The following is a 144179-nucleotide window of genomic DNA, read 5'->3' as shown; positions in this document are numbered from 1 at the left end:
AGCAAACAAGCCATATATTGCCTATGGGTGCAATAGTGGGAAAGTACATGTGAGTGCAGAAGTCGTAAAGTGTGAAGTTTTTAAAAGATTTAAAAATGTAAAAGGTTAAGGGGTGATGGATAGTTGCATGTTTTTGAGGTATGAGGAGGTAGTTTGATTTAAATGTTTTTGTTAACAAAAAACTTGTAAAATGAATAACCCATGGACATACATAGCGGTAAATTTTGATTGCATTACCTTGAGCGTTTTATATTTAATATGATTTCGAAAGTAGAGTTATGCACAAATTGATTGATTTAGTACACAAAAAGATTCAAAAATATTTTTCACTAGATACTATGTATTAGAACTAAAAGAATGTCTCTGTAAATTATTTTAGAAATTTATCTATGTATACCATTAAATTACTGAGGTTTTTAACACCACATTCCCTTGAAAATGTAATAAAGATTTTAAATTACGTGTCAATCACAGTGGTTGAGCTTCGCGATGGATTAACGTCAGGCAGAGACACCTCGATATGATTAAAGAAATCGTTTAATTTAAGTGGCAATAATTGCTAAATTATAATGATTAATACTAGGATTAACCACAAGGAGCTGCCAGCTAATTAAGTGATAGCTGTATTAGATTGGTCATGGTTAAATAAGCTTGGTGTGGTCGCTCCATGGATGGGTGACGATCTTATCATGAAGATTTCCTCAATGTTCTGGAATGCACGTTAAGTTTGTGAGTAAGAGAAGTCGGAAGACAGAAAGTCTGATATCCAGTTTTACCAAGTAGGCAGTCTTCTTGTTAATCAGACACAAAAGTGATCCTCTGCTGTTTCCGATGAGAGTGGCAGCCGACTCTAATATTATGATGTTCAGGTGATAACTAATTTGATCGGGTCAGAATTTTAGGCGTGCTGTAAAGGCATGAGGTGGTGTTTTTATGGAAAGTAAAATATTATTTTGGTCTATATTTTTCTTTAGATAAGTACTTTCAGTCGTTTTACCTTCAAATGGAGCTGGAACGCCATCTCTATTGGTTCGAAGCATTTTTCGACAACGACTATAAATAACACAAAATTATTGATCAAAAACGCTGTTGCTGCAAAAATATATTTGAAGCTTAAGCGAAAAATTTTTTTTTCGGTGGCGAAAACTTTTTAGTCTTTTTTTATCAATAAAACAAAAACCTATCAAGATTCAAAACAATTTGGGTGTCCAATTGCCATAATCATTGCTCGTCAGCCAATCAAATAGCACAAAATCCATTAGACCACAATGAGACATAATAAAACTCACCTTTGCTGTTCAAAAATGACCCTTAACACAACGGCACAGAGTACACGTTCACTAGTATTATAAAATGATTCAGAAATAATGGACGTCAAACCGGCATAGGTGATTGTTTGGAAATGGTTGCATTTGCTTCACGCCGTTCTATTGCACATTATAATGTAGATAAGCATGTATCTACGTGTGAAATAAAACTAGTGGCTATGGATAAGGCAGTTTACGAACATTATTGTGGAGATAGTGAAATATTTTTGCTGGAAACTAATCTTGATAAGTTTGCAGAACTGCAGCTCGTGAAAAGACAGCAAGGTTGCGGGAAAGATAAAGAGGCTTAATTACTTAAAGAAAAGCAAATGTTGGGGATGTATTATGGCACAGAATGTATGTAAGACAACATGAAGGCTTTTTGGCAGGTTTCAAAATTTTATTTAAAGGTCATAAATGCCCCCAAAAATTCACAAATTGAGGATAAATCAGAATTATATATGATTAAATATGTAGACAGTTATATTAGGCAAGTATCTGCATATAGTAATTACAGAAATTCTGAAACTCTCTATACTACGCCTATTTAATAAGTAGGTAGATTCTTTGCACGGGTTGTAAATATCAAAAATGCTTACAGATGCAACCAAGGACTTAATACTGCTTACTCAAAGTAGAAAAAAATTCTAAAACATAACTTTGCAAAGAAAAACCTTGTTCACAGAACCATGACTTCAACTTTAGTTTAAAAACCCTATCACATAAAATGTGAATCTTGAACCAAACTTCGTATATGGTCCTTACATCATCATATTGGTTGGCACCTCACCACCTAGCGACCTTATAGGAAATTAATATTTTATTTTTAGCGCCAATATCGAGCTTGTTCGTGTAACAGAGCAATCAAATCGCGCGGCCATATTTTAAAATAGCGTCGGAACGATTTTTGAAAAAATACCGTTACGTTCGATACAATTTTAGAATTGTTTTCTTTGTTGATTTATGTTGTTTCATTCTTTATTTGTTGGTTTCCTGTACGTGAGTTTTTGGAGTTTGAAAAAAAAGTGAGTCGTAAATCTTTTTCTGTTTTTTTTTTTTAGTATTGTAAGTTTTTGAGGTTCCACGTTTGATTGATAGCAGACAGAGTTGTAGTTTTGTAGATAAATTGAACTGTTGAGCACAAAAACTGTCCAATATTTGGAAACGAAATGTGACGTAAATTAAAGTGAGTAGATAAACGTATAAAAAGAACAAAACATTTGCAGAATCAATTCTTCAATTTCCTCTCATAATTTGAATTCAAATTCATTTATTTAATAACTTGATGACACCTATTGACAAACAATAAACGCATGTACATACGTGTCCTTATGTATTTGTATTAATTTTAACGGGGTTCTTAAATACACTGGTATGTAAATTATGAAATTACAATCGTACCTTTCCTTTCTTTTTTCCTGCCAGATGAGGTCTGCATGTCGATCAGCAAGTAGCACTGTCTTAGGCAGCAATTAGCTAACTAACCCGATGACTTCACTGCCGAAAATATTGGGCAGTTCGCGAGTGATAGACTGACAGCGGGACTTTTTAAAAGGTAAGTTATAGATAACTTTAAAAATAAAGTTTGTTCAAGTGAAATGAAATTCAAAATGTATACTAGTTGTACTTAAAACTGTCAAAAGTTATTTTTATTGAATTTTTCAAATATTAAAATATTTCACTCTTGCCTCTGCTTACTCCTTTTCGGAAGAGATTTTTTTCGTACTTCTAAAGAATTATAACTTGAATATTTGGCACCTGAAAGTGGCTTCTCACCTCTTATCATATTTTATTCCATTATAGGTTAGGACTTATTCTTTGTATTTATTTTTTAATAGCTGATCTCTCGTGGCATAGACCAAGGCATGACTACAAAGTGTGCTGTTATGCATTCATCAAACTAATCGACAGATAAGCATAAACTTGCAGCAAAAGATCTTGAGTCTTATGGTTTATTTGACCATCAATGTTTTATATGAATAAAAGCTGTTATTTTTTATTTCCATTAAAAGAAGTTTTACCTTTGCATAATCAAAGTGTCCGTCTGTGGCTTCATAGCCATAAACAAATGAATTGATTAAGATGTGCTATTTTTACTCATCATCATCGTCCTGCCCTTATCCCAATTTTATTTGGGGTCGTCGCAGCATGTTTTCTTCTTCCATACTCTTCTATCTGCTGTCATCTCACAAGTAACATTCTTTCTTACCATATCTACTTTCACACAATCCATCCATCGTTTCTTTGGTCTTCCTCTTCCACTATATCCGTCCACGTTCATACTCATCACCTTCCTCACAACATGACTCTCATTCCTCCGCATCACATGCCCATACCACGACAGCCGGTTTCCACGCAATTTTTCTGATACCGGCGCCACTTTCAAACTTCCTCTTATATACTCATTCCTCACTCTATCCATTCGCGTAACGCCACACATACCTCTTAACATTCTAATATCTGCCGCATGCAATTGTCTTTCATTCGTCGCTCTTGTGGGCCAGTACTCTGATCCATACAAGACAGCAGGTCTGACCATACTCTTGTAAATTTTCAGAAGCTAGTTTTGTAAGAAAACTGAAGCGATGTCAGACAAAAATCTGTAAAAAAAATCTACAATTTTTAAGGGGACTTTTACTGTGTTTCTCATTATTTGCCGAAATTAAATTTATTTTTTTTAGCTGTGATTTTATCAATATTATTGTATCTTCAATACTCCATGTTCTGAACAGAAATAATTAGATTCTAAAAACGAACAGAAAACGCCGTCAAGTATCAAAACCGCGTATCAAAATTAAGCGTTCTCACTGAAAGCTAAACGGTATTAACCACGAAGGTGTTCCGAAGGTTACCTACACTGAATACAAGGAAATACCATATACACGAACAAACACAACATACAATTTTACTACGCTGTACTTTATAACACAAATGTATAGACACACATATACACCGTGACTTTTTAGTCGTCTTACAAAGGTGGTCCACTCAATCTATCCGACATAAAATATCACTAGACACGATTATTAACTTTATAGCCTTACTTAATTAAGATAATAGATGCAAAGAAAAATACTGGAAAAAAAATGTTTACGTATCAAACGGTAGAAACCTTCCCAACGCGCCGCGCTCCATTGATACAAGATTCGGGCAGCGCTCACAACAGGGTGTTCTTATAATCTACGTCATGCATCATAATAATGAATTAATTTTTATTTTTAAATTATTCAAATCTCATAAATATTTTTTTTTAACGTTTACTAGTCATTGGATATGTTACGGGTAATGCTAGAAGGTGGAGTAAACCTAGGTTTACCCGGGTTGACTTAGTATTACCCAAGCTTCTTGGGTAAAGTCCGAATAATAAGTAAAATAAATTTTAATTCGGGGTTTACCCATGCTCACCTAGGTCTACCCAACTCTGACGGGGTAATGTTAAAAATTTGTCTAATTAATTAGTGAAATGAAAATTCAAGGTCATTTTAAACATTTATTATTTAAAAAACATACCAAGGCAATCGTAATTGCTTGAAGAGCATGAACTTAATAACTTTAATAGAAAAAAAAACTAATAACGGTCGATGTTGTTCAAGTTGAAATTATTTATTTGAGCATGATAAACTGCTGTGACATTTAGAATTGCACAATTTTCCTGCAGCTTTGCATGAACACTTCTTTGTGGCACATTTTGTTTTGCAATTACACCTTTTATGACCCTGGCTTCCTGAAAGCGACTGCTCAATTGCAAGCTCTCGTAAGCTTTTTTTTTCTGGTGATATATCTTCAATATCAATCAGTTTATCATGACACACAGAAAACTGATTCCTTGAGAACATTTCCTCAATAGTACCACGTTCGTTTCCTAGCCTATACAGATCATCACCTTTTCTTTAACTGCCATAAGCACATTCCGAAACTCGCCTCTTCCTCTATCGACATCTGGTATTTGGACTCTTACCGTATCTCCAACAGAACATGAAGGAAATTTTAAATTAGGGAATGCGGGCTCCCTAGAATTACGCCACGGGCTCGAAAATTACCCAGTCAGAGTTGGGTAGACCTAGGTGAGCATGGGTAAACACCGAATTAAAAAGGTATTTTATTTATTATTCGGACTTTACCCAAGAAGCTTGGGTAATACTAAGTCAACCCGGGTAAACCTAGGTTTACTCCACCTTCTAGCATTACCCGTAACAGATACATGAAGTGGGCTGCCGTTGTGAGACGACTAAAAAGTCACGGTGTATATACATATAATATTTTTATATACACTGTAATAGCAGTGTATAACATATTTATATAGTGAGCAAAAACACGCCAAATGTGACTTTAATTTATACGTAAAATATATCAATAGTACTTACATTATCAGGCGATGGTTGATTGAATATTAAATAAATAAATAAATAAATAGTTTATTTCACACAAAGTTTACAATGTTGAACTATGACTATAAAAGCATAAAGGTTTGTTTAGGTCAACAATATGAGGTACCCTGACTCCTAAACTAGGTGTAGGCCTGTAACTTAGAAGTCAGTGATTCTCCGTAAAAAAGTCATGTTATATCAACTTACTTTCTAAGTGTATTTTGTGTGATACCAGTGAGTGTGAAGGAAGCTAACGTGAGGAAACTTCGTCTCACAAAAAACAGAAATCACTATTCTACCAAGAGCGAACATAGTGATAAACATAGCTTATCCCCTTCTCAATGTGAAAAGATGATGCCCGGAGAAGGGCCTAAATCCTCCAGTTAGACAATAAAATAGTTGATGATGCTGATGACATTACCTACCTTCAAAATGTCTTTCAAGATCCGGTGAGAGAAGGAGCAGTCTCTTGTCAATAACTCCACCTTTCTTCTCACTTTCTTTCTTCTGCGCTTTGATCGCATCATAGTCCATTTCATTCCGACATTTTGGAGTTTTATTATACACTAGATATTTCGTTAGTTGATCCATTTCATTAAATATGTCATATATAACTTTTTACACTGAATTTTAGCTTTCTATTGTTTTATTATTATGTTTAGTTTTCACTGATATTTGTTTATTGGTTTTACTGTGAATAAATTGTTTATTGAATATTTGATCTTTTGAATTCTATTTTTCTGTAAAATTACCTATTTGCTTTCAAATAAAATCGAATGAACAATTTATTTGTTGCAAACAAACTGAATAGGTTTAACTGTGTGGATATTATTTTAGTATTTGGCAAATATAGAAAAGCGATTTTATTCTATAGAAAATGATGTCGAATTATGTAAAAAACAAATGAAGTATGTCGACGTATCATGTTTTGAGAGCAAAATTAATGAGAATAAGGTTTTAAAATAACATGTTATTCCCAGATTTCTAAAAGTTACCCCTTAATCACCCTAACTAGCATATTTTGTTATCTGTATTTTTTTTCACCCTAATTCCTATTTACGAGCCATATTTTTTAATTGTCATTTTCTGTTTCGAGCTTCTGGATAAGATTTTTTAACAACTCCCTTCGAGACTCCCTTAAAATAATCCTGGCAATTACTCAACTTAAATACTGGAAAACTACTTTCTCACTAAAACGTTAATTTACCACTACAAACTGAAACAGAATCGGCTCAACTAAATCCCCACTCGATTCCCGCGGAGTAATTCTGTTCGCGTCAGCCGCGCTTATGCAAATTGTCGCTTACATTACAGAATGACTGCTATGTCGCTTATCGTATGCCTGCTGATAAGTGTTGATCTATCTATCGTTAAGATGGGTGGGAATTTCAAGGTCTTTGCGGTATGTGTGGTTGGTGCAGTGTGTTAATGTATGTACCTATACCTATTTACCTATGGGCTGTTGTATGTTGTTGCTTAGTTCATTTCTATATGTATATATGTAGAAATTATTATAGCTTTGAATGGTTGGGAGCTTGATTTCTTTGGGGGCTAAGTTATGCATGGAAAGACTACTTTAAAATATAAAACTACTATTAACATAATACGTTATGTTTATTGCCTGTGTTCGGGGAATTTCTTCGCGTATCTGTATGAAATATATATGAGCATAGTGAAGCTTATCAACAGGAAAGAGTTCTTCATATTAGTTTAGTAGTTTCCGAGTCTTTAGATACAAGCAAACAAATATTGTTTTCATGTTTATAATATTAATTTGGATTTAAAATAGGCTCAGATTACACCGCTGAGCACGCTAAAGTTTAATGTTCAATAACATATTTATTGATTGGTAGGTTAAAAAATATATACAATCTATTTTCATAACCACAAACTACCGAAAATTGATTTATCCTATAAGCGAAATTAAGCCACGATGCAACACGTTGAAACATAATCTCATTTCACTAACTTTTAACTCACTGCTCATACCTACGTGGTAAGTTTTAATTAGTGCTTTAAAACTAATTGGGGCTCCGCTTACCGTTTATAAGCGTTATTTAATATGTGTGTTGTGAACAATAAGTTTTACTGTGGTTTTACTTGCGTACCGAGGGCAGTGCTTAATGTATCTTGGTGTTTTTTTTTTGCCAAGGTCCTATTCTAAAAAAAAAGCAAAGTCCTATTAGAAAAATATTTCGGTGTGAGCTCACTTATCAAGAAATTCTATAAAGCGCGTGAAGTAGTTCCCAACGGACGTGGGTAAAACCGTCGCAAAAAGTTAGTTACACAGCCACCTATCTTCAAACCGATTTCCAACTGAATTCATTCAGCCGTTTTTTTCCTACAATGCCTGTACCAGATAATTGAAATACCGATGGAAGATTAAATATACGTGCGTACATTTGTTAGCATATACACTTACATTATCACTATACACTATACACACAGGCACAGTTTAATTATATTCTCTTGTAAACAGTTCTGAAGCTAAGTACAAACGTCAAAGTCGATGCACATGCGTGTGCTCACAACTTTTTCATCATCATCTTCCAAGCCTTTTCCCAACTATGTTGGGGTCGGCTTTCAGTCTAACCGAGTTCAGCTGAGTACCAGTGTTTACAAGGAGCGACTGCCTATCTGACCTCCTCAACCCAGTTACCCGGTCAACCCGATGCTGGGACGCCAGTCTAACCAAGGGTTAAAAGTGTTACTGGCTTCTGACTACCCGTAACGACTGCCAAGGATGTTCAATGACAGCCGGGACCTACACTTTAACGTGCCATCCGAAACATAGTCATTACAAACTTAGAAAAGCTGCTTTACAACTGTTTACAAAAGAATATATCTAAACTATATAGGATAATTTCGTATGTACAGTGAATACCTGCATCGCGCTTATCGGTAGTACGCTTTTGACAGTGATGGCTTTGTACCGTGACCTAATGTACTTGATACTTTAACAATAGACTTAATAACAATGGTATCAATTGATAGATATGCACGTTGTGTATTGTTGATAGATTAGAGTGATAGTAGATATGCGTAATGTATAGTTTAGTGATAAAGTAGCTGTCTATACATATAAAAGTTTTTTAGATTTTATGTACAAAAAAAATGTATTGTGACGGACTTATTTAAAAATATTTTTTATTAACGTCTTTTTTTCTAATCATATGTTTAGGTAAATATTTTTTTCATATGAAGAGAAAAATATGGTTTTGTCGCTTCAATAATATATTCGAAAAAACATAAGTAAATTCACTAATTATATTCCCTCTTATTATAAAAACTGCCGCAAGTAGTGGTTTAAACCAGACTGAAGACGTCTTGGTTTGTTACGGTACTTACGATAGTCTTTACATCCTTATTACAAAACGTAGACTAAGAGAAGACTGTTTAGTACTTCGATTTGTCTGTGGTTCAAATAATATCCACAGATTATAAGCAACAAATATTTAAATCATTCGTTCAATCGTTCCGAATTCTATGCGCCGTTCCTTTTTACATTATTTTGTTAAGTCTATTTTGATGAAAAATAATTAACTATGATAATAAAAAAAATATCTCTGCAGTTGAAAAGATTACTTTTTATTATTTAAACGTAGTTTTATATTTCTAGTATCTTTTAACGATATACATGATCCAATTATTCTCTTTTAAACAACTATCGAGTTTGCGCGTATAACGGAACGTCAGCGCGCGTATCCGAGTTATGTTTTGTTTTTAAGTTAGAAATAACTTGGATTATTTTCATCGCGATTTAAATGATTAAATAAGACGTTGTGCATCTAATTAGAACCTCTTCAAAATTAAGTGCACAATAACTTACACACAGAATATCGTGTGCATTAAATTACCAAAAGAAAATGATACAACATAAAAGTAGAAAATTATATTTTATTCCGATGTCTATTTATACAGTTAAACGCACTGATACATGTTGGACACTGTTCTTCATCACACAATCATGTTCCCTTTCTCATCTTGGCAGTTTTGTACATTTTAGCAAGCTTCCAGTCTTTTACAAACATTGCATATTACCTACTGGCAGAGATACGGCGTGTAAAACGCCAAAATAGTCTTGAATCTGTAAATAAACAGTAGACTGTATGATAATCTGATATATTTTCGGAGTTTCATCAAAATCCATGTGGTAGTTTATGCGTGGAACATAAACAAACATCCATAATACTTCCACTCTTATACAATTAATTAGGATGTTTTGGCAACCTACTTGCACTGTAAAGGCTACTTACTTTATGGCGAGCCCAGTTGAGCATCATAGGATCATCCTGGATCATCATGGATTATCATCATGCATTCAATTGACTATTATTTCGAAAAACGTAAATCGATATTTACATCGAAAATTGTCGTCAGGTAATTTGAAGAGATTTTCTCGATGACGCACTCTGTTGGGTCCCCGGACACTCTCAATAGTATTCTAACACATCCAAGTATTCCAAATCACACATATTTATATCCAATTTCGTTTTTTTCATCACAAAACAAATAACCTCAAAAGTAAATAATGTCGGAATTTGACGTTTGTCGACTAAGTACTGCAGTTAAACTAGGGGGCTCGATGGTTTATCTTTTGTACTACAGATAGTAATAGGACTTGCGATAAACTGCGTTTTGTAATAACGTTTTTTCAAGGTCGTACTTAAAGCTAGATTAAAGGTAGTACAAAAGCCGATACTTATTTGATACCGCGTTTTATAATAAGAGGGATTAAGTTTTGAATATTAAATTGACTTTCCTCCATTCAAGTATCAAAACTTAACAATCTTATGATGTTTAAAATTAGAATGACTTGTAATTAGTTTATACCGCAGAAACATGCTTTGATATCTGCATAGGTATGTTAGTATAAGAACAGCAAATGAAATACATACTTAAAGCCGAAACTGTGTTTAAAGTTGTAATCCTTCCCAATATCATAAATGTGAAAGTATATCAGTGTTTCTGGCCGTCCGTCATGCCAAAAGTTTTGTTTGGTTTAAAAATAGTCTACAGACTGTGAAAGTTTTTTGTCTCAAAAATTAGGGTTCATTTCACTTAGTTAATCTCTATGTAAGTTTTTATGGTCTAGTAACACTTTACTGGTAGATAAAAAAAATCCTCTTATACACTCAGCGGCACGGAATTTGGCCCAAACAAACACAAGTAGATATCAGCCCAGATGGTTGTTGTAAATTCTAATATCATATGACATATTGTCTGTCCTTTCGTATTTGTTAATTAAAATACAAAAAAATGTGTGTCTGTTTAACTTTTATAACACTAGAAGCAAATTCCGTTGTTGGAACACACAGCAGAAAGTTAAGTTTAAATTCAGATAGAAATTGCCGAAGTACTAAGCACGTTATAAAAAAAATTAATGATTATTATCGTTTTTTGTTTTTCTGTTTTCACAATTTGATCTGAAAATTACCCTTACTGCAGCTCAAGTTGCTCAAATAGTGTTGCTAAGACGTCAAGGGCGTACGCAGTGGAAGATGGTTGAAACTTTAAGTGCACCGCGTATAAGTGAAAGATATGCATAGAAAATGCATGGCCAGATTGGCCTTTACACAAAAAGACCAGAAAGTGGGGTGTAAGGTGTTTGTCGGCGCACGACGACCGATTTATCGTACGTGCAATAATGAAAAATCGGTTTCTCACTGCGTTAGAGATACGCCAGCCTTTGCAAACAGCAAGAGAAGTCAACGTCCGTAAGTGCACAATAAGAAGAAGGATAGAGAAACGGAATGTGCGTGCTCGAAGACCAACTCGAGGCCCGGAACTCCTCCTGCACCATCGCGTAGCCAGACTTAGGTTTGCAAGAGAACATGCAAATTGGACGCATGACTAATGGAGTAAAATTTTATGGACCGATGAATGCAGAGTCATCCTAAGAGCTCCAGACGGTCGTGAACGTGGATGGGGAAAGCGCGGACAATGGTTTCTTCCCACCACTACCAAGCAAACAGTCGGTTTTCATGGTGGGTCCATCTTGGTTTGTCGAGGCAGAAGTTCAGAAGCCCGTACTGAATTATTGGTTGTCGAAAGTCGTCTGACAACAGTGCGGTATATTGAAGAGATCCTTCTAAATCATGTTTTACCCTGTCAGGGATTCATAGGAAGTGAGTAATTTCGTATAATGCAGGACCATGCTCGACCTCACACAGCTCTTTGAGTAACCGATTACTTGTTCGAGGTCGGTATTCAAAAATTGGACTGGCCTGCAAGAAACCCAGCCATGAATCCTGTAGAACATGTCTGGAACATGCTTAAAAGACAGGTCTGAGCAAGTCGTAACCCATCACGGACTTTCAGTGAACTGAAAAACGCGCTGGTAGCTGCCTGGGAGGAGATCTCCCAGGTGGAGATAAAAAACACGATCCAGAGCATGCCAGATCGTATGCAAGCATTCATCAGATCAAGAGGAAGAAACATCCATTATTAAAATTCGATAACTTTCTGTTTTGTTAAAAATGTTGAATTTAAAAGTTTATGGTGATTATTGCGGTAGAGGACTCTGTTTTCTAACTCAATTAAACTTAATGAAAATCCTCATAATTCTGTTGTCTGTTAGTCATTTTCTATTGGAAAATTAGTAAATTAAACAATTTTAAAATAAAAACTCTGATTTTTCATTTAAATAATGGTTATAAGGCCAAAATGTGCTTGGGCCAGATTCCGTGCCGCTGAGTGTATTATCTTAAGATAGTTTTAGTAAAACATGGCTAACTGATTGTCTTACTCAAAGGTTTATCTTTTGTCCCGTTGCCAGCAACCATCTTGTTTCAACAGCGATTAAAAACATGTATGGCAGTAACATTTGATAGACCATAAAGTTACGGTGATTTAATAGCACTTCAAAAGTTTAAAACAAGAGTGTCGCAGGCAACAGCTATATAAATATTTCTTATTTGAATTTTATTGTTAGAAAAATGTCAAAAAGTATTAAAATTATAACAAAACAGCCGTTTCCTGCCACGCTCTTATTTTTAAAACACGCTTGCAAGACTCAATCATGAACTTAGAAAAAAAGGAAGGAGTTCTACCTACTTGAAGGTCTTAACACTACACCTATTATATATTTGCAACAATTTTGCTAGAAAAATATTGTGTAAAACAACTTGATATAACTTTTCTAACACTTTCACTAATAAAGCAGTTTGTTTATTACACGAACAATATACACGCCAAGTTTCTTACGAACAAAAAAAGAGACAGCAACTATATCGTAACCTTTCTTCTAACATATTATTTATCGCTTTAACAACCTTGTACCTATACAGCCTTCAGTAGAATTTTCGTATGAGAAAATTTAATCACATTTAAGCAACGGGCTTCCCTACAATTTTTCATTATTTCCGACAACCGGAACATTTTTGTCATGTTTCGGCTCACTCTCGCGTTTACCTATCCCTTTCTAACAGACCATTATTTAACAAGAATACAGAATATAAACATAAAAAACAGTATTTATTAAAAAAAAAAAACTTACCATTATCACTAAAATGCTGATTTGTGTTTGAATCCAACTCTGGATCAACGGCCACGAGACCCGCCATTTTGTTATTTAATTTTTTCATCGAAAATAATTATTTAGCGACTTTTTTGCTATTATCGGGTCGAACAAAACACTCGACTGTCTTGTGTCGCGTTCTGACGTTATTTAGGCCTAATAACCATATAATTTCACATGTGTAGGAAATTTTGGCGCGTCTGTAGAAGTAAAAGTTTCGCCGCTATTTTTATTGGGAGAATTAAAACTGTAAATGATGGAACGGATTTGATTGTCTGCTATTTTTAAAGTTATTTAGAGACGTTTATATACCTAATCGAAGCTAACACAGTTTTTTTGCATTATTGATTAATTGCTCATGTTTTTGCAAATATATTTTATCGTAATCAGTAATCTTAGAATTGTGTTGATAATTCAGATACAAATTTTGTTGGCTAATATTTCTAGCATCAGTTAAGTAGTCGGATGAAAAAATATGATTGCAATTTATCTAAAAAGCTTTCAAAATTCTACTAATACATGCCTTTACTATCTTTGAACACTACGTATTCCTTCAATAAAACCATTTCTTCGTCCGTCGTTCCTACTACAACAATATCCTAAGTATTTCTAATAAAATTCTAGAAAATCTATTGAGCCTTGCAAGCGGAGAATTGAATCTAAAAATTCTCACCTTTATCTTTAGAAAGATTCACAATTTTCTTTATGGTTGGCGGCTGTTCTGTTTTCGCCTCTTTCTTGTCCTGTGTTAAAGCTTTGACATTTTTCCAACGGTTAGCTAAATTTTTATTCATTTTAGTATTACGTCACTAGTTTAGTTCAAGGAGTTCAAGTTTTAATTTTCGCGTTCGTAAAAGGTACTGTCTCGACTTGAGGTTGAATTCAATATGTTTTACCACTCCAAAGTGTTAAGCGATTTTTGTATTGTATAGTGCGTTGGATTCGTTTTGATACTTTGTTTAAATCTGTTTAAGATTTATGTTTACTTTATGCTACTTGTTTATAATTTTGTGTGATAATAAGATTGAGATTTTTGTATGTACACTGTTTCATATTTGAATAGTTAAATATCACTTACTTTCTTGCAAAATGGAATTACATATCTTTATTCATAACCATTCATTTCCATCATATTTGCATATTTTAGCCATGAAGCATAGCTAGCAAGTTTCAGCTGTATATTTATTATTCAGTTTCAGAAAATCCCAGCTTTTGTCATCGTAAATATTTCCAATTTCGCAGATTGCGATTCGCACAACACATTATCAAGTATCAAGATTATTCACTCGCTCTATAAATCGATTTAAGTGCCATAGAAAAGGATGTATTGTTGCCCTCAAAGGTCACAGGGAACCCATTATAGGCAACAAATTGTATGCATAGGGACACACACACTATTATGTTTCATACAATGAATGAAGTACTTCGAAATTATTCTTCAAGTTTCGAAATAAATCGACATGGCTTGACTTGCGAAATTTCTTATTAAGTACTTGAGTTGGTTTCAAGGGGAAAGTACTTTGTGTTTGGCTTGAAGTGTGAGCAATATTCGTAGAATTTTGAAAATTGATTTTAGTGTTACTAGTGTGAATGTCAATGTAATGAGGATGATTAATGGAAATAAACGTGAAATACACGTTTGAACTAAGACTTATTTTAATATATTTTATAGAAGTTAAAGAGGACTTGAATGATAATACCTCAGTAACTATTCAGATAAATAACGTAAATGGCTCCCTAAAAAACTCTTTGAAAAAGCAAAAAGCCTACAATAGCAAAGCGATTTCACAATCAGTCGTTATTTTGGCAAGCGGCCAAAAATGAACCGTATCAATACTTCCTAATTGTTACGATGCTGTCGATAGCCATCTCTGTATCAATAACAAAAGTATTTTATATATTTAGCTCATTGATATAAGAAATTATTTTTGTATATAGAAATGGCAAGATCGATATCTACAATTACAGCACACTGACGGATTTTCTGCTCCTGATTGATTTTTCCGAGTAAGAAACAGAAAATTCGTCAGTGTGCTGTAATTGTTTAAAAATAGTTTCTAGGATTTAAGAGTCATGCAAACAATTGACAACTACTGGCACAAAAAAAATACTCTTAAACCATAGAAACAATTTTTTGCCGGCCAAAATATGTCGCGCGTATACGCTCAATTTTGATACACACGACAAAAATCCACCAGTGTGAGTGTGAGAACGCTGTTATTTTTTTTAATTTTAAATAAAGACTACTCAATCATGTTCTCATAAATGTCCAAAGCCATGTTCTTGAACTAGTTTCGCTCAAGCATCAATACACTTCAGTACTTTTGACTAAGTGTGTGACGGGGCGGTTTTCTTACAAGTTCAGTGGCATTGACCTCTAAGATTCATTACGGTTGAAGGGTGGTGACGTCAACTCCTAGTCATGCTTGATTGGATTCCTGTATTGATTATTTTTGGTACTTGAAGTTCAGAAATTGATCTAGGTACTCATGTTATGATCTAAGCGAATACATTAGTGGTATATTTTTAACTCACTTCCAAAAAACAGAAGTTTCTCAATTCGGATGTGATTATCTTTATCAGGTAGTAACTTATAATGCAAGATATGCCATTGATGCACAATGTCACTTATAAAAGCAGCGCAGGACAGAATTGAAATAACCAAAAAAAAAATGACGGAAAACGGACGTAAATTAGCAAAACATCTAGGTATATTTATAACGTCGAAAACATATATTAATTAAAGGAAAAAAGACTACCTAATAAACTCCAGAAAATCAGACAACACTACCAACACAATACCTTTAAAAATCATTAAAACCCGACCAAATAAAAATGCACCCCACGTTCCCAATAAAGCTATAATTACACAGCAAATCCTAAACGGACGCGCAATACTTCACGGCAACTAATAAACTGGATATTATGTGAACGAAATAAGTTCGACTCGAGCGGATAAATGCGCCGTCTCAATCAACGTCTGGCGTTCCGTCTCGGGCATTTGTTATCACTGTTACCTGCAACAGAATGAACGAGAAACACTGCCTGTGTATTTTTGGAGTTTTGAAATAGTAAATTTTACTGTATGTTTAATTTTACTGTAGAAGTAATTGACCTCAATGATTTTATGATCTGTCGAAATCCCGTCTAAAGATTTACAGCCAGTTTCTTCATCAAAAGTAAAAGCCAAAGTAATGTCATAAGTAAAAGTAACGGTCAAATTCGTTTTTTCAAGGCAAAACTCATAGTTATGTACCTAGTTAAAATCGTGAAAAAAAGCGAATTTGACCGTTACTTTTATTTTATGACATTACTTTGGCTTTTCCTTTGATGAAGAAACTGGCTGTCAGTCACCTTTAGATTAGTTATATCATAAGCTATTTTCATGCTATAGATACTCAAATTCATCATCTATCTACATATACTGTTGAACAGGATCACTCCAAAGATATGTCAAACCAATCTTCAGCTGGACAACTTTAAGTTCTGCTTGCAATCATCATCTCCCAAGAATGGTCTTTTAAGCGTCCGTTTACCCTGTTTTAGTTCAGGCTATTAATAGTCAATTATCCCTTAACAAGACCATTAAATACCACTCCAACAAATTGAACAGTCCAAAAACCACCTGTCCATAGTTCATAAATTGTTTGTTCTAAATAATTTTGATAATGGCTGTATTAATTGCACCTGTTCACTTCCAGTGCAGTTTTGTAATAAAACGAGCTGTTGAACGAGTATCGCAAATATTTCGCGACACCTGCTTTGGAATAGAGAAATGCGTAGAGTGGTTCTGGTTTTAGTTAAGATTTTTTTCAACTGACTTCCCAAAATCGAGGAGGTTCTGAATTCAGATATTTTTTGAGTCACACGTTTGTGACACATTAAGTCATATTAAGTGGTCTAAAAAGAAGACAAAATTAAGTGTTCATCTACCAACCGAGTTAAGTTGATAAACGCTGCAATCTATCTTTATTGTTTTAATTTTTCTTACTTTGATGAGGTTTGAAGATTTGGAACTACAACCAGTTTCTTTGTAGTTATTAATAGTCTTTCAATATTCTCTTCCAGATATCGATAAAATTTTGATTTTAACCATACCTACAGACTCCAGCAAAAGCCAAATTCAAATTCAGTGTTTTCAGAATCCATCCATAAAACCGAGGTAACAAATTGCCTATCTCCAATAGTTACCAAGTCCCGTAACCTATAAACAACGGTGCACTGCATCGCATTGATTCACTACCCGCACAGGGGTTGAATACCAACTATTTTTGTATTGGTTAAATAAAACTTCGAACGTGTGCTAGTTTAGGTGTAAAAGGATATAAAATTTTGTACTGGAAATGTTTGGAGGAAACTATAAATCTTTGGTCAATGTCTAACGTTGCCTTAGGATGTGGTAGATAGGTTTCTCAGTAATTGGATTATTTTTGGTTCGATTCTCGTGTTTTGGTCTTGGTTACATGAGGAACAGGTACCTGACATCTGTACATATGTAACTAACGAAATATTGTGTCTTTAATAATATCCGAGCAGAATAATAGTATCTCTACAACATGTTTTTCTTATTAATCATATATAGTAATTTTACTGAACATCTTTTATTGACATTATTTTATAGGCGCCTAAACAATGTGACATTCGTATTTTGTAGCAGGAAATGACGATGATCTTGACATAGGTCCTAATTTTCCGGCAGACCACACTTTTGCATTAGAATAATTTCACACTGATCAAACCCAACTCTGACATCCCTTCGTTCCAAAATTCATTCCCCGTGCATGCTTTATACTACACCAACTTCAAGGAACCCCATCTTTCTCCATAAAGTTCCTTCAGCTCCATATAAATCATCCAGCGGTTTAATATCCGTGTCCATTTCGATTTTCAAGGCACCGAAGCTGATGCGACACTATAATGAAATATGGTGGACAATTCACACTTACTTTATTGGATATCCTTGCTCCAGACCTTGGAGAACAAAATGACTAGCGGAGATGTCATAACGCAGAATCTTCTAAGAAAGTAGCGCGCCAAGCCAAAAAGCGGGTGTTGGGGGGATGAGGAGCGTTACTAGCTTCGCATTCTATGGTCACCAATCAATCAAGACCAATCTTTGGTTTTGATTTGACAAGGAACAAAAACACCTCGTTATTTCAAGTAACTGATCACGCCAACCGTACGTCTCTTGAGCTACAAGGAGGTGTCTGACCTACCTTCCTTATGGCATCTTTGCAATCTTTCCTTCCTCCGTGCTCCAGACTATCGGCTTGGTTAGCGAAGATTCCAGATTTTATTCTTTCAAGTCGCTTTGTTGTATGTGAAGCTTATTGGGCGGAAGGTATTGTCAGCTGTTTAAATTGGAATTGTAGCTTTAAACGCTGAGTTTCTGGTTGCAAATTCTTGAGTTGTAACGCATTTGAATTAAAGTGGACTTCTCTGAAGGAATCTCAGAATTATTTTCCGTCAGTTTTCATGTTATGGAAATGGAACTACATAAAATAAAGTCATCATTAATTGTGTGATACTTAATATTTTTATAATGTTGACTTATTTTTAGCTCTTTCTTTTTTATTTATTTATTTATACCTATTGTTATATTCAAAACTTTCACCAGTGCTTCACAACAGAGTAATTGTTAGTATGTTTTTAAAATACAGCTGTTCGTGTTACTTTATTTCACAAAATATTAGCTCGTCTCTACATATAGGCAGGTTACCTCATAATACTCGAAGCTATATTAAGCAAGCCCATACAAGTGTTCCCGAAGTTTCGGCTCATAAAGTTGAAAGGTTACACAGTGATATTAGAGGCAAGTGATCTCTCCATTACCGACCTTCTAAAACTTAAAGTCCATCAAAGTTCCGGAATATTAATAACCCCTTTCGCAGTGAATCATTTTGAGTACATCACTATTAGGTATAAGGCTTGAGATACACGAGCACCACGATTAACTTTACTAGCTCTTTTACTCATAAAAATACAGCCTCCTCTTTGGGACGTCGTTTAAAAATATACCAACTCTTGATACTTGCAAAGCAAAATAGTAACGCAATCGAATAGTAATTCTAATATTCAAGAGTGCCAGTTGCTTCAAGCAGAAAAGTTATAAAATAATTGATCTCCAAATAGGATTAACATCTTTTCTGCGAGCTATTTTAAGTTCTAGTAGCGTTCATTCATAGAGTTTTACGAATCAAGATAGCATCATCATCTTCCGAGCCTTTTCCCAACTATGTTGGGGTCGGCTTCCAGCATAACATCATGCAGCTGAGTACCAGTATTTTACAAGGAGCGACTGCCTTCTGATCTCACCACGTTAGCCCAGTTAACCGGGCAAGCCAATAGATACCCCTTGGCAAGACTGGTTGTCAGACTTACTAATAGTAGACTATTGCAACCTCGCACTCGATACTGATTCAATCTAGAGATTATTATAGCATATTAAGTACTCAATTAATTTTAAAATATCGAAATTACACAAACCAATACATATTTTTCAAGTCTCAAATATGAACTTTAAATTATTTCTTTTTAAAACGTTCCCTATAATCGTAGTCCTGATAAAATCCTCTCGTATGCATCACCCTTAACGTAAGAACAGTGACTGAGCGCGTACACTGAAGTGCACTTACACTGAGTTTTCGATTCTCTCTATTTTGGCCCACAATATGTCTCGTGCTATTAAACTTGCTGATAAACGAGACGTTTTATTTGTACTTTAAAATTTAATTTAGATTTGTTCAATGTATCATCTAGTTTTGTACGTGATGCTTGTGTAACATACAACTTATTTTCACCGAATAGTGACATTCATTGTTATAATGATCATCAAAAATTGATTGAAAAATCACATGAAGAAAACGGTTAAATACGATATCTCAAGTAAAGAAGTACAACCTGACAACGCGTGAGTGGTCTTTGTCTATGACCGACAAAAGACACATCTGTAACTTTTACAGTTGGACGATTACAACAAACAAACTTCGCTTATCTAGAACTTAGCAATCAACAGTCAAATTAAAGTAAGAATAAAATTTTTGAACCTAGGCTATCTATATAAAAATCATGCTTTAGTCAGTCACAAAGCGTCTAATAAAAGAGCCACTTAAGATTCGTTGACTACAAACTTTTTCTGCGTTTAACCTACGAAACTTATTTAATAATAAAATGCTTTGACATATTACACTAAAATCCAGTGGCAAAATGAGCGAGCTTTTAGAAAGTTGAAAATTTTTTATATTTATAACAAAATTAAAAGGTTCGTGAATATAATTCTGAAGTTCGCGCAACACCTACATAAGTTACAGATTGTATTTTATTGCTAAGCTATTTTTTGAGGAAAACATACGGGGACCAAATGGAGACGGCTGCGTCCAAATTTCAGCGGAATGCTTTGGGCAAATCATCATCGAACGTGTTGCTTATCATGATTTGATTATTATTTCAGTCGTGGTGGCCTAGTGGGTAAACTACCAACCTCTCAAGTATGAGGGCGCGGGTTCGATCCCAGGTCAGGCAAGTACTAATGCAACTTTTCTAAGTTTGTATGTACTTTCTAAGTAATCTTAGACACCATTGACTGTGTTTCGGATGGCACGTTAAACTGTAGGTCCCGGCTGTCATTGAACATCCTTGGCAGTCGTTACGGGTAGTCAGAAGCCAGTAAGTCTGACACCAGTCTAACCAAGTGGTATCAGGTTGCCCGGGTAACTGGGTTAAGGAGGTCAGATAGGCAGTCGCTTCTTGTAAAGCACTGGTACTCAGCTGAATCCGGTTAGACTGGAAGCCGACCCCAACATGATTGGGAAAAGGCTCGGAGGAAGAAGAATACAAAGATTTCCAAATACTGTAGCTATGCTGACACTACTGATAAAAAGGCAGACTCTATAGCTATACTAGTAACTAAAACGTAGTGACTGTTTGTTTACTCGAAAGAGCTATCTCGAGAACTCAACTAGTCAAAATTTTAAAAAATGTTACTCGCTTATAGAGAAAACCTAAGGACTAGTTTTTATCCTGTTGTCAAAAAACCAAAAGACTCGGGTGAATTCTCTGAAGCTTATTAATATAGTTTTCTTTGCTTGAAGCTTCGGATCCCACATCTGGTCTACGGGACCGTCCAAAATGTTCTCCAGTACATTCCCAAATCGCATTAGGCCGCTGTAGCTTTTATATAACATAAATAAATTAAAAATCTCACCGTGCTCACTGATTCGTTTAGCATTATTGCTTCGACTTTGCCTCGGTGAGATGTCACCTTATAATTTCTGTTCAAAGTCAATTACGTTTAGTGCATACGAATGTAAATTGTAATTAAATAAAAACTTTTGAGAAATTATAAACTGATTTGCATTTTGTTATTACAATATTATTAGAACTGAAATTATATGAACGTGTGCGCTATAGCGAAACATAAAATTAGTATTTTACCTAAAAATCGTATTTTAATAGGACGCGATCTAGTCAGCTAGATCGCGTCCTAGTAAAATACGATTTTTTTATCCATGATTATTTTGCTAATCTTCAGCCGATTTGTCAGACGATAGTCGAAAACTTCGCCTATAAAGACGTAGGTACATTTAAGAAGTTTATTATCTGTTTTCTAAAGCAAACTATAAGAAGCAACTATATTTACACGTGAATTTATATGCACTGTCACACTTTAGACATAAACAAATACTCAGAGTAAAGTTTAAGAAAAGCGCATTCATTTCACATGCATATTATGTTTTCGCCTGAAATGGAGTAGCATTGTTAGCCTAGAACGTTTTAAAGGTCATAGAACTTTCGTGAATTTTCGCATTAAGCATGTATGAAAGAAAATTCTCTTTAAGTAAACCCGCAGACTACAGACTAAACAGTCGGCCGAAAGTAGGCAATTTTTTTTAAAAGATAATCTTGATTCGAATAAAAGTTTTCAGTCGGCCTGATACCCGCTAGATACATGATGCGCGTTCTACCATACATCTTCAAACTAATGTATGAGCCTAAACAAACTATCGGCTGACTAAAAGTTTCCAGTGTGCTGATACACTAAAGGTTGACACCAAATTTAGTGCGTCTGCGTTTTTTAGAACTTTGTTATTTTTCGTGTCATTTTGAGATGTCAAAGAAAAAGCTTTTACTTTTTCGTGGATGCTTCGAGACATTTTTTGATTAGCTATTAACACTATAGTTCGGCCATTCAGAGAATGCGTTCCTGACACGTCGCGATTGAACTGACGACGTAACTTTGCAATGGCGTTGCAGTTACGATAAAAATATTTTTGCTGGTTGTTTACCGTTTTAACAATTGAGGAGCATTAAAACAACATTATTATATCAATAATCAATGAATGTAGTTACGTCGTCAGTTCAATCGCGACGTGTCAGGAACGCATTCTCTGAATGGCCGAACTTATAAATGATTTTTTTATCTCAAAGTCTTTGTATTTTTTCTATAAAATGTGATTTACTATCGAAATTGCATCAGCAAAAGACTTTTATTTTTAATTTATTTTTAAGAATAGCTTTTTCAGAGATGTCACTTAACTGTAATTCACCGAAAGATTGATGTAGACAGTTTGTAGTTCAACACACAATGGATTGTCTTAACACCCTTTTCGACACCACATATCCAAATTCCTTAATCCAGACATCCCATTTAGTCTAGAAATTTACCAGGCGAAAGGCCTAGACCGTAATTTAGCAGATAAGATAGTTAAACATGGTAATATCTGGCTAGTGTAAGGGACTAACCGCCCAGCAATAAGTACGCATAGACCAGAAAGTTTCAATGTCTTACAACCACTAACGGTCCAAGTTTTCTATGTGATTAATTGGTGTAAAATTACTTAGGATGACAATGACTTCATAATACAGACGGAGAACCTACTTTGCGTGACTATTTTTAGAATCCCTGACTTCCATTTTCTAATTAGGAAAACAGTCAGGTCTCCATAAAATGTCGATGAGGCTGTATTTCTCCTATTAGTTCTCCACATGAAACCAAACAGTTAAATCAGTTAGATTCAGAAACATTCAAATATTATTACATTGTCAGCAATTTATCCTATATACATATACCTCTAGTAATACCATAGTTCACGAACAACTCAAAAAATACCTATAAATTGTCTTATCATAAATACGTTTTGAATCTTCTCCGACGACATCTCGCTTGGAAATCCTGACACGTAAATTATGGCTATCCATCCATAAACTAAACCCTACTGATCAATTTATTGAGCGATGCAGCTGTGCTGTTATTTCCAAGTTAGCCAAGAGTCTATATCTATGTATGTATTATGTCCAGTTCATACTCCAATTCTAAAAGTATAACAAGAGGTACTTCAAATGTGAAAACATCCGTATTTCTTCAATTAAACCGGTTGCTTTACGCTATTATTGTAAAGCATTGCCTTGAATTCGAGTATGTATATAAAATCCTTCAATTGTCTTAGTCTTCAAATAATATCTTGAGGAATACTCCATGAGACAGATCCTTGAATTCAAATGTTAAACACCTGTGAATTTTAAAATTACGTAACCCAAATCCTTTACCAGCAAAGAAAAGTAATAAAGGCAAAGCAAAACCTTAACTGATGTTAAATTATTCCTACACCCGGGAACTTGGAAAACAAAATTATAATCAGAATTCACACCGCAAACGTAATCAAATTCAAATATGAGTAACGCAAACTCGACATAAAGGGATGCTTAAGTAATATCAAACAATTCAGCGGCATATCAAGAAATTTGCTTTCTCACTTCTAAAACGAGAAATTCTCTTGCGAAACGAAATATACGGGTAGGTACTTTGTTCCCAACAAATGGATTGTGAAGGCGTTGCAAATTCTCCTTGGAGCTGGTACGAACAATTTTTGTTTTGACACGGTCCGTTGGCCTTGAATTTAATTTGTTCAAGGAAGGTGTGAACACAATGTTAGTACAATAGGGTGCATTAAAATGGCTTCTTCGAGAAGCTTCCAAACAATTTTTGCTGAATCATCTTGCACACAATTTGGGCTGACAGTTTTGATCGTCTATTGTTTACCCTAGTCGTATATTTCTGGGGGTTGTTGCGACAACAGGCGCATAACGTGATGGTATTCGCTTAATTGAATGTGAAAATGAAAATTTAGAAAATTATAAAGACACACAAAACTACAACAGAAAATGTTTTCATTTTTGTTCCTAGATTAATTTGTACTCTTAAAGATAAATATATTTTCACTTCCACTGCAGTTTTAAAATAAAATCCTTACTTAAACATAAAATCGTGTCTATCCATCGCAATTTCATGCAAAAACTATTGAAGTCTGATTTCTGAATGAATTTTGATGACCTTATACGTTACTTTTTATCTGGATGCGAGAAATAGTTTCCTAGGGACGCGATTTTATTGCAAATAATATAATTGATCGTTAATTCAGTGCAGAAAAAAAAGGTTAATCAATTCTCCCGACCAGCAGCAGAAACTTCGTTGCAAATAAAGCGACCCAACAATATTAGTGGACAAACGAGTTATTGCCGTTAAATTAATCATCGCCGATTCGATTGTACAGTCACCAACAGAAAGCGGTAATTACCAATGTGACATGTGACACAAAGCCTCTGTGACGTTGATATGTACAGTCGTGCACAGCAGTGAATGCACTTTTGGAAATTAATAACGTTTCATTTTGGACTTTATTGTTTTGGTACTAAAGGCGTTTGTTCGTTTTTGTGAGTGGAGTTATGAGTAGCGAATATTTGCAATTGGATTGGTTCAAAATTAGCAGAGTGATTATGATTTTGTATGCGTTGTATTTCTTAATGTTCCTGAAATTTTATATTATACCATTATTTTGAAACTAGTCTACATAGAAAGCTTCCTATAAGAGCATTCGTGACCTTTTCAAACACTGAACCATAAAACGACCACAAAGTTTTTTCAAAACATACCATTCAACTTTAACCAAACATTTAATAACAAACCCTTCCGAAAAAATGGTAAATCAAAGAAAATCACTGAAATATCAACTCGCCCCAAAAATATGTAAACGTCTCGTAAAAAAGAGGCCAGTGCTATTAGACCCCTGAAATGGGATACAGAATAGGAGAATAAATCACAATATATTCGAAAAACGCGGAAACCTTTTTGGGTTTGACTTTTTGAGACGCGCTGAAAAGTGTACGTGTTTTTTGGAAGAAGGATAAATGCTGAGGTTACCTTGCCCGAGATATTATATATTTTTACTACCAAATGTTTAGCATACCTAAATTAAAGTGTGAGTTCCACAACTACTATGCTATAACTTCTAACATGGCAACGCATTTTCGCACACACAAAGGCTGCTTTTTTCCAAAAGCTTTAGTAACTTTTTATGCATTTTGTTAATGTTGAAAAAAACGCAAAGTTTCACCCACCGGTGCCCTAAGACGCACCAACTTAAAACAGATTCATCGATTGATGCACATTATAAAAGGAAAGAAAACCTCTATTTAATAGGAGACTAAAGCTATATATATAAAACACCCAAAACCCATGTATGGAGTAATAAACAAATTCCCCACACCCTTGTGCCATATAATTTTGATTAACATAAACATTCCCCTAAAATGAAACCGAAACGGCACAACTAGCGTAAATCCGTTTCGTAACGTTTGTCGTAAAATAATCCGATCCCACCCCCATCCCTCGCTTCTACGTTGACTGTCAACCCCATTACTCGTACTTAGCTACTAAATAAAATAAATACGGATTACAGGAATGTCTCCTTAAGTGTAGTGATGTGCATGGTTATTATCGATAAAGAGAAAAATAAAAACAAAAATAAGCTTAGATTTTTTTAATGAAAAGGAATAGAAATTAAACCTAAATTAAGATTTTCCAATCTTTATTTTCTATAAGTTTATCATCTCATCTGTCAAAATTAAAAGCATAATTAAGTTAGCGTGCCATAATCATGAAAGTAAAGTTACCAGAAAACTGGTACAACTAGACTTACTAGTAGAAGTTTTGAATTATATTTTTCATCATAATTTATTTACCAAAACACTGGTACAACTAAACTCTTAGTAGTAAAGGATTTCATTCCATTTGAATTACATTTTTTTTACACAAAACATCGATACATTTTCAGATCCGTAACATCACTATACCAAGCATGGGTAATTTTTTTATATTTCCCTGAGGCTTTCCGTTAGCATGTACATCAATTTCCGCGTTACCACTGAGACCCTAGTACTCCGCTGGGATACTAATGAATCATGTTTTCCTTAATTAGTGGCCATTCTGTTATTGTTGAGAAAGTCTGCGATGAATAATAATTTAGAAAAAAAATATGTCATTTAGTAAATGTTGTGGTTTTGCTTGTTTTCTTTTTTACGGTTTATGACGTGTTTACAACTGTGGATTGTCGTAGGATTAATAGTAGAGTGTCATAAAAGGGGAAATCCTTGCTTAAAGCTCAGCATCTCTACAGGGCAAATGAGTGGTTGGAAGAATATAACTAGTTTAAATCTCAGTTCTAATCTACGTAAAGTTGGTACATTGCATAAAGATAAATTATTGGGCAAACGAGGTTGAAAATCAGCACTTTTTAAATGTAAAAAAAAACACACTAAGATAGCCACCAAAACGCCCGCCCTATGTGTTATTGCTGGAAAGAAAAATTGTACCTATATTATTGTGACCTCTTGAATTGACGATTGTATTTTTTTCTTCATATTTAAGTGGCCTAAATGCTTAAAATCACCGTCGACTTACTACAAAAAAAATCTTCCCCACACCAAAATCACAACTAATCTTCTAAAAGCCTTTCCAAACTAGAGGTATATAAAAACTCAATAGGCACCTCTATCCCCATCATAATATCATATTCAGCCTCCATGCTTCCATGGGGTTTGGTCTGAGAAATTGCTGCGTCTTGCCATTGATCATGGGAATGACTTGCAACCCACTGATGGGCTATTAATGTGGGCTCTGTGTTGCTTTGTTACAATTTGTTCGATATTTATTTTGTATGGATTGAGATATGTATTAGGAAAGTGGGAGAAAGTATCTGGTCCATTTGGATGGCATATTTAATAATAATTATTATATAATACTAGTGCTGTAAAGTTGAAGATTTTGTCCACCTACTGAACGCGCTAATGTCAGGAACTATTAGTCTGATTAGAAAAAATCTTTTAGTATTAGATAGCTTATCTTTATATCTGGATGTGAGGAGTAATTAACCAAGGGATGCGGGTAAAATCGCTAGCTACAGCTAGTCAATTATACAGTTTCTGGATGATATTTAGGTGCATATTCAATAAGTAACTTGAAAAGTCAAGGATAACCTTTATATTAATGCAGAAGGTTGCTTGAACAATATAATTTCTTATTTTTTTGTGGCACTTATTTACCTTGAACTCTCACTCAGTTCCAGGTATAAATCGATGAGTTATGATATTCTGAAAACTGTAGTTGATACATTTTAAACCTAAATACTAAACCTACACTGTTCAAACGGCCAATTCGACAATTCGAGGAGTGTCCGGTTATTACATGGTTTGTCCGGATTAGGTACGTCAGACCGGACGCGGATCTCCGGCCGATTGCCATTTCATGAAATGCAGTGGCTAGGTTCTGATAAAATGACTAGATATTCCGATTCCTCATGTTAGTGGTTTTGAAAACAAATTGGTACGGGAACGTAATAAATCTTATGATCAGAGGGACTATATTTTATCTTTTTAATGTTTATAATTATGCTACAAATCCACCGATACTAAAAATTAAAAATATGTCCACAGGAAAGTTCCATAATGTTGATAAATGCTGTGATTTTTTTCAAATTGTTCACTTTCAACATGTTCAAAATCATGTAACTTCCACAACATTCACCAAAATACATATTACAAACAAATCAAAACACAAAATCCAATACCTTGTTAACACGCGTTAAACAAACCTAACATAACCCAAATAATTCACAAATCAGCACGAAACGCAATCGTACACTTCAGTGCAATAAAACGGGAACGCCAACTCCGTCTATAATATTACTATTCACAGCGGAATTTCCGCGAGATGTTTCGTCGTTTTAAAATTCACAGCATGGTACCGCAGGTGTACCCAATTGTACTATCGGTCGGGTCACTGAACATGCTGAAATACCCGATTTTTTTGAACGCAAGTGTATTTATTTGTTTCGGAAGTTTAAAGGCTTTGGCGTTATGAAATTTTATTTAAATATTTTTATGGTGGCGTTTTGTTTGGAAAATATTTTTTTCAAAATTATTGTAGGCTAGACACATTCTAACATGTGTGACAACAGTCGTAAAAATACATAGTGTATGTAACAAAACATTTGAAAACTATTTAAATAGCGCTACTATCGGGTGCATTACCATTTTTATTTTTATGAATATACCTTTATGGTTTTTTGTCTGCTATATTTTGAAGTTTTCGCAATCCTTGTATGTACCTTAATACTTGTATCATCATTTCATATTAAATATTATCTATTTTACAGATATGAATTTATTATAATACAGATCATATCAAACCTAAACATAAGCTATGCAAACTATGAATCTTCCAGCTAACAAATGACTATCTGCACCTTCTGTGACGCAGTGAATTCCATTAATTTCAATATGCTTGGAAATACATCACTAAATTCAGCTTTACTTGATAGGAAACCGTAGTTTTAACGTACGTGGTCATCAATTCATCGCTGATTCGCCCCGTTTCGATAAGATATAGATGGCATCTGTAGAATGACGCTTTTCAATTTTCTGTGCTTCAGGAAGCATTATCAAGTTTACTTTCACTGTGGGCGGTGAGTTTTGGGTCGCCCATCATCTCCAAGGAGACAAAGGGCCCGTGTTGGCGGCGCGCATTTATTCACGCGCTCCTTAAATCGGCAAATCCCAGCGGGCCCCCCAGTGCCAAATCCTGCCGGGGCTGCGAGATTGCTCGAAAGAGTTACCATAGCACTGGTACACAAAGGGCTTAAGAAGGAACATGATCATTGATGGGCTTTAGTCAGTAAGAGTTTCATACTCCCTCACGCTGCACCCACAGAGGTTCAGAAAAAAAAGTTCACATTCACTGCTACAGTGATATCAAAACGATTTTAAAGTCTCTGATGGCAACAGCCTAAAGTTGTGGTTTCCTTTGCAAAATCTTTAACAGTGTGAACTACCTACCTATATTCAACAAATACAGCTTCAAGTAAATTAAAACTAAATTGTTGCGATTAATTAGTACTGCAAACTAAATTCACTATGTATCCAGGCAAATAATTATAATTTGCTTCAAAGTACAATCACGTATCTTTTCCACTTACTGATTATTTATTCTTTCTCATATTATTCCACAAACCTTTACCATACCCGCACGCTGCAGACTAAATAGTCGGGCGGAAAGAATTCTTTTGAAACAAAATCTTGAAGTTTTCAGTCGGTCTGATACCGGCCAACTACCAGATTTTTGTAATGTCCGTACTATCATTCGTCTTCATACTGATTCATGAGCCCAAATCAACTTATGCGACAAAAAGTTTGCAGTGTGCTCCTGCTGATAAAACAAAGATACAACTTCACATGAATTCCATTAACTGTTTTGCATTCAAGATAAAATCCCTGAATTCATTACTACTAACAATTTTCTTTCTTTCTCACATACCGTTTAATGTTCCTACGTATAAAACATACTAAGCCAAGTTAGTTCTATGTAACGCTAAAAAACAAAGTAAGGGTGCGTTTACACGGTGCATGTAGCTGGAGCAAGTTAACATGCGCAAGTGACCAGCGCGAACGCAATAGAGCACGCGGGTGGGTATTTTGCTTTGGTACATGTACAAGTCGCTAGATCCGCACCTTTCTATTCTGCGCATATTCCTCAATATACGCAAGCTACTTCTACCGTGTGATGTCCTCCTAGCCGATATTATCGGCTACGGCGGCTGTTCTCATTTAAGGATATTAGCCAACTGCGCAAGCCATATTACAGGGCATAAGCATTTGCGCAGACACAGGTGCACTCACTATTCCATCACTCTCATAGCCCAATGCGACGGCAATCCGACACGACCGGAGAGAGATCAGGCGCAGGACCGACATTTACCACGTGCAATGCGACGCACGGGTGTTTCAATCACCAACTTAAAGGCTCCGGGCTGCTTCGTGAAAGTTTCTAAAACCCACAAAGCGATTTCGGGAATCGAACCCGAGACCTCGTGCTCAGCAGCCGCGCTTGCAACAGCTAGACCAACGAAGCAGTTTCACCGTGTAGATGCACCTTAAAAGTATATTAGTTTAAGTAAATTACAATGCTAGTCGTTCGGCCGGCAATGTAAATAGCTACCTGCAAGTCTTGCAACCGCATTACACAAATGAGAGTATATTTCTTTGCTTGCAGTACACTGCGCGACGGGGAAATGTGGTCAGTGAATATTTGATGACGTTTTCTTTATATTGGAAGAAGTAACATTGAGTAAATTGTAGATTATGTGAAGAATAGGGGATTTTTGTTTTATTCGCTGTTAGCGTTATAAAAATGTGTTTGTTAACATCTATTTTGCTGTTTAAACACGGAGTAGGCAACAAAATATAATCTGAAAAATTCATTTATTCAGAGTAGCCAATAAAAATAGTTCAATATCTAACAAATTCTAGGCTTCTGTTATATGAATAAAATATTTTATCGATTAACCTAAAACAGCAAAAACCTAATAAAATCATAGCGACCTACATATAAATATTTTGTGTTCAATTTCAGGCGAAATTTCATTTTTGCAACTGTAGCGTTGCTGCATAAGCCTAAATAAATAAGCTTGCCGGCTCGTATCTCGGCCCAGAACTAATATCAGCGTTGTGTAAACATAGTGTGCCAAAATTGCTGAAATTGCGCCTGGGGCAATACTTTTGCAAGTGAGTGTAAGTTGTACGGAAGATGGTGGGGCGAAGACGAAAATGGCTTCTTGGTTTTTCCTACGTTTGAATTTTTCAGGTCCTACGGCTGTGAGTTACCGAGGATGTTAGTGCTTGTTTTTTGTTTTTTTTTTTGTGTACTTCCAGCTCACGAAGTTTCTGGCCTCGCTGTTTGTTCCGCAAATACAAGCATCGGAACTGCGCTTTGAAATTTTGTTAATTTTAATGGAATAGTTTTCTGGAGCTTTGTTTGGATGCTTTTTGGGTTTTAAAAGTTAGAGGTTTACAGTTATGGAAACTGCGCAACCATTTGCCCAATTTCATAGTTTGTCCCAAAGTTCAAATACCTTTTACATTTAGTATTTAGAAGATGGGAAGTTAACTAATAAAACTAAAACATAACATTATGCATATTTAGGGTCCGGTCAGATAGACCGGGTCGGAGAGCATCGGCGCGCATTTTTCTTTTCACACAGACCGGAGCCGATCGGCTGCGCGAGCATTAAAGAGCATGCAAACGGAGCCAAACGTCAAGAAAAAATACACGATCGGAGCCGGTCGGCTCCTCTTATTATTTCACACCGAGCGCATTCGAGCATTTTCAATGACAAAAGCAGTGCGCACGCAAAAATAAACCTTACTTCAAAGACTAAGTACTCAATTTTCAACGTGTTAAGAATTTGCTCTGTTCTCCGACCCGGTCTATCTGAACGGACCCTTATTCACTAGTCCTCAAATGGGTAATAATCTAAGATCTCTCTAAAGAGATCCCATAACAAAAACATAGACCAGGCACATAAAAAAAGAAACAAAAAAAAATTAACATCATTACAACCGGGAAGAAATTAGCGAAACAGTAACAAATGTCCTCGGAATTACCACAAAATTATTCTTAATTAAACTTTTGTAAAGGATAAACGTTATGCGATCCCCTTTTTACTCGCGCCTCGAAGTTTTAAATGTAAAATGGTTTCGTCGCATAAATTCGTTTTACGATCTTCAACCCCAGTTTTGGTTGTAAGATTGCTAGCTGTGTCTCGTGGTTTCTCCTTTGTTTTCTGGCCTTGATTCAAACCGTTCTGTTCTATGCCGTCATTGAGATTTTTTTCTTAGCCTGAACTGTTCCACTGCTAGGAAAAGGCCTATCATTCAGATTATCTCTCTATTAATCATAATGATTTCTTTAATATTTTTTAAAACGTTTAAAACCCAGTTTGTTTGCTTTGAACGAATTTTGCTGATTTCATGAGCTGCTAAGCCTACACGAACAAAATCATTAAGCATTATAGATAACTCATTTATTTAGGAAGACCATAGGCTTTTTCCCAGGTTGCTGTTGGTTACTTTTAATCGCGCGTAAGTGGTTCCGAGATACGGTTGATTTTAGTATCATAAATTTACACGTACAAACAAACGTACAAACCTCTATTTTTCCATATATCAGTATAAATTGTAAAACACTGTGAGATATCAGCGACATTCTTTGGGGGATGTAGTAAAATTGCATTCTGAAGGAGCTCTTGAAGTTATTGTTCTTCGCGGTATTTAAGACTGTGGACATTTTTGCTCCTTTGAGGTTTGAAACTTTCTCATATATTCAGGAGGAAAGAACTTTGTGTATGTATCTTAAGACCCACACACAATAAGATTCTTTTGACTGCTAAACAGTTATGTAAGTTTTTAAATACCTGCATTTTATATATCAGTCAAAATATGAAGTTAAATCTTCAGATTGTATTAATTTTTACTTTTACTTAATGTAAAAAAAAAAACCGTGTGGCTGTCTATGTCACGTCGTCACCCCATGTGATTGAGAAACAACAAATATTTTTTAAATATTTTAATGCCATAGAACCACATGTTTCATAATCCTGACTTTGAGTTTTTAATTGTCTTGAAAGAAACACTACATAGTAGAGATATATGACTAATTTTCTAAGAACATTGGCCATTTATGTGACCTATATGAGGTCCCATAAAATGGTGCCTTACGTTAAAATTTAATTTACAATGTCAGTTTTGTGACCAACTACAGTTTGAAGGTAAAGGAAACTATGATTTTGCTGTTCTAATTATGAAATAATTAAATAGTAATATAACTATTATTCATATTTTAATCAATATTCGACTTATTGGTAAGTCAAATACTTAGTTGTTTTAGCTTTTTGCTTAAATAACCCTCAATTTAATGGTATTTTGAACGTAAAGAGTTTTGGTGAGACGGATTTCCAATCAGATGATTTTAGAGTATAAATCATAAAGCAAATAATATTCAAAATGAAGCAGCAAACCCGTAAAAATAAATAAATTTCAACCTCTTTATTGATTAACAGTATGTGATATTCCTGTGTATATAACGGAATCGACAATTTTATCATTTCCCTAGCTGCTGTTTTCATTCAAATCAGCAAACTATTTTTTTTTTCACTTACTATCTCCACCCGTGGTTTCGCCTGCACCCTGAGGGAATTACTGGACAATAAAACTGATGAACAATGTAGCAAATGTATTATTTTGACATACAAGTTTTGTTATTGCAAACTTCATCAAAGTCCACTTATATAGCACTTTTAAAGAGAATTTCAAAGAGTGACCGACATCCAGTTTTTTTTTATATTCATGTCTCACTCAATCGTATTACAAACCTTGGTGGTAATTAAATAACACTCAAAATTACTTTCTGGTTTCATAAATTACTTTTTTTCGGTCTGACGTAAATGTCATTATGAGTTCCATAATTCAATGATTGCTTGCTATTTGCGCAATATAGTGATAATATCTTGAATTTGTTGTTGTAGGTAAATAACACTACTGAATTTAGTGAAGAGTACCTATAAAAGGTAAGTAATGAAACGTCAACATACGAAGGGCAGGCCTACGATCAGTATTTGATAGCTGTAGACCGGTGGGATGATGAAATCAGTATATCTAAAGTTTATAATTATACCTGGATAACCTAGTAACCCAGCTATCATTACTTATCATTCAGCTGTATCATCACTTCGCTTAAATCTAGACACACGGCAGTGTGTCCGCCAAGTTCGAGCAAAAAAAGCGACACACCGGCCGTGGGTTATATTACACGAACCATTTCGGGCCAAATTCGACCCCCCTATAACTCAAAATCTATTTTATTTACGCATATCAAATTTCTAGTATCCTTGGCAGTCGTTACGGGTAGTCAGAAGCCAGTAAGTCTGACACCAGTCTAACCAAGGGGTATCGGGTTGCCCGGGTAACTGGGTTGAGGAGGTCAGATAGGCAGTCGCTTCTTGTAAAGCACTGGTACTCAGCTGAATCCGGTTAGACTGGAAGCCGACCCCAACATGATTGGGAAAAAGGCTCGGAGGATATCAAATTTCTAGTATCTGTTGAGACCCCCTCACTTATCTTAAATACAAAATTTCATTAATAAAACTATTGTAGGTCTTGAGATATTGACGTCAGAAAATCGCTATTTTTACTATACACTCACTGACTGACTGACTGACTCACTCATCAAAAACCTAGACCACTTCCAATGGTCGCATTGACTTGAAATTTGGCATGGAGGTAGGTCTTTATGTCAAGGTAAAGGGAAAAATCTGAAAATGGCCAAGTGTGAGTCAGTTCCAAAATAATGAAGGTGTTTTATACCCGGTGTAAATTTATACCCCTAAGGAACTAAAAGGAACTAAATTTATCTATATTTATATAATATATCTTCGAATGGTCGTACCGATCTGAAATTCGTTACAAAGGTTTGTATTTAGTCAAAGTAAAGTAAAAATCTGAAAACGGCCAAGTGTGAGTCACTTTCGAAAATAATGAATGTGTAACTTTGATCCACGAACATAATATATAACATGTCATGTCAGTCAGTTGGTAAATCTAGTACATTTAGTTAATCTAGTCCATTTCTTTGTAAGAAGCATAGTACATATTCAAAAATCTGAAAGATAGTATAAATGAGACATTTCCTTAACTAACTTAATCATAAGAAAAAAATAAAATAAACAATCTTACAAAAATAAATGAAATCCCACCCAAAACAAAAATGTGAAAGGCTGCCAAGTTCGATAATATGGGAATGCTTCGCCTATAAAAGAAGTGAGATCTGAATAAGTACCAAGTTCCATACACATACCTCAGTTAAAAATAGTTACTTTTTAATGATGTTACTTGGCAAGTTTTAATAGAAAATTATATACTTGATTCATTGCGTTTAGTAGGTTTATAACAAGGTGTGTGAAAACTTGCCACACATGAAATGAAACACTTCAACATGTGCAGTCTAGACAATAGGAGGCGACTTAATGACGCCATATTATTTCAAAAATTTTGAAAAACTTCATAGAGTGCCCCAGGCTGCTGGCACTGTGTAACTTGCGTGCTCCCTCAAGAATCCCACGCAACTCAATCACTCCACTCTGTCCTCCACATAGACGAACTGTTTTGGGTTCTAACTCACCCTACGCCCGTTTTTGCAAGGTCATAAACAGCAGTAGTGATTTAGTTGACTTGCATCATGACTCATTGGCTAAGATCAAAACAGCAATCACGAAATCCTTGTCTGATTTATAATAACATTACATTTATAACATACACCTTATAAGATAGATTTATTTGCAAATATTTACATAATTATATACATAAGTTAGTTATAATATAAGTACATTAGTCTGATTAGATTACTAGAGATATTAATATTGTGTTTGTGGTGTTTACCTATAAGTGAGTGTTGCACTCTATTCTGTTTATTATACTTCGGCCGTTCAGAGAATGCGTTCCTGACACCTATCAGTTAGTCACGACTAGTGATGGGCACAACATAACACTGAGTTCGTTACCGTTCCTTCAAAATGAACCGCCGCATTATTTTAAGATTATTTTCGTTTTAAATTGGCGGAATCATTTGTTTTATATTTTAGTTATTTAAGTGGAAACCAAAAAAAGGTAATATTCATATAATAAAATTGTTTTATTTATTCTTTGTTACAAGTACATTGAATTGAATGTGCGAACAGAATATTAATCAGACTCCGATTTGCTTGAGGAGGTGGTGCCTTCATCATCATCTTCGCCTACATGTATAATTATATTATTATCAATAACAGAATCAATCCTGATATCTCGGTCTAACAAAAGCCGGGTAATCAAATAAAAACAGATCGAAAACACTTGAAAAACGTGGTCTATGCGCACGAAACGACAACGGACGACTGTTTTAGCGTCACAAAATGGCGGCCCATAACGCCATTTGGGGTTACCATTTTTAATCTAAGTATAAAAATGCGGTTTGGTCATAGTTTTATTTTTATTTTTCATAAAAGTTATAATTAAGTCTTATAGTCCATTATTTTCCAATTCTTAAAAAGAAAATCAAAACGTATTATTTTATATTATAACTGTATAAGAACAGATTACGATACTTGCCTGTTATTTTTAGCACAGCACTACAAAATATAAACCGCTGACATAACCTTGTAATAGCGCAGTATAGATTTAGAAAAATATTGTTTACCAAGTTATTTGACACTCAGTTTGGCACAAAATTATAACATTCATTGATTATTGATATAATAATGTTGTTTTAATGCTCCTCAATTGTTAAAACGGTAAACAACCAGCAAAAATATTTTTATCGTAACTGCAACGCCATTGCAAAGTTACGTCGTCAGTTCAATCGCGACGTGTCAGGAACGCATTCTCTGAATGGCCGAACTATAATAGTTATAAGTACTCATGCATTAGTGTAAACATTCGTTGGTGAACCTAATAAATAAAATAAAATAAAATAAATAAAATAATACCAAAGTTTTGTCCTAGCCGTTTCATAATTTTCATTTTTTTTTTATTTTCAGAATCCTAGGTCTTCGGCACAACGAAAACTAATATCAAATGATTAACAACGAACATTAAATTAATATTAATTGATACAAAAAATGGATAACTTACGTGGGAAGCCGCTTGAGGCCCCTACCATGGACTTTGATACGGAGAGCCTGTTGTCTCTAGGTACTGGTGTTAAATACGAAGACCCTAAATTTCATTTGAACTTGGTTCAAAGGGTTTGTATCTATACCAAATTAATTAATAGTTTTAAGAACTAAAAAACACATCATCATCATCAGCCTATCGCAGTCCACTGCTGGACATAGGCCTCTCCAAGTGCACGCCACTAAAAAACACGCTAGTCAGGTATTGTAATCAGAACTCAGAGCGTGTGCAAAATTTCAGCCTAATGGAAGACAGAGAAGTGGTTCAAATTAAGATTCCAAGATTTTCTTAGATACCTACATATTATTATAGTCAGTTACCAGTAAAGCTAATATAACCGTGTTAAAAAGCTAAAAGCGTTGGTTGGTTTGATTGAACGCGCTTATTTCAGAAGATACTGGTCCGATATCAAAAATTTTGTCATTGTTAAATAGCCCGCTCATTTATAGGATTTTTTACGTAGCATCTACTATATGTATTCGATTCAGTTAATAGCTTAAATTTGTTCAGAACAATCTGATGTTTCTTTCAAACACGTTAAAACGATACAAAACTTATTAAATCACGCAGAATTTTACCAGTCCGTAGGAGGACCGGTGACTCTAAAATGTAGACCTTATGCAGGCGTTCAAAAGAGTATTTTAGCATAACAAAATTTCCTTTTATTTTGTTATAATTACAGAAAGAGCTGCCGTCTGAGCGTCCTCTGATAAATTCGACGAAATGTCAAAGGTTATCGTACTTCAGGGCTGTAACTTCATCGCAATCGAAATGTGAGATTGTTGCGACACAACATAGCAACATAAACAGGTAATATTTCATCATCCTTCTGTCTTTATCTCAATTTTACTTTGGGTTTGGCGGGGCATGTTTTCTTCTTCCATATTCTTCTATTTATATCGTTTCATTGCTCAATGGTCACCACTCCGGACTGCCGAACCTGAGGTTTAGGGTTCGATTCCCGGTTCGGTCGACATTTATGTGATTGGTCATGGTTGTTGACCGTGAACTGGTTGTTTAATATGTATTTATAAATCAGTATACCTACATGAAGCTATATGTAGTTTATCAGTTGTGTTAGCACCCTTAAAACAAGTTAATTAATAACTTACCATGGGGCTAACCAACCGCATATGAAAAAGTTGTCCCGACATTTATTATTAATTATTTATGATTTTCAGTTTCCTCTGGTTGTATTCTTTCAACGTGTTCTTCAAGAGCTTGCCTCATTACTTTGTTCACTTCTTCCTCGCTGCGTACGCGCCCGAAGAACACCTGTTTATTGTTAAGATGGTGCCTATCTGTTTTGGTATGTGCTGTGTTTTTATACTTAACTAGCTTCTGCCAGCGGTTTCACACGCATCCCGTGGGAACCTCTGCACGAACTCGGATAACTTGGTAGCCTTCCTCGATAATTGCGCTACCTAACACTGAAATAATTTTTCAAATTGGATCTAAAGAGGCTAGGCGGATGATATGATGACTTACATCAGTAGTTTCAGTAGAAGCCACTGTAGAATCTGTGTATGGGTCGGATGCGAAGCCTACAAACTGTAATTATAACAAATAATCATATACTTTATTATATACTCTCTTATGTACTAATTTATATACTTTATTATATACACTCTTATGTACTCACTTATGTACTCACTTATGTACTTTATTATATACTCTCTTATGTACTCACTTATGTACTTTATTATATACTCTCTTATATACTCACTTATATACTTTATTATATACTCTCTTATGTACTCACTTATGTACTTTATTATATGCTCCCTTACGTACTAAGAAAGCGGCCGATTTGAAAAAAGCAAACAAACTCTTAAACTTTATAATATTAGTATAGATTTTATTTTGCTTGAGAATAGTGCGTTCAAAGTACTAGCCATACGAGTATACAAACAAGCCAGAAGTCTCGATATCACAATATAATTAATAAGCTGGAAAATCAGCAGTTTAGGGTAGGTTATATTATTTTTAGCTTACGATAAGCTATACCTCCGCTTTCCTACATGTTTTAACCAAATTTTTATATAAAATATGTATAAGTGTATGATTTAACGTTATTATATTTATGTATAGTATTATCTATGGGCCTTAGATGCCTAATTTAAATAAATAAATAAATAATCATCATCTTTGATATCATCAGAGTTATGCTCGGACATATACCACTTCTACTTCATATCATAATTTTATTTCCGAATATTTTTTTCAGGAATGAAATTCTTATTCGCCATAGTTGGATTTCTGGAGGTTCTATTTTTAACAGATTTGACAGTAGTAATGGGTTTTTACACCTTCTATGGTTTAGTAGCGAAGAACCCTTGGAATAGGTAATACTTCTTAAGTTAAACACATTTCTTTGTACATAAAAAAAATTACTATTTTGTTGTGTGGCTTTTTCTTACTGAGTGACAAAATTAAGGGTGCATCTACACGGTGCAAGTAGCTTGCGCATATTGAGGCAAATGCGCGGGTTACATGTATTTTAAAAACGTGCGGGTCCAGCGACTCGCGCATGTACCAAACCAAAATACCCACCCGCGTGCTCTTGTCACTTGCGCATGTTTACTTGCTCCAGCTACATGCACCGTGTAGACGCACCCTAACAAAATGCATATTTTTTTATTGAACCAGTTGAAATGTTCCTTACTTTTAATTACAGGTGTCAAAAAGGCAGAGTGTACTTCGATCCAATGTACAATCTTACAGTACATTGCTATGAGTTGAAAGAATTTTCCACACTCTTCATAAATAAGACTCATTATCAGTACGAGATGTTTTACGTTCATCAAGATACTGGCGAATATTTCCAAGTATCGCAACTAGAATACTACAGGTAAGCAATAAGGGTACATCTACACGGTACGAGTAGCTTGCGCGTGTTGAGACACATGCGCAGATGTATTTGCAAAACAGCTACTCGCACATGTACCAAAGCAAAATACCCACCCGCGTGCTCTTGTTGTCACTTGCGCATGTTAACTTGCTCCAGCTACATGCACTATGTAGAAGCACTCTAAGCAATATTGACAGTAATGAATATATTCTTCTGACTTATTTGCAATTCCAACTATAGCCGCTATTTTTGCTATGGGTAATCAGAAGCCAGTCTGACATACAGTCTCATTAGGGTATCAAGTTGCCCAGGTAACTGGGTTGATATGTACAGACAGGCAGTCAGTTAAATACTGGTACTCAGCGGAATCCGTGAGAAAAGATTTATATTACTTTAAAAGATGAAACTAAAATGACATTTATTTCAGAGACTTGGTGACTTATATTACGTCGACATGGAATATTTCGATTTTTGTATTGTCGTGGCTTGCCGTGCATTTGTTGCCTCTGCTTGCTTGGAAGGCCTCTTATTGGAAGGTATTTTTACTTACATTTTAATTTTTAGCGATCATCATCATCATCTCAGCCATAGGACGTCCACTGCTGAACATAGGCGTCCCCCTTAGATCTCCATTTGTAGCGATAGTTTTAAGAAATCTTACATTTGAATTATTCCAAATAAATCTTTGACTGAAAATTATACATTATTCGTCAGTGTTTCGACCTAATCTATACGGTGTACTAATAATATAATAAAAAGGAAACATTTTTTTTGTTTGTTTGTGCCCTAAAGGCTCTGAAACTATTGAACCGATTTGAAAAAATCTTTCACTATTGGACAGCTACACTCTTTCCAAGTAAGATTAGTTAAATTTTATCCCGGTACGGGTATTAATTCCTACGGGACAGAACTAAAACCGCGGGAAAAGGGCTTTTATATATTCAAGTAATAACATTACATTTTCAGATCTTGCACTACTGTCAATGGGGCGTCAACTATGTGGACATAGTATTGTTTGTATATTTATTGTATATGCATTATGCCACTGGATACCATTCTGAGATAAACCCTCCTATCCCGTATGACAAGCCAGGTGCAGAGATAAAATATGGTGTGACCAGACTATCTGTGGAGGCAGAACAGTCACTTTGGGTAAATACACTTAAATTGTTACTAGGTTATAATTTTATTGGATCGTTTTAGGTAACAACCCGTTACAAACATATTACTTTTTCGTTTATCCCATGTATGTGCATGAAACGAGGAAAATACAACGTGTAAAAATGTTAGTATCATGTAACTGCATTACCTACTTATTTGAAATATTGAAGTTCACGTATTTTATAATTTTGATTGTGTTTTTTCGACTTTAGCAGTGTTACAGCCTTATTCTTTGATAATAATAATAGAAGGTTTGTTGAAAGAAAAAAAAACCTTTTTTATTGACAGGCGGGTGATCTAGAAATGCTTGCGGAATCAATGACGGCACCTTCGGTTATCCATATTCTAGTATCAAGAAGTTCTCAAGAGGTAATTTATTGCAAACCAGCTTATCCTCCATATATATCAGTGAATTTGAATAGGCAGAGACGCGTAATATGTGTATAAACAATTTATGGGAGTATGCCTAAATTATTCAAGGCAATTTTACATTTACCAGCAATGTTTTTCTTGTCCTAACCTCATTATCTTTCAAGTTAATAAAAAAGTTAATCAGAACATTGTATTCATCATTCAAGATGACGACTACAATTATGATTGACGTGAGTGAAACCGCAGAAAGACTAGTATACCAATTCTTAGGTGTGTGTGTTGTTTGCAGATTGACCCAGCAGCTGACAGTTCCGTGATGATGATATCCAACGCGTTAACTTATATATTCAGAGCCTTACTGGTATCCAGGGTTAAGCAACATTGCGAGGAATTGGTTCATACTACGATGCCCTTTTCTGGCTTTAGTGAGTTTTGCATCTTATTCATTAGCAGATAAGCTACTTTTTTGGTTGGCTGGAAACCATGAATCCTTCCTGCTCGTCAGTACCTTAAAAGAACCCACCCATGTTTCTTCTGGAGACTTTTGTGTTCCAGAGCAGTAGTTACCCTTTTGAAGAGCTTAGCAGCCATAGCACAGATTATATACTAGTTACTAGCCATAGTGTTAGTCATAGAAATGCTAGATCGATGGGTCCGAATTGTGGGTATTCACAGTACGAGTAGACATTACCCATCTTCTGTCGTAACGTAATTGGATCATAAACAAATAGGCATTTTTTATGAATAACCAAATATTTTTTTTCAGATGAACATTCTTGGTTCTACTATTGGCCCATGTTGTGGACGGATTTCATTCTCGGTGATATATTTAGCGTATTTTACATGAATTTTAACATGTTCACAGAAATGTTTATGATTGTGAGTATTTTTTAATATATAAGACATGTTCCGTTTTTATTGCTTTTCGGAAGTTAAAGCGGATGACATAAGGTGAAAATCATCATATATAAAATAGTTCATAAAATTATTGTCCGTTAGCAACATGATTCGGCACTTTTCTTTCTTTTTGGATAGAATTGAGTCCAGCATCAAAATTCAGTATTCAATTATAGTCCGGTCAAAATAGACATTTGATAATTTGTTATCAAATGTCTATTTTCTCTCTTTCCAGGAATTATTGTTATTTGACCACTATTTTTATGTCTAAATTCGTAGAGAAGCTTTAGAAAAAAAAAATAATTTCAATGTCATTGTTATATTACAGGGTGTAACAAACTTGTGTGTTATGGAAACGATTAATTACGAGTGGCCACGAGTAAAAAAGTGGATGATAGCAACCGTGTCATATATATTGGGACTTGTTTTGTACTGCACTATTTCTATCGATGTAATTATTACTCTTTTATTGAAAATTAACATATTTTTCAATCAATGTTTCGAGCATACTTTAATCTATCATAGTTCATCAGAGAGAACGTTAATGTCAGTTTTGTGACCGGTCTCTCTCCGGTTGTGTCAGATTTCCGTCCCATCGGGCTGTGAGAGTGAAGGAATAGTAAGTGCACCTGTGTATGCGCAATTGCTTTTTGCACTATTATGCCCAGCTGGCTGCTTTTCAGGTCTATCTGAGAACAGCCGCCATGACCTACAATAAGCTAGCAAGATATGACATCATCAATCATTTAGATAACTTTTCAATTTCAAAATTTGTAAATTTTTTTTGGCAATTTTGGCAATTTTTTTTTTACTTGATCATACCAATTTTTTGCAGACTCGCGCAATTTTATGGGTGTACGGCAAAGGCATAGTATCTTTGGCAGAAGTTCTATTTCTTTATCTAGTGTACCCGATATCAAGACTTGTTGATGATTTTACGTTCCATTACGGGGCCCCTCCTACACGATTGAGAATTCTAAGCATAAAACTAGTCCCTGTGTATTATGCGGTAAGTCTATTTAATTATCTTCATCTGCTTAGCCCTTTTTGGGAGTATAATGAGATAGGTTGTTTAGATGCAGCGTATTTGCTCTACTGATATCCTGAACTTAGTTATCCGCGCAACCCTTATAGATTACCCGTATAGAGCCGATAAGCCTTGATAGACTTGGTTTTTATTCTTCTGGCTTCTGATGACTAATAACAACTTCTTATCAAAGAAAATTGAGAATGTAAAAATCGCAGCTGGGACCTAGAATTTAACGTCCTTCCAACAGAAGGAACTCATGATATAGCATTGATGGTCTCTCACTACAATCAATTACTTATTTATCTTTTTCTACATGAGCTATATAATAGTTTGCCAAAAACCTTTGTTTTAATATTTATTGTTCTGTTTTTCAGCTAAAACTATACCTAATGTTCAGCTCAATGTGGAAGGCGATGTCAGCGGCACCAGTGGGACAGTTGAACAGGCATTATGTCTGGTCCTGGTTTCTCATGGTCCTACCCATTATATTGGGAGTATTCTACATGATATACAAATATCTTGTTATACATAGAACGGTAAAAAAACCCTTCCTATGTTATCTAGGTACCATAATTTAGACCTGACGTGCGAAAAGAAATATACAGAGTTGCGGCAATAAATGTATGAAATCCAACATCCTTTATTCAAACTTGGCGGCACAACAGCTCTTTTTGAACCTCGGTAATTTACAAACGACTGCCCCCAAAACGATTTTTTTTTTGAAATTCAATAATCTCTGTTATTTCCAGACTTGGAACTATATATTCCGCCCGATCCCAAAATGGGGACCACGTGACTTTTCAGTGAGACAACTAAGAAAGCAATTTGATTCACGATACGTATGTAGTTATTTTCAACCTAATTTTGTCACCTGCATCTTTGATTTCTTGAAAAGCCTGTTCTCCATCAACTATCTACTGCTACTGGATTTGATGTACATAAGTCAGATAAACTCCCAACTAGGTTTTCATTGGTTATAGATTATACTTTAACCTTTAGCCTGGTTCAAGCTTGGTTTAAATAATTTTGATAATAGATAGTAAACGAATAATAAATAATTTTGATCGTTTCCCAATATCATCAGTTTATCATTGCATTCTGAACGTGGACGACTAAAAACTCTAGCACAATTTTTTAATTATTACAGTACATAGGTTCTGAAGTACCAAGACTGTTGAGCCGATATCTTCTGTCCAAGAGAGAAACCAAGGTGTTCAAAGTGGATGTCCGTTATGACGTACAGAGAAGGTCAACGGTCAGCAAGGCGGTCGGATTTGGAGCCTACAAAGATGCCAAATCTAAAATGCAATAATATTATTTTAGTGAAAATAAATGGCGATAATATTATGAAGGACGCCTTCTGTGTTAATAATTTGCAACTTAAAAACTGTGTAAGACAATTTCAATACTGTTACCATGTTACATAGTTTTTTGGTTAATTTTTGACGTGTATTGTATGAAAAACTTTTAGTAACGTTTTACACAGGTTTTAAGTTTCACCACTAGAGGTGAGCGCGAAGCCATTGCGTCAATACGGTGTGAAAAAAAAAAAATAATTCTTTGTAATATTTAACCACCTATGCAGAAGTGGTTAGTCTCTTTGTTATTGATGAAACGGTTTATCGAAATATTGAATTCTATTAGGCCTGTGTTTTACGGACATAAACAGTGTAATATCCTTTCGGATCCTCTTTTGTAGATACATAATATTTGAAATTGTTTGAAATCATGGCAAATTTTATTATAAGATATTTTTTAAGCTATTGCATAGCTTCTATCGCAGGCCTTGAGCGCGGGGACCAAATCCAGAAATTCCGTAACGAAAAAACCTCACGCTCCCCACTCCGACGGTCACGGAGGTGTGGCTTGAAGGCCGTGCATCGTCTAATGTCGTGTCAGTTCGGCAGTCTTCGACACGGCGCTGTGTGTCGTGCGATTAGACGTATCGTACGACTTTACGGAACTCGCCCGAATCGAGACGAGCTGCTCCGAAATTGGACGAATACATAATCAGCTGTTTGTGAAAAATAAATAATTGTAATTGCATAAGTTAATACAGAATGCTATGCAATAGCTTTACCGCGGCAGTCCCCGAGTGCCACACGTTTTTTTTTAATTGAAATGATAATGAAATGTTTTGTTCAGAATTTTTACCGTTACAATTAAGGTTTAAGTATTTTAAGTTTAGTCATTTATTTTAACCAAATCAGTTTTACTAGTTCTTCTATCTTTCTCTTTATGTATTGTAACTTAATTACGATCAATACTTCACTCACTCATAAAAGTTAATTTGCCTTCATTGTTTTATGCCATTTTAAGTTTGTCAATAAATTACTTTAAGATCACTTATTTTTTTATTTTTCAACTAAACTGTTTTGACACGATTTATACTACTTATATATAACTATAGCTTACGCTACTCGGAGATAGCTTCCTAACAGTGCTATAATTTTTCAAATCGGTAGTTTCAGCGCCTTTAGTGTACAAACAAAAATGTTGGCTCTATTATAGAATACGATTAGACGCTTATATGATCAGCTCACACACTAACAAAAACTGTTCTTTCACAAGAATCTTTCTCGTCGTGAAAAGGTAGTAGCCATCACTACTCGCTTGGTTTTGAACATTGGTTGATATATTCTCGATACGTATTAATTATAACTCGGCTGAATGAAATTGCCCTATATTACATCACTTGATTTAAATATTTCCTTTTATTTTAACGTTTATACACAGCGAAATACTTATTTATCGCCACTGACTATGCCGTGTGCGTAGCAAAACACTGTGTTACTAAGGGTGCATCTACACTGTTCAAGTAGCTTGCGCATGTTGAGGCACATGTGAAGGTTGCATGCATTTTAAAACGTGCGGATCCAGCGACTCGCGCATGTTCCAAAACAAAATACCCACCCGCGTGCTCTTGTCACTTGCGCATGTTAACTTGCTCCAGCTACATGCACCGTGTAGACGCACCCTAAGATATAAGTCTGATTACTATCGATTTGCCAAGAAGAAGATTATTTATAATGAAAACTTTTTAAAGAAACTATAAATAATGACACACCATAAACCATATAAAAACTCTCGACTTCAATGTCAATTTGAAATCAGATTTCTAGATTTCAAGATATTGTATTTTTTTACATAATATTGTTTAATTATGATTGTTTTTGAAATGTAGTTATATTCAGTTTTTCTTGAACTATACAAGTACATTTATATATTTCGATATGGAGAGCCGAAGAGATATCAGAACAACTGCAGAAAATGAGACTGAAAGACGGATATCGAAAAACCCAAGATTTAATTTGCATCTAGTACAAAAGGTTGGTACTTTTTTACGTATTTTTCCAATATAAAAGGCAGTTGTTCTATGAATATTTTGATGGGATTGCAAGCGTTCCTATAATAAATTGTCATTAAACATCCGGGGTAGTCGTTACGGGTAATCTGACACCAGTTACCAAGTGGTATTGGATTGCCCTTGTAACTGGGTCGAGGAGGCCAGATAGGCAGTCGCTCCTTGTAAAACACTGGTACTCAGCTGCATGCGGTTAGGCTGGAAGCCGACCCCAACATAGTTGGGAAGAGGCTCGGGAGATGATGATGGAGTGTAACTTAAATCTTGTTTCTATGATTACAGGCTACCGAACCTTCTGATCGGCCTATGATTGACTGTACAAAGTTTGAGAGACTATCTTTTTACCGCTCATACACTTCATCGCCAATTAAAATCGAATTGGTTGTATTATCGCATTTGGTTTTAAATGAGTAAGTACACTTATTACTTTTTTGCAAATACATACATATATTTAAGGAATTTATATTTAGTAAATATTAGCCGAAGAACCGATAACCGTTGGGGAAAACGAGTTCTAGAGTAGAGACCACGCCTCGGCAAACGTAGCAGGAACGGTGGAGTGATGACTTGCGCAAGGCGGCTGGCAGGAGCTGGATGCGAGAAGCCGAAAATCGATCTCAGTGGCACTTGGTGAGGCCTATGTCCAGCAGTGGACTTCGATAGGCTGATGATGATGATGATGATGAAATCTACGAGCGATGGAGAAAAGATTTTTTCTTTTCAAACCAAAAATTATGCTTTAAACTTGACGAGGCAAGATGCGTAGTTGTAGAACCCATGAATTGTAAGTAATACTCATCATTTAAAAAATAAACTACAACTCTAAAGTAAAATTGAAGAATACGGTCATCAGGAGAGCAAAGTTTTATTTTTGATTACCAAACTAAATACTTGATAAAGTCGATCTGATATCAGGAAAAGGACTGAAAAAATAAGGCAAAAATTTTCTATTTTTTACTCAATTTGGTACTTCAATGGTGTAGTTAGAACGTTAATAATATTAATCGCTTTTTTCTTTAACTCTTCAACTAACACATTTTGGGCCTAGTTGCCATCAATAAACAAGTTTATTATTATTATTAATTTTTAAACCTTGCTAGATTAAAGAAATGTATTAAATCACTAATTATTTTCAGCTACATCTGGTTCTACGTGTTGAATTTATTTTTGAAATCTTTACCACATAGTTTTCTTCACTTTTTTATGGCATCCTATGCGCCTGAAGAGCATATTTTTTTAACTAAAATGGTCCCTGTTTGTCATGGTAAGTAATTTTAATACCATTTGTATGAATTTATACTGTATCTTTAAACTAATAATAAGGCCAAAAATTTAGTTTTTTTTACATTCGGATTGCATACGTATAGAAATCATTTTCTGTAATAAGCTCAAAAATAATTTACAACAATATTTTAATTTCAGGTTTCAAGTACTTATTAGTAGTAGCAGCATTCTTTGAACTACTTTTATATTCCAATAGTGTTATTCAGCTATTTCATTTCTCGTTGGATGGTTTGGCATCCAAAAATCCTTGGAACAGGTCTGTTCTTCAAAACATATTTCCGTTATTACTAATACAATATTCTTCACATATTTTAACTGCCTCGGACTTCTATGACTGAGGTCTTGGGATCGATTCCCGGGTCGGGCTGAATTAGCTTCGTGGGTTGTTTAAACATTCACAAAACAGCCCGGAGCCTGGAAGTTGGTGATTGATTCACGTAGAAAATCGGAGAGCACGTTAATGTCGTTCCTGATCTCTCTCCTGTCCTGTCTGTGTGTAGCCGATAATCGGCTAGGAGGACATCGATAAATAATATTAACGTGAAATAGTTTGATAATATTTTATTTGTAAATTTTCAGGTGTAAAAACGCTACTTATTTTGACGTCGGAATGAACGAAACAGTCCACTGTTACAATTTTGAATACTTTGGAGACATATTATTCAACAATAGTGACATAATTTTTGACAAATTTAAATTAATTTATGTGGATGCAAACGGCACGCATTTTAGTTCAAGTGTGGCAGAATATTACAGAACTAATGTGTAAGTCTTGTATGGTCCAATATTTATGATAAGTCGTGGAGGTCAGATACGCTATCGTTCCTTGTAAAACACTAGTACTCAGTTGAATCCGGTTAGACTGGAAGCCGACTCCAACATACTTGGGAAAAGGCTCGGGAGATGAGATGATGGTCCAATATTTATTTCGTTACTGAATGATATACCATCTGCCTAGCCTTTTTCCAAATATATTGGTCGAGGTCTACTTCTAGTCTAACCGCAGCTTAGTACCAGTGCTTCAAATGAAGCGAATGGCTATCTGACCTCATTCAACCCACTTACCCGAGCTACCCCAAAATGATTGTCAGACTTTCCGGCTTCTGACTAGCCGTCATCATCATCTCCCGAGCCTTCTCCAACTATGTTGGGGTCGGCTTCCAGTCTTACCGGATGCAGCTGAGTACCAATGCTTTACAAGGAGCGATTGCCTATTTGATCTCCTCAACCCAGTTACCCGGGCAATCCAATACCCCTTGGCAAGACTGGTATCAGACTTGATGGTTTCTGACTACCCGTAACGACTGCAAATGATATAATACTTACGAATGAGTAAAAAAGAGTCGTTAGCTAAAAAAAATTACATGCTTTCCGAAATACGAGGAAACTTGTTATACCATAGATGGTCACCCATCGAAGGATTGGCCGCGTCAAGTGTTGCTTTACCGCATGACAGATCGAATAGCTACGAAATTGCATATGAGGTTAATAGGAGACGGGCCAGTAGAAATCTATACGAATGTACAATCTACAATCTAGAGGCTTAACTTTTACAGTGTTTATTTTTTCTGATTTCAGGATTTTAAGTACGCACTTTTCATTTGTTCGAGACTTAATTTATTTTGTGATCCTTTGGTCAGTAATAACATATTTTCATAATTGGGCCGAAAAAAGGACATTGTGGCGTGTATGTTACTTTATCGTTTATACACCGAGACTTTTTAGTCGTCTTACAAAGGTGGTCCACTCAATGTATCCGACATAAAATACCACTAGGCACGATTATTAATTTTATAGCAAAGAAAAATAATTAATACATTAGATAGAAATAAGAAACATCCTTTTAATAATGTTTACGTATCAAACGGTAGAAAGTAGGTACCTTCCCAGTACCACGGTAAAGATATTTAAACTGTGCTCGGGCCGCGCTCACAACAGGGTGTTTTTAATCTACGTTATGCGTCATAATAATGAATTTATTTTTATTTTAAAATTATTCAAATCTCATAAATATTTTTTTTTTGTGTGAACGTTTACTAGTCATTGGATACATGAAGTGGGCTGCCGTTGTAAGACGACTAAAAGTCACGGTGTACTATTATGAATTCGTGATACATGTATTACGTTTTATTGATTGCTATCTGTACCTTATCGAATATGGTAGGTATATGTTTTGCTCTTCTGTTCGTCCGTCCGTCCATCCGTATGCCAGCCTGTATCTCATGATCCGTGATAGTTAGAGAGTTGAAATTTTCACAAATGATGTATTTCTGTTGCCGCTATAACAACAAATACTGCTAATTAGAATTAAATAAATCTTTTGGGGGATCCCCATACTACGAACGTGATTTTTTTGCTCATGTTTGGTAGATTTCGATAAATATATTTTATCTATACTAATATTATAAAGCTGAAGAGTTTGTTTGTTTGAACGCGCTAATCTCAGGAAGTACTGGTCTGATTCGAACAATTATTTCGGTGTTAGATAGCCCATTTATCGAGGAAGGCTATAGGCTACTTTTTATCCGGGTTCGTGCAGAGGTTCCCACGGGATGCGGGTGAAACCGCGGGCAGAAGCTAGTATAGAATATTAGTTTGGATGGTACGGAACCCTTCGTGCGCGAGTCCGACTCGCACTTGGCCGGTTTTTTTGTATGAGCTGAAATTTCGCATGTTCGATTTCTTTGACGAAAAACTTTATATAATCGAACATTTTAAAGTCAAAGAGATAAAATACTTTTAGATAAAAAAAGTAGTGTTTATTATTATATTTTACAGGCACTAAATGTATCCCATTGGGTAACAATTGCTATTGATGTGACAGCGTTTTTATACTTAATATCAGTTGAGACTCATAAGCATGAAAACGAGCCAGCTGCGAACTCTACAGTCTTAGCCCAACCACCCGAATATAGTATCTTTAGCTTCGAATATTGGGTGAGAACTATGTATCATAATAATAAAAATGTATCATTACTAAAAGACCAAGATCTAGACTAACATCCCAGTGCCGCTAGACATTACTTATTTTCTCAGAAATAAAACAGAATAAGGCATTCGATCGAATAACTTGTATTTAGTGTGCAGTTTTGCAAGTTTTTCAGATCACATTTTTTTAACTCTTTATTCTACAGAGCAGTTTATGTTTGTCAGTGTATGTTTGTCATTTCTATTGACGACCTCGATGGCGCTATGGTCACCATACCGGACTGCCGAACCTGAGGTCCCGGGTTCGATTCCCGGTTCGTTCGACATTTGTGTGATGAGCATGCTTGTTGGCCGTGGTCTGGGTGTTACAATATGTATTTATATGTAGCCATATGTAGTTTATCAGTTGTTTTAGCAGCCATAACACAAGTTAATTAATAACTTACCATGGTGCTAACCAACCGTGTGTAAAAAGGTGTCCCGACATTATTTATTATTATATACGCGATTAGCATCGTGGTAAGCGCGAGTCAACGGCACGTTTAAAAAAACGTGGTCTGCATGGGCCTCAGACCCGTCAGTGGTCCTCCCAGAGTAGATTATTTGAGTTATCAACATTTACGAGATTTTAAACTTACTGTTTTCTTAGTCTGCTGATGTGGATTTGATCGCCGAATCTATAAGCGCGCCACCAGTTGTCCATATTCTGACTGCAAGAAGTACTCAAGAGGTAAATTTCTCGCAGTTTCTTTGCTGTTAAGTTGAAATAAAAAAAATGAAAAGTTATTTATTTAAATTAGGCTGCCAAACAGCACTTTTCGAACTTTCGAACTCTTCACCACTTCCCATGTTTTTTTTGCTTGGAAGAAGAAGTGGCGCAACAAACTCCCCAGCAAGTAGTTTTCATAGCTATGTTTTATTCGTTTGTTCCCACTTCTGTTGGGATTGGTTTCCAGTAAACCGAATACGGGTGAGCAGCGGACTTTAGTATGGGGTGGGAGCGTAGCTGATCTTCATATTCCAATTACCCACCGTGTACCTGTATATCTACATATACATATAGGTAGCTAACCTTAAGTAAGATTTTTCGATCTGTAACAGTATATAAAAAATCGTAAGTTAACTCTGCCAATGCATGATTTTTTTTCATGAAGTTTATATAAATAAATACACCAATTCTCAATAGTTAGTTTGGCGAGAACTGTACCTTCTATATTTTACTTATTTAGAAAATAACGTCAATGTTGTTATTTATCTTTTTCAGATAAATCCTGGAACGGATTGCGCAACGATGGTTATTTCAAATACGTTGTTATATTTTCTCAAATCACTTGTATTTTTTGAGATCAAAACTTACGTCGAGTCTTTCGCCCATTCGTCTATTCATATGATGGATTTTTGTGAGAATTTTTCTTGATATTTTTTAATTTAAATTTTATAAATTAGTAAGTACATTTTAGCAATATACGCACACAATTTGATAGAGTGACCAGAAGAAAAAAATATGTCTGTCGAAGTACCTCACACCATTGGAATCTCTTTTTAAAAGTACCTTAAGATTGGCCAATATTCGAGTTTTACGATGAATGGAAGAATATTTAACTGCAAAATGCAAAAAAACCGACGTCCGACATACTGTGTGAGATTAGTCGATTTTTCCTTATAATCTACGCGCCCCAGCTTCGCATGGGATTACCAGTATTTCCCCACTATTTAATGAATGTTACTATACATATAAACCTTCCTCTTTAAACACTCTATCTGATAAAAAAACCGCATGAAAATCGGTTGCGTAGTTTTAAAGATTTAAGCGTACAAAAGGACATAGGGACAGAAAAAGCGATTTTACTATGTAGTGATACTAATATAGCAGGTACTACGTACTACGGCTAGCAATGTTATAAATTAATACATTGTGACTGCTTTTTAGATCAACGCACTTGGTTCTTCTACTGGCCTCTATTTTATTCACACTTCTATTTCGGCAACGTTTATACAATAGTATTCATGTTTTGCACAGGGGTTAACGAGTTCTTAGTTATGGTAAGTAATAAAAACTATTCTTATACAAAAATTTTAATTATTTTTATAATATATTGCATCTACATTGTGTTTGGACATATTTTATTTTGTTTTGGTAAGGTTTTTCCACAATTATGGGTTATGACTACCTGCGCACTGTACCGACATTATAAATATTATTGTAAATAGTATTGGACCCAAAACTGAAAACCATAATATATCTTCTTCTTTCTTCTAAGTATATATATAAAAGAAAGTCGTGTTAGTTACTCCACTTATAACTCAAGAACGGCTGAACCGATTTCACGTTAAGTTTCAGTTAAGAGCCAGGGGAAGGACATAGGATAGTTTTTGTCACCATCCGGCTACGGGAAGCAGTTATCTCGGGACGCGGGTGAAACCGCGGGCGGAAAGCTAGTATTTATTAAAAATTTAAACCGATTCAACAAAGCACTGATAGCGACAAAATATTTGTCATGACTAGAAGTCGGTGGCAAAATAACCACATTCAACAGATTTGCAGTGTTTTTGTAGGCCAGCTCTCTAACATACTGTAGCACATTTTTTCTTTATTTCAGATAGTGACATATCATTGTTTAATACAAACCGTGATCTATGAATGGCCAAAGTTTCAACATAGAGTTAAAATTTGGTTTTTTAAAGTGCCGTTAGTTATTTTAGGCGTAGTGGTTTTAATATTTACCAACGGATGGGTAAGAGAGAATTTTAATTTTTCTACATTATTTTAATAAATTCTGTATGGAATTATGATATAAGAAGCAAAAATACTATCATATTCCTCTCCTCGATCGTTCCCTCAATGCTGAGGATCGTGACTCCTTTTTATTTCGTCAACCAGTTGTCTCCATCGGTTACGTTCCGTTGCTTGGTGTAGTGCAGTGCTGACAGATATCTCCAGTTCCTCCGATATCTGGTCTGACCACCGTTTGGGACTTCTACCTCTAGGTCTTTTGCCTTCAATTTTTCCTGTTACCATCAGGCGTTCCAAGTTGTTAGTGTCTCTGCGAGCAACGTGGCCGAAATACCGTACTATTCGCTGCAAGCAGGTAGTGGATAAGCGTTTTGTCTTTTCTAGCTTTAGTTGTTGTAGAATGGATACATTTGTGCAGAAGGCTGTCCATGGTATCTGCAGCATACGGCGCCAACACCACATCTCAAAAGCGTCGATTCTCAGCCTGTCGGCAGCTTTAAAAGTCCACGTTTCCGCACCATATAATGCGATGGAAAAGACAAGAGTGCGGACCAGATGTATTTTGGTCCGATATCTGATGTTTCGGTCCTTCCAGACTTTGCTCAACTGGGTCATCGCTGTCTTTGCCATGCCAATTCGCCTACGTATTTCAGGTTCGCTACTTCCCTTATTTGTTATTAACGAGCCAAGGTATTGGAACTGGTTTACGGTCTCGTAGTCTTGTAGGATATCAGTGCGTTGAATAGTGTCAAATCGATCAACGATCATGAGCTTGGTCTTAGATTTGTTAATTGCAAGTCCCATTTCCAGACTGGCTGTTTCTAAACGACGCAGCAGCTCCGCCATTTCGTTTTCGGATGATGCGAAAAGGGTGGTATCGTCTGCATATCTCAGATTAGATATCTTGACTCCACCTATCTTTATGCCACCCTCCCAGTCTTCTAGCGTTTGACGCATAATGTGTTCTCCGTAAATATTAAAGAGTATAGGAGAGCTTATGCATCCCTGACGAACGCCCTTCTGGAATGTGAAACGGCTTGATGTTGTGTCTCCTACTGTTACAGTGCCATAACTCGACTCATAAAGGTTGCGAATCAGCATTACGAGGTGGGAGGGTACCCCCGCTTCGGTAAGTACTTTCCATAGTTTCTCCCACTTGACGCAGTCAAAAGCTTTTTGGTAGTCCACAAAACACATGAAAGTTGGGGTGTTATATTCGTAGCATTTTTCTATTATGAGCCTTAAGTTTAATATTTGTTCTCTCGTTCCCCTTTCTTTTACAAAACCCGCTTGTTCTTGGGGTATTTGCCAATCCAGGAAAGCTCTTAGTCTGGCATTGAGGATGTTAAGGAGAACTTTGCTGGCATGGGATATTAGTGCAATAGTTCTGTAATTACTACAGTTCCGCATCGATCCTTTTTTATGGAGAGGAAGAATTGCGGAGTGTACCCAGTCAGATGGCCAAAGTCCTGTATGCCATATTCTATTGCATATATTATGCAGGCATGTTATTCCATTTGAGCCCAGTCCTTTCAAGACTTCCGCTGTGATTCGATCCGGCCCTGGTGCTTTATTTCTTTTAAGTTTCCGGATCGCATCTTCAACTTCTGAGCGGAGAATGCTGGGCTCTTCATCTCCTATGATTTTATTTGATGAAGTGGATTTGGATGATTGGTCTTGGTAGAGTTCCTCGCAGTATTCTTTCCATCTTTCAGCTACTTTGGCAACTTCATGTATCGGATTCCCATTTTTGTCATCTATCACCCACGAGGAAGGTTTGACTTTGTGTGTTATTTGTTTGACCTTTCTGAAAAGATCAGCAGTTTGATACTTGTCCGCATGATGTTCGATTTCGGTACAGATGTTCTCCAAATACTGGTTCTTATCCCTTCTGCACTGTCTTTGAATTAACCTGGACATTTGAGAGTACTTCACTTCGAAATTTTCGGGTCTTTCGCCACTTTTGAGTTCTTTACGTAGCTTTATGTTAGACCAAACCTCCTCTGACATCCAGTCTTTTTTATCCATAGGTTTTTTGGCTATAAAATCTAGTGCATTAACAATTTTCTCGCTAAACTGCTGCCATTGCTCTTCTGGATTCATATGTGCAATTTTAGGGGTGAGTTCTGCTAGATATGATTCCGTATTGTTCTGGAAACCATCGTATTCCGGTTCTGAGAGCCTAGCTAAAGGTTTTGCTTTCTTACGACGAAACTTTAGACGCACTCGTAGATCTGACACTAGCAGTTGATGATCAGAGCCACAATCCGCTCCTGGATATGTTCTAGTGTTCGTTATGGACGACTTCCATCTGTTTGCAATCGTAATAAAATCAATTTGATTACGGTATTTTCCACCGGGTGAAGTCCATGTATATAATCTTCGCTTGTGGTGTTTGAAGCACGTGTTGGTTATAGTTAAATTATTGCTTACACAGAAATCTATGAACATTTCACCCCTCTCATTTCTGGTGCCAAGTCCATGTTTTCCAAGTATGTGGCGGATGTGGTCATCTTGTTCAGTGCTCCCTACCTTCGCATTCCAGTCTCCTTGAATTATTAGGATCTCGCGCTTGGATATGTTCTCTACTGTTGTTTGTAGAGTTCCATAAAAATTGTCAATGTCTTCCTTTGTTGACTGTGCTGTAGGTGAGTAGATTTGGATGATGTTTAGGGGAAGTGGGGTACAGTTGATGCGCATGGTCATAATTCTGTCATTTATTGGGATGTAGCCAGTGACGAATTTACGTAGTCTACGAGATACCAGTATGCCTACGCCATTTTTGCTATCAGTTTCGTGACCGGAGAAAAACATTAGATTGCCACTCGAAGTTGTGAGGTGTCCTTGTTGCTTCATATGAGTTTCGCATAATCCAAGCAACATAAGATTGTGTTCATTCATCTCCTTCTCTACAATCGCGAGTTTTCCCGGTTTCAGCAATCCTCTTACGTTCCATGTTCCCATTCTTTGCTTGATGCGCATGGATGGTTTCTTGTTGTCCTCAATAGCATCAACTGCCTCGGTAGCCTGATGACACACTATCGAAGAGTCTTCGGTCGCATATTTCACACTCGTCGACCCGGGAATCGGCGAGCGCCGAGGGTCAGTCGGATCGTCCGACGTACTAACTTTTCTGTCGTTGACCTTCATGGAGTTCTCTTGGGAGCATAATCGTAGTGGGTTCCCATTACCTTCTACGTCGGTTTGTTTTGAGGGTATTTAGTCCCCAGGGCCACCGTAGCCATGTTGTTGAGTAGGATACTTCACCGCCGCCTACTACTCGGCGTTGGCGTATTTTACAGCGGTCTTATTCCCTGGTGGTATTGGGTGTACGCCGTTCACCAGCCAACCCTCCTCCTTTCGCAACCGGGCTTGGGACCGTCTATGGCGGAGTTTATGGCGGACTATCATATTAAGTAAGTTAGAAAACAAGAACCTCTGTAAACTATGGGATTTTAGCGATATGAATACTGAAAATTTTGTTAGAATGCCTTTCGAGGCATTCTACGTAAATTCATAAGTACCTACTACTTATGTATTTACGTAGAATCACTAGAAATGTATAGAGAACTCTGGTAAACCGCCTCGGATGTTCTGATGATGAAACTGGTACCCATTTGGACGCATTTGGAAGCTGCAATATTCCGAAATAACATAAGTTGTATTTTATTCTTGCACGAGCAGTAAATTCTACGGGACGCGGGTGAAACCGCAGAAAAACTGCTAGTGTTTTATACAGGTGTGCAGAGGTCTAGGCGCATTTAACTCTCGAGTGTATCGCGGTCCTTTTCCCAGCTATGCTGAACTCGGCTGTCAGTCTAAATCGGTGCAGCTGAGTAACAGCATTTAACATAGAGCGACTGCCTTTCAGACATGACAACTGGGTGTCACTAATTAAACGTCCTTACAAAATACGGATTTTTTATACCACTGTTTTTTTTTTACAGTACATAGCAAATTTTTTTATCGCCAGTAAAGCTTTAATAACTGTCGTGGAATCCGTATTCTTGTACCTATTGTACCCTTTGGGAAGACTTGTAGACGACTATACATTTCATTACGGGACTCCACCAACCAGGTTGAGAATTCTGAACTTGAGATTAGTACCCGTATACTACGCGGTAAGTACATATAATAAAACTAGCCCTCACATTATGAAGTAGTTTTTTTTCCGCTGTGGGTGCTGTGGGCAGCGGTGAGGGAGTGTCATAATTTTACTGACAAAAAATCCATCGTGTTCCTTCATATGCCGTTTATGAAGCAGGGCCGCGGAAACTTTTTCGAATAATCCCTCAGCCCCGGCAGGCCTTGGCCCTGCTGGGCCCCGCTGGGGTTGCTGACATCTCTTTGAGGAGCGCGTTTAACAACGCGCGTCGCCGTCACGGGTCCTGTTATCTATACAGACGGAGAGACGATGAGCCACCCGAACTCACCGACTACGGACCCACGCCTACCGTGACTGGGAGTCATCTCGCGACACCCAGCGCCCGTGGTGTCTACAACATCCGACTTGTATCTTAGAAGTTACTTCTTTCCAGCCATAGCCTTTCATATAATCCGGCTAGATTCATCTGTTTGATAATAATAGTGTTTCTCTCGTATTTATACCAATAGGGTTTACTTACTTTTTTCAAATCCACAGTTCAAGTATTACTTCATGATGAATGCTACATATGATGTACTGAGTCAACCAGAAGTAAAAATAAAGATTCCGTACTTCGTCTGGTCGTGGCCCATTATGGCCGTGCCATTATTTCTTGGCGTATTATGGATAATATACAAGTACCTTGTAAGGCAGAGAATGGCAAGTATAATATTATCCTCTTTACTATTTCTTATTCCCTTGGTCATACCATCAGCGTGAACTGCTGGACCGATTATACTGAAAATTAGAGGGGAGGAAGCGTAGCCCCAGGAGAAGAACATAAGATCGTTTGTCACCATTCATTTACCGGGAGCAGTTACCTCGCGGATGAAACCGCGGGCGGGAGCTAGTTTTGATATATGTATAAAGCTGAAGAGTTTTCTCAAAGCCACCAATCTCAGGAACTACCAATCCCTTTTATTAAAATATCAAATTTTAGATAGCTTTTAAAAATTTAGATTTTGACATTCTGTGCGCATGTTTCAGACTTGGCAGTATATTTTCCGTCCTATCCCCAAGTGGGGACCGAGGGATTTTTCTGAACGGCAACTCAGAAAGCAATATAGTTCTAAATATGTAAGTAATATTAAGACTTTGTCATAAAAATATAATAATTCGCTCTAATCTATGCGCTCGCTATCTTCAATCGAACATTCCTTGATTGCTGACATGATGTGGCAAGATTCAACCAAAACTTTTTGAAAACGTGACTGATTTTCTTTCACATTTGTAATATTCCGCCAGCGGCTTCGCCCGCGTGGCATATCTATACATATATAGGCAAATTTTTTACCTATTTGATTTGCCTATGTGGTAATCCAGGGTATCACTTATCTACCAAATTTCAAACAAATCGGTTCAGCCGTTTTTGCGTAAAAGAATAACAAACATACATCCATACATTCTCATAAGTAAGGAATCAGTAGGGAAGTAGGGATGTAAGTAGGATAAGTAAAGCTTTATTTGGTTCTGTTTTCAGTACATCAGTTCAGAAGTACCAAAACTACTGAGCCGCTATCTAATGTCCAAAAGGGAGTCTAAAGTATATAAAGTAGATGTTCGTTACGACATGCAAAGAAGGTCAACGGTCAGCAAGGCGGTCGGTTTTAGCGCTCCCAGTAAAAAAAATATGTAATAAACATTATATAATATTAATTATTTTCGTACTTAATTATATTTTAGATTTTAATTTTATTCATGAGAAAGGTAACTAGTTTTATATATTTTTAGTGTTTACCTAATTTATAGATCATTGTGTTTTTGTTTTTGGGATTTAAAATATATAACGCCTACTCGTTTATTTGTGTTATTCATAATTATCCTACGTAATTTTACTATGGCATGGAGCATACATGACAGCAATGCCATCCGGAATTCTCATGGAATGTCCTATATTCTGGTAAGTAAACTATCTAGAAGATTGGTATTGAGGTGAAAAATGATGTCTTCAAAGGAATTTATTAAAACTGTACTATTTACAGTTTCAATCATGATTTTCTTAAATTGTAGTAAAACCACGAAATGCAGCTGATGCTGTTTATACAAATATAATGAAGAAGATTATTTTTATTTGTTTGTGTGTTTGTACCCTAAAAGCTACGTTACTACTGAATCGTTCCAAAAAACTTCCTATTAGGAAGCTACACTATCCTCGAGTCATATAGGCTATATTTTCCTTCTCCTGAAAGTGTGTGAAACCGCGGGAACAAACTCGTTTATAAATAAAGCATTTCAACCGCCAACCCCACTCATATTATTCGTACAGAATTTTCACAGGCAGATCACTCCTCGTACATAAATATTTAGCAGTCGCCCACTCCAACGCGTCAAATGCAAATAAATTCAATTCAGTTACTACAATCGTATTGGCACCAATGTTAATTAAATCTGTTCGGTTCATTGCAAATTTAATACTAAATTGCTTTGGTATTTATGCAGTGTTGGTTCGTGTGGCCTCGACCTGTTTTCGGAGATAACGGCGAAATTATTTAATGTGTAAACTTTATTCTATTGTTAGCTATGGCTGTCAATATGAAACGCTTCTTATAAAATATGTATTAAAATATTCTGTGTGCTACTGAATACAATTTTCTCACAACATCTTGCAATAAGAAAAAAAGGCATTTGTACTTGCCTGACCTGGAATCGAACCCACACCCTCATACTCGAGAGGTTGGTTCTTTACCCGATAGCTTACCACGACTATCTTGAAGACTAGGCACACATAAAGTAGTAGGTGCTATCAGAAGAATCCATCATCAGCATCAAGTTGGAGACTAATCCATACTCCACGACAGCATTGTGAGAATTGAAGCTATCTCACAATGAAATCAGAAACTCAATATAGATATACGTCTAAATAACTCAAATTAAAACCAGATATTTCAAATTATATTCAACTTCAAAGAGTGCTTAATAAAACAAAACACCCACTTAACAAAACGAATGTACAACAAAAACACAATTACTACCTACACAGGTACCTCGAAACGTTTACTGTTATTGTGAAAGACATTTACCAACTTAATTGCAGTCTGCCAGCCGAGATAAAGTAGATATTTCAGCTTTTAGAACGCGTTGAGCGGCGCCGAAACTTCTCTTGAGTGGGAATGTACGAGTGTTTACAAGTGGCCTCCTAGACGCTATGCGCGCCTGGTACTTTTATTTATGCTTTAATGAAAGTGTTACAAGGTTTTGAATAGGTTTATGAAGGAAATGTGTGATTTTTTACTATATAGTGTTGATTGATGATTGAGTATTCTTTCTACCAGGTTAGATAAAGTAGATATTAACCGTCTTACCCATTGACATATAACTATAGTCTTACCACAAAAACTTTTTAACGTCAGTTAATGACTTGTCTCAAAAAATGTCAAATTATGACGTTGACATATGGTTCATTTTGGAGCATTGACATATAACTCTAAGCTCGATGTTTTGGAGTATAATTCTAAGCTCGATGTTTTGGTTTTGGAGCCACATTTTTTTTAGACAAGTGTAAAACAGTGGTTAAAGTTTTTGTAGTAAGGCCATTAAGGTTTAAGAACGCGTTGAGCGGCGCCGGAACTTCTTTTGAGTGGCCTCCAAGACGCTGTGCGCCCCTGGTACTTTTATTTGACAGTGTGTGTTACTAGGTTTCGAATAGGTTTATGAGGGAAATGTGTGATTTTTACTACTGCTGTTGACGATGATTGATTATTCGATATAAATGTTTTTTTTTTTTTTGTTATGTGGGGTAAGTCCCAAAATAATGATCCAAGGAGAGATAGCAAACGAAGAAACTATGTATATGGTAGAATAGCAGCTGACAGACTCCAAATAGAATTTCAGAAAAGGGAAAAATAACTTTTAATAATTAACTTGTCACAACTCAGTGGAATTATTGTCATTAATAGAAGAATATCTAGAGCAATATATTTCAGATTAGAAAATTGGAAAAAATTGGATTAGAGGATATACCAGCAAACACTACGTAATTTACTAGTAAAAAGGTAAACGCTAACCAAGGGAAGCACATAAAAACTAAGAAGTTTTGATTGTGAATCGCAAAATTGCATACATTTGCATAAAATTAATACGTATGCATTGAGTTTCGATTTCTTTGAAAGAAACTTAAAAAAAATATGATTTGTTCTCATGTTTATGCCAGACTTTTGTATAGCAAAATCCAAAAAAAAATTGCTTTGGTTCATTGTAAACTTCAGTAGTTGACCATCATCTGCCTAGCCTTTTCCCAACTAAGTTGGGGTCGGCTTCCAGTCTAACCGGACACACCTGAATGCCAGTGTTTTACAAGGAGCAACTGCCTATCTGACCTCCTCAACTCACTTACCCTACTTACTCCATACTCCACTATTTAATGTTTATTCCAAGGTGGCCATTATTCCAAGGTCCTCATCAGAAAAACTACCCGAAAAGGTTTTGCAGGTCCTATTTCTGTATTTATTGTGGCTTTATAAATGTAATCACGTAATTCCTGGTCACAAACGCGTCTCTTGTTCTACGAAGGAAATTGGTCTAAGTTACAAGAAATAACAGTTGAGTAATATACAAAGTTTTGTAAATAAATTGACTGTTTAATTACTAAAAGCCGAATTATATAAAGACATGCTTACCGATATGTAATAAACGATAGCTTGACATTCAAAACTATTAGAACAGTGTCCACGATTCAGTAACGTTGATGACATCGTTATGATATAGATTTTTCAGCTAAAATAATTTAATTGAAGTATGTATTTAATCGACTTTGATACATAACGATGATTGGGAGCTAGAGCAGATAATATTATTTTGGAATACGATATACGAGGACACTTTTTTTTTTCTAAAAAATATTAATATTATCTACTAATCGCTTACACTTTGCACCAAAAAATCGTCGATCGTTATCTTTTCTCTAAATTAGAGGCGGGCGCGGGTCGAAAGGGTTTTCCTTAATCTCAGCCTTTAATGTGAGCAGATGCGGGTTACATACTATTGTTTATTTTACGTCCTTGTGTTTTTGGTAGTATTCTGAACGTTCTTTTGGTCATTTTCTTCTTCTTCTTCGGGTGACTCTCCACTACTGGAGGTTAGCCGTCAGCTCAGCAAATTTTTTCCTATCTTGTGCCAAGCGAAACAGGTCTTCAACGCTGGCAATACTCGTCCACTCTCGGATGTTCCGCAGCCAAGATTTCTTGCGCCTTCCAACGCGCCTTTTACCCTTTATTTTGCCCATCATTATTAGTTGCAACAGTTGGTATTTATCGTTTCTCAGTACATGACCAAGATAGGCAACTTTTTTGCGTTTGATGGTCTGCAACAATGCCCTGGTTTCACCGACGCGTTGAAGTACCTTCTCGTTGGAAATTTTCTGCATCCAGCTTATGCGTAGCATCCTGCGGTAACACCACATCTCGAAGGCTTCAAGCCGCTTTTGGGTGTTCACTTTAAGCGCCATGCCTCGCTTCCGTATAATACTACTGGCCAGATATAACAGTGAAGCATTCTGACTCTCAGTTTAATTCCAAGATTGCGATTGCACAGAACGTTCCGCATTTTTTGGAATGTTGCTCGGGCAATTTCGATACGGGTACAAATTTCTTCGTCACTTTCCCATTTTTCATTCACCCAAGCACCGAGATACTTGTAATGCTGAACCTGTTCGAGATCTGAGCCTGCAATACTTAATTGAGGGGCCGAGATGTGGGTACCAGATGCAACCAGGTACTTAGTTTTGGTAACATTCATATTCAAACCTGCTCTTAGACTGCACTCGTGAACTCTGTTCAATATATACTGCAGGTCTTGTTGCGTTGAGGCCAGAAGTACTGTATCATCGGCGTATCTCAAGTTATTGACTATCTTGCCATTTATCGTGATTCCGACTTCGAGACCTTCCAGAGCTTCTGTTATAATTGCTTCAGAGTACAGATTGAATAATAACGGTGACAGAATGCAACCTTGGCGGACTCCCCGGCAGATATCAATTTGGTCAGTCTCCGAATTTTCCACCCTTATATTCGCTGTTTGGTTCCAGTACAAATTCTTTATAATTCTAAGATCTTTCCCATCTAAGCCAATATCTGTTAAATGTTGCATAAGTATCTCGTGCTTGACACGGTCAAAGGCCTTTTCATAGTCAATAAAGCACAAGATAACATCACTTTGCATATCCTTACACTTCTGTACTAGAACATTTAAGGCAAAGAGTGCTTCTCTAGTTCCCATGCCAGAACGAAAACCAAATTGGCTTTCGCCAAGTTGTTCGTCACACTTATATCGTATTCTAAGGTGGATGATAGATAAGAATAACTTTAGAACATGACTCATTAGGCTTATAGTACGGTATTCAGAGCACTTCTTTGCTTTTGCTTTCTTTGGAAGTGTGACAAACGTGGACCTTAGCCATTCTTCGGGTAGACTGCCAGAATTATATATTTGGTTGAATAGTAGGGTCAAGGCATCTAGGTGTTGATCTTCGAGGAGTTTGAGTAATTCCACAGGTATATTATCAGGGCCCAATGCTTTACCCGTTTTAGCATGTGTTAGTGCATGTTTCACCTCGGATTTCAAAATAGGTGGACCAGTGTCATCCAAAAGTAAGTGATCAACAGGTCTTGAGTTGTCTTCAAACATTTTTTGGATATACTCACTCCAAAGTTTCTTTTTGTTTTCCAAGGTCACTATGAGACCTCCCTGCTCATCCGACAATATGTTTGAACAAGTCTTCTTATAAGTGCCAGCAAGGTCTTTAATTTCTTTATGCAAGTTAAAGCTATCGTGCTTTCGCATGAGCTCTTCGATATGCTTACATTTATTTTCATAAAAAGACTCACGGGTTATTCTTATGCGTTTCCTTATCAGCTTGTCTAATTCATTGTATTTAGTCGGATTGTTCTTAGATATCCTGCGTTCTTGCATCAACTGTAGAATATCGGTAGTCATCCATTGCTGCTTCCTGATTTGCGGAGATGGCTGAAGTAAATTTTGACCAATATTCCTGATGGTATCCTGAAGTGCGGAACATATCTCAGTCATGTTCGACGGCTTGGCTAACTGTTTATCTGCCCATTCGTTTATGGCCTTTGCAGCTTCTATTCTAATAGTGGGTTCTTTTAAGTTTTTCACATCTATACGCGTACAAGGTTTTACTCTGCGGATTTGTTTAAATTTGCATTGCAGTGTTGCCACTACAGGGTTATGATCGGATTTTATATCAGCTCCAGGGTAGGTTACAGCGTTTTTGATTTGGTCATTTTGTCTAGCTGTAAATGATATTGCTAACTTGAATGAGTAGTATCAATACACCTAGTTTTGCGTGTTTGAAAATGTAAAATCAAATAAAAATATACCAGCTATGTGTGTATATTTTTTGTTACTGATATCAGTTTTTTAAACGGTTTTATTTAGCTCACCCCGTTTGTTTTATTTATTATATATTTATTCATTCTTGGGTCAAATTTAGTCATTCAAATTTCACCCTCTTTCTGTCAACCGATTAATCTGAAATTTTGTATACACCTTTAATTCCGATGACAATACAATATAGTAATATCAATAACATTGTAAATCCAATATGGCCGCCGGCACAAAATGGCGGATAACGTAGATTTTATCAATCCCATCAATATGGGTATCAAATGAAAGGGCTCAACAAGCAGAATACAATATACTATAAAAAATTGAAATCCAAGATGGCGGCCGCTACAAAATGGCGAATAACTTAGGTTTTATCAATCCCATCAATATGGGTATCAAATGAAAGGGCTCAACAAGCAGAATACAATATACTATAAAAAATTGAAATCCAAGATGGCGGCCGCTACAAAATGGCGGATAACGTAGGTTTTATCAATCCCATTAATATGGGTATCAAATGAAAGGTCTCAACAAGTAGAATACAATTTACTATGCAAAATTGAAATCTAAGATGGCCGCCGCTACCAAATTTTTTATCAATCCCACCAATATGGGTATCAAATGAAAGGGCTTCACAAGTAGAAAACTGTCAGTAACTCCAGCGGGGCCCAACAGGGCCAAGGCCTGCCTGGGCTGCGAGATTGTTCGAAAGAGTTACCGCGGCCCTGGTACATAAAAGGCCTACGACGGAACAAAACGGTTTTTAGTCAAGAGTCTGGCACTCCCTCACCGCTGCTGACCCACAGCAGGAGAGGTCATGTGATGATTTTTGGGGTCGTTAAAAAAAAAGTATCTGGAAGGGCTATGTATTGAGGAATTACATTGTAATAAATTGTCAGGTAAGAGACCGTGTAATAATGATGCACTAAATGAATTAGATAGAATGAGGAATATTCGGTAGGTATTTTCATTAAATACTAAAAACTAGAAAATAAAAAAATCGGTAAAAAAACTTTTAAGTTAAACGGTTTTATCTTATGTGCACTGAAAACTAGAAAATAAAAAAATAGTTACTTACCTGTCAACCTACGTAGGTGGGCCCGGTCATATTAGACTAAAATAAAAACGTGGGGCCCTTGTGAAATCCTACCTATGGCAAAGCATATCTTTATACTTTGGTAGATCATGAGCTTGGCGTTCGCTGGTGAAGCCGCTACGGCTGATTATTGATTGTCAAAATCTCCAGTTACGATTATAGTAAGTCGATGCAATCCACACCTATTATACCTCTAGAAGAAAGTACTACAGCAATAGTTAATGGGCCCCACGTTTTTATTTTAGTCTAATATGACCGGGCCCACCTACGTAGGTTGACAGGTAAGTAACTATTTTTAACCGACTTCCCAAAAAGGAGGAGGTTCTCAATTCGTCGGGATCTTTTTTTTTTTTTTTTTTTTTTTATGTATGTTCACCGATTACTCAGAGACGCTTCGACCGATTTGCAAAATTTTTTTTTTTGTTTGATAGGGTTTACCTCCCAGGTGGTCCCATAGTCACCAGGTCAGGATCTGATGATGGAAACCCTGAGAAATCGAGGGCAACTTTCGAAAATCGTAGGCATACGTAGGGTAAAAACTTGACACTAAGGCGCATGTCTGATAACACTATGCAATGGTGAAGGCTTGGAGCTGACCTGATGATGAAGACCAGAGAAGGTCGAGGGAACTTGAACAATGAATGTGTAAAAAACTACCTCGTGTTTGGGCTTATTTTGTTCGTATTGACGAGACCTTTGCAACAGTGAAGGTTTGAAGCTGACCTGATGATGGAGACCAGCGAAGGTCGAGGGAACTCGACAATTGAATATGTAAACTACCTCGTGCTTGGGCTTATATTGTTCGTATTGATGAGAACTTTCCACTGCGGATATGACATGCGGATAGTGACAACTATGCTTGTCACTGAAAAGCTAAAAATAAAAAACTTTTTACAAAAAAATAAAACCGACTCCCAAAAACACTGAAAAGCAAAAAAAAACTATTCTTAGGTGCATCGGCCTAGAAGTCGGTGGCGTTATAAACTTAGTTACATCCATTAGACACCGACTTCTAGGCCGATGCACCTAAGAATAGTTTTTTTTTGCTTTTCAGTGTTTTTGGGAGTCGGTTTTATTTTTTTGTAAAAAGTTTTTTTTTTATTTTCTAGTTTTCAGTGCACATAAGATAAAACCGTTTAACTTAAAAGTTTTTTTACCGATTTTTTATTTTAATCAAAAATTTGATGTTCATAGCAACGTTGTAGATTGAACAGCCTTTTTACGTGAGTTGTATTTGACCAGACTTTAGGATGAAATCTTTCACAAAAAAACATAAAAAATGCAAATTCTCGAAAACATCTCGACAAAAGAAATCAATACTGAAAAAGTAAGAGTTTTTATTAAAAACCTCTTGTTAAGCAAAATCCAATTATCGTTCCTCCAACTCGGCCACAATCACAACAAAAGTCTGAAAAATTCACTCTCAGGGACGAAACTGGAAATTAAAAATCATATTTACGATTGTATATTTTTAATTTTGAAAAACAAACCGTTGTTACCGTGTAAGATGCTGAATTATTGAGCTCATTCCCGCTTCTCGTGAACAAGTTGTCATATAAATTTTGTGGAAAATTGCCATTATTTACAACAATTTACTGGCTCCTTGAAGTTTTTGCTGCTCACTTTTGAATTCCGCGAGTGTATTTTGATGTGTCTTGTAAAGTACAAATATTTTTTTATTGCTTTTAAAGTAGGACGAGGTCATGCGTCTGCTTACATATCTTCAGCTCAGTTGGAAAATACATTAACATACATGTTGTGATGGCAAGAGACGTAAAAAGCGAACGTAATTTTAATGCGAAAGTAACTGCCTTTCTGTTGCACTTTGTACGCAAGAGCCCAAAACTACTGAACTGATTTTAAGGAACTAAACATATAGTTTAGAGTCTGAGAATTGTCAAAGGGCTACTTTTTCATCCTCAGAAAGTTATCTGTCATTCCAGCCGAGACCAGTTGAAGTAGATAAATACATTTTCATGTAACTATAAAGTATTCATGCACTCAAGTATTTATGCTTAAGAAAACAAAACGATGCTTATACAAACAACAACAGAATTACTGAAATCTAGACCGAGGCCAAGTAATAATACGAGCACAAAGAAACAATATATCCGTTCTTATAAGAAATAATCTCGGTAACCTTATTCCGATTAGGTTTCATAAAAACAAAGGCTCAATAGGAGTTGACCGTTACGAATAAGGCTAAACACAATTGAGTAACTTATACTTAATTCTTGCCCAGTTTCTTAAAACGCAAGTATGGCAATTATCAAATTAGTACTTGCTTTCTCGGCCTTCCTTCACCTATGTATGTACCAGGTTGGAGATCAGGATTTCTGTTTCTATATTGAAGAAAAGACTTTCGCCCAGAAGTTGGAAGCGGGTACAAATAATCTTACTAACAGTGAAAGAATTTTTCAAATCGGTCAAGCAGTTTTGGAGCCAATTTGTATCAAACTTTACGTTTCCTCTTTATAATATTAGTGTAGATATGCTGCCAGCCGCACCAAATTGGACGATTCGACAACTATACAAAAGTGTGCAAGATTTCATACGATTGCATAGGTATAAAGAATTCTAAAATTCCTTTCGTTTTCGTTCCCATCAATACAGTCGACCTTAATTTTGATTCCTGAAAACTGTACTTCGTTTGTAACGATCCTTACTCGAAACAATGAGTACCTATAGTTTTATTTCCAGTTGGTTGCTCCATATAGCAATATGTAGGGCGAAGTAAATAGAGCTTTTGTAAAAGGGTTCTTGGGACAACCTTACGTAGGCACTCTAACATCGATTAGCATTTTTTGTTTAGCTCAGTGTTTTAATAGAAAAAGACTAAAACAGGTCTTGAAATAAATAGGTATTGAGTTCTAGGCTTATCTGATCACATATAACTCCTTCGTAAATCTTATATTGTTTTCAAAACCAAAAACTGCACTACTTATTTTGGTGTGAATGTTGAAGAATCATCATCCAACCCTAATTAGTTTTAAGAAAATAAAATAGTGTTGTCCAGAATTTTGGTTCACAATCCTTGTCTACCACATGTAATCGTCAATATTGACCAATATCAAAGAAACTATGTGTTGTTTTGTAGCTGCATTGCGGTTAGATATCATGGCGTACCTGCATTTTTGTGTATTGCATGAATTCGTAAAATGACACGACCGTTGAGAGTGGGCGGCAATTATAATTATGAATATCGATTACTTATTGCATTAAAGAAACGCTCCCAATTAATTGGATCCTAAAAGATCATTTACCCATTAATTAAGTTTGAGAGCAGATGGTAGACGAATTTAATTTAATTATTTTAACGTCTTCTATTTATTTCAATTTTATGCCACAAGCGTTTCTCATTGAGACGCAGTTATTCGGATTTTGACTGGGTGCAAACTTAAACTTAGCTTTCAATTAGATGAGGACTAGCTATTCCCCGCGATTCCACCTGTATTCCTACTGAAGTACTTTACCTGCATAAAAAGTAGCCTGTGTCCTTCTTCAGGCTCTAGATTATCTTATGTATGTATGTATGTTAAATCGGTTTTATAGTTTTGGCGTGAAAAAATGTCGTGGTGGCCTAGTTAAGTGGGCAAAGAACCAACCTCTCGAGTATGAGGCCGCGGGTTCGATTCCAGGTCAGGCAACCAATGCAACTTTTCTAAGTTTGTATGTACTTTCTAAGCATATCGTAGACACCAATGACTATGTTTCGGATGGCACGTTAAACTGTAGGTCCCGGCTGTCATTGAACATCTTTGGCAGTCGTTACGGGTAGTCAGAAGCTAGTGAGTCTGACACCAGTCTAACCAAGGGGTATCGGGTTGCCCGGGTAACTGGGTTGAGGAGGTCAGATAGGCAGTCGCTTCTTGTAAAGCACTGGTACTCAGCTGAATCCGGTTAGACTGGAAGCCGACCCCAACATAGTTTGGGAAAAGGCTCGGAGGATGGTGATGAGTTTTGGCGTGAAAGCGTCACAGGCAGACAAATTTTCATAAATAAATAGAATAAGTTAGGCACGAATTCACTCTCGCCACTGAAAACAAAAATATAACAGGCGACTAAGTGCTTAATATATTTAGTGGCCAGCTTAACACCTTTTAAAGCACAGTATATGCAAATCAGTAGCTAAACTCTCTTTGTTTTTGAAAAAGGCTACACAGAACTAAAACTAGGCGAACCATTAGCATTTTCAACTAAAATCTCTCAGCTTAGATTTGGTCGTAACTGCGCTAAATCTAGATTAGAATAACTATTATCTGGATTTCTAAATGAATGCCGTTTCTGCCCAGATTCTAATGTCCCTAATGCTAGTGTGAGAGAAATATCATTTTGCTAACTGCAAATTGAAATATTTGAGAGTTTTGGCGCTATTTTCGGGGAATGTTGTTATGTGAAATTCTTTGGTATTTTACTGGGGGCAACTGTCCCTGTTTGATGTTTAATTTTTTGTTATTTTGTATGAAGTATCCGAGAATTTGAAACTATGGTAATGAAATATAAAATTCTAAGTAAATTACCTAAAATTACAATTACATGGATTCGGGTTTATTTCTATGCAATTATTTAATTTTAGATGACTGATTTTGGAATGGGTATAGACTGTTTTATATTATTAAAAAGTTTTTTGCCTTAGCTTAGTACTTAGAAATCTTTTATGGTTCATAATGGCAAGAGTCTACATATTCTAGGCTAGTTAAAGATTAAAAAATAAAAAAGCAAAGACGATTTTTTTCTTTATTTATAACATGAATACAAAAAAGAACAAAGTACCTTTAAAATATAATTTGTGTATAAAATTCCTTTAAATATGTGCCATGGTTATGGGATATCCAGGGATCCATGGTTTTATAGTATTTTGCCTTTTGGTAATTCTGTCAGAATATCGCCACATCCCCCAGCCTCCTGAAACTATTACACCACAAATATGTTAAAATCTAATACGTCTTTACAAGTTACATAAAATATACGTAACATTCGTCAAAGGTACTTCAACAAACAGAAAATGTGAAGTCCAAATAAAATAACATTAGTATTTTTGCAAGAATTTTTCTGGAAGTTTCTGTGTATCTCCGGGGAAAGATATGCATCATTATGATAAAGTTGAACTGATAAATTCGTCTAATTTCATTTGGTATGAGACAATTCCTATATTTGAAATCAAACATTTTAGTCTGCTTGGATCTATCAATTAAAGAGAAGGTCTTCAAAGATTATGCCACAACTCTAGGCTGAGGTAAAATCTGTTTAAAAAAATAATTCTCTCCAATATTAAGTTTGTATAACAAATGGACAATAATATTTAAAATAAAGTACCTATCTACTTACGTGGTTTACAGCACTCCATACCCTGCCGTTGTTGTTCAGGACACAGTCCTATCTCCGTAACAATATTCCCGGGGGGACAGGCAAACCTTCTCGCACAAATACCACCAGCTTGCATACATGGTAACTCAAAGAACGGAGCCTTGCCAGCTGAAAGAAAATTATCGATATTAGCAATTTCGGCCTGACCCGGGAATCGAACCCGAGCCCTCGTGCACAGCAGGTGTGATATGCGACAGCACCAACGCGGACGTTATATGAATAATTTTAGCTGAAGCTCTTCCGATGAATCATTTCGGTAACTTTAGATCACTACCTGAAGCCTTTCCTCACTAGGAATGGATCACTGGCTTGAAGATGCAACTCAGAGGGGACTTCTTTCCAAACAGATAAGAGAATTTATGACTAATTATTTATTGGGGTAACCATCTAACCCACGCACAGACAGACAGATTCTCATAGAAATTCTGCACTTAGCCGTTGCTAAGTACAGAATTTCTATGAGAATCTGTAAGGCTTAAGTAACCATTAAATGTCTCTGAGTGTGTCCATAAGTATCCTATTCTTATTTAATTGAAAATGGAAATTGTAAGCAAACTGATAAATTTGAATCTCTCGTTTTTAATTTAAGTTCATAACATAATTGAATAGTTTCCAGTAACATTATTTCTTAGCAAAAACCACGTACCGTTCCCACTCATTTCTGATGGCTGTTCAGTAACTTTTGAGCTGCACAAAACACTCGAAAGTAAGGACAAACAAAAAATCTTGAAGAACATCTGGAATACAACCACTCTAATTGAAATTAGATAGATGACTGATCTATTGACATGATAATTAACTTAAAATATTATTCCGTTTAGTTTTGAGAGTGGTTCACGAGTGTGAAAGGAGTTATTATTATAATAGAGTACTTATTGAAATTTTTTTAGTGTATCAGTTAAATTGATGTACAGGATGTTACAATGGAGTCGATCCTTATCATCATTATAAAAATTGTGCTTGTTCAGAAGGAACAAATTTTATTTCTGTCGATCTTCGTGATGGTTTTCTCACTTAAGAAACAGATATAATATTTTAGTTGAGAAAAAAATGAAACCGACTCAATGGAAAAAGAAACATAATTAAAAACAGTAATAAAAAAAAATGATTTAATGACCATAATCCTGTTTTCATTCTATATACTATCTCGTCAGTGTATTTTTTTAAAGGAGTATGTGTTTCTTTTTTCTTCAATACAAGGTGATGTCACAAGTTAATATATTTAACACCTTCTATAGCTACTAGAGAGTGTTTCAACTAAGATAGTTTCAACTAACGAACAATGGGTCTCGAAAGGAAGATGATGAAAATCTTTCTCACGAACCTTTGATAGTCTAAGAGCAAACATAGTTTACTATTTTGGGAACACATTCATTCATCTATCAATTTTGGATGGGAGCGGTCGCACTCAAAATGTTGCTCAAGATATGTTATCTTTTGCTCGTTGTGAATTGTTTCTGTTCTGCTGTTTGGGACCTCAACGAAGTGGAGATATACGGAGGTAAATTTAACATCATTACTTTGTACTGTATGATAGGCAGTTTAATTTCATAAGCAGTCTTACAAATAAGTGACAGTGACTTTATGGTATTTTTTTTTTGCCTTTTTTGCTCATTGACATAGGTTCTTTAAAGGTAGATATTGTGTAGTATAAGCGCATTCACACTAATGGATTTTTCACTCAGTGTTTTTGAGTGACATCGCCTGGTTCGTCAGAAAACAATTGACAACTACCAGGGCGAATGATTTAGATTTGCCTATTGACGCGCGAAAATTTGACCGCTAGGAATGCGCCCTGTTTTGCTACGCGTAACAAGAATCTGCCAGTGTGAAAGTGCTGGTTTAAACGTCATAAGACAGACTTTGTGCTCGCTCAGAACAAATTAACATGCTTGTCCGTCTATTGTTGTAAGATTAACTCATACAAAATTGTAATGTCGATTATTTATTTCTTGAAATTACAGCTGGAAAGGCCCCATTCTTCGAGATACCATGTATGCGCATAGGGGGTACATGTGCTCAATCTTTCGCCTGTCCTCCTGGGACGAAGGTGGGTCAGAGAGGCCTATGTCCTGAACAGCAGCGCATAGGCGTAGAATGCTGCAGACCCCGTGAGTTCCTCTTCATGTATGCCTTTTTTGAAATAAGAAGCATGCAGTTTGGCAAGGTAAAATTTTGGTGTAATTTCTATTGATTTTGATACGGAGCTCGTTGTGAAAGTTTTGAGAAATCAATTTGCGTGTGTCATGAGTTTTGTCGCTCTCATGTATTTGAAGGAAGGGAATATGCTGCTGTGTTTCGGTAGGAAACATTACAATGTAATAGGTTAACTCCTTGCACCAAAATTCAACCTTGTAGGAAACTAACTGTTTCTTGTTTCATTCTCTCAGTCTTCCACATGTTCTTTGATAAATTATACTTCTTTTATCTTTTCCCAGATTTCAGTCGGCATATCAAACTTCATAAAAAATGGTTGAGACGTACCCTGTACATGCCATGAAAAGTTTTTTTCATTTACGAACTTATATAGTATGGTTTTGACGTATTTGTAATCATCGATAAATTGGTAAACAGGTAAATGGAAGGAGGATCGAGTATGGAAATCCAGAATTGGACCGACACCTGCTAATCAAAATTTTTGAATTTTATTAATAAGATTAAGTAACTAAAATGATTATGAAAATCAGAACTATATGCCAATGTAGGCTTTGATTTGATTGGACCTTATCAACAATCTGTAATAGTCACCATAATTTCTCACGCCAAAACAAAGCAGTATAACAGCTAAGTTTGTAATAACGTCTTTCACAACGAGCTCTAGTAACTGTTCTAAGCTTTTCAACATTTTATTATTTCTTCGATTTGTTAAATAGAATTTCAACAGTGCTTTCACATTAGCGGATATTTGTCGCACGGTCTTTCTACGCACGACACATTCCGGCGGCAAAAATCGGTCGCTCGATGATAAGTATCATCTTTTGTACCGGTACTTAGTTGTCAATTGTTTTATGTAAACACACACAAGAATCCGCTAGTGTGAAAACGCTGTAAGTAAGTGACAACTTTGAGTAATATGTCTTTAAAGAAGATAATAATACTTCTGTCACTGAAAACCCTCGTTAAACAAATACTCTTGTTAAAGAAGAACTTTGTTCCAGTAAAGGGGGTAATGGGATGTCGAACTCAAATGGGTGAATGCATCCCATTGTCTGTCACATGCCCAAGTTACTTGTTATCAGAAGACGCCACTGGATGTGGGTATGACGAAATATGCTGCTTACGAAGGGGGAAATCACGCCTTGAAAAAAAGCCGTAGCTGGTTCTTGTTGAAACTTTTTTAAAGTAATTTTAAGGTTGGAAGTCAAATTGAAACTTTTTGATTGGAAGTCAAACTCAGCCTTCAAATTAAGATCTGTCATGTAAATAGAACGCCTACAGATGCATCTAGTTCTGTTTTTGTTATAAGTAGTTAAAATTATTTGTTTTGTGTTATATGTTTTTGTATTTAATTTTTGTCTAGTTTTTTTTATCAAATAAAGATTTTTTACGATAGCTGTTTTTTTATTGGTTAAGTTGATAAGGAAAGGAAAGTTTAAATAAATAAAATTGATCTATAATTTTGTGTTTTATTTTTTAAATAGTTAAATGATCTCTCTTCGATTCGTGGTACAAAAGGGTTCTTCTCTGATTCGTATTGTTACATTCCATATTAATTCTATAGCCATTATTTTAAGGCTGTGCTTACAAAAATGAAGTTATTTTGAACGACCTTATAAATTATAACCTGAGTTGAATAAACAAAAGAAGCATTATATGTAGATGATAACTGACTTCCGCCCATGACTTCGCCCGCGTCAATTTCGGTATATCGCGTTTCCGAGATAACTCAAAAGTCCGGGATAAAAACTATCCTATATTCTTTCTCAAGGTCAACTCTATCTCTGTACCAAATTTTATTAAAATCAGTTCAGTGGTTTAGACGTGAAAGCGTAACAGACAGACAGAGTTACTTTCGCATGTATAATATTAATAGGGATATAGCATCTATTGCCTATGGTATATAGTCACCCAAGAATGGGTGATGTCATACAGACCATTTATTCTTTCTTATAAAACAAGCTATTCTATTAACAACCAAAGTTTATGGATAAGGAAGTAAACACTGACTGATGTATTTATGAACAATTATAAACAATCATATAGACCAGTATTTTTCTATATTGACCCAGTAATCTTTTTACCTTGGTAAAGTGACCTGGTTAGACTAGGAAATGTTTTTCCGTTTCATTTGTTTTTCTATAATTGTGAATAGTTTATGGTGTTCGGTTTGGCATACAGCGAGGGTCAAGACCTGGTATAGTGGTAAGTTATTTTACTTTGGTAGTAGTCATTATATAACTGAAGTTTGTTGGCTATATCGCGTTAATCGCAGAAACTGCTGATCCAATTTGAAAAAATCTTTCAATGTTAGATAGGCTGTTTTTCGAGAAAAGTTATATAGGCTTTTTATATTGGTGCGCTAAGTAATTCCCACACGATGCGGTTGAATTGACAATCTTTTTTTTTTGGTTGTGCGAAATGTTCACACGGGATTAGGTTGAATTAACAGTCGCAAAAAAACATTGTTTTTGACAAGCCATTCAACGCAGTGCCACCCGTATCTAGAGTGAGCTGCTTCTCTCAGCTGAATAAAAAGCAGTCTATGCCCTGTCTCTCGCTCTAGACTATCTGTATACCTTTCATTTCAATTGGTTCAGAACCTTTTGACCTGACCTGTTCGGACTAGCATGTCAGCGTAGGACGTCTACACCAACAAGGTGGACAGACGACCTTATAAAGGTCGCCGGAAGATGCTGGATGCAGGTCGTCTCCAACAGGTATCTGTGGAGATCTAAGGGGGAGGCCTATGTTCAGCAGAGGACGTCCTATGACTGAGATAATGATGATGATGATAATGAGATCCTTTTGGCGAGCAACCGCAACAAGATAGAGATACTTCAAATTAATAGAGGTCATTATAAGTAAGATTTATAAGTCAAAAGATTAACATTTTCTTCCAGTAAGAAAGTCACCTTTCTTCGAACAGCCATGCGTACGGTTGCGAGGTTTCTGTGCATTAAAAGACACGTGTCCTCCTGGCACGGGGGTGAATCACAAAGGCTTGTGCCCTGAACAGCTGGAACAAGTCATGGAGTGCTGTGTGCCTCGTAAGTAATAAAAAACTATATTAAAAATATTTCGGATCATATTTTGGAACTGTAGGTCTGGAGTCAAATAGATCAAAATATTACAAAGTTCTAATTTACATCAAAACAATGGAAGAGTTACTTTTAGAGTGAAATTAATTAAAGAATGGAGATAATGTTGTAGCTTTCCAAGCTCATCGATAGATTGTGTTAATGGAAGGTTAGAAAAATCTGTGCATAATTTTCAGTTTTTACCTGCGTGCATCTGAGATAGCAGGCTTAAATGAAAGTTCACTTCATTATAAACCAATCTAAGAAATTTTATGGATAGTCCGATCCTAGTTTGCAATTGCAGTGGCAGCGGGGAAGGCGAGTACCGAAATCCCCTAGCTGGTGACATAAACATGCTTTTGAATAAGGCGCCCCATATGCGAAAATAGTGGGTGAGCTGGGATCACAGTGAAATTATGTGTTTTCGGTTGCCACTGTTGTTGGTGTGCCACTGTTGTTCCTTACCAAGGGTGTGTCCTGTATGGGCAAATCAACGTAAAAGCGAATGCAAAGGAATCCGAAGCGAATCCAAAAATAGTACCGTGATAATTCGCGTAGGAGATCGATTGCTTGTTGTTTCCGTGTCACAACGCGCCGCTTCGCGTTCGCATCTAGATCGCTCACGTAGGACATACAGTAAGCAGTCTAACCAAAATTATTCATCTGTTTCAGAAAAAAGAAAGAGCATGTGCTGTTTAAACAAAGGAAGGTGCCTTCCCAAAGTGTTTAAATGCCCCCAACGCTCTCAAGTACAGTTATATTATTAGGGAAAAGTTTGTTGTATTAAAAAAAATGTTTTAAAAGTTCACCTTTTGTTTTATTTCTCTTTCACCACCACAGCTTCGGCTTGCTGCCTCAGCCGCGGCGGCGAGCGTTAAAACTACCTGCGCCTCAGCTCGCAGGCCGCCTCGCCCCTCCGCGCCTACGCGGTTTTGAATTGCACTCTAGGGGTAGGGCAAACAAGACTACGTGGAGTCAGTTTTGCAGTGATTCGTTTTCAAAATTCTGCCATCTTAAAATAGAATATCAGGAACCAATAATCATTAATAAAGGAGCTTACAAAACTTTGCTCAAAGTGAACTATTTAGTAGTACGTTATGTATAACCTCACTTAGAAAAATCGATTCTATGTTAATATTGAAGTTGCCCTCTCTGTATTTCCAGTCCCTCACTTAGTAATGTAGTCGCTCGGATAAAATTTTAATATATGAAATGGATTTATCACAATTCACTTTTTGTAAGCTCGTTCTGGATTTTATTATTAATCAATATTCGTTGTTAGTTTAGTTAATTTTTCGCTTACTCAAATTCATACCGCTCAAGTTATTAATATAGTATGTCATCATCAGTCGCAAAGCGTTTTTTTAATCGCTCGTTTTATTATATCCTGTTTATAATTAATTGTGTTAGCACAAATTATGGTACACGTCGCCACAAACTGTTTTCCTCCAGAAATATGATGTATTTTTTGTAAATAGTAAATAGTTTAAGCAATTTTTTGTTGATTTTTATTCAGTGTATGACAAATTGCTGATCATTGAGGCATATTTGGTATTTTTATATGTATCTTTGAGATTTTTGCATTTGCCATCACAGTAGTGCGGAATTAAACGAAAAAAAAACCTTTCAAGCGTATATCATAACAATCAGTATATCTCAGCTAGTTTTAGAATACAGGATACAGTTTCCGCGATCTCCCACCGGTCCTCTGTACGGTAAAGCTTCAAAGTTAGATAGCTTGAAGTTGAGTCCCTAGATACAATGAACTCGAAACATTACTGACGTAGATGAAAGACAATAATATATTGTGTTATACTTCTAGTTAGAGGTAAATTAGCAGGATTCAAGTCATATGCAACACGGGGCTGCGGGATTGTTCGAAAGAGCTACCGCGGCCCTGGTAAAAGGCCTACGACGGAACACGACGGTTTTTAGTCAGTAAGAGTCTGACACACCCTCACCGCTGCTAACCCACAGCAGGAGGGGATAAATGATTTTTGACGTCGTTAAAAAAAATCATATGCAACATTTAGATTTCTAAACACCTTTGCTAATGTCATAATGAGATAGAAAAACTATAAATCTTTATGTCTTTTCGATCGTGCTGGATTACAATTCTATCGAACTATGAGAGAGAGAAAAGAGAGTGCATCTGTGTCTACGCAAGCACTTGTGGCTGATTCATTTTTTACCCATAGTGCAATATAACATCAGCTATTTTCATCTAATATATTCACTAAAACACCATAACAGTCAAATAGAAATCAAATCCGTTTAGAACACAAAACCGCATAATTTCATCTGTCTACAACATACAAAATGTAAAACATTTAATATTCACGCAATCACATAAGCAGGATAACCAATGGAAATCACCATAAAGTACATAATTATCTCGTGAATATTTTCAATATTGGATATGAAAATGTCATCGTCATGGAGGAAGAAAAGATGAGCGGAGATACCATAAGGCAGGTAGGTCAGAGGTCTTCATCATCATCATCATCATCATCCTCCGAGCCTTTTTCTCAACTATGCTGGGGTCGGCTTCCAGTCTGACCGGATTCAGCTTAGTACCAGTGATTTACAAGCAGCGACTGCCTATCTGACCTACTCAACCCAGTTACCCGGGCAACCCGATACCCCTAGGTAGGTCAGAGGTCTTATTGAAGGCAAAAGTAATGTACGGTAGGAGTGATCAGTTGCTAGAATTAACACGCGTTCAGGTTCCTTGTCAAATCAAGACGAATCTGTGAAAGATTAGCCTTCTTTGAAAATAATCTACATGTTCCACAGAGGGTGTATAAGGCAGGAGCTAGTGGCGTTCCTCGTCCCCCGAACACCCGCATTTTTTCGCGCTACTCTCTTAGGATACTGTGCGTTATGAGATCTCCACTAGTCATTTTGTTCTCCATGGTCATCATTAACTTTTGGGACACGTAATATTTTGCTCGGCCACAAAATCGAATTACGAATCTGTTTGTAACGCCTTTATGCTGTATAAGTAATATTTTTCTGATGATTGTAAATGAATTGGGATTGTAATGCGCTTCACCATTCATTTTTATATTTAACACAGCAAATCGATGAGATATTCTACTTAATGAGTTCGGTATTACTTGATGGCTCAACAATACTTATTATATACTTTGATTTTTTGTTTAATTCGACCAATATCTTTGAGTTGATCAGTCGTCTGAACATACTTTAACATATTTTTTGGTGAGAATATAAGTGATTCCTGGCAAGATTGGAATCATCATGATCCACTATTGGACTATTATCAAGTTGTCACCTTCATCAACAAAATCTTTATAGTTAGGCTTACCTAATACATCTTGAGGCCTTAACATCAGTCACATTCGTCACTAGGAAATTCCCAATAAATAACTTCACCTTCACTTAAAGGAATTGCCCGCAAATAACCCATTATGTCAACATCGAGCTGCGTAAGGAGTCTTGAGGACACCGTTCAAATCTGTTACCATGTAAAGACCGTCCGTTAATGTAGGTCAGGATTAGTCAGCAACTCTCGCTTAGCGTGCCTACAGACTGCAGACTAAACAGTCGGCCGATAGTTGCCAACATTTTTATTAATTCCAGCCAGTCTGAAAAGAAGTCAGTCTAATATAACATCTTTGATAGTCGTTACGGGTAGTCAGACACCAGTCATACCAAGGGGTATTGGGTTGCTCGGGTAACTAGGTTGAGGTCAGATATGTAGTCGCTCCTTGTAAAAAGCAAGCTGAGAGAAGCCGACCCCATCGTAGTTCAGAAAAGGCTCGAGAGACGATGATGTTTTCAGTCAGTCTGATACCGGCTAAATAACTGATCTTTGTAATATGAGAACTACCATTCATCTTGATACTGATTTATGAGCCCAAACAAACTATCGGCCGACTAAAAGTTTGCAGTGTGAAGTTACTCTTAATGATCAACTGAGTCATCTTTTTATATAAGCTCTGAGATTACATAATGGTGTTTTAAGACTGGAGTTTTGCTTGGTAGTGGTACAAGATTTTAATGAGGCAAAATTTTGACGGTGTTTTTTTTTTTGAGTTTTAAGGAATTCAGAGTCTGAATAATTATATGTTTAACTTTATTTTTAGTTTTTATTTTAATCAGAAAGACTAAACTTTATAATTACTAATACGGGCTGTTTAGTAAATTATCCACATAAGATTATTTTATATTTTTATTTCAATTAAGTTTAATCAGCTGATAATCCGGTTCTGTCAACTTAAAGTAAAAATGAAAATAAAGCCTTTATTCAAAATTCCCAGACTATATTATATTCAGTTTATTTATTGTCAGCAACTATCATTGGTCTTAGTATTAGGGTCCCGTTTTACCGTATGTGTACCCTATAAAGCAGATCACCTACTTTTGCGGTAGAGATCAGGGACATCAGGTATGCAAGTATAATTAATGTTAAGTTCAATGACCATAGAGAAACTAGTTTTACGCCTACAGATAAAATGTCTCTCGTCCAGATAATTATGTGACAGTTAGTAACAAGCATGTTGACTTGCTAATGACTAAGCCATTCAACTATATAATAATTCTGTAGTAAATAAAAGTGAGTTCATGTTTTTAACTCTGATTTTCGTATAATTAGATTAAGATTTAGACGAAACGTTGTGGGCTGATAAATATAAACCTGTACTATTTGAATATATCTGTGAAATCCTCTGTGACGCAACTAGTATTTGATACGTTCCTAAAATCAATTACGTCTTTTCTACAACCAAATATTCTTATAAGATAAAAATATTAAAGGAGTTCCAACACTTTGGTATTTTTACATCTTTTTCAGTCGTTAAGGGTAATCAGAAACCAGAAAGTCTAGTCCAATGACCAGTCTTAACAACCGGGGTATCGGGTTCCCCAGGTTACTTTGTTGAAGAGGTCAGATAGGCTGTCAATCCATGTTAAAGAAGGTATATAACGGCTCGACGGATGCTGACGATAGTACGCATGTGAGTATAATATTTTTAGACATACCTAACATTAACGTTACACATATCTACGCCTATGAATATCTCACCATTGTCTTAACCTTCCTCAAAAACCTTTGTCAAATTAAAACATCCTCTATAACGTATCGTAATCATAAGATAATACAGGATGTGTAATATATGTAGGTTATCATTTCTCACGATATATATGTTAATATTGATCAACTTATACCAGTTATTGGCACTAAGTTATCCATTCGTCTTAGAAAGTTAGACAAGAGAGGTCGTGTTACACGAAGAACCTCCTTTTTGGGAAGTCGGTCAAAAATGTTCTTCAAAATTGTGATTTTGGTGTCTTTGATAAATTATGGTGTGTCGGTTCTGAATGAGGAGTTCGAAGATGCGGCTGCGAGTTGTAAGTTTTTTTGAGTTTCAAACTTTGAAATTGGGAACCTAGTGAGATTTTAAAGACTTTAAACTGGATTTTCTGCACTAAAACACGCCCATGACCATTATTTACGCAGCTTCAAGTTTTTTTTATTTACTTATTTACACTACTCTTGAAGAATATCGTCTATTTACTCCGTTATGTAATGTATCGATAAATAATCAGCATTAACAAATATGGGTTTATTTACAAACATTGCTCAATGTAACTGGTTTATTTCTAGGTTAGTTAAACAATATTGTTTCATAATACATACTTGAATGAAGATGTTCTTACAAAGATATTTCTAGAACAATAAATATTATTTTATGTGTCTGTTCTAAGAGGAGTCTCAAAGTTTATTTTTTATGGTTCAGAAAAAAATATTAAGTTATCAGCTATGTAGATATTTTTTATGGTTTAACAATTAATCTTAGTGCTTGCCCGTAAATATGATAGGATCGATATAATACTAGCATTCTTTCGAAGATATAACTAGCTGCCACTACCGGTCTCGTGAGAACAACTCTGCGCGCCTATCTAAAAAGTATTCTGTACATTCCCTACTCCGTGATCCTGTGCCTTTCACCGACAAATAGGCTATACCACTGAATGATTTTCCAAATTTCTCCTTAATTTTTCATGCTCGTTCAAGGAAATAAATTACCTCTTCACTGTTATTAGATTAGTACCTATAGATATTAGCTTAATCTTCTTACATTTCCAATTTCATTTCAGCGGGCAATGCCCCATTCTTCGAGTTGCCCTGTATGGTGGTGGGTGGTACTTGCGCCAGATCGGTGGCTTGCCCAAAAGGCACGAAGGTCAGTGCTAAAGGATTGTGCCCCGTACAACAAGAACATGGGATGGAGTGCTGCAGACCAAGTAAGTCTATAGTAAGTTTTTAATCGTTCTTTTTTACGGGCTTTCGGTGCTTTAAGGTGATTTTAATCTAAGTTCTATCCTACTTACAGCCAGTTTCTTCATCAAAAGTTAAAGCCAAAGTAAAAGTCAAAGTAATGTCTAAAGTAAAAGTAACGGTTAAATTCAATTTTTCTATGAATTTTGCTGTCACTTTAGCCTTGAAAAAACGAATTTGACCGTCACTTTGACTTTAGACATTACTTTAACTTTAACTTTTGATGAAGAAACTGGCCGTTAATGTTACAAATGCGATAGTCCGTTTCTTTGCTAAGCTTTCACGCAAGAAAGACTTAGCCGATCATCATGAAACTTTGTACACATACTCTTGGTGGTACTAGAATGAACATAGGATACTTTTTATCAGCAAACCACGCGGGCGAAGCCGCGGGCGGAAGCTGTCCATATATAAAAAGAAAAGATGTGTTTGTTGTAGACGCATAGGTTCCGGACACTGAACTGATTTGCATAATTCTTACACTGTTAAGTAGCTATATACTAATTACGCCGAGGGCTATGAAGAAATATAGTTTTACACTTAAATATTTGTCAAGAAATTCTTAGGTGCACTGCACATAGAAGGTACATTCATGAAATATTTGCTGTGTATTATGATAACTTCACTTTATTTAAGAACTCAGTTTATTCTAGGTACTATCAATACTAAAGCACCAGTATCTGGATGTTTTTATTGGAAACTAACCTCTTTCATATTTATTATAACTACAACCTGGTATTATTAAGAATATTGACATTGCTCGAATCCAATGTTATTATAATATTATAATTACTTATACAGGGTGTTTGGCGCATGGACCGACACAATTTTTTGGGGGATTCGTGAGGCCATGTACTAGTTTTCACTCATAGACCCAATGTCCTATATGTCACTGTATTCGAGATACGATTTTTTTTGTTTGTTTTTAAAAATTACCGGAACTATCACCTTTAAAACGCTATAACTTTTCAGTCTGTTGTCGAATTTACACCAAATCACTTTCATTGCGTTCTCTGATGTATTATTATTCCAAATAAAACATAAATTCATAGCACTAGATGGAAAAAAAATACTTGTTGAGCTTCCAAAGTCTTAAAAATGAAAAAACGTATGAAAAATGTCAAATTCAAAATTAATTATAAAAAAAAGTAAAAGCTTTTATGAACTTCATTTAATAAAAAAAAAATGCCTACTTAATACCCTTTCCAACGATATGCCACATGGGTGTGAAATCATTAATAATGTCGTCACAAACCTAAAGGTACACATTAACCAGTGCCAGGGTAATGAAAACACAAAAATGTTTTAAAATGTTTTAATTAAATTTAAGTTATAAATTATGTTCAAAATGACTGCCTCTGTTGCGAATGCATGCACGGCATCTTTTTCTAATTTCTACAGTCGTCGTCCTCAGTCGCATTTCTGCTTTCATAATTTCAAAGGCGCAATTTATTCTTTCGATTAAAATTTCTCTTGTGGGTACTTCAGTCGCATACACAATTTCTTTTGCACGGCCCCAGACATAAAAATCCAAGGGCGTCAGGTCTGGTGAACGTGCAGGCCAAGGAATTGGGCCGCCTCTTCCGATCCATGAATTTGGAAAACAGTTGTCCAAATGTTCTCGCACGTCTCGCTGGTAATGTGCTGGACAGCCATCATTTTGGAAAATAATTGGTTCTCCATCTAATACTGGTAATACCAATTCAGGTAAATCTTCGAGTAAAAAATTCAAATAATTTTCTCCGGTCAGGCGCTCTGGTAAGAAATGTGGACCGATCAGGTGTCTTCCAATAACCCCCGCCCAAACGTTTACACTAAACTTAGTTTGAAAGGAACTTTGTCTTTTCTTGCGGGGATTTTGTCTTTTTTGCGCCCAATGGTGAAGGTTGTGGAGATTCACAATTCCCTCGTGATTAAAATTGGATTCATCAGTCCACAAAATTCTTTTTAAAAAATTTGTATCATCTACGTCCGTATGCATCATAAATCGGCAAAAATCGAGCCGTCTCCTGTGATCATCATCTATGAGACCTAGAACAATCCATTAAAGACTGGTAAAAATTCACTTTTTGAATGGCAAAAACTAACATAAATTTAAAAGATAAAATTAGAAAAAATAAAAGTTACTAGGTATTTATTTGAAAAACGAACCAGTAAAGCTACAAGGATATTTGTAAACGTTTAAAATAAGTGTATGGTTAAAACCATTTTAAAATACAAGTTTTTTGGGTGCAAAATTTCAGCACAATAAGGTCGAAGATAACTGGTTCAAAATTTAGTTTTACGATTTCGCCTGATAAAATAAATAAAGTACTTAACGTACCTTGAACAGAAGTGTAGTGATACGCATGCTTTCCATTTTCCCGAAGAACTGACCAAACTTTCCAAACCGACAAGTGAAGTCTTTCAGCTACAACTCGAATACTTGTCGTTGGATCCTCATCAAAAGCTTGCAAAATGCTTTCATCAATTACAACATTATGTTGCCTCACATTAACGCGAGGCTCTTGGAAATTTATGTTTCCAGTCTCCCTCAGACGTCGATAGGTTGTAGCAAACGTCTCGTGGTGTGGTATACGCCGGTTAGGATAACGCTGCTGGTAAATTCTACGCGCTTCACGAGCGTTACAATTAGCGCTGCCATATGCCAACAACATGTCAGCATACTCTTCGTTGCTGAAGTTAGGCATTGTAACAAGCACGGTGAATACACCAACAGTTTAACAGAAAAGTTCAACAAACAAAACTTAACAAAAACAAACTTTAACAAAAAACAACGAAATAGGAAAACGTGAAATACACGGACACTTCCGATAGCAGAGATAGTCAAATCTCGACTAAACAAGGATCACATAACAAACTCCAACCCAATGATAGACAAAGACAAGAGATATTTTTCATGCGTAAGAAAGAGACAGGCAGTTTACCTGCCAATTACCTGCTTACCATTGTTCTATCAAACGGGTTCGTTGTTAGAGACGTTAGAGTGCGTGTTCGTTCCTGCTCTGATTTTGACGACATTATTAATGATTTCACACCCATGTGGCATATCGTTGGAAAGGGTATTAAGTAGGCAATTTTTTTTTATTAAACGAAGTTCATAAAAGCTTTTACTTTTTTTTATAATTAATTTTGAATTTGACATTTTTCATACGTTTTCTCATTTTTAAGAGTTTGGAAGCTCAACAAGTATTTTTTTTCCATCTAGTGCTATGAATTTATGTTTTATTTGGAATAATAATACATCAGAGAACGCAATGAAAGTGATTTGGTGTAAATTCGACAACAGACTGAAAAGTTATAGCGTTTTAAAGGTGATAGTTCCGGTAATTTTTAAAAACAAACAAAAAAAATCGTATCTCGAATACAGTGACATATAGGACATTGGGTCTATGAGTGAAAACTAGTACATGGCCTCACGAATCCCCCAAAAATTTTTGTCGGTCCATGCGCCAAACACCCTGTATAATTCTTAGGCACAACTGCTGTCTATTCAATTGCTTTGACTATGATAACCTATTGTATTTGGTTCTCAAGTTTACATCTATAGTACGCGCCACGACTCAAGACCGACAGAAAATTCTGGAACAATCTTTTTCCATGTGATGATATCCTCCTTGCCGACTATTGGCCACGGCAGATGTTCTTATGTAAGGATATTAGCCAACTGCGCAGGACATAGTGCACAAGCATTTGTGGAGACATAGGTGCACTCACTATTCCTTCACTCTCATAGCCCGATGAGAATCCAATCCGACACGATCGGAGAGAGGTCAGGAGCAAGACCGAGGCTTACGTGCTCTTCGATACACGGGTGTATCAATCACCAACTTTAAGGCTCCGGGCTGCTTTGTGAAAGTTTCTAAAATGTACAAAGCGATTTCGGCGCGACCCGGGAATCGAACCCTAGATCTTGAGTTAGTGGCGTGGACTATACTTAGTCAAAATATTGTAGTATGTATAGTGAAAACCCACTTTTGTTCCTCCTAGAACCACGATACTACCCACCACCACCTAGGGTCACGATTACTCTTTTGAACGATCCCTCAAAAATATGTTATCCTTGGTCCATTTTTTTACATTTCAGAATGCTCTTGTGTACGAAAAATATGACGAGTATTTCTAGAAGTTGAGGCGTCCTGTTCATATATTATTATGTACGTAACTCATTAAACATCGAGTTTGGCTTGTCATTTATTTTACGAACTTTTTGAATACAAAAAGCGAGTGTTAGCACTCACGCAATTTGAATGTTATTACCCAATTATATAAAACTTTCTGAACATAAATCAGTACCTAACAAAGATAGCTAAGTTTTAAGTTTCCCAATACATGTACTTAATATATTTTTTTCTTTTTTCAGCCCTAGTTGAATTGAGGTGTTCGTCAAAAGGTGGCGAGTGCGTTTCGAGCTTTTTCAAATGTCCTATATCTCTGAGAATAAGCGAAGCTACAGATTGCGCTAAGGATCAGACATGTTGTGTTTATGTCAAATAATTTATTTATTTTGTATAGTTTTAATTAGATAAGTAAAAATGTTTGACTGTTGTTAAAATGTTGATAAACCTATAGTTAAGGAAGGATGAAACGCATTGTTGAAATAAAAATTGTCTGTGAAATCTTGTTTCTTTTTCATCATTGTACAAATCAACGCGGGTGAAATCATTATCCTCCGAGCCAACTATGTTGAGTTCAGTTTCCAGTTTAACCGGATTCAGCTGAGTACCAGTGCTTTACAAGGAGCGACTGCTCCTTGTATCTGATCTCCTCAACCGAGTTACCCGGGCAACCCAAGACCCCTTGATTAGACTGGTATCAGACTTATTGGCTTCTGACAACTCGTAACGACTGTCAAGGATGTTCAATGACAGAAGGGACCTATAGTTTTACGTGCCATCCGAAACGCAGTCATTCGGATGGCACGTTAAACTGTCAATAAAAATCTGTCTGTGTAAATCAACGTAGGTGAAACCGTGAGAAACAGTTAGTTATTTATAATAATAATTCCTACGCATAATATATGTACCTACGGAATAATTTCCAGAAATCCCTAAGGCATTGTTTTCGGTTGAAATAATGTGGTATTTATCTACGGTAATACGTAGTAGTTGTTATACTAATTAAGCAAATTCTATACGAATAGTTGTTATTATCTATACTAATATTGTATAACTGAAGAGTTTTGTGTGTTAAGTTGATTTAGTTCAGGGAAAGGGATATAGGAATTATATAGAAAAAAAAAATTGGAAGAAAGTAGTGACGTTTACATTTGATATTGATTGCAGCGAATAAAATAAGTATTTTAAGTTAATAAATAAAATGAGTAATTTTAGTTAGTAACTAATGATTTGGCTGGCGTCTTCAAAAAATCAAAATCAAAATCAAAATCAAAAGTCATTTATTCAAAGTAGGCTGAAAATCAGCACTTTTTGAACGTCAAATCTACAAAAGACAGCCCCCAAAACGCCCGCCCTTCACCACTTCCTATGTGTTTTTGCTGGGAAGAAGAAGTGGTGGAACAAACTCCCCAGCAACACAATTCTGTCTGTATGGTTTGAAGAACCGTATACAAAAAAATAAATAAAAATATCACTCAAAATTATACACATAAATTTGTATAAAAAAAAAAACAAGTAAACATGTAATCATGTTAGCTAGTACACACCTTTCTCATACCTATTACTCAAGCAGCTACAAAAAAAAAAAAATGTCGGAAAAAAAAAAGAGAGAACATAATGCCTCCATTCAGTGAAAATAGGTATAGTTTTAGGGCGTACTCAGCGACATGCGAAACACGACGTGTTTTTATATATATAATATATAAAAAAAAAAAAAAAACAAATTTACAACATAAACAGTGAAAACGGTGAACTAGGACTACTGTTCAAATCAAAAGTCATACATATTATATTACGAGTCAAGAAAATATGTAGTCAGCAAGACGACCTGGTACCACAAGCAGCACCCGTTCACGAGCATAACGCGAGGATCAGCCATCGCCCCCCTCGCACATTTTTGAGGGAGGGAGGCAACCCGACCACCGACGCTACCGCAAGCAATACCGTCTAAGGGAGCATGACGACTTGCAACCACATAACAAGAAAACAGTTAATACTAATAGTTTTACAGTCGCTAGTAAACCATTTACAAAATTGCGAAACAACTCATCGTGAAAACAGTACGATGGTGATAATCTGTCTGTATACATACAAAATGGAAAATGTCACGTATAAAATAAAAGTAAATCACATCAACTATCAATGATAACTCTTGAAGCTGTCCGGTGTTTAACATGAGGACCAACTACTCTTATCGTTTAGGTAATCATTTACAGTATAGTAGGCTTTCTTCGACAGAATAGATTTGACTTGGACTTTAAATTTATCAAATGGCAATTCTAGTAACGACTGAGGAAGTTTATTATAAAATCGTATACCTAGCCCCTTAAATGTTCCATGCACCTTGTGAAGCCTGTGAATGGGTACGCACAGTTTATGCTTGTTAAATTACTGCCTTTTACTTAATTAATCGGGTAGGTACCCGTCACTTAATTTTTTTTCAAATTGGAATTTAAGTTTCTAAGATTAGCGCCTTCAAACAAATACACTCTTTAGCTTTATGATATAAGTATATATTTACAGAAAATATGACTTTATTTATCCAAGAAAGTTAAGTCAACATTTAAATTGAAAACTTCAGTTCAGAATTTGTTTTCCTTATAATAGGTCGGCCTCAAAAAAAAGTATGTTGACAGTCTAAATTTAGATACAGGAAACTCATTTTAACAATTACACCTGTGAGTCCCACAAAGTACGTTTTCGAGATAATAATGAAATACTGAAGAGAAATACATACATTACCCATTTTCTGAGAAACTTGAGGTTTACGTTACAAACATCAACCTGTATAAACAATTTGTGTGTGAATGTCACGTAAGGGGTGTTTTATAATTAGGTATGTTATGACTAGCTTTGCCGTGGGAACTACATACCGCATCTGGGTAAGCATTTCTATGATAGCCTTTTTTAATAACTGGGCTAGATAATGCTGAACGTTTTTTCAAATCGAAACAGTACCCGATATTGAGGCGCTTAAGTAAACCACTTCTTCAGATTCCAAGTAGCTATATAATTGTCTATACTAATATTATAAAGAGGAAAACTTTGTTTGTTTGTTTGGTTGTAATGGATGAACTCAAAAACTACTGGACCGATTTTAAATATTCTTTGACCATTAGAAAGCTATATGATCTGCGAGTAACTAGGCTATATTTTATCTCGGTGCGGGCAGTAGCTTCCACGGGACGTGGGTGAAACCGCTTTAAAACGGCTAGTGTTCAATAATTTGACTTAGTAACAAACTATATGAAAAAAAGTTACCACACCTATCTCGACAGACTAAAGCGTTTTATTATCAGCCTAAGATTCTATAAATTGTGTGTTTTCTACACTGAGGATTAGCATAGTACCAATTTGCAGACGATTCCTTACCAGCTACATTTGCGTCAAAATTTTTACACCAAGCCTATCCTCCTAAAACTGAATGTTCTAAATAATTCTACGACGCTAATTTGAATAGCATCACCCTGTACACAATATAATTAGAGTGTAACAAACACATTTTCGTTGTCGGTTAACGCTGGGCTAGACATTGTGCGGTCACGGCGAACGAGATCACGCTATTTGCTTATAGCTGGTACACTTGACGACAGAAAACTTGACCAAAGACTCTTTTAATAATTTATCCATCCATCCATCACAGCCCCTAGGTTGTTCGTCTTCGGACGTAGGCCTCCTTCAAATCTTTCCCTTTCTGCCTACTTCTTGCCACTCTCATCCAATTTGGTCCGGCTATTTTGGATATGTTACCGACCCATGTACATGTATTAATAATTTATACTTTGTGAAAAAAAACGGTACGCAGGCATACTTAATGCTACACGACATTTTCTACCAGTTGACGGTCGGTTTAAAGGAAGATAAGTCAAGTTCAAGTCTTATTTTAAAAATAAAGCCATGTCAAATGTTAATTAATCTTTGTAGCATGTGGGCGTTGGATTACCAAACTTAATGAAACATTCTGTGTACAAAAAGGAAAATTGGAGTGTATTTATTTTTAGCCTGCAAATGAGCCATTTTATTTTTAACACAATGCCTTCCGGGAATCTTTAAAGTGATAACGCAACATTTGTTAATGATAATGTTTTTTCCCTCAATTTTAGAATCATTAATTCTTATTATCAGTATTAACATATTTATTGACATATTTGTGAGAGATAACTGTATTGTACCAATAACATACCCCACACAAAAAACTTCAATTACCCTAATTGATATTTTTGCAAGCCCAAAAGAGCTTTACACTGAATTCGGAAACAAAACAGCATCTGAACCATTGTTTACATTTTGTGTCCCATTTCCACCGGCCGCACGTGTATTTCAAAACAATGCATGCAGCCACCCTTTTGTAAGGAAGACTAAAATATACATAAACACGTCAAATAAACATTAAAAGCCCGAGTGACGTGTTTTAGTAGTATTGTTCCAATTGTTGGGTAGATTTGTTGGCAATTAAGTGTAATGTGGTAATTAGAGTTCCGTTTTTAGGCTTCGTGTGTATTGATGTGTTAATGAGGTTATTTTTTTTTAGATATTAGCGTCTGAAATCTACTACTATAATAAAGATAAAAATGGTTTGTCTGTTTCTTCGTAACCCAAAGGCTCTCTTTCACTTTGGAAAGCTAAACTCTTTCCGAGTAACATAGGCAATATTTATTAACATAAGATATACATATATATATATTGTATTTCAAAATCTATTACAAAGTCCCTTAACGTTTTCGTACACTATTGTCTAATCAACTATTCATACAAGTTAGTGCTAATGAGATTCCTAGGAAAACTTGAATGATATTTGATTTGAGTTCTGACTATCTTCAATTGTTTAGCGAGACATAGGTACCTATAATTATAGTTGAAATTATTATATGTATGTCTTACTTGGAACTATTACATAATATTTGGCACGTTGACAAAAGGGCCAGATGAAGAGAACACCTACAAATCTAAATTAAAATTACAACGTGACTGTCTATCAGCCAGTTTCTTCATCAAAAGTTAAAGCCAAAGTAATGTCTAAAGTAAAAGTAACGGTCAAATTCAATTTTTCTATTAGTTTTGCTGTCACTTTAGCCTTGAAAAAACGAATTTGACCGTTACTTTTACTTTAGACATTACTTTAACTTTAACTTTTGATGAAGAAACTGGCCGTATGTGTAGTAAAGGGAACTGCCGTAGCTACCTACTGGGATAAATGGCATTGGATATTTTTTCAAATACAGTACAATCCATTCCTAGTTTTTGTGAGAAAGATTAACTAACAAACTACACATGCAAACTTTTACGATTATAATTTGTTGTTTTAATTTTATTTACTTATTTACTTAAAAAAACTACCAATAGCTTATGTGCTTATAACCTTATCTATACAATTTTAATATGACTTTTGCTTATACAGTAACTAGTTTCTGGTTAAACAGAGCATTCACAAAAAACAAAGACTTTTTTCACAAATCGAGCAAATTCATCGCAAAATCTAGTACACTATAAAGTGCACCACATTTTTATTTAGTGAGTTTATAACAAAATTCTCACTACAGTTCATAATGATAACTAGTAGATGTGAAACGTTGAATATAAATGCGCTCTCAGCCCGTGTGCATATTTTTGCCAAAACTGCTAACGTTAATATTTCATGACGTGACGGTACACTAAAGAGTAACACTTTATTATGTTTGAATTTTGTTTTTGGACTCTCTTTTGTTTTTTGGTTTAAACTGGAACAAACTCACATTCTATTCGAAATTTTAATTTTCAACCTGCTTTGCAAAAGGAGGAGGTTATCAATTCGTATTTCTTTTTAAATTCACAAATGATGAAACTCAACTTCTCCATAGCTTTGATGAAATTGAATACATAGTAGTTCCAACTTGACAAAGTTTCGTTAATCTGCTATGTTGTGAATATCATGTTAACTTCGTTACAATGGCAAAAAAATACTGTAACGAGTAAGTACGGCTAGAGTAATAAATTACCCACACAAATACTATTTTCATTTTAATCCATTAAAACTTCATTCTATCAACCATATTCCAAGAACTTTACTAAAGTCAAAATCTACAACACGAAACTACGCCAATCAATACAGTACAAGTTTCCAATAACCAATCCCTCACAAATCACCAATCCAATTAGTGCAATCGTCAAATTGAAACAAAGTGCAGTTTATCAAACTGTCGTCTGATTTAAAAAAAAACGCTAGAAAAAAAGCATCATGGAGAACAAAATGACTTGCGGAGATGCCATAACGGAAAATCTCCTAAGAAAGTAGCGCGCCATAATGCGGGTGTGCGGGAGACAAGGAACATTAGTGTTGACGCCTTCTTTGGGCTCTATTATTTCTTGTAATACCAAAAACCATTGACAGATGTCTCACAGAACCAGAACGCCACGTTAGTACACTCGTAACTGATAGTTTTGTTCTTGTCCTCGGTACTTATTTGACCTAGAAATAGGCGCCTGACCTACCTGCATTACAACATCTCCGCTCATTTTTCCTCACTCCGTGAAAGCACCAAGTCATTCCGTTGAAGATTTTAATTCGAGTGAAAGGAAACTTTTCTTGTTTCCAGCGAGTTTCACGCGAGGAACCGTCCCTGATTAATGGTACTTGGCTGAAGATATAAAACGAACGCCCAGCTTGCTTGTGTTTAAAAAAAAGTTTTTACACAAGTCACCAAATTGTGACGTCATTGTTTTTGATGTGTCACGTGATTTTGGGAGAGGTGGCAATATTGACGCAGGTTCGAATCGCGTGAGACGCTTGTTAGTGCAAGCCGTTTGAATTTTTGGGAGCAACTGTCTTTTTTGTTTCTTTTTGTGACTGGTAGAGGCAATTCTGAGTGTATCTTCTGTATTTCATTTTTTTCCCTTTTTTTATGGATATAACAAAACGTGGTGACATTTCTACAGCAAACAGTGTAAGCAAATATAAAAATCGTATGAAAGTTTAATTTAGAATTAAGTTTAACACTGATTCACGAGTTTCGAGGTGAATAATTTCGGTATACCAAACAACAAATAATTAAGTAAGGTATCATTTAAAGTTATGCAAACAGCCTAAAGTCTAAATGAAAATTTCGTGTAGATATAAACACTGAAGACTGAATACAGTTAGTCTGTTCAAATGTAGCAAGGATTTGATTTCCTAGATACGCCTCTGAACAAACTTGCAATTAGCCCAAAAGCCTAACTGAAGATACATTTACGTTCTGAGATAAAGCTGGTATGTACTTTCCCTCTTATGTATTTTGAGTTGCGTAACCACTGCGCAAATTGGTTAGGTAGGACTCACCATAGATGCTGTTTATAATTCAAATTACTTGTTGGTGTTTGTCATATATCTATACTAATATAATATAGAGAAAACATTTGTTTTGTTTGTATGTTTGTACCCAAAGGGCTCCGAAACTACTGAACTGATTTGAATAATTAACTTTTGAAAAGCCATAATTTTCAGCAACATAAGCTATGTTTTATCCAGGCAATAGCTCCTGCGAGGCGCGGGTGAAAACAGATATTTTTTAAATAAAGCAAATTTTCCTTTACTTTTTTTGATTTTTTTGGCAAAAGCGTTGAGATAACAATTCTCTCTTCAATAAAAATGCATTCACACACTTTATTTAAATACCAAATATTTCCATCACTTTTGCAAGCAAATCGACGACCATCTCTGCATACATTACCCAGCAAAAGGCGGGAGAGAGAGGAAGCCGAAAAAATATTCAAAAAAATAACAAAGTCTGCACGTGCCGCTAAAAACTTTCTATAGTTTAACAGTTTTCAGAATAATTTATAGAGTCGTCGTTGTGTTGAAATCTGTGTCCTTTTTAGATCTATGAAGTTTTGATGTGAATTGCTAGTAAACTATTTTTTGAAGTACATATTACATACAAATATAAAGATGTTTAGGTACACCTAAACACATATGAAAACATACATGTTTTCCTGGAACTACTGTCGCCGGTATAAAACATAGCCTTTTTTACTCGGGACTTTACAAATCTGTGCAAAAAATTTTCAAGCCTGGTTAGTAGTTTTGGAGCCTTTACCTACAAAAAAAAAAAAACTACGTACAGAAAAAAAAAATCCAAATGTTCAGCAGTGGACGTCCTATGGCCGAGATGATGATGATGATGAAACAAAAAATGTTTCTTCTTTATTATGTTTTATAGGTAAACTACGTCAAAACTGCTTAAGGATGAAAGCGAAGATTAGTAATCCAGTTGCCGCACAGGTTCTCCTAGGATGCGGGTGAAATCGCGGGTCTAGCTAGTTTTATCGCGTTGTGTGATGCGGCCCACACGCATTTCGGGTGTTCAAGCATTGATGATGTCCTCAGTTCATACTTATACACATGAGTATGCTCCATTTTACTCCACTAAAAAGTTATAAAAATCTTAACAGGACTATCCAATAGAATCCTCACCTATTTATGCGTTATTCAAAGCAACATGTTAGTTTTGTACGTGACTCCGGCCATTGCCAACACAATTCTTACTGAACTTATACTTACTGCGTAGAATAGAGTGGTGCTGTGGTGCATGTAATGTTTTTTGCAGCTTGAATAGGGATATATGATGAAAAAATCTTAGTAAAATGTTAAGGTTCTTTGGTTTGGAGATGGATGTTTTAAATTGGCGACTTGACCAAGCAGAAGATGATAGTTTGTTTGTTGAAAGCGTCAGACTCAGGAACTTCAGGTCCAATCTGAAAAAAAAGTTATATAGCACATTTAGCGAGGAAGGAAACAATACTGTAATTAACGTACTTATTTACACTTTTTTTAATACAAAACATAAATACATACATAGAAACACTATATCGAAACCAAAATGGCCATCCATACACATGCAAGATTTTTTTTACTTATGCGGGAATCGAACCCGCAACCTTTAGCGCGGCAGGCAGGCACACACAACCACAACGTAATCGAGCACTTTTCATCTAATTCAATATGACTATCAAATTGACCAGTTCTACGTTGGATTCTAAATTCTCCAGATATTCAGCTGTCATAGGTATTTGCGATAACAAACATGGTTCAATCAAACACACTCTCTGAGGCGTGACGTCTTGTCCGAGTGGGGACGACCATAAATGGAATCGAACTTGGAATATGGTAAATTTCTGCTTCAATGATTTATCAATCACGTAAGACAGCTTTGAGATTTCACTATCTAATCTAAGCTAATATTGTAGCAAGAAAAAATGAATTGAAAAAAAATTACCCTATGGACTCATTAATTCCTAAACCAATTATTTATAGGTAATTCTATTGCGAAGCTACACTATTAAGCAAACATAGACTCCATTTTATCCGGGTACGAGAAAAAGTTCTCCTGGGACGCGGGTGAAACCGGCAGAAACAGCTAGTCGTTTTTAATTTCATATTTCAACATAAAACCTCCTCGGTCAAAAGCAAATTCCAAAATCAAAAATTCAAATTGAACAACAAACACTTTTATACAACGCATTCTATAACGTTCCATTCGATTTCACCATACGTAAACGAACATTTGGACTTTTATTTACCCGTTTTCTAGATCCGACCACTGGCTAGATGTGGCTAGACCAATGCAGCTTGGAACGGGTAAGTCATTAGTGCTGTGGTAAAGCTTATCCCGTATTTTCTGCAACAAGTGTTAGTGTCAAAATTGTTGGTGGGGTATTGGGTTCTGACGGTCTGTTTATTTTTGTTTTAGGGGTATTTGTTTTATTAGAGGACTTGCTTGAAATGAGTTTTATTTGTACCTTACTGCCAAGAAGATTATGTTTTTTGTGCGTATCTTTTAAGCATGTAGTATTTTTTATTACCACAGATTTTCGAAACGGCCAGATGGATGTCGACAATCTGGGTATAGATAGGTTTGTATAACCAAGTGTATTTAGAGATGTCAACCAAAAAATAATGGAGCGGCCATGAGATACCATAGATTAAGTACTATCTTTCTTACTTTTATATAAGGAGTTTCTTAATCATAGCAAGACTTGCTGGTTGGACACGACTTTTGTTCTCTCCTTTTTTAAGTAATTTGTACATTTGTACCCAAAACACTTTCTTCATTTCACTTTTAAACGTCTAATGGGTGCCTAATTCCTCATCTACATTCCGAGTCTCACTTATCATTCCGAATTCAACACATACCAACAAGCAGACATCAGGTGTGCCATTAATAATTGTACTCGTAATTATAACGTTAGATATTAATAAGCGGAATCAGCTGTGTGGAACATTCGGTAATCATGTTTAAACAGCACCACAATTTCCATGCGTCACTGGTTTTTGTGTATGTTAAGTTTGCTAGGCGTTACATTGGAATACTCGAATGTGAGGTGTGATCTGAAAATTGATGCGTGGTTTCCATTCAATATTAGCCTAGCCTAGTCTTTCCTAGCCTTTCCCCAGATTTTGACTTTTGATGGCTTGTGAGAATTCTAAACTTGAGTTTTTATTAAATGTGATGTCTGAAAGCTAGTTCCACTTTTGCAAAAAATCTATAGGATTCTTTAGTTCCTTAAAATTCAGGAAAATATGTTGAGTCACGGACAAGAGCAATTTTTATGATTAGCATTGGATGAAAAAAAAACACAGTAGAGCAGTTTGAGTTATACCCTAATCCTAAACTCCCACAATATTTTCAAAACTTCCGACAATATTTCAAACTCCAAAATTATAATCTTGGCACAAAGTAAACCAAAACAAGACTAATCTAAAGCAGCTCCTTTTAATTTAGACGCCGCGCCGCATTCTTAGAGTTCCTGCACAGTGCAAACTTTTAGTCGGCCGATAGTTTTTTTACGCTCATAAATCAGTATAAAGATGAATAGTAGTACGCACATTATAAAGATCAGGGATTTAGTCGGTCGATACCGACTGAAATCTTTGACTGTAGTCAAGATTTTCTTTAAAAAAATGTGTGTAGTACATGCGTCACAAATAACCTCGAATATATGCTTTGATTTGATATGATTTTCCAACTATCCAAAAATAGCTGTCAACTGTCGGCCAACTATTTAGTCTGCAGTATACTGGGTGCTCTTAAGAGTTCTCGGGAGGTAGTAAATTTCCTGCAAATTGAGTGACTTGTTTGCCTTCCCTCCACAAATGCGTCCCTGGACAATGCACTCTTGCCGGGTCACTCTCGTCTTAAATGTTATTAGCTGTCTGCAAAAGAAATAAGAACACTGTTTATGTTTGGGATAAAATTGCGAAGCTTTGTGGTGTCTAAAAATGTTGTAACTGAGTCGAAATATAGAAAGTGTAATTTCTGAGAATTTTTATTTAGAAAGTACACAGTTCTAGAGACAATGGCAACAAGTATTTTTTGAGTCCTCTCTCAACCCTAATTTGCCTGATTTTTGTAGGTATATGTATATATTTGTTATAATTTGGAACACAAAAATTAATTCAAACACATATTTTCTACTTTCTCTTGATCAGTGTATATATAGCTCTTTCCATTTTTTATTTTTTCTATTCAAAACATAAAATGGCTGAAATACTATGCACTTCACAGAAAGCTCAACCTTTTTCCCGACCAAACATCTAAAGGAATCAAGAACCTTTCAAAGTGGAACTAGTAACACGCTATAAGTTTTCAACACCAATATTATAATGCTTCGTACAAATTGAGTGGCGAAGACGTGTGGGACCGCTCTTCTCGTTAACGTAAGTGAGTTTCGATGTACCAACATCGGTTTATGCAGCTTTAGGGAAATAATTGTGGGTATGCTGAGATTTTTTGCTTTGATGGTCCTTTAAGGGGTTTTTGGAGTTGAGTTGTGAAAGATGGTGTGGTTTAATATGGATGTGGTAGTATTTGTATTGATAAAAGTAAAATTCTTGCATTTTAAGAAGATAAAAGAAGTACATAGTACGTGTGTGTAGGGCATTGTAGTACCAATATGTAGGAACTACCTACGTTAATTTCAGGTCAGTCAAACAAAGATATACTATTTTAGAAGTTAAGTACCAAACTATCAACCGATTAAGCATACCTATTGGTATTAAAGAAATAGTTCTTGGCAAATTGCTTTTTAAATACACTGAAGATCATCCTTATGAAACTTTGTACCGCTTTGTTCGCAATGTTTTTAGGTTGCATCGGGTCGCAAATAAAGTCAGTGAAAATATTCAGAATGGAATGTTCCTCAAAGCTTTGCACATATCTTGCTTATTTGGTCCAATTGCTTTCTGCAATTTGTTGCATTCCAGATAATGTCGTATATGCAGTGTTTTTATCGTAAAGCTTTTTCTAGAATGTATGAAACTAAACTAAAGACTCGAATCTTCTTCTGCTTATAATAATGTGAGCAGGTTAATCATCTAACAAGCTCTGGTTTCTGAGATTTCTCATATTAGCCTGATGGCCTCTGACGTGAAATTCTCCTTCTGGAAAAGTATGTTCAAATCAAAGATGCCAAAGATATCGCTCTTTCAAGCATTTCTCGTCCCTAGTTTCTCGTGAACAAAGAATAAGTTTTCCAAATATTTGCCTAAATCTTCATCAAAATCAAAACTACCAATTGCAATGTCTACAACAGCTTTATTACCAAAATCTTCACTAAGAAAACCACGCAAAGCACATCATCTAAAATCTCTTCACGCTCTACTTCGCACACGCTTACCACATTAGAAGACACTAAAACACTTAATACGATCTCTAATACCCCTTATGCCTAGTCTACACAAACTGTCTCCGGAGCATTAACGCGGCTCGTTACCAACTTGCAACTTGGATAAGCAGCAGAAACTACAAGATGCTAGGAAACTTTTAATGCTATAAGAAATGATACGTTCGCTGTATACCCATTTTCGAGCGGGAATTATTTTGAGTGCGGATAAAGGGGGTAGGAAAGTGCCTGTTTATGGAGCTGTGACATTTAATGTCACGCCTGTGTTACTTGAAGGAGAAATTATTTTGAAAGTTAAACTACTAAGACAAAGGCTATAAGCATCAGAAAAACGGCAGTATAAAAGGTACAACAAAGGCTTGAATAGGTATCCCAATTAGATATGGCAGATATGGCAACAAATCATCGAAGTACATAATGTAAAAGAAAGAAAAGGCGAGGCCGCAGTACACGGTTATCGTAACAGCCTTCCATAGAAGCATTCGTTCTAAAAACATCGTTTTAGTTTATATAGAATTTAGTATAAAAACTCTAGTGGTGGTTCTCCTAGACGACTTTCTTCAGTATCAATATAGATGAATAAGTCAAAAAGATTTTTTTCAACGTATCTTGGAAAGTGAAGTTATGGTGATGGGTTAAATGTTTGTGAATTATAGGAAAACAGCACAAACTCAAGCGATTACGTGTTATCTTGACATTTATCCGGTAAACATGTGTTGGTAAACATTCTTTGCTGTACCTTTGTATGATTAGGGTTCCGTACCTCAAAAGGAAAAAACGGTACCCTTATAGGATCACTTTGTTGTCCGTCTGTCTGTCTGTTTTTTGTACGAATTATTTTTAAGCATTGTTGACATTACATTAAATTGGGAGTTACAGTTAGAATACGAGTTTCATTCGGTTCTTACTTAAAGGTATTTCAGCAGTTGACGCAAGAATAACATTAAGGGCGCGTTCACACGACACGCGCACGCCCAGCGCACGCCACAAAGCGTCCAACTCGCATTGAAATTTGTTAAATAAGAATTTGAGCCTTACAATGCATCAATATATCTCAAAATGCATTTAACGAGGTCTAGGCAGGGCGAGTGCAGGATAGGCGCGAGGCGGGCGCGGGGCGTGCGCATGGCGTGCGCATGGCGTGTGCGTGTAGACCTCGTTAAATGCATTTTGAGATCTATGGGCGTGCGCGTGTCGTGTGAACGCGCCCTAATGAAATGATATTTGAGCAGCATTTAAAATTGAGGGACGTTTCAATATTCGACTAAAACATATACAAATTTTTTCGAGTAAATAAAGATAAAACAATACCAAATTCAAAACTACTATTTCACCTAAATTACTAAAGGTTATTTATTCAAGAGAATGATAAAACTATGAAAGATACTATCAACAAAACATTCTAAGCTATGATATTCAATGAAACACAATGGTGACATGACAGTTGTTTGTTCTCACAGAGATCAAGCCGCCAAGAAACGTAATAATATAGACAACATAGTTATGTTATTGTGTACAATATACAGGGATTAAAATGACTGTCAAGTAGTATATAAATTATCCTATTTTTTTATAGAAGCAAGCCTGATGAAATAAAGTTAACTACTAAAAAAGTGTTTGTAACACACTATCATAAGCTTTAAGAGCTACTATTCATATGAAGTCGTAACATGTTGGTTAAAGAACCTGCCTCTCAAGTACAAGTATGCGGATTTGATTCCAGGTCAGGCACCATTGTACCTCTTTTTCCGAAGTCAAGTACATATATGTTCTTACAAAGAATATTTTAGACGAGACTGAAGACAATGACTGATTAAAGGTGAAGGCAAACATCTTGAGGAAAACTTTAAAAGTCCTACATCTTTGAGAATTATTTAAGGAAATACTAGCAAAAATCTTGGTACACCACCGAGGTATGTCTGATGACTCCCTTGGGAAATAGAAACCCTGTAATATGTTATTCATTGAATCATTTCTAGAACTATCCACGAATATTGTTGGGAACGGAGTTATTCATGTGGGAATTAGTGAAGGTATAACTCAAACTATACATATAGATTTTTGGGAAATCTCTCTTAGAGATAGGAAATCTGCCAAAAAGTAAGCCATAATATTATAAACTATCCAACTAATTGGGTGTCGTAAAATATCTTCAATACACTACTTTTTAGGTATCCTAAAGGCTCCGAAACTACTGAATCAATTTGAAATTATTTCACTATTGTAAAGTAACACTTTCACCAGAGAAAACGCCTGTCACGGCTATATTTTATCCAGACACGGGAAGTAGTTTCCCCGGGACGCACTTCAAGGAATTATTGGCGTAAATATCGTTCAACTCCAAATCTAGTTTGAAATACTTTCACTCACATCTTAGAAGGCTTCGCTTTTATTCTCATCAAAACCGTTAACCATGATTGCTTCAAAATCAACCTTATTAAATCCAAATCCTCGTAATTCTATTAATAGGACTAAGCATCATCAGCTGAGCTTAAACTTTCTTGTTCCATGACGCATCCGCAGCCTCTGCTTATCCCTATACATACATAGCGCAATACGTGTAGGTAGTGCAAATTAATTAATGATTTAATCCTCTTAAAACAACGCGTGGAGTTTAAGTTGGGGGAGACAGCGGGTGAAGTTAGTAACTGGGTTGGTATGTAGATGGCGCTGTTTCATCTACTTTTACTTTTTACCATGGATAAACCTTTTAGCAGGAGCTTGTGGCTAGCTAACCTACATAAGTCGATCATAAGGTTCGTCAATGCTTGGTCCGGTGGGTCCGTGGATATTGTCTTTCGGAAGGTAAATAAAATTGTGATCCCAACTGATATTTTTATGGATGGAAAAAGGCAAATAATGGACAAACCAGCAGTTGAAGACAAAATTGCTAATAGCCGGTAACAGACCATAAGTCTGGGAGACTAGGGGTGTCATATGGGAATTTATGGCGCCCTAATCGAGGTACCCGAAAGACAGCCTGAGAAGACTAACAAACGTCATTATTATACGTCATCTTAACAAAATCCACCGAGTCCATTTAAATACAATCAGATGAATAAAACTTCAAAAAATGTATTCTTTCTTCAAATTGCACCACACCCGAATATCGTACACGCCATTTTAGTCCTTAAATATACTTAATCGTGTCATCAACACCTATCTACATATATTATAAGTAATCGCTGTTGTGTAAACGCATAAGCTTACTTAATATTATTTACGCTCAGTTTGAATCACAATATGGATAGAATACTAAATAGAATTTTCTATCTATATATCTATATGTATATTTTCTTTCATGTTTTCATCAATCATCGACATTGCTTGCTTGGTCGTTTTATCGAGGCGTAATTTATAATAATCTTGTTTTACAGTTTATGGATGTTTTTTGTCGTGTCGTGTCGTGTCGTGCAGTCGTGGTGGCCTAGTGGGTAAAGAACCAACCTCTCGAGTATGAGGGTGTGGGTTCCATTCCAGGTCAGGTACTTACCAATGCATCTTTTCTAAGTTTGTATGTACTTCTCACTACTCATCTTTTCTAAGTATATCTTAGACACCAATGGCTGATAAAAAGGTGAAGGAAAACATCTTGAGGAAACCTGGACTATAGTCTGAAATCACCAACCCGCATTGAGCAAGCGTGGTGATTAATGCTCAATCCTTTTCCGTGTGAGAGGAGGCCTGTGCCCAGCAGTGGGACGATAAAAAGGCTGTAACAGGATGTTTTTTGAAGGCTAACTACAGATTAAAATAACTGATTTATCTGTTGGTTTTCTATTTAAGATTGAACTTTGAAGTTCCATTTCCAATAGCAAAAAAGCGGTTGGATAGGTTTCTGTAATCCTTAGTGAAATACTTCAGATAAAATTAAATAACAATACAGTCGGTAAATCATGGATATAAAAATGCATAGTTGCAAGACCAGAAAGCAACTACAAGTATTTTCTAACCCAACAAAAAATATTTTTTCAAGTACTTTTAAGACCAAAACTTAAGTCCAGAAAAATAGGAACGAAAAGCTTTTGATATCAAACGGATCAACAGGAACTAAGTTTGCTGTGTCAATGAAATCAGTTACCAAGCTGAGCAGAAAGTAATTACTAGCCAGACGGAATCAAAGTTTATAATAAAAATATAGGAAATAATTTGTTGCCCGCTCGAGGTGCTAACTGTGTCACAGAGTTAGCAATCAAAGTTTAGTGTAGACAGGACATCAATTAAACATTTTAGATTTTAGACAAGCTTCTAGAATATTTCATTCATTCAACAAAAATACAACAATTATCTTATCTAGAAAAAAAAGAAAAGAAAAATTATTTATTGTCACAGCACAAGACATACATACAAATAGGAAATAAAAATATAAAAGTAACATAAGGTTGCGCCAAATAGGTCCTGTTCAGCATTATGCCAGACAACTAAAACCTGACGCTGGTTTTCAACTGGACCTACGAGGATCTAGTAATACTAACAAACATAACTAAGTAAATATTGTTAGCACTTAGTTTTTAATAAAAACCTGACGTTGAGTTTTAACCTCTGACAGCAGCTAGTCTCAACAAAAGACTTCAAAGATAACGTTTTACATTATAATTTCTAGTCTTACGCTTAACCTCAAGACAATGTTTCAACTATCAGATTTGTCTGTACTTTACTACCTATTTCCTTAAACGCTATCTAGCAGCCAAGTTGTTAAGGCCACTACCGTTTCAGCTTGCTTATCATGTAAGCGGGGTCGGAAATTCCAGTACTTTCCGGACACGTCCGTTTTACATAGAGTCCGTCAAAGGAATTCCGTGTTAAACTTAGCTCACCCTACGATGCTGTAAAATATTGTTCAAGAATTTATTTTATCTATTTTTAATTTGGTTTTTATTTTTTTATATTATTTCAATTAAGTTACATAGCTGGCTTATTCTACTGAGGAAGCATAATTTCATTAGTAGTATGGTAATCTGAAAAAAAAAAAAAACAATTTTGGATTCACCGTTATCAACAGTCAACAGTTATTACATTCCAGCTATAATCCTCTTTCTACTTCTACGGCGATAATATTTAACAATAAAGAAGATGATGTTGTTATAGCATCATAAAGCGGTCCCATTACAGGCAAGACCAGACCTACCATCAAGAGACCCTTATTTAGAAAAGTCTACAAATAAAATATTGTAGGACGTCTAAAAGTTTATAAGTCTACATAAGAAAGTATTGGAAGCGAAGCGGACAGACGCAGTAATTGATCGATGAGTTCGGACGTTGGTACCGTGAGCCGATTCTGTGTTGATAGTAATAGTCTTGATAATATGAAGAACTTCTCTAATAGTTCCTTTGTTGTTAGCTCCTAATGTAATACCAATAATGTTTGTTTTGTTATTTCTTTTCAGATTTATTGGTAAAAGATTGTGATTTATTTCGTGTAGATTTAACATTAGTGTCTTTCTTTTTCTTCTCCGATTCTTCGAAAAATGTAACGGTATTTTATAGGTCTAGGAACGAGGGGCAAGTTGATACACCTGAATAAACTGCTCATCTAAATAAGCAAGGAGGTGTTACTATTGGTAAGGGTGAACTGTTGTTCTTTAAAACTTCCATTTTGTTACAGGGATTACACTTGCTATGTTACATGAACCGTTGGTATTTTGTAAAGACTTTAATTTAAAATCCAGCAAGTCAGACTCAACACTAATTACACAGGTTTAATTATATTTGTTTTCGCTATTCTCACCAGAATCAGTCGCCGAGATTTCTCCGAGTGCATTTCTCAGCAACAAGATGTATTGAAGCCGGGTGCAGATTAAAAATTATTTCTTTTATTTCTCGAAGCTGTTTATTTCTTGTCCGCGTCTCCTCTTTGGTTTTCATCCAAGTTGACAGCAGATTACTGTGGCAAGTGTTGTGAGAAATTGTTGGGAGCTCGTAACAGATATTTTTAATGGAGTTTTTGATGTAAGTTCAAAATCAACTCATTTATCTTTTCATTATTTGGTTATTATTTATTATTCATTGCAAGGTTTGCTCTGACCATTGCTTCAGATCATGTTCTGACCAATACCTAAAGCCATTCATGAAATGTTGCACATCCAGCATGTACCAAAATTTCAGTATAATTTTTAAAATATGCATACCTCATATTCACAAATCGAAGATACATGCAAAACAAACTTTTCTCCCACATTCAGCTGCAACAGAACTCGTCAATACCATCACAATATTCAAAGAGGAACCTAAGAACTAGACAAGCAAAGAAAATATCAAAGCTGACAATACCCAAGTTATTGAAGCGCGTGTAAGAATGAATGAACGACAAACTTGTACAGATGCAATCGAGTCTCTGCAATGCTATTTAAACTTAGACTTTTGTTGTGGAGAAAAGTTTTGATGTTTCTTCGACAGTTCCAGCGAAGTGAGAAATAGTTTGTGAGCGAATTTTGATGGATACGATGATCCGACGAGTTTAAGATTGAAAGGATAAACTGATGTGAGTTCGGAAGTTTGTTTTGTAAAATTTTAGGTTAGATGTCTTTCAAAGTGTTGTGTTGATGAAATAGACTTTCTTGTTTTCTTTGTATCAGTGTATGAGCTATAGTTGAATACTTTTGATGTACTCCAACTTTCATATTATTGTATCTGTTTCTGCAAAAAGTTTTCATTTATCAACTATAACAAATAGGTGTTATAGATTAGGGATTTCAATAATAGAAAATTATTGCAGTTATTCATAGTACCCACAAAATAATACATACATACTTTCCCAAACAAAATGATAATTATTATAATTCTCTTCCCTAAAGAACAAGCGATAAATTCGCAACATAGGCTTTCGGAAATAAGGAAGCCATAGCATAAGGAAACTAGAGTCCCTTATCGCGGGCACATAAATAAGAATTTTAGCGGCCGATGTGATGCACGAATATCCTTTATACTATCACATAAGCAGGGATTTATCGCGTTCAGCTTGATCACGATTTACGGGCGGGCTCACGGTATAAGCTGTAGCGTGTAACACTTTTTTATCAATTTTTATTGCATCGAATTTTTAATCAAAACTGATAGTCATGTTCAGCATTTTTTTAACATTTTTGTTATTTTTCTCAGTCTATGTAAATAAATTGTTCAGTACTGGTCTAGGCCTCCATTACTTTACCACAAGGTAACAGTCTTCTGTTCACATTAGTAAAGTTTTTCATTCTGACTTATTTCTTTTAAGCCTAAAGAGGACAAAGATATCGGAAAGCAATCTCAATCTTACAATGCAGACAGCTTACTTACTCACCTTATAAGCACATAAAGTTTGAATGGAATGCCACAAGGTAACATTTTGTGGCCAACTATCCTATTTATTAACAGTTTGGTTTATCTTCTTAGTCTATACTTTAATTTTTTTTTATACATTTGTTATTTGAGAATCCTTAGTTCACCTATGACTCGTACCTCTTAATAAGAAAAAAGCTTGGCAAGGAAAAACGTAACAATGTTTTTGTACTCGCTACTTATGTTGTTGTCCTTGCTAAACGCTTTTGATATTATTATGTTTCTTTTTTAGCTTTCAGATTTGTTGTTTATGTGAATCTGCGTGTTAGGAATACCATTTAAATTTTCTTCCTGTTTTGCGATTTCAGTGTTCACTATTTGTGATAAGTTTACAGGCATAAATTATATGTTTAATTTATCTAATTCACCTTTTAATTAGATGTATTATAGATTGTAGATAGATTATTATGTAGTGATTTCAAAAACCTGTTGTTTTTTATGTCCGTGATAATCAAAATGTAATATTATTTTTTCCAAGTAAAGTACCTAGAAAAAAAGACGAATAGTAAAATCTAAATCTCACAATGAGCCTTTAAATAAAACCAGTAGGAAACTGCACTTGTAAGCTGTCTAATTGGTCAGAAAGGCTTGTTAACATCGATTAAGAGTTAACAATGTTAAAGTTAAACAAAAAGTATTTTATTCAGAGTTTTCACGTTTAATCATCTTTGTTACTGGTGTAATTCAACTGTAGTAGCTGAAGTGTTTGAGATGGAATTAATGCAAATAAGAACTCGCGAAACGGTATTTAATTTTGCTTAACCTGACTTTGTTTTATGCAAACTATTCAGTCTGAAAGTTCTTGAAACTTTGAGTAGGTCAGTTTCTGGCCATTTTTGCTGTACTTACAGTTCTTGTGTTTTAGGTATGGAAATATTATTGCATTCGTTCTTATCATAGATTAAATTAATGTGTATTGCTTATGCGTCAATGATTTTAAAATGTAGTGCTATATTTTTCATTCCATCTAATATTCGTCCAGCTTACTAAGTGATGTCTGATTGTGTATGTTATATTCTGAAATCAAAAGGACAGCCAAGGTAGCTGTCCTTTTGGCGTTAGCTGTATACGTTATATATGTTCAGCAGTGGACGTCCTATGGCTGAGATGATGATGATGATGATGATGTATATGGTTTTCAAAACCTATTTTACAAGCTTTTCGTATATCTCTATAAATTACTTCGCCACCAAAAACCCTATCTACGTTAACAAATATAAACTGTAACTTTTCATAATATTTTTCTTCAATTTTCTCAGGTAAATACGGTAACTTTATCCTTAAAATATTTCCACTCTCTAATAACCCTTACAAAACCACTACTATATCCACAAGCTGCATAGTTATTTTCCTAGGAATTTAATTAAAAGTCTCGGAAAACGCACACTGTAAAAATATAGAGATCCTTTTCGAAAATCTTCTCTGAATTAATGTATTGTTACGAGTGAAATCTTGTTGAGTTTTAAATTTACTGCGAAATTAATGTGGACCGTGAGGAAAATATTTTTCAGGAAGCATATTTTTGTAGATATGAGAAAATTCTTCATATTTATGCATGGCAAATAAATAGATGTAATGCATTAAAATATAATTAACCTTCGAATTGAACCTATCTGTACTAAAATTATATCGTGAATACATCGCAAAGTTGACAACATTGACATCCTGCAAGTACAAACTCAGGGACCCAAACGACTTGTATTTTCACTGTCATAGCAATCAGTTTATTCATAACCTAATCAATAGATCAACAGAACTATGTAAATAAAGGAACATTTTTTTTATGGTAATCATCAAATGACCCCTCTTGCCGTGGGTTAGCAGCGTAAGAGAGTGTCAGACTCTTACTGACTAAAACCCATCATGTTTTTTCTGAAGCCCTTTATGTACCAGGGCCGCGGTAACTCTTTCGAACAATCCCGCAGCCCCGGCAGGCGTAAACAAAAGAACTAGCGTTCCATTTCCAAATCAACACTGACATTATGAAACACAAATGTTGGTCATTTGTGTTTCATAATGTCAGTCAACCATAATGCAACTTTGAAATAAAATTTCAAACCAGAAATTCTCGACAGAATAAAACAAGATAATGTTTTTAATAGTTCCAACGGAATTATGAGAATATTAACATTTTGGAGCCGCAACACTGCAAGATTGTATTAGCATGTTTAATAAAATATTACATTTTGGTCGGTAGCAACGTTTGGACTTTGGTTTCAAATTGCTGTAACCGGCTTTGGTTTTAGGATTGTACCTACAGAAGCAATGTAGATAATTTTAATATACTATAAGGTTTGTGTCTTCGTTCTAGCAATGTATTAGATTATTTATTAGGTTATTAGATTTGTTTTTAGGAAAGTACATTGAGCAATTAAAAAAAATGTAACTAATTTTTTAACACCCTACTTAACCTATTGAAATTAAAATAAATGCCTTAAAATATAACGAAATGTTATTTATATAACTCTAGCTGTTTGCCTTCTCTTTAGTAAAATTATAACGTACACACTGCAGAATAGTAGATCATATAAACATTTTAATCAATTCCAGCAGCCGCTCCGTCAATTTTTTCTTTTCCATCCATTGCATAAAACAGAACATTAGAAAGAGCCTCAGCTAATTCCCCTTAGGATTAGTGGCAGATTATGCCGTGGCATAACTTTCCTTTTCCCATCGGATTAACAGCAAGATTGCAGGCATGGATAAATTTAGGCCACCCCGCTCGTCTTGTGACTATCGTAAAAGTCGGCTTAGAGACTCCAAAGAAACTGGCTGTATTATTGTGAGGAGAAATTAAAAGGTTTGAGCAAACTTTGATAAATAATAATAATGGCGTCTATTTTATATTTTTAAATGTTTTTTTATTTTTATATTTAAAAATGAAAATGTTTAAAAATAAAAAAATGGCGTCTAAAGCCGACTGAGGCCACGGTGGCTATTGTCATATAAGGAAATAGCTAATCGGTAAGCGGTAGCAGAATTATACAGCACGAGCATTTGAACATAAACTCTGAAATGAGGAAAGCATAGTGGCCTAGTGGTTAAAGCACCTGCTTCTCAAGTGTTAAATTCGACTCCAGATCAAACAAGATTCAATGTAACTTTTCTAAGCTAATATGTACTTTTTTAAGTATGTAACGATTGATTTAGCTGTAAAAAATCATTCCGATGATAATATCTGAGCTTAAGAAGTCTTAAATTGCCTGAAAAGAAATCAAGTCTAAAGTCAGTGTGAATAACGCTCAATTCTTTTGTGTATGAAAAGGCCTTTGCCATCCAAATGCCTCATGTAGGTAATCCAATGTTTTGTTCAAACTGCAAGAGAAGAAAAGGCACACATTTCCAAAATTGCCCACTAGAAACCGACTTTAAATTAAAACCCAACCCTTTTCTCTGAAAATTTTAACTCTGGACAAAATTACGATGATATTAACATTATCCTACCGACATAGCAAGGTCATAAAATAGCTTAGCATAGTAAACATTTTGGGCCTTACTACAAAAACTTTAAACCATGTTTTACACTTGTCTAATAAAATTCTGGCTGCAAAATGAACCATATGTCAACGTCATAATTTGACATTTTTTTAGACAAGGCATAAACTGACGTTTAAAAGTTTTTGTGGTAAGACGGTTTGATTCTACTGTGCAATAAAATTTCTTACCTAGTAATTCTTTAGATTGTAGACTGCAAACTTTTAGTCGAATGATAACTTAGTAGGGCTCTAAATCAAGAGAGTAGTGTGACTTCATAGTACATCTTCAGTTACGTTAATTAAGAACTGTAATTATGGCCAGACTATTACATTTCAATTCCTGTAGTGAAAGTGATGATGTGTTAATTAATTCATTACAATGATCGAGAGTCAACTAAAAGTTTGATGTCATTGTGTTATTTAACTATCAGCCATCGGTGTAGTCTCCAGTTTAGTGGGGTCTAAAGGAAGAAAATTAATCATGTTAAAATAGACACGTAGTATTTTTGTACCTCATGTACCTAATAACTACAAGCTACTTTTTAATTATACGTTATCTATCTATTTTACGTCTTCTGAATAAAAACATTACGTCTAAATAGGTATCTTTTCACGTTAATTACAGAGAGCTAATTTCACAAACATATTTTTGCCTCCACTCTTGTTGATTCAAACTCTCAATTAATTTTCGTTTATCTAGTAAGAATTTTATGATAAACCATCAAATATCATGTTACCATCCAATCAAGATTTTAGTTCAAAATAATAGTTTAATAAAATATTCCCTTCATACAGCGGTTTGAGTAATAAATGAAAAGTACACTTAAGAACATCGGTGATAAGGAAAAAGTAAATTAACTTAGATAATCATCTAAACCCTTCAAATTCTTTTTATGTTCAGATTGTTAATTAAATCCTTCTTTCGGATTTCCGCTTGCTATTTTCAGGCATTTTAATTAATTTTAACATGATCGTTATCCGTTGAAGATATTTTGGTATTGTTTGAAGAAAGTTCTTGGGAATTCTTGTACTGAAGGCCACTTTTTATCTGAGGTATTCCAAAAGTTTGTTTTATTCAATAATTAGAAGACGTTCAGATCTGTTATTGAATAATTCAGAATTTCAATATCTGTTCATTTTTTTTTCGTGTCCATTAGACTACTCAAACTTTGTTTTCACTCAACTTTTTGTCTGCATTTTTTTTCAAATTGATTGCTATCATACTGAATGATTTAAACATGATATTTATGTTTTGATTCGAGATTTATCGTACAGCAGACTAAAAGAATAAATAAGTAATCACACCGATACCTTTGTGGCCATTAAAAAAACCGTTCATAAAAATAAAAAGCCTACAGTTACAAGTCAATACCAAGTTACACGAAAAAGTGTTGACCCATTTAGCGAGTCGAAAAATACTCTATACACACGTCCCTCCAACAGTTCCGAAAGCCGACGCCGAAAGCGAAAAACAAAAGTTTCGCCGAAACACGAACGATATTGTGCCGGCTGACATTTAAGTGCACGTTGTCATGTAGACGGATCTTTTTGATACAATATGTACAACTATTTTTATTTGAAAGTTTAATTTTTTTTTTTGTTGGTCGAAATTAAGTTTTTGTTTTTTTTTAGATGTGTGAAATTAACGAAAAGGTTATGAATGCGACTGTACTTTTAAATGTTAAAATTTTCATTTGATATATCGTTTATCATCATTAGCCATTTTATTGTCCCACTTTAGGGTACAGGACTCTTTTAGTACAGAAAAATGCTTCTAATATTGCAAGAAATAAATCTTCTGTTTCGGAAAGAATAAGATTTATTAACTACTAAGCAGAGTATCAAGGTATTTTCACTAAACCATATAAAGTCTAAACAACTGAACATCAATTATTTACTTAAAAAGGATCCCTAGAGCAAAAACAGCATAATCCTTAAACAGGTTCACTTAAAACGATTTCATGTAGACCATATTATTAATGCAAAACTTCTGCCCAAGCGAACCTAAGACTGGTTTTCTAGGTCAGCTGGTAGTTCAACCTAGATCATACATTGTATTATGCAATATTTATTTACTCAATTTACCTCAAGTAGCTTAACTAGTGTTAAGCTTGTATGCATTGAACTACTAAAATATAGAAGGAAAGAAAATGTGTAGAAGAAATAAAACAGTGCTTTTATTTTTGTTGGTAGTGTAATTGAAATTAAATATGCATTTCGTTTTAAAAGCAGTTCAATAGTGGTATATAGTTTCAATAATCTTATTCGGGCTTTATTTACATTGTTGGGAATCAAACCCAACATACCTTCGGCAAAGGGCGCTAGCGGCCGCCTACTCGCTTCTGAGTCATCGTGGCGAGCGGCGCAGCGGCGAGCGGTGCATCGACCGGGCGAGAGGGGCATAGACCAGTCTTGCGCTCACGGACACCACCGAAGTCATCCGTCGACATTTCTGGGACCGATTCTCCCTGGAATACGTTGCTCTTCTTCAGTAGAAAGTGAAGTGGCACTCGTCAAGGGCGGAGCTGAAGTTAGGCTCCCTTGTTTTAATAAAGGACAGAGCACTTCCTCCTTCACTTTGGAGCCTAGGTCGAGTGACCAAAGTGTACCCTGGTAGCGGGATTTCCAGAGTCGCAGAGGTCCTAACAAAAAGAGGCACTATCAGGAGGGCCTTCAATAACATTTGTCTCCTTCCAGAACTTTGAAGTTCCTTCAACCCGGGGAGCATGTTGGGAATCAAACCCAACATACCTTCGGCAAAGGGCGCTAGCGGCCGCCTACTCACTTCTGAGTCATCGTGGCGAGCGGCGCAGCGGTGAGCGGTGCATCGAGAGCAAGCTGTACTTGTCGTTCAAGGTCAATGAAACATCCGAGGCAGTGCAGAAGATCAATGAGGATCTGCATAGGGTGGCTGTATGGTCAGAGATGAACTCACTGGTCCTTAACCCGCTCAAATCTAAATTCATGGTTCTGGGCTCCAGAAACCAAGTTCAAGCTACTCAGTCAGCTAACCCTGAGATAGTGATCATGGGAGAGAGAATCGAGAGGGTTGAGCAAGCATGCAATCTGGGCCTGACTATGGATCCGGAGCTACGATTCGAGTCACATATAACAAGAATCCTAGGAAGTTGTTTTTATAGGCTAAAGGTATTATATGGAATACGGAAATATCTGAGCATTCCTTTGCGCAAACAACTTGTTGACAGCCTCGTCCTATCGAAGTTAAACTACTGTGATACAGTGTATGGTCCATGCCTTCTCTCTAGAACCGAGCGTGTTATCCAACGTATTCAAAACGCCTGTGTTCGTTTTTGTATAAATATTCCACGTAGAAGTCATGTTACCCCATACATAAATGAACTAAAACTATTAAAGATGGCAGCCAGGAGAAAGCTTCATTTGGCCAATTTGTTGTTTGGCACTGTAAGGGCTCAAACACCAGAATATCTTTATAAAAAGCTGACCTGGAAACAAAGCCAGATAAAGCATGGTCTTCGCTCCATGGTGTGTCCGCTGGCCGTTCCCACGCATCGCACTACATCATTCAGAGGATGCTTCAAGTTTGCAGCCACGCGCTGCTGGAACGATCTCCCTCCCCCACTTCGATGCCTGAAAACAAAACATTCTTTTAAAGCAAAACTGAAATATCTACTGTTACAAGAACAAATTAGTCTTAATTTGTAATATCGCTTCATACCTTTGGGTTCATGGCACACATGCTCTGGTTTGGGGATCACTACCTGCAGTGTGGGCTGCCTTTGAATCATCCTCTTCGGTATGGTGGAGCATCTACTTTGGTCAAACTTTCTTCCTCATCTCTCTGTCACCTCCCCTATTTTTTGTCTGTAATTTAATTTAATTTCTTTACTTTGATTTCAATATTAATATTTTAATTCAATGGTATATCAATTTCTAGAATAGCGTTTGTGTCTGTCCAATTTTAATTTGCCCAATAATAAATATAAATATTTACAATTATGTAACTTTATCTGTAACAAATATATATTAATTCAGGTAGTGGCGTGCTGCATACGCATAAACAGATAAAAATTACAATTTATCACTTACCCACGCCATCCTGGTAGCAGGATTACGACCGACCTACACACTCACACTTAATACGTATCCATTACACAAATTCATGTTCATTATTTTATTTTTTTCTTTCACAACACCATTTCAGTCACTCATTTCCACAATATTTAAACACAATGATGTATTGCATAATAATTGTTGGTAAGCATTCGTCGCCATTACATAATTCACAAATTGTCTGTATTGTGTATGGTCATTGGTCAACGGCAGGGACCATAGATAACATAGACTACATCACATTCGTTCAGAATGATGTTTTGTTGGTAATTTTTTTTTTTTCTCTCTCTTTCTTATTTATATTAAGTGTGTTTTTTATAGTAGTATATTATCTTTTATAAATACTTTTATTTTATTTAATATGTATTTACTTAGTGCTTACACACCGATTGACGTCACATGTCAGTGGTGGCCATAGCTGAAAACCAGCGCCGCGACTCTGTTTCGGATAGGGTCGCTGCATATGCTGAGCGAGGGCCATTTCGCGTGATTGTGACGCATATTTTCCTTTCACCATATTCCTCTGTTCTTCTATTTTATTCTTGTTTTGTTTTTGTTTGATTTTATATATATATTCGTTTATGTTTGTGCGTCACGAACGCGAATAAATGTTTTTTGATTTTGATTTGATTTTTTGATTTTTAGAGGGGCGCTGGGCGAGAGGGGCATAGACCAGTCTTGCGCTCACGGACACCACCGACGACGGTCGACATTCGTTCATACATTACATTAATTGTTTGTCCGCGAGTTCTTTAAATATTGTAATTAGAACGGCAATAAACCGCGCCTATCAACAATATACAGTCCACTTATTTTAACATCCCGTAGTGGTGCGAACATACATCTTCAGCAATTTATTTCTGCAGATCCAGGTGTGGATCAGATCAAGTCAATTGTGATAAGTTTATCAGCCGAAAATCTAACGTCAACATCGTCATACATATCTTGCGATTATGCATCCTTTTTTTTATAGTGTTAAAACATGTTTTATCTCTATTATCTAAGCTTTTTTATGTGCTGGAGTGGAGACCACGGACTAGCAAGCGCAGCGTAGGACTACCACCAACAAGGTCGACCTTATAAAGGTCGCCGGAAGACGCTGGATGCAGGTCGCCTCCAACAGGTATCTGTGGAGATCTAAGGGGGAGGCCTATGTTCAGCAGCGGACGTCCTATGGCTGAGATGATGATGATGATGATGATGATGAAGCTTTTTTTACTAATGGAATATTACTCGTTAAAATATAAACTGTAAACAACATAAAAGTAGTTGCTTACCTATGTCGTCAGTTATTTTTTTTTGTTTTTGGATACGAATAGGTCAAAAATATTTTCATCAAATTATACCGACCACCATTCTCCGTGACCATACATAATATACTTGTAATATAAAAACGATGGTATATTCGCGTTACGCTCGCTCAGCAAGCGGTTAAGCCTAACAAACCAATTACCAAGGTCCCTGTGACCGCTGAGCCGAAACCGACATGTAAGGGATTAACTTTGTTTTCTTTGGAATATTTTGTTTTGTATTACAGGGTCATAATGGACACGGTTGTTTTAATGAAAATGGATTGACAATAGCCTAGTAATTCATTCGTTAAAAAAATGTAGAATGGTTACATCTGCCTTGTCACCTCTTTTGACCTCATATTGTTATCTTTAGTCCAAATCGATTTATGGATTGTGTGAAATTTGAAATGGCTAAAATAATATTACTAGTAAGATGACGGCATACAGAAGAATATGTTGCGCCAACCCCAAAAAAAATTGGGATTTCAGCATACGGGCGATAAGAGCAGGGATGACGATGATGAGTCTAAAATTCTCTAATATTATCTCATGAGATTGATATTTAAATAAGTTACAAGCAATATTGTCAACAGGAGAATCTAAAGCAAAAAGCAATAGGTAACTAGGCCTGCTAAACTTAATATTATATGGCCATCCCCAAAAGGTGATAAACAGCGCACCTTATAAAATAATTTCCGACATCTCAATTTTGGATGAAAGTACTCGTAAATATAATTATTCTTCCTTTGATAGACTTAATGATGTCCCGCCAGATATCGCATGAATAAGATCCCGATTAAGGCCTTAACAACGGACCTCCTAATTAAATATCCTCTCGATACTGAAATTTAATTAAATTATGCTAATTAATATCTGGTTTTAATGTTAGCAAGGATAATATTTTGACGTCTCGTGTCTGGTGAAAAATCTTATGGATGTGTTTTTCAAGAGACTGCAGCAATTTGCTGAAAAATAATTGTATTATGGCCGGCTGTTGATAACGAGGCAAACAATAAGCAATTATTATTTTTTAGAATTTCAATAAATTGCAGTTATACAATATACCATAGTCGAGACTTTTATATCCCCATTTGTTTAAAAAACCTTCATCATTAGTCATAATCTTGCCATCTTAAAAAAATACACAATACGCAAAGAAATATTGAGCATTAAAAACTTGAGGTATTCATAAAATACGCCATTAATGACAGTTTGCTAGCTCCTACCAGCCCCATTAACTAACCCGGTCGGCTTAATTATATCATAAAACTTGAGGGTCAATAAAATTCCGGCTTAATTTTCTATGACTCCAAAATTCACTTAGAAATTGTGACGGTATCGAGTCACTGAAATGTTTCTATCCTACTAATATTATAAATGTTAAGGTTTGTATGCGTATGTATGTATCTTCCTCATTTACGCAAAAACTGTGGAATGGATGTTGACAATACTTGGCAGTAATACAGCTTACAGATTAAAATGACATATCACTAGTCATTTGAATATCTTTATCAGTCGTTACAAGTAGTCAGAAGCCAGTAAGTCTAACTTAACTAACGTCTTACCTAGGGGTTTTGGGTTGTCCTGGTAACTGGGTTGAGAAGATCAGATAGGCAGGCGCTCCTTGTAAATTATTGCTGCATCTGGTTAGACTGGAACCCGAACCCAATATAGTTGGGAAAAGGCTAGACATTTAGGTTTTTTTTTATCCAGCAAGTGGGCAAAACTGCTGATGGAAGCCAGTTTTACACTAAAAAAACCGTTGGAAAAATGACGTTGGTGTGAAACAGTATTTCACAGAAATAATTCCAGTGATTTTCTCAGACTTTTTCGTTTTATAAATGCGCTTGAAATAAGAGTTCTTAGTAATGCTATCAAGTTTGCAAAGGCATATAAAAGCTGTTCAAACAACTTCAAGTGTAGAGTAAAAGGATATTGATTTTATGTAAACTTGAGATATTTTTACTAAAGTTGCATTTGTATTTACAAACCCTGAAACAATTATGAGAAATGAAATTGTTAGATAATAGTTTCACATAGGTGTTTTCATTTTGTTATTGATTGAATCCAATAATTAAACCAATAGATTAGGTTGCCACAGTTGGGGTCAGATAGGGTAGTCGCTCCTTATAAAGCGCTGGTACTCAGCTACATCCGGTTAGACTGGAAGCCGACCCCAACATATTTGGGAAAAGGCTCGGAGGATGAGGATGAATTAGACCAATAGACTTACATAAAGAAGAGAAGCAACAAAAACCCCAACTCTTTGTTTGTAGGAAGTCGGTTGAAAACTATTTTATCATCTTAAGCTTTGGTTTCCTAGGAAAGCGGTGCCGTCATATAGCGGCCGTAATACAGCGGTGAAAGACGTCACCAGAACGTTGTCTATGTAAACAAAATGGGGCGGTTTCCGAGAGAGCGGTAACTGACACCGTAACTTCAAAAAGCGGTGCCGCCATTTGCATGACGGCCGTCTTGACGGTGTCAGATAGTTTGGTGAACGTTTTATTGAAAGCGGTGAAGCTTTTTTAATACGTATTTGTGTTTTTTTTTTCGGAACAACGTCGAAAATTAGTTACAACTCTTAGAGCAGCGAGGACGACGAAATTTTAACAGATTTCGTTCGTAACCACAAAGCAATATATAATATTAAAAATAAAGATTATAGAAAAAGTCAACTAAAACAGAATTGGTGTCGTGTTTGAGAAATATTAAATAAAACAGGTTAGTAAGTATGATACAACTAACAAAAAGTTTATGACGGTGTGTTAAAACGGCCGTGGAACTTTCCGCATGTCATCACGTAAAGACGACCGTCTATTTGCGTCCGTAATATGACGGCCGCTATATGACGGCACCGCTTTCCTAGGAAACCCAAGCTTTAGTGACTTTGTCTCGGATCAGACATTTTTTCTTTTACTCAGTATTTTTCTGCTATTAAATAGAGAAATCAAATCCCTTTAAAACCTTATTACACAATCCGTATTTATTACAAAATAATAACAAAGATCATAAAAACATTAACAAAAAATTATACAAGCTGTTGATTTGCATCCGTGCCATAGTCAAGGACGTAATTATGCTAATGATTCTCGACCCAAATCAACAAAAAAATCGGTACGTAATTTTTAATTTTTAGTTTTTTTTCAGATTTCCGTCAATGTCATCTAGCCATATTTAAACTTGGCGCGTGTGTTACTGGCCTTAAAACCGTGCTGCGCCCTCACACAAACGCAAACACAAAGCATACGCAACGATTATTCATAAATTTCATTCATAAAATTGGGTTACTTCTGAAATACTATGACATAACAATGACAAAAAAAAGCAGTGCATATTAGCTATTTCCCGTCTTCTGTAATTCCCATCGATTATTTACGTATTTTATGTCCTCCTCCTGAAGTATGGCACAAATGCAAATCAACACCTTGTATTTGCAACTAATGAACTAATATACAACATTTGGTATCTTTGGGACAATCAGTAGCTTCCTTGAACAGGACGACGTCACCGCACGGTTTCTTTCCGGGCAAGCACATACCACCTCGTTTCTCACATCTCGTCTCTTTCACTGACACTGGAAAATATAACAGTGATTAAAATATTAGAAGTAAAGATTAGCTAAATCGTCTTACAATATAACAAACAATCTAACTCACAAGTAGACTCTAGTACTTTTTAAGATCACTTTTTTACTTCTTAGTAAGGTGAAGTCTTGTGAGTATTTATTTGATTTCTCTTATCTCGAGTGTTAAGAGTTAAGGTTAAACGTATTTATTATTGGTTTATTATTGGAAGATAGCACTTTAATAAATGAAAATTTTTATTTATAATACGATATACGAGTATGCGAAGTTGCCAATGGATGCAGGCAAATCTGCGGGCGATGGCTAGTTTGTAAAAAAATTAAGATGCAATAACTTTTATACCTCTATCTAAGTAATAATTACATTCCTATAGAATAATAACTTAATTCATATATACAATACAATACACGCTTCAAACTAGAGATGTAGGTTTATGGGTGAACTGGCTAACGCCAGCGATGTTAACCCGCATCCCATAGAACGATGTTACGCACTCGTAATCATTTAAAAATTAACCCATGTCATTTAACAGATTATAGACTGCTACCTATGTATACTAATATAGTAAAGATATTTTTTTGTTTGGTTGTCCGTAAAACATACTAGTACTCAGTTGGGAAATGCTCGGGAAATGATGTTTGTTTGTACCCTCCGGCTCCGGAACTGCTGAACAGATTTGAAAAATTCTTTCACAGTTGGAAAGTTCTACTCTTCCCGAGTAACATTCCCATATAGCCAATATTTTATCCCGTCACGGACACTAGTTCACAAAAGACGAGAGTGAAACCGCGGAAAAACGGCAAGCGATAAATATTATTCTATTCTATTGACATTCTAGTAATTATTCCTAACTTTACTCACATCCATAACAGCATTCGACTCCTCTACTTCGCTGAGATGGACATAATCCCCTCTCTTCCACCAGATGATCTTTGGGGCAGTCAGCTGCTATGGTGCAAAGGCCTCCGCGCGATGTGCATGGTTCTTCTTGCTGAATCGAATCTATTATTTTAACTGGAATCACAAATTGTTGACGTTAGTCTTTTGTTTATAGATTTTTATATGAAGTTAAGAGGTTGCAAGGAATCGGAAATGGGTAAGCCATAAGCTTGACGACGTTTGTTTGAATGCGCTAATTTCAAGGACCGGTGATATGATTTGAAAAATTATTTCAGTGTTAGCCTGTATACAAGTTTAATATTTACTATTAAAAAATATCGTAAAACTATATATCAATAACAATAAATAATAGGAACCTTATTAGGTACGTCAAACCTAACCGTATTACACATCAATTAAACTTAAAACACACTTAAACACAACCATTTCAAAACCTACATCAACCTTACTACAGAAACAATAAAGTCGTAAATTGCATAACAGTTATAAAACTGACAGCAAAACAAAATTAAATTATATCTTCACTTCACAAACAACAACCACGACCTTACAGCAAAGGAAATAAAGTTCAAAATGCAACAGTACTTCGAATATAAACTGCAATAGTAATGTGGTGCAATGATGACTGAATACGGCCAACGTAGACTATTGTGAAATGATTGTAGGTCTCCTGACTAGCGTATCAATAGATCTTGTATGTATTCGATCAAGATGATCGCTGTGTTTACTCAATGAGCATTGATCTTGTTTACTGCTTATACAAAGCGCGTTTATAATGTAAACAGTGCCATATCTGTGTGGGTGTTGGTCTGTGGTCAAAGAGTTCTTGGAAATATTTATTAAATACAGGGTATTATAGATGTTCTAAGGGAACTTCTTTTTATCGCACCCAAATAAACATAATTTATAGCTTGTTACATACAGGCTCTATAGCAGTAAGCAATTTTACTGTAGAGTTTTTTCGCAATCAGTACAGCAGTTTTTGTGATACCAAGAATTAAACCAGATGATAGGGATAATCTCTTTCTTTCTTGTGTTGGTTTGAAAGCGATTTCATAAATGAATTACATAAGGAAATACAAAAAAATATCTCTGTCTATTTATACGTCGTAAACCATTGAAGAATAAATAATAAAAGATGTCAAGATGTAACTCTAAATAAGGCTAACAATGCTACTCAATACTGTTTAAGGACATCGGTTGTTTACAATACTGACTGGGTAAGGACTTGTCCTTCGAAATACAAAAATAGATGCTCCAATAAAATTAAAACAAAAAAAAAACAAATGAATAATCACAGACATTATAAGCCTTAACAATTTCCACAAGACGGTCCTTCCAAATTCAAAAATAAGAAATTCAAATAAGAACAAAAAAGGGGCAAAAAACAAATGAATACTCACAGTCATCATAAGCCTTAACAATTCCTATAAAACACAAGACGATGACAATATTCTTGTAACACATGATGCGAACGACCGTACTCCAACAGATATCGATACTGAATGAGCTATCGGTATTCCAAACATGTTTGTTTTAATGCCTCTTGCTTTACTTGCGTATGCCGATAATGATGGAGAACTAAATAACTAGCGGAGGTACCATACGGAAAATCTCCTTAGAAAGTAGCGCGCCAAAATGTGGGGGATGAGGAACGCTATTTTCTCCACCCTTAAATGCCTTCTTTGGACCTAAAAATTTTTGTCATACGAAAAATCGTTGACAGATGTCGCAAAGAACCCGAACGCCTCGTAACTAATCGATTTGGTCATGCCCACCGTACGTACTTGACCTACAAGAATGTGCTAAACCTACATGCATTATGGCATCTCCGCTCATTTTTCCTTACTCCGTGCGTATGTCGATAATGATGGAGTTAAATGATAGGATGCACATGTCATGTAGTTTTGTAAAATGATGTAAATGATGCTGTCCTGAGAATTAGGCTTACGTAAGACTACAAAGTTGGAGGAAAGAATTTCTTCTGAAAACTGGCGTGAAGGATTTGTTTGTTTTTCGAAAAAAAAGTGATGCATTATCATACTCTGCATTTTAGATGTAACTAACTCTAATTGTCTTTAATGATTTTTATCACACTATCTTCAGGAGCTTTTGGTCCTTTAGCAACATTTGGTCATTGTTAGCGGTAATCAATGACATTATGTACCCTACAAGTATAATCATGTATATCTCATTTGCATTCATATCAAAACCACGTAATGTTTTCGCCGTTTTCACTTCACACAGAAAAAAATAATTGAAAAAGATACTAGAGGTAGTAGTTTTGTGTGTAACTTTCTTTATACATTGAAACCATTTCAGTAAAATTTATTTCAGCTATTTTAATGTTTGTTTTATTTACTGATACCTACACTTAAACAACGTTACAACTGAGTGAACAACCTTGTAGAGCATTTTATTGCTATTTTTATTATGCCATTGTTTGATATCGATAATTGTAGTTTAGACAGACCATTGACGCTGGTTTGAATCTAATAGTCTTATCAGAATCTATGTGAATTGAAGGTTCAATGGATTCGTCTTTAAAACCTGATGTACCTATTTCGACTGCCAGTGGTATTAGCAGTTTTTTTTTTGCTATTTTTTTTTTCGATATGTTGACTTTGTTTTGGTGTCTTCGGAAATTACGTGTGTACAGTAGAACACCATAAACATATTTTGTGTATGTGACAGTGTCATACAGTGCCACACACTGACACAATCTTGGCTTCATACTACACCGTTTTACAACAAAAATCATACGCCAATTGCTATCAGAATAACCTCGAAAACAAATGAGGACTCTCACCACGCACACAAAGAAACAGTTGCAACTACCCGTATAGATCAGTAGTGACATAATTGGGGACTGTAATCCCTTATCGTTGGTGACTGATGAAACCCGCATAGCAGTCTTGTATCACCTGAACTCGGTGATTAATGACCGTAGCGGTTTGCGTGAGTGACAGATGATGTTTTTCTAAGGGTGCAGGCAGTGAGTGGATTCGAAAAGCGATTTTTGATTGAGATCGTACGGTTAGTAGCTTTATTTTGGGTGGGGTTTCGTGGATTGGTAGTTGGGGCTGAATTTATAGGTAGGTGTCGATATTTTTGGAGGAAGAACTATAGTTTTAAGTAGCTGGAATTTGGTGAGGTAACTTGCTCTTTTAAAGGTGTCTCCACGCTCATTTAAATATTTGAGTTATATTGGGATTTCTAAGTACCCAAAAAAATTAAATAATTTAAAGTGGCAACACTGTATATTAGTAACCAAAGACAACTAAAATATGCAAGTTCTGTATTTCAGATTTGTGAAGTTACATAATTGAAATGATGCCCAGCCATTAATATTCTGAATAAACTATGACAAGGTATATTAAACACGTTATAATTCTGACATTATAAATTATTCGAGTATTAAATAGATATGCACATAATATATTCATATACATGAAATATTCTGTTAATTGCTACAAATCGTATTGCCATTAATTAATTAAGGCATTAAATACTGTCAACATATAGTCGAATGAATTTACGTTTGGTATATTCATTAGTGATTTATTTTGTTTGATAGTCAATTGAAAATAAATAAACTGGAAGAGGTCGTGGCTTAGCGTGGTGGTAATCGGTGGATCGGTAACCTTCCTGTCATGACGGTTTCCTCAGTGTTTCGAAAGGCACGTTCCATTTGTATGTCTCGGCTGTCGTTTGAACATCTGACTGTTTACGGGTGTACATGGGGTCTTGGGTTATCTGGACAACTGGGTTCAGGAGGTCAGACAGGCAGTTGGTTCATATAAAACTAGTACACATCTGCATAAGGTTAGACTGGAAGCCATGTCCAGTATAGGTAGTTGCATCAACACACAGCTCTGAGAATGTTAACACCATAAAATTGTCAAATACAGACTCAGATACTGAGCAGCCCAACCACCGACTAAGCATGGTATGACTAACTTAAGGAATGTAGATATCAGGAGCCTACAAGCTTACAGGAGTTCATAAGCTTCATGACTACCATCACATAATGACTATAGCAATTACAAAGGCATCTCCTTTGGGACATGATGTTGAGACAAAGCTGAAATGTCTCCTGTGTTAGTAATTATAATAGCCACCCTGGAAACTGGGACATAATCATTGTTGCTTTGAGACTGTATGGAAAGTGTATGTATACTTTGTCTGCGGTTTCAACCGCGTGGAAACTACTTCACGCACTCGGATAAAACGCCAAAGCGTCAAGAAATAAATGGGCTACCTAACATTGATTTTTTTTATCAGTTTGTGCTTCCAGAGATTTGACACCGGTTCGTGCATTTGCCTGTCCCATTCATACTCCTTACCAACCCGTTGATGCCCAAAAATATTTCTGCGGAGAGACTCCACTAACAATTGCTATTTTTTTTTCATTTATCTGAGCAACAATATGTATTTATATTTCAACTTCTTGACCTTGATTAATATCCTTTTTTTAATTGACATTTATTTTAGACAGAATTCAAATGAAATCGCCGCTACCAGCAATGTGTAGTGCGCCTTAATCTTCTTACAGTGACACGAATAGAACAAAGGGCCAGCTTACACTTGTAGCTGTCGGCGCGTTATCTTGTCATAACCATAGCTCGAGCACATACATACCGATATTATAATCGTTAGAGTTTGTGTGTTTGATATTCTTTAAGGAAAAAAGCTAGTGAACGGAATTTGATGCAGCATGTCTGTGTAATATCATACATAGAAGGTATATTTGCGGGCGACTTTTTATTAGATTGTTATGTTATCAACTTCAATATGACAAACTTGTACTATGAATATTGTTTTCAGCAGTTACAACTTAGCAAAGTCTTTGAAAGCAAACTATTCTCAGGCAAACATTGCTGTGTAATACTACAATTATCACATTTGACAAGACCTTAGAGATTTGTTTGCATATCAGGTAGCCTGTCAACACTTTCTGATCATTTCACTTTTCTCTGTTACTGTACATACGTTCGTACGTAGAACTTTTCGATAGAAAATAACAGGAAAATTAAACAAAAAAAATCAGAAATCAGACATAAATATCTTTTGGTAATACAACAAGTAAACGAAAGCTATGCTGGCTACCTAAAGTTCTATCTAAGCGACCAAAAGTAACATGTTTGCGACCTAAAGTTCTATATCGTTCTATCCTGGCAACCTTACCACCATTGTGGGACATTTGTCTTGCGTTGAAAGTGCTCAAGTTAAGCGTTGCATCGCAGATTGTGAGCTGAATAGTAATAAGACTGGCCATATTTCAGATCAGTGCACTTTTACGTAAATCCGGTAATACTCACAAATTTTACTTTCAATACATTTATTTGCAGGTAAATTAAATACAAAAAAAACACAAATATCTAAATCCGAAATCGGACATCGAACCCTGTAGATAAAATAACTCGGAACTTAAATAGTAAGTACAGCCGAAAATACTAAATTAACAAACAATTGCTTTGAATACTCATTGCAGGCGACCTAAAGACCAACTTCAGCGCCCAAAACTAACACATAAGTTCTATCTCAGCAACCAAAAGTAACATGTTTGCGACCTAAAGTTCTATATCGTTCTATCCTGGCGACCTTACCACCATTGTGGGACATTTGTCTTGCGTTGAAAGTGCTCAAGTTAAGCGTTGCATCGCAGATTGTGAGCTGAATAGTAATGAGACTTGCCGCGTAAACCAAACACGTTACCGGGTTAGAGAGATATGAATTTATGGATGAGGTAAGAAGTATGAAATACAAGTGAGAAATATATTTTTGTTTAATCAGTATTTATGAAATCGTAATTGTTTCTACTTAGGTAATTATTTGAGAGGATTAAGTGCGATTTGAAATAAAATTGTAATATCAGAATGCCTGTTTTTGATAAAATAAGTTACTTTATAATCATTTACTGAAAGTGATACCACATTGACCCGGTGCCGGGACGTGGAAAACCACAGGTATCATTAAAACGATCCCAAGACCTAACATTACCACATCCAAAACATACCACATCCATCATCCTACAATGTCTTACTAAACAATGTAATATGGAAATTATATCTCAAGTAGTTTGCACAGAAGCAGCAACAATGTAGGTACAAAAGCCGTTTTATGACTAACTATCACCAATCTCGGCGCGTCTTCAGTAACTATTCTTTGATACAAAATCATTTTATGCCAGTATTGTTTTGTTGAAAATGTTCTGAGATACAAGCCTTTTGATGGTTTTAAAGTAAAGATTTTATGTAGTGATTTCAAGTTGGAGTGTTGTTTAAAATTTTGTGGGGGTTGCTTGGTTCTAAAATGGTTTGTGTAAGCGTAGTACAAAGGCACATAAGAAAACAGATACTTAAGGGAATTTATAAGTGGGTAAATAAGGAACTAAATAGGCAGAGTGCACAAGATAGTAAATAGGGTAAGTACGCAAGGCGTACACTGTATATAAGGGACTAATAAGTAGGTAAAATAAGAAGAATAAGTGTGACAACACAAGAAGATCGTCTACTGATAGAATTTGTGCGACATAATTATTATAGCTACTGTTTTAAAACTAGTTTAGAAGTTAATCTAGAAACTCTTCCCGTTATAAGACCAAGGAGGAGTGTTATCTATACTAAGATTATTAATATTTTTAAAGTTAGAACACCGTAGGTATGTATTTTTTACAATTACCTAATCTTAAGGCAGAGTAATTTAACTTTAAAATTTTTGATGGGCTTTGAAATTCATTATAAGTAAATATCAATGCTTGTTACCGCCCGAAATAGTGCATAATACATATTTTTTTGTTTGTGCATATCCTCAAAGCTCCTAAGCTACTGAACCACTCTTGGAACACAATATACATACACTATATCCTGGTGATACAGACTATTCTTTATGTAAGGGAAGAAGTTTCCCTGGGACACGGGTGAAACCGCGGAAACCCCTATTTATGTCTGTATCTGATGAGTAAGTATATTCGATCACGTAATAATGCAACATGTTTGTAATGAAAACAAAACCGAATCTGTGGTTTTGTCGATTATCATTTCATTTTCCGAACCATGGTACCCTTTTACGGATCGCGGTTATGCATCAATTAAGACCCATTATTTAATAAACAATATGTGTATGTATAGAGAAAATTAAGTGGATTTCTGTATGCAAGTTGGTCAATATTGTGGTTTTTTTGCTACTTTTACATGCATTGTCAGAGACGGAACATATTCGGATGAAGTCAGTTATTTGTAGGCGATAGACATTTCTATGCCTAGATTCACAGTTCCTTGTTAAAAAAAATCAAATAAAATTGATTGAACCTTACCTGTAGAGTAACATAAATATTATTAAAAATACAAAAATTTCGTGGATAAACATCTGACTATACTTTTAGTTGGTCTTATTTTTTTCTGTTTTCATATCACATTCCAATATCTGCAAATGTAAAAGCTAGACACTGAAATAAGATAAACCCGCTAAGCATTTAAGCACACAATACTGTTATTTATTTTAGGATTAGCCTTTTTGATTTGTGTGTTTATTCTCAGCTTTATATCTCTGGGAAATATTTGTCTTTTCTTTTCTCTGAAATAAATTATTAAGTTGTTTCATCACTCTCCGACTATTTTGCTAGTGATATAAAGTCAGACTGAAATGTGATATTTCCAATTATAAAAACAAAAGACGTCTCGTTTCCACGCGTTTTGTTTGCAAGGCGAAGGCAAGATAAACGTGCGGCACGTGTTTTTTTAACATAAACAAGGACCCTAATTATTTTAGTGCTTTTGTAAGGTTCATAACTCCTTTAATAATATTATACTAGCTTCTGCCAGCGGTTTAACCCCACATCGAGTGGTAATTTCTGCAGGAAACTTGATAAAACGATAATTTTTTTCAAATCGGACCGGTAGTCCCTGAGATAAGTCCGTACAAGCAAACAAACAAACTTTTCAAACGCTTTTCCGTTGAACTTTTATTATATCAGTAAATAAATATTATATATGCATAATGCCCTCCGCGAGTGACATCGAGTGATAATCTGAGGCTACTTTATATCCACTAACTCCGATCGAAACGAGACCAAATCTCTCGAAACATCGCACAAAATAAATCGATTAGCTGCAAGAGCTCATTAAAAAATACACAGCACAGCAATCGAGAAGGTATTCGCTGTATGTGCTAGTTCCACGGAGTAACGAAAGATAAGCAGAGATCCATAATGCAGGCAGGTCATACGCCTTCTTCTGGGTCAAATTAGTGATGGGCATGACCAAAAGAATCAGTTACGAGAAAAACTAACGAGTTGTTCGGGTTCTTTGAGAAATCTAAGATTTTTGGTATTATAAAAAATGGTCGGGTCCAAAGAAGGCTTGTAAGGGCGAAAACAGTTACGTTCGTCGTCCCCCGCTCAACCGCATTTTGACGCGCTACTTTCTTGATAGATTTTCGGTTATGGCACCTCTGATAGTCATTTAGTTCTCCGTGTGCTAGTTCAGTACCGAGATTAATAGCTTGGCAAACAACGAGCGGAGGTTCGTAAAGGTTGCGTTATATGTGCAGTGTTGCACTAACTTTATTTATTGTTACGTATTTGTTACCAGTAGGTGATATGAGAGAGGAAAGAAGAACAGAGAAATAAAGTTTACCTATTCATTATATGCTTAAAAAAAGTCTTGATGGTCTAGTGGGTAAAGAGCCAACCTCTCGAGTATGAGGGCTTGGGTTCGATTCCAGTTAAGAGGTGCAGGGAAACATCTCGAAAAACTTAGATTATAAAGTCTGAAATCAAAAACCCGTATTAAGCACCCTTGCTTAATACGGTGATTAACGCTCAATCCTTCTCCATGGTAAGAGGAGGTCTGTGGCCAGCAGAAGGTCGATAAAAGGTTGATAATGATAAACAAATTCACTATTACCTGATTTGTTTTTCAATATTTTCCCGCAATCCTGAACCAATCCCTAGTACACACCTTACAACGAGTTCTACAGTAGATTATTCGTCGCAACTCCACAAAGTGCTTTTGAATCTTTACGAAACAAAGGAAAAGGTACAAAATGTATTCCATTGGATTACTTGCTATGCAAGCAATATCATCATCAAGTTCACACATCAAGTTCATTCATCAAGTATACACAAGAAGATCGTCTAACTGATAGAATTTGTGCGACATAATTATTATGGCTACTGTTTTAAAACTAGTTTAGAAGTTAATCTAGAAACTCTTCCCGTTATAAGACCAAGGAGGAGTGTTATCTATACTAAGATTATTAATATTTTAAAGTTAGAACACCGTAGGTATGTATTTTTTACAATTACCTAATCTTAAGGCAGAGTAATTTAACTTTAAAATTTTTGATGGGCTTTGAAATTCATTATAAGTAAATATCAATGCTTGTTACCGCCCGAAATAGTGCATAATACATATTTTTTTGTTTGTGCATATCCTCAAAGCTCCTAAGCTACTGAACCACTCTTGGAACACAATATACATACACTATATCCTGGTGATACAGACTATTCTTTATGTAAGGGGAAGAAGTTTCCCTGGGACACGGGTGAAACCGCGGAAAACCCCTATTTATGTCTGTATCTGATGAGTAAGTATATTCGATCACGTAATAATGCAACATGTTTGTAATGAAAACAAAACCGAATCTGTGGTTTTGTCGATTATCATTTCATTTTCCGAACCATGGTACCCTTTTACGGATCGCGGTTATGCATCAATTAAGACCCATTATTTAATAAACAATATGTGTATGTATAGAGAAAATTAAGTGTATTTCTGTATGCAAGTTGGTCAATATTGTGGTTTTTTTTGCTACTTTTACATGCATTGTCAGAGACGGAACATATTCGGATGAAGTCAGTTATTTGTAGGCGATAGACATTTCTATGCCTAGATTCACAGTTCCTTGTTAAAAAAAATCAAATAAAATTGATTGAACCTTACCTGTAGAGTAACATAAATATTATTAAAAATACAAAAATTTCGTGGATAAACATCTGACTATACTTTTAGTTGGTCTTATTTTTTTCTGTTTTCATATCACATTCCAATATCTGCAAATGTAAAAGCTAGACACTGAAATAAGATAAACCCGCTAAGCATTTAAGCACACAATACTGTTATTTATTTTAGGATTAGCCTTTTTGATTTGTGTGTTTATTCTCAGCTTTATATCTCTGGGAAATATTTGTCTTTTCTTTTCTCTGAAATAAATTATTAAGTTGTTTCATCACTCTCCGACTATTTTGCTAGTGATATAAAGTCAGACTGAAATGTGATATTTCCAATTATAAAAACAAAAGACGTCTCGTTTCCACGCGTTTTGTTTGCAAGGCGAAGGCAAGATAAACGTGCGGCACGTGTTTTTTTAACATAAACAAGGACCCTAATTATTTTAGTGCTTTTGTAAGGTTCATAACTCCTTTAATAATATTATACTAGCTTCTGCCAGCGGTTTAACCCCACATCGAGTGGTAATTTCTGCAGGAAACTTGATAAAACGATAATTTTTTTCAAATCGGACCGGTAGTCCCTGAGATAAGTCCGTACAAGCAAACAAACAAACTTTTCAAACGCTTTTCCGTTGAACTTTTATTATATCAGTAAATAAATATTATATATGCATAATGCCCTCCGCGAGTGACATCGAGTGATAATCTGAGGCTACTTTATATCCACTAACTCCGATCGAAACGAGACCAAATCTCTCGAAACATCGCACAAAATAAATCGATTAGCTGCAAGAGCTCATTAAAAAATACACAGCACAGCAATCGAGAAGGTATTCGCTGTATGTGCTAGTTCCACGGAGTAACGAAAGATAAGCAGAGATCCATAATGCAGGCAGGTCATACGCCTTCTTCTGGGTCAAATTAGTGATGGGCATGACCAAAAGAATCAGTTACGAGTAAACTAACGAGTTGTTCGGGTTCTTTGAGAAATCTAAGATTTTTGGTATTATAAAAAATGGTCGGGTCCAAAGAAGGCTTGTAAGGGCGAAAACAGTTACGTTCGTCGTCCCCCGCTCAACCGCATTTTGACGCGCTACTTTCTTGATAGATTTTCGGTTATGGCACCTCTGATAGTCATTTAGTTCTCCGTGTGCTAGTTCAGTACCGAGATTAATAGCTTGGCAAACAACGAGCGGAGGTTCGTAAAGGTTGCGTTATATGTGCAGTGTTGCACTAACTTTATTTATTGTTACGTATTTGTTACCAGTAGGTGATATGAGAGAGGAAAGAAGAACAGAGAAATAAAGTTTACCTATTCATTATATGCTTAAAAAAAGTCTTGATGGTCTAGTGGGTAAAGAGCCAACCTCTCGAGTATGAGGGCTTGGGTTCGATTCCAGTTAAGAGGTGCAGGGAAACATCTCGAAAAACTTAGATTATAAAGTCTGAAATCAAAAACCCGTATTAAGCACCCTTGCTTAATACGGTGATTAACGCTCAATCCTTCTCCATGTAAGAGGAGGTCTGTGGCCAGCAGAAGGTCGATAAAAGGTGATAATGATAAACAAATTCACTATTACCTGATTTGTTTTTCAATATTTTCCCGCAATCCTGAACCAATCCCTAGTACACACCTTACAACGAGTTCTACAGTAGATTATTCGTCGCAACTCCACAAAGTGCTTTTGAATCTTTACGAAACAAAGGAAAAGGTACAAAATGTATTCCATTGGATTACTTGCTATGCAAGCAATATCATCATCAAGTTCACACATCAAGTTCATTCATCAAGTATACACAAGAAGATCGTCTACTGATAGAATTTGTGCGACATAATTATTATGGCTACTGTTTTAAAACTAGTTTAGAAGTTAATCTAGAAACTCTTCCCGTTATAAGACCAAGGAGGAGTGTTATCTATACTAAGATTATTAATATTTTAAAGTTAGAACACCGTAGGTATGTATTTTTTACAATTACCTAATCTTAAGGCAGAGTAATTTAACTTTAAAATTTTTGATGGGCTTTGAAATTCATTATAAGTAAATATCAATGCTTGTTACCGCCCGAAATAGTGCATAATACATATTTTTTTGTTTGTGCATATCCTCAAAGCTCCTAAGCTACTGAACCACTCTTGGAACACAATATACATACACTATATCCTGGTGATACAGACTATTCTTTATGTAAGGGAAGAAGTTTCCCTGGGACACGGGTGAAACCGCGGAAAACCCCTATTTATGTCTGTATCTGATGAGTAAGTATATTCGATCACGTAATAATGCAACATGTTTGTAATGAAAACAAAACCGAATCTGTGGTTTTGTCGATTATCATTTCATTTTCCGAACCATGGTACCCTTTTACGGATCGCGGTTATGCATCAATTAAGACCCATTATTTAATAAACAATATGTGTATGTATAGAGAAAATTAAGTGGATTTCTGTATGCAAGTTGGTCAATATTGTGGTTTTTTTGCTACTTTTACATGCATTGTCAGAGACGGAACATATTCGGATGAAGTCAGTTATTTGTAGGCGATAGACATTTCTATGCCTAGATTCACAGTTCCTTGTTAAAAAAAAACAAATAAAATTGATTGAACCTTACCTGTAGAGTAACATAAATATTATTAAAAATACAAAAAATTCGTGGATAAACATCTGACTATACTTTTAGTTGGTCTTATTTTTTTCTGTTTTCATATCACATTCCAATATCTGCAAATGTAAAAGCTAGACACTGAAATAAGATAAACCCGCTAAGCATTTAAGCACACAATACTGTTATTTATTTTAGGATTAGCCTTTTTGATTTGTGTGTTTATTCTCAGCTTTATATCTCTGGGAAATATTTGTCTTTTCTTTTCTCTGAAATAAATTATTAAGTTGTTTCATCACTCTCCGACTATTTTGCTAGTGATATAAAGTCAGACTGAAATGTGATATTTCCAATTATAAAAACAAAAGACGTCTCGTTTCCACGCGTTTTGTTTGCAAGGCGAAGGCAAGATAAACGTGCGGCACGTGTTTTTTTAACATAAACAAGGACCCTAATTATTTTAGTGCTTTTGTAAGGTTCATAACTCCTTTAATAATATTATACTAGCTTCTGCCAGCGGTTTAACCCCACATCGAGTGGTAATTTCTGCAGGAAACTTGATAAAACGATAATTTTTTTCAAATCGGACCGGTAGTCCCTGAGATAAGTCCGTACAAGCAAACAAACAAACTTTTCAAACGCTTTTCCGTTGAACTTTTATTATATCAGTAAATAAATATTATATATGCATAATGCCCTCCGCGAGTGACATCGAGTGATAATCTGAGGCTACTTTATATCCACTAACTCCGATCGAAACGAGACCAAATCTCTCGAAACATCGCACAAAATAAATCGAATTAGCTGCAAGAGCTCATTAAAAAATACACAGCACAGCAATCGAGAAGGTATTCGCTGTATGTGCTAGTTCCACGGAGTAACGAAAGATAAGCAGAGATCCATAATGCAGGCAGGTCATACGCCTTCTTCTGGGTCAAATTAGTGATGGGCATGACCAAAAGAATCAGTTACGAGTAAACTAACGAGTTGTTCGGGTTCTTTGAGAAATCTAAGATTTTTGGTATTATAAAAAATGGTCGGGTCCAAAGAAGGCTTGTAAGGGCGAAAACAGTTACGTTCGTCGTCCCCCCGCTCAACCGCATTTTGACGCGCTACTTTCTTGATAGATTTTCGGTTATGGCACCTCTGATAGTCATTTAGTTCTCCGTGTGCTAGTTCAGTACCGAGATTAATAGCTTGGCAAACAACGAGCGGAGGTTCGTAAAGGTTGCGTTATATGTGCAGTGTTGCACTAACTTTATTTATTGTTACGTATTTGTTACCAGTAGGTGATATGAGAGAGGAAAGAAGAACAGAGAAATAAAGTTTACCTATTCATTATATGCTTAAAAAAGTCTTGATGGTCTAGTGGGTAAAGAGCCCAACCTCTCGAGTATGAGGGCTTGGGTTCGATTCCAGTTAAGAGGTGCAGGGAAACATCTCGAAAAACTTAGATTATAAAGTCTGAAATCAAAAACCCGTATTAAGCACCCTTGCTTAATACGGTGATTAACGCTCAATCCTTCTCCATGTAAGAGGAGGGTCTGTGGCAGCCAGAAGGTCGATAAAAGGTGATAATGATAAACAAATTCACTATTACCTGATTTGTTTTTCAATATTTTCCCGCAATCCTGAACCAATCCCCTAGTACACACCTTACAACGAGTTCTACAGTAGATTATTCGTCGCAACTCCACAAAGTGCTTTTGAATCTTTACGAAACAAAGAAAAGGTACAAAATATATTCATTGGATTACTTGCTATGCAAGCAATATCATCATCAAGTTCTTGGAATATTTGAGCTCTTTTTAAAATAGTTGTATATGATGGTTTAACATTTCTTCTTATTTCTTTCTATCTGGCGGATACAATCAAATTCTATACTTCATCATAAAGGAAGGATTTGTAGGGAAAGAACTACAGACAACTGAATTAGTTCTAACAAGAGATAAGACCATACTTACTAAAGATAGTAAGGAAATCAACAGACTGAATATTGGGAATGACCGTTAGCCGTATTGTAGCCGGTTACGACTAGCTGTCGCCTGCTAAACCTAGTTGTAGCCGGTTAAACCTAGCTGTAACCGGTAATGTAACCGATTGAACTTAGGTGTAGCCTCACTTCAGACTTTAGCCGTAACCATTCAATGAAATACAAAAAAGTCAGCTATATAAATTTTTTTGAATGATGGTGCTACCGCTACCCTTATTTTGAGGTACACAACCCTTTTTCGAGGACAATGATATTTCCATACAAACTGACCGAATACTTACTCGTATAACTGAAAATATACGAAGGAACATAAGATGGGTTTCTTGATAAAAACTTTGATCCCGAATGGTCGAAGTCCCTAGCGATGGGTTCTTTGCCTTTTGAACTCAGTTTTAAATTTTTCTTGGTTTAATACTTGTGGAGTTCAGTAGATATCTCTAGTCAATATGCTAATGTTGATGAAGGTTTTTTAAACTCGCTAAGCTCAAGCATTACGGGTCGGATTAGAAAAATTGTTTGAGTGCTAGATAGTCTATTTGTCAAAAAAGGCTGTAGAAAAGAAACTGTAGGAAAGAAGTTTGAGCAAGAAAGTAACGCTTTCGCCTTTATAATATACGCACGTATATAGTATACATATTTATAACGCACGGCATAACAGTATATCCCCACAGTTTAATTGATGTTATTATACATATAAACCTTCCTCTTCAATTCACTGTATCTATTAAAAAAACTGCATAAAAATTGGTTGCGTAGTTTTGATGATTTAAGCGTACAAAGGGACATAGAGATATAGGGACTGAAAAAGCGACTTTATTTTGTACAATGTAGTGAATTGTCATTTGAATGAATGGATTAAAAAAAAACTTGGAGCAAAACATTACCCAATAAATAAAATATAGTAAGTACCTACAACTTTCAAAAACCCAACGAAATACAACATCATAATATCTGAAGGGACAATGTTTACTGAAACCTTTTCAGCTAATGGATGAAACGGATGTATTTGCCCGAGTGGATGTTTGCTACGGATAGTTTTTAATAGTTTTTTTTTTTCAGGATTCGCTTGTTTAAATGTAGCGGAGTGGAGAAAGGTGTGTTTTATTGTGAGTTAAAATCAGGATTACTGGGTAGGTCATGGACGTTCTAAGAATAAATAAAAAGGGGTCAAACATGTTTTATATCACGAAAGCGAGTGAGTAATATTTGTTTTTTTTTTTATTGAATCAGTAATTAGAGTTGTTTTTTTTTTAAGAGGTGAGGCAGAATATATTGAGGAACAGAGGTACAAGTACATCGCCAATCCATCTCTGACTGATTCTTCTCTATATGAGAAAAGGTCACAGCCCTGAAGTGATTCAATAAAAAGGCGGACGATGACGTATTTTTACGCCACATTTTCCCAGAAAATATTTTCATTCGATCACAAAAAAATAACCACACGTTCCAACATAAGCAAAAATATCGATATCCAAACAAACACTGCAACGATATCGAACATAATCTTGATCAAATACGACGGTCCTACTACAAGTATTTTCATAAAAAATATCTGACCATTTTTTGTATTTTCCTTTTCAGCATAAAACTGTTAGATTCGCATTCCGATGACTCTTCAACGTTACAAGTGGTGCTCAACCGTCCCGTATTTTGGTCCGACTGATCCGTATTATATACCCTAGCGTATGTTGCGGGGAATAGATAAACTTTAGAGTTAGAGTAAAATGGCTGGAAGTCTTTAATTATAGGCATCCACAGGGAAGGTCCGGTTAAGCAGTACACGGTCTCCTAGGCTGAACTGCGAGATGGCATACCAAAAAAAGGAGAAGTTATGTTAATGTCAAAATAGGATAAAAGTAGGTACCGGATAAATTATTCTGATGAATAAGCCATATCACTGTCAAGTTTCATCAAATAAATGTTAAACAGTTTTGATTTCTGACACTTACGCGAATATTAGACATTTAAATAAAACTACTTTTACGGATTTTATCGCGTTATATTAATATGATTTAATCCCGACGTTTCGGATCCTTTACAGCATCCATGGTCACGGGCAGACTAAGGTGTTGGTCGTCTTGATATATTAGTTACAAACAGCTACCCTACATTTTGTTGATTATTATTGACAATCCGATTCACGCAAAACGAGCTCACTGTATCCATAGGTCGAGCAGTTGTAGGCTTGGATTTTGATTTAATAGTTTCTATGATGGGATTCCAAGCAGGTGGTATGCACCAGCCATCTTCTCTATTGAAATTTGGATGTTTTTTAATTTCAATAGCCTCGCGAATCATCCTAGGTAGGAATCGGTTTTCTCTTGCAAGGACTTGTGGTTTATCAAATCTGATGTAATGCTGGGCCTTGTCTAGTGTGTGTTCACAAACTGCTGACTGTCTGGAACGGCGGTGTTTGACATCGGCGATGTGTTCTTTTACGCGGGTCCCTATGCTTCTTTTAGTTTGGCCTATGTAAGAGAGACCACAATCACATTCAAGCTTGTATACACCCGCATCTTGTAGAGGTATGTGACACTTGACAGGTGGTAAGAATTGACTGATCTTCTTCAGCGGCTTGAAGTAGGTTTTGATTGAAGCTCGCTTCAAGATGTAGCCAATCTTGTCTGTGACTCCTCTTATGTATGGAAGAACAGCAGGTAGACGCTCAACTGTGGCTGGTTTCACGCGGGTTCTGCGACGAGGGCGCGGTACTCGGAGCTTGTTGTCGTGCAGTACTTGCCTTGACATGGTATGAAGTCTCAGCACCCAGGTGTTGTTCATCGCAGGATCCCCACGTGCTCTCTGAAACAATGATTTACCAACGGTAGATAACTGTGTTGGGTGGTGGTGGTGGAAGCATAGGGACCCGCGTATAAGAACACATCGCCGATGTCAAACACCGCCGTTCCCGACAGTCAGCAGTTTGTGAACACACACTAGACAAGGCCCAGCATTACATCAGATTTGATAAACCACAAGTCCTTGCAAGAGAAAACCGATTCCTACCTAGGATGATTCGCGAGGCTATTGAAATTAAAAAACATCCAAATTTCAATAGAGAAGATGGCTGGTGCATACCACCTGCTTGGATTCCCATCATAGAAACTATTAAATCAAAATCCAAGCCTACAACTGCTCGACCTATGGATACAGTGAGCTCGTTTTGCGTGAATCGGATTGTCAATAATAATCAACAAAATGTAGGGTAGCTGTTTGTAACTAATATATCAAGACGACCAACACCTTAGTCTGCCCGTGACCATGGATGCTGTAAAGGATCCGAAACGTCGGGATTAAATAATATTAATATAACGCGATAAAACCGTAAAAGTAGTTTTATTTTAAACAGTTTTTTTATTTAATGTACTAAACATCCACACCATACCTCTTTTATGTTTGTTTTATTGTGAATAGAAATATCTAACTCGCTTCTGAAACTGTGAATTACCCAGACTGAATCATTAAGCACAGCTGTAAAATTTTTTAGCTTGGAATATTACGATAGGTAGGTACTCACTTTTACAGACATTTCAGATAGTCCAAAATTACAACTTTCACTGCAGCATATAACACTTGTACGATATGGTACGTGGAGGCATGTAAAAATAGAATGAAGAACGTTATTTTATTCAAGTGTTAAGATATGCAAAAACACATACAAAGTAATATATTTTTGTCCTGACCGAATATTTTTAGCCGACTTAAAAAATGGACGGAAGTGAATTCGGATATGGCTGCGATGTAACTAGTGTTTTTTGCCTTTTGATAAATGAGGAAGACTGTAATTATGTATAATACTGGGGTCCAGATCAATTAATCATCATGCCGGCTATTTTAAGGAGGACCAGCCAACAGCACATGACATATAATAGTGCCCAAGCATTGGCTCAGACACAGGTGCACTCACTATTCCTTCACTCTCGTAGCTCGATGGGACGGCAATCCGACACGACCGGAGAGGGATCAGGCGCAGGACATTTACATGCTCTTCATTAAGCGGGTGTATCACCACCTTCCTGAAAGTTACTTACAACCCACAAAGCGCTTACACTTCATCACCCCACTTGTCTCTTCACCTATATTTTTCCTTCATTAATAAAAAATCATTTTCACACCAAATACCCTTCATAACTGGCACAAAATCTCAAAGGAACTTTTTGCCCCGCCTTTAAGCACATCCTAATCAAAACTATGCGGAACCCCACTCCGAGGTGAATTAAGATTAATCACTGTTGACAGTAGTTTGAGGTGGGCCGATAGTGAACCCTTGTAACGTCCAAACTTAAACAAAGTCTGTCTCGAACAATGATTTTGGCTCTTTGTTACTTAAGAGCTGTGAAGAATACGCAATCAAGTGAAGGACGGCGTTTTAAATTGGTATTTGGATTATGTGTGAGTGTTAGGGATGATTTTGTGATTTCAGAAGTTGCATCTTTCTATAAGTTTTATATTTCTTTATGTAGATTAACATTAAACTTCAATTATGTGTATTTAAAGGAGGAAGAAAACTTTTTGAGGAAACTTGGAGTTTGAAGTCTGAAGTCGCCAATCTCTTTCAGCAACCGTAGTGATTAACGCTCTTTTATGTATGGGAAAATGCCTGTGCTCAGCAGTCTGATGATAAAAAGACTTCTGATGATGACACTTCAATCTGTACCAATAAGATATCTAGACAAACAGTTAACGAATCAGTACCGAAACCATATAGTATTCATGAGTACTCACTGATCAATTTATATCGAGTAGTTTTATCACAATGCTTGCTATTGTTTCAATATCTGAAGTGACACTTGGAAAACGGCTAAACAAAAAAAAAACTTTTTCATATTTATGAGTAGGGGTTATAGTGGTAGAGGAATATAAAAATATTATATTCCTCTTTCCTAGCGCAGTAGCGACGCTGTAAGCAGAAAACTATAATACCTATTAAAAGTGAACTGCCCTTCAGATGCTGAAGTAAATCCAAGGCCATAGTCTAAGAAATGCAGTATTTCAACAAATCTTCTTATAGTTTAGTAATACCTAGTTCATTTCATCATCCTTAAGATTATTATAAATTAAATCGTAAGTTTGGCGGTGTATACCTAATGTTTTTCGGAGAAAATACTTTATTAAACATTTTCAAGTTGTGAGCGATTTCCAGGTATCTAGTGATGTACAGAAGATTAGTTAGTAGTACTTACTACTATAGTTCGGCCATTCAGAGAATGCGTTCCTGACACGTCGCGATTGAACTGACGACGTAACTTTGCAATGGCGTTGCAGTTACGATAAAAATATTTTTGCTGGTTGTTTACCGTTTTAACAATTGAGGAGCATTAAAACAACATTATTATATCAATAATCAATGAATGTTATTACGTCGTCAGTTCAATCGCGACGTGTCAGGAACGCATTCTCTGAATGGCCGAACTATAACTAATCTTCTGTTTTTCTATTCTATTCTTCTTTTAATTTTATATGCAAATGCAAGAGTAACTGTGTCGGTTTGTTTAGCTTTCCTGTTTACCCAGTTGCTGAAAGTGGTTGTGCCCACCTCCTAAGCTATTAAACTATTTCTGAATATATTACTTTCTCAGTGCTTACATGCGTACAACGAAATAAAGTTCTAAAAAATATTTATTTTCACAAGAAACCTTTCAAGTTACCCTTTAAAGACACAGAGAACTGTCTAACTGTTCAAAACTAACCTTGTTGCTTCAACATTTTCTACTCTACGTCCCATCTCTTGTACACATAATCTGCTTAGTTATGGATTATTAAGTTTGTGCTCACTTGAAACGGCCTATCGTGAGGCTTTAGACGATGACAGACGACGTAATCTTATCTAATTACAATAATTAAGTTTATGTTCTATGTTCCAGTTTGGTGTGTTGTGTAATCGCTCGCGTGAATAATGGGATAAATTGTTTAATGTTTTCTGAACTTCAGAAAAAAGGTACTTAATCAATACTAATGTCGTAGAGCAGGGGAGTATGTTTGCTGCGGAATCTCAAGAACTAGTGGTCCAATTTATTTCAAAATATATTTCACTATTCAATATAAATATAATTCAAGATATACTTCAAGTAACAGTCAGTGTATTGTAAAAATAAGCCTATGTTTATGTTAATACTAAGCGTACACGAAGCATCCTGTTCCTACGGAACGCAGGTGAAATCGCTGGTGATGGTGGTTTTTGCTTTAGTTTAGTAACGATTAAAACGTAAAGCTCTGAATTTTCCGACATTGCAGATTTTTTTTATTCCGTAAAATATGTATTCGCAGTAGCTACTCATGCGTATTTTATCTATTTTGGTATTTACTTTTACACATAAATCCTACTATTTAGTTTCGTACAAACCCTCACCTTTTACCAAAAAAAATCGCGGAATTACCACTACCATACCGCACTGTATATCCCCAAAAAATTACTCAACTCACACAGAAAATATGAGTGAACCCGCAGGCACACAAGTGCGTAAATAAAACTATGTATTCTCCATATCGGTGTTGTTCAGATAGCCTGTCAATCAATCAATGTTTTCATCGCGCCAATACTAGGCGTGATTTAATCGACAGCTAGCTCTTTTTTCACTTACCTAGGTATTTTTTGAGGTATATGGGTAACTGGCGCCCAGTTTATTCTTTTCAATGTTCAGTATTCTTTTCTCTTAACTTTATCTTGTTCTGAAGACGTTGAAAAGTGTTGCTTACAACCTATTTGCTAAATAAATATCATTTCTCATTTAGGTCTAGGAGTAACAATTTTGTCATATGTTTCGAGTAACGATACGATCGAAAATGCAGAACCTATCACTATTTGTTGTTTTGTAAACCAATTCTTGCTTTTTAAAATAATGCTTGATTTTTCCTCATAAAGATTCGTACTGATGGCGGGTCCTTCTTTAAATGCTCTAAGGTGACGTTAAATTGAATTGTAGCAGACGTTAAGACGAGAAACGGAATCCTGATTCGCTCATTAACTACTCGCATGCGAATTGGGGTCTTTTGGAGTAAGCTTGTGAGTATGCCTACATGTAGTAAAAGTATTTGGATTGATTTCGATTTTTCTTGGATATTATTTTTTAATAATTTCTTATGTCTTCTTGGGTTTATAACTAAACTTTATCGGCATTATTAATATGTACGAACAATCTTAGAAGAAAAGCAGGAAAGTCCGTATTACTTCATGAAAATACCAGTACCTACTGAAAAAGATACGGAAAAAAAATCATTGCTTATTTTTAATTAAATCTCAAAGCACTTTCGTTGACAACGATACTACTTCACAAAGTACTTACAAGGAAACGGTTCCGTACGTAATTTTTTGTTCGGACAATTTTCCCGGTTGCTCCTAATTCGTTAAAATCCACTTTGATGGCATGTCTCAGTTGAAGTACACTCAGTTGCTCATTCCGTGACATTTTTACATCATCTAATTGGACCGTTGCTTGAGGATCCGGTAAATTAGTGCGTATTGTTATTTGAACGTGACTGTACCTTGATTTGGTAAATTATTTTTTATTTTTAAATTGGTATTTAAGGAGATCTATAAAATTATTTAGGAAATAGAAAAAAATATTAGAAATATTAACCCGTGGTTTTCTGTGCCTAAATACTACCCAAAATCCGTAAAGCAGTTTTCCGTAAAATAACAATTACATACCTATTATTTTTTTATATAAAAACTGTAACAAATTTATCAGAAACTCATTTCTTTAACAACTTTATCATTCAAAAGATAGGTCCTGACAAATAAATGCAAACAAATTCGCGTGCAAATCCGAGTTTCTGTTTAAAATAAAGTAATTAAGTGCTTAGTGACGGACAGTTAGCGGTAGATGTAAGCCCCATTTACCCTTTCCTGACAGTTGACTCTTAGTGAGCACCTGATAGGTAACGTTGCTTTTTGGTTTAAAATTACCATTAACGAAACTAAAAAAAACACGATAATATACCTAAAACCTTCTCATAAGTTCAACAAATACTATGCTGAAAACCACGTCAAAACCGGTTCTGCCAAACGTGAAATAATCGCGCTCAAAAATATAATAATTCTACATGCAAGTCAAATATAAGCATCTTCTTTTTTAAATTGATTAAAACAGGCAACTTCACAAAATTATTATCAACGTAGCTGTTATAACTTCTAAAAAAAATACAAACATCAGCCAATCATCAAAAACTTTGTCAAAAAAATAAAACTACAGACTCCCAATTAGGTACTATTCTACTACATCACAAAGTTAAGGATCTCCATTAACGCCATATAAAAAATCTGAAGTAGTGACGCCATTAACAATTGTAGAAAAAAAGAGAAAAAAAGTTCACTCACGCAAACCGATCGCAAATTGGAAATTCACTTTGTACGAAGCTATTTTTTGTAGGATCTAGAACGCGACGTCTCGCCATAGAGTTGGCAATTGGACGAAGGGGGCAGATTGTGTAAGAATGTGCGTATACTGGGAATCTGGTCGCTAGTGTCAAGATTAAATGAGTGGGTAAGAAAGGCTTATAATTTTAAGTGTTTTGTAATGTAACTTTAGAAACTTTAGCCGATATTAATAGTTTGTTTTACTATTTTGCTGGTGCTGATACGAGTATTTGGTTATTGTGGTTGATTTTATCAGTGTCAAATTAACAGTGAACTGAAGTGAAATGAACATACAGGCAATGTTTAGCTTTGTTTATCAGTGCAAATACAGAATACACTTTTTCTTACCTCCGAGAGTTTCTCCGTATAGTCTGTTTGATACCCAATTATTTAATCTGTGGCCTATTTTTTCTTTTACCATTGCGCCAAAGCAAAATTCTGAAGGCTCGAACGCTTTTCATATCACGCCCTTTTTATCTTTTATACTCATTCTTTCTTTTATGAGGGGTTTTATTTGATGCTCATCTGTACAATTTCCACGTAATGATTTCAAATATGTGTGTGTGTAATGGCATCAGTGTGAGTGAGTTGCAGTTATAATTGATTCTGCAGAATGAGATATCCAGCTTTCGCGTAGTTTCATTTACTTTTTAAGGGTACTGTTTCCAGCACTTAAG

At 35.7% G+C, this 144179-nt stretch overlaps 5 protein-coding genes and 2 long non-coding RNA genes across 7 annotated transcripts in view; 4 read left to right on the top strand and 3 right to left on the bottom strand.

The window, feature by feature from the left end:
* LOC124642244 (inactive ubiquitin carboxyl-terminal hydrolase MINDY-4B) overlaps nt 1-1040 on the bottom strand; it is a 15051-nt gene extending 14011 nt beyond the window's left edge. The window contains exon 1 of the mRNA XM_047180590.1: nt 998-1040. Coding sequence (XP_047036546.1) covers nt 998-1040 — 43 coding nt within the window. The remainder of the gene's footprint in view (nt 1-997) is intronic.
* Nucleotides 1041-46608: 45568 nt separating this feature from the next.
* LOC124635936 lies at nt 46609-59465 on the top strand. Its single transcript, XM_047171902.1, has 11 exons — nt 46609-46704; nt 47022-47149; nt 47876-48003; nt 48162-48279; nt 51158-51167; nt 51601-51681; nt 57031-57101; nt 57659-57806; nt 58328-58474; nt 58817-58906; nt 59310-59465. The coding sequence occupies exons 1-11, from the start codon at nt 46609-46611 to the stop codon at nt 59463-59465; spliced, it is 1173 nt and encodes a 390-aa protein (XP_047027858.1).
* A 13584-nt stretch (nt 59466-73049) lies between these two features.
* Nucleotides 73050-74952, top strand: LOC124636640. Its single transcript, XM_047172807.1, has 3 exons — nt 73050-73137; nt 73601-73803; nt 74800-74952. Exons 1-3 carry the CDS (start codon nt 73050-73052, stop codon nt 74950-74952), a joined length of 444 nt encoding a protein of 147 aa, XP_047028763.1.
* A 917-nt stretch (nt 74953-75869) lies between these two features.
* On the top strand, nt 75870-77669 carry LOC124636043. The gene is made up of 3 exons (XR_006985095.1): nt 75870-75998; nt 76697-76843; nt 77546-77669. It is a non-coding gene; the product is annotated as an uncharacterized LOC124636043 (long non-coding RNA).
* A 4444-nt stretch (nt 77670-82113) lies between these two features.
* Nucleotides 82114-87796, top strand: LOC124643277 (U-scoloptoxin(19)-Sm1a-like). Its single transcript, XM_047182190.1, has 3 exons — nt 82114-82246; nt 82997-83143; nt 87541-87796. Exons 1-3 carry the CDS (start codon nt 82159-82161, stop codon nt 87672-87674), a joined length of 369 nt encoding a protein of 122 aa, XP_047038146.1. The 5' UTR covers nt 82114-82158; the 3' UTR covers nt 87675-87796.
* Nucleotides 87797-112945: 25149 nt separating this feature from the next.
* On the bottom strand, nt 112946-115856 carry LOC124640879. Its single transcript, XR_006985608.1, has 3 exons — nt 114790-115856; nt 114419-114564; nt 112946-114330 (listed from the first exon to the last, which is right to left on the bottom strand). It is a non-coding gene; the product is annotated as an uncharacterized LOC124640879 (long non-coding RNA).
* Nucleotides 115857-119068: 3212 nt separating this feature from the next.
* LOC124640900 (U-scoloptoxin(19)-Sm1a) lies at nt 119069-122105 on the bottom strand. Its single transcript, XM_047178863.1, has 4 exons — nt 121996-122105; nt 120554-120706; nt 119539-119682; nt 119069-119141 (listed from the first exon to the last, which is right to left on the bottom strand). Exons 1-3 carry the CDS (start codon nt 122057-122059, stop codon nt 119546-119548), a joined length of 354 nt encoding a protein of 117 aa, XP_047034819.1. The 5' UTR covers nt 122060-122105; the 3' UTR covers nt 119069-119141; nt 119539-119545.
* Nucleotides 122106-144179: the final 22074 nt, after the last annotated feature.

Source organism: Helicoverpa zea, chromosome 2, assembly GCF_022581195.2.
Source record: "Helicoverpa zea isolate HzStark_Cry1AcR chromosome 2, ilHelZeax1.1, whole genome shotgun sequence".
NCBI lineage: Eukaryota > Metazoa > Arthropoda > Insecta > Lepidoptera > Noctuidae > Helicoverpa > Helicoverpa zea.
Note: the sequence above shows the minus strand (reverse complement) of the source record. Positions and strands in the feature narration are given on the sequence as shown.

Excerpts from the sequence above, each read along its gene's own strand:
- LOC124643277 (XM_047182190.1), top strand. The coding sequence starts at position 82,159 with ATGTTCTTCAAAATTGTGATTTTGGTGTCTTTGATAAATTATGGTGTG. Across the intron at positions 82,247-82,996 it reads CGAAGATGCGGCTGCGAGTT|CGGGCAATGCCCCATTCTTC; the intron begins GTAAGTTTTTTT and ends ATTTCATTTCAG. Across the intron at positions 83,144-87,540 it reads GATGGAGTGCTGCAGACCAA|CCCTAGTTGAATTGAGGTGT; the intron begins GTAAGTCTATAG and ends TTCTTTTTTCAG.
- LOC124640900 (XM_047178863.1), bottom strand. The coding sequence starts at position 122,059 with ATGTGTTACAAGAATATTGTCATCGTCTTGTGTTTTATAGGAATTGTT. Across the intron at positions 120,707-121,995 it reads TGTTAAGGCTTATGATGACT|TTAAAATAATAGATTCGATT; the intron begins GTGAGTATTCAT and ends TTGTGATTCCAG. Across the intron at positions 119,683-120,553 it reads AGTCGAATGCTGTTATGGAT|TGTCAGTGAAAGAGACGAGA; the intron begins GTGAGTAAAGTT and ends TATATTTTCCAG.
- LOC124635936 (XM_047171902.1), top strand. The coding sequence starts at position 46,609 with ATGGAGAGCCGAAGAGATATCAGAACAACTGCAGAAAATGAGACTGAA. Across the intron at positions 48,004-48,161 it reads AATGGTCCCTGTTTGTCATG|GTTTCAAGTACTTATTAGTA; the intron begins GTAAGTAATTTT and ends TTTTAATTTCAG. Across the intron at positions 58,475-58,816 it reads GGATAATATACAAGTACCTT|ACTTGGCAGTATATTTTCCG; the intron begins GTAAGGCAGAGA and ends CGCATGTTTCAG.
- LOC124636640 (XM_047172807.1), top strand. The coding sequence starts at position 73,050 with ATGTTGCTCAAGATATGTTATCTTTTGCTCGTTGTGAATTGTTTCTGT. Across the intron at positions 73,138-73,600 it reads CGAAGTGGAGATATACGGAG|CTGGAAAGGCCCCATTCTTC; the intron begins GTAAATTTAACA and ends TTGAAATTACAG. Across the intron at positions 73,804-74,799 it reads GAAGCATGCAGTTTGGCAAG|GGGGTAATGGGATGTCGAAC; the intron begins GTAAAATTTTGG and ends GTTCCAGTAAAG.